This window comes from Barbus barbus (genome assembly GCF_936440315.1).
Source record: "Barbus barbus genome assembly, chromosome: 12".
Classification (NCBI taxonomy): domain Eukaryota; kingdom Metazoa; phylum Chordata; class Actinopteri; order Cypriniformes; family Cyprinidae; genus Barbus; species Barbus barbus.
Window position 1 is genome coordinate 29,878,595 of NC_136740.1, and position 120,425 is coordinate 29,999,019.

Genomic DNA, 120,425 nt, shown 5'->3' on the forward strand with positions numbered 1-120,425 from the left:
TCAAGGTCAAGCTCAGACAGTTCCTACTTTTAAGATGATAGGCACGATAAGGCTCTGTCGGCTCTGTGTGTGCTCCTCCTGAGGCTAGTGAGATCCTGCTCAGCATTATTCTTAAAAATAAAGGTTCAAAAAAAGAATTTAGAACCTATGCCATGCGGAATCATTTAATAGTAGGTGTACTGTGTTTACTTTTTAGTGACTATTTATGTACATATACACACTATTGTTCAAAGGTCTGGTGTATTGTAATGCTTTTGCACGAAGCCTCATCTGCTCACCAAGGCTGCACTTATTTGATCAAGAATGCAGTAAAAACAGTCATTTTGTGAAATATTATTGCAACTTAATAGAAGTGTTTTCTTTTGTGAATCGTAATGCATATCTTTCATGCGAAGCTGTTGAAAAGGTTTTGTGCTTAACATTTTTGAAATATTAAAATATATTATATAGTTTCAAATATATAGTATATTTTTTTATAACATCATAAATGTCTTTACTGCCACTTTTATTAATTCAGTGTGTCCTTGTAAACTGAATAAGTGTTATTTCTTTAAAAAACATTCTTTCATTGGTAATGGTTGTTGTTATATATAAAAAAAAATAAAAAAATAAAATAAATATATATATAAAGATTATTATATATAAATGTGTGTATATTTTCTAAATTGAGATTTATACATCATCTGAAAGTTGAATATATAAGCTTTCCATTGATGTATGGTTTGTTATGACAATATTCGGCCGAGATACAACTATTTGAAAATCTGGAATCTGAGGGTGCAAAAAAATCTAAATATTGAGAAAATTGCCTTTAAAGTTGTCCTAATGAAGTTCTTAGCAATACATATTACTAATCAAAAATTAAGTTTTGATATATTTACGATAAGAAATTTACAAAATATCTTCATGGAACATGATCTTTACTTAATATCCTTATGATTTTTGGCATAAAAGAAAAATCAATAATTTTGACCCATACAGTGTATTTTTGGCTATTGCTACAAATATACCCCAGTGACTTAAGACTGGTTTTGTGCTCCAGGGTCATTTTTAATAATAAATTAATTATTTGAATTATCTTTAATTAACTTATATGTACATACATATACATACAGTATATAATTAAATATATAAAGTACATAATTAAATCTTTATATAAATAAAATAATTTTATTTTAATCTCTAATTAACCATATAACCAACTCCAATAATATACTGTACAGTGTAAAATCGTATACAGTTAAAATGGTTTTTAAAAGGGTTCTTTGCTGAACTTAAGGTGCTCCAAAGAACCACTGAAGAACTTTCATTTGTAAGAGTGTCTGTGCAGAAATCAAGCCGATCTACTGAAGGAATCTTCAGCCCGTTAGTTTCAGAGAGGCTTGTGTCAGGACTGGATTAACTGACCTTGCAGGTTTGGATCTCTAGGGACTTGGCGCAAACTCCTCTGGGTGTAAAAGTCTCTCTTAATTCATCTTAAGCCCCGCTGACAACCAAACTTGGCACAAATGTGGAAAGTCGACACACTTCCAGACTTTTGCAGAGGAAATGAAGTTGAACCTGAGGTGAAACACACACAATAGTCAGCGCTCGAGTCAATGAGAAGAGATTGGCATGAACAGCTGTAAAAAGTCTGATGTTTGCTCGTCTGTTTGATAAGAAATGAGTTTCTAGCGGTAAACACACCCTGAATTGATTGCAAAGGGGAAAAGCTTTTTGACTAATACAAAATTCATTTGCAAGTTTATAATTACTACACATGGCGACAAATCTTTCCATTTGCACAATATAATTTCAGCAATGTCACTGGAGACTAATGACGCTAATTTATGGACTACATTAAGATATTTAACAGACTAAGGGGACAAAAAGCCTCAAATATTGCTTTGTGTCTTTCAATGCAAGGGTTTGGAAATAAACACAAAGCTGTAAAATGTGTCCTGACCAGCAAAAACACCTGTAATTTACCAGACTAGTCCATTAAGATCAAAGTAAAGATGATTTTATATTAAAAACTCAGTTCATGACATTTTTATTAGCAATTTACAGCTAATGGGCCTTTTGCTAATGGCTCCAGGAATATTAGTCACACATATTCCTCATGAGTGATTAAAAATAAACATTCGTGTTGTGTGGGTGATGCTCAAATGTACGTTTTATTCATGGACGTGATGAGTTTCACCGAGGGCTTCAGGATCTCCCCCGCAGGATGGACTCAGAAACACGCACAGACACGTGCATTAATTATTGAGAGCCACGAGACCCTGTCTGAGCCTGATAAATGTGTGTTTGAAGTTCCACCGCGCTCTCCAAGCCATTTAGCAAGAGTAAAGAGCACCATCATCCAAGTTATCATCTACTTTATCTCCTGAATGAGTTATCCGTCTGTCTCTGAACACAAACCTGATCTTCTTTATATTGAAGATGCCCTCGATGCACTGCAGGGTGAAGATATTAGCTCGAACATCAGTCTAGTGTTTAGGTTTGCATGAATTTGGAACCAAAACATCCTCATTTCATTAAGAAAAGAATCAGCATATTCCCTCCCGTTCCTCTATCTGACATTGTAATATTCGGCCCTGGCAGCAGGTCTTATACGGAGCCTCGTAAAGAGACTTTTCCTCCACAACTGGCCCTATTAACTTTAAGATCTCTATCTTAAATTGTTATTCGGAGCACTTAAAAGAAACCCTAGCATGTGGCAAGAAGGAAACCCTTTGATGCAGCAATTTTTAATTATTTATTTCTATTATGCACTCTCCAGTCTCCTTGTATCGCAAGACTACAAAGACAAGCGTCTGGCATTGCTTATATCAGAAGTAAATCTAAGTGCTTTATATGTGAGATAAGCTGTGCTGTGTAATTTAGATACAATGACTCATCTAATCAATACACTAACTGATGTTAGGGGCCTAGCAGATACACACACACACACACACACACATACATTATTATTATTATTACCTAATCATTTTATTAGGTTATTAGTTTGTTCATCACAATTAATTGCAGAAGCCTGTCTGATTAATTAATTATTTTATGTGATTAATTTTTAATTAGTTAATTAATTTTTATTCAATCAAGTCCTAATATATACACATTCATAATGATAATTGCAATGTAAATATGTTGATATTACATATTATTAATAAAGTTTATAAAATATATTTTAATCTATAAAATTAAAAAAGTATTTTTATTTATTTTTTATATTTAAAATTTTTGTTGTAGAATTTGGCTACGTTCACACTGTCAGTTTTTGGGATTGACAACCGCATTTTCTTTACAGGTGTGAGTCTCGAAATGTCTCGTTCACACAGCAGCTTCAGTTGTGTTTGGAATACTGTCTGTATGAACGTGCAACGGTAACCATAGCAACAGTAACCAAAGTAAAATCAATTTCTCCGTCACTGTAAGTTACCGAAAACACACAAGAAAGCACGCACCACACGGTAGATGCGCGTTTGTGCGGCGACGTGACGGACAACTAGTTGTCCAATCCTGTTCCGTTCACACAGCGCGTGTGTTCTGAGAATGCAGTTGTGAGTCCTGAAAATTTACGGCTGTGACAACCGCATTCTGTAACCAAACTCACACCCGTAAATTTTCAGGACTCACAACCGCATTCTCAGAACACACGCGCTGTGTGAACGGAACAGGATTAAGGACTCAAATACAGGATTGACAACCATAGTCTGCTGCTGTGTGAATGTGGCCTTTAAGTATGAAGAAGGTACCACCGAAACCGTGGTTACCGTGGTTTTTAGGATCAGAAGACTGCTCCTTTGATGGCTGAAAGCAGTAGGCTGCACATTAAGTTTTGGAAGAGAGCCATAGAGACATCCAGAACTGCTTCACCTACAGTATATGATGCAAAACACAAGAGGTAATCAGATAAATACAGTACAGCATATATTGGGCTATTAGCATTTCCAGTGTCCATTCTACAGGTGCGAATGAGATTTAGGGCTACATCGATAAATACCGCAGTGAAATATCAGCAGTGCCCTCATCTGACCCTGCAACAGGAATCCATTGGTGTAAAACTGTCCTGCCTCCATCAGCAAACGGTTCACGTGTTATTGGAATTATACTAGACTGTAAAATAAATGCCTCCATTTTTGAACAAAATTAGATTTTTATTTTTTTTTTTTCAAATCCATTTTGCACAGAGCCGCTGATGGCTTACTTCTGAGTTGCTCCCATGGTGGAGAAGAAAATAACAGTTGCCAATCAGTTGCCACTGCAGAAATACTTGTGCTATGAAATACGTCTTTAACACAAGTAAAAGCTGCAGCACTGCAGTGTACGTACACCGCTGATCTTCTGCTGTACCTGAGTTGCAATTCAACCATTTGGAGAATGGGATGAGGCCATTATTTTTAATTAGATTTCCTTTTTTTCCAGAATTGAATGCAGAAGTTGCTCTTTGGTTATATACAAATTCAATAAGCAAGGCAGATGGATTATAGCTGAGGAGCTTCACTGATCAACTGTGATGCATTTTCTATCTAACAGGAGAAACAAAAGCAAATAATCATATTTGAAAGTTTTTCCGTTTTAATTTACTTCAGAGAAACATGACTGCTGGCTCCAATGCACTATTGCTCTCTGCTGGAGGAACATAATATTGCAGCCCTCTAACATGCCTGTTTTAGTTTAAAATGCATTGGATATCATTGCATTGCATAACACATTAACAAAGCAAGTGACATTTATTTTAAAGAAATGTAGTTTACAATTAATATTGTGCCACTTTATGGCTGTGAAATGTCCAAAGTTGATGTGATAAACTACATTTGAATTACTTCACTCAGTATTTGTGTATGTTAAGTATTTTAGTCTCGTGCCGCATTTGTCTGCAGATGACACTTGCTTTGACTCGCAATGAAACACAGTTGTATGCATTAGTACCAGTTCAATCAAACTGTTTTGTTCAATAAGAGAATTAAAAACTTTTGTTTAAGTCTTGAATTAAAAAGTTTTTTTATTTAAATATATGGAAACTACATTTGATCTTTTATCAAAAGAAACGTGTTTAGGTAACCATACATATTTAAATTCACATTTTATATTGAATTCACTTTACCGTAAACACTGGAACCGTCCATCCATCAAAACTGAAAAGATTCAAAACTATTGAAAATATTCCTCTATTTCATACTCACCAGAGCAGAAATGAGATTCACCGTCACGCCATCATCACATAAAAAGCAATTTCAAAGCAAACAAACGTCCGCCCTGGAAAAAATATTGCTTTGACTCAGGAGGCTTTACTGAAACAATCATGAATCACACACACTCTGAAGACAAAATGTAAAACAACCCCGCAGATCTCATTACTGCAATGCAAAAAGAAAAAAATATGATTATTATTGCATTAATACCTTAATAAATTAATACATTAGAGGGATGTCTATTGTAAAGTCTTTGTTATAAATTATAAACTATACTGACTAAAATAAATATTCATAAATAATTAGAATCATTCTAATTCGGTAATTAGAATCACTAATTATGATAGGAACCCCCCCCCCCCCCCAAAAAAACCCTCAAAACTAAAATATCCATATTCAAACATTTAAATTTGTGTAGTTTTTTTAATTGACTACATTTACTATTAAATATACATCTATTAATCTGATAAAATAAGTGTTTTCTTATGTATCTATATATGCATAATCTTAAAGTTATGCTGATAAAAATAAATATTATGTCATATAAAATGCTAAAATATTACTATTTTATACAGTAAGTAGTAAAAAAAAATACTAAGGAAATTTACAGGAAAATTTAACTTGTCATAAAAATAATGTCCAAGTAATTTATGCAAGAGTCTTAAAATATGCTTCATTTTGTTGAAAATGAACTGTCTAATTATATGTAATTTGTTGGGTGGATTGTGACCTGGTCATGTTGACACGGGATTGTGAATAAATTACATTTAGGATTTCAGAAAGGCTGCATTATCTACAGCTGATAAAATGTAAAAACTGTAACTTGAATGTAATGTAAGTCGCTTTGGATAAAAGCGTCTGCTAAATGCATAAATGTAAAATGTACAAAATGCTTTGGAAGCTGAACGCTCGACATGACTGACAGGCAGAAAGTGCCTCAAACTCCTCTGATTGGCTAAACGCTAATGTCGCACCATCAGGTTGTTTTGTGAGCTTTACAGAGTGTCGTTCTGTCACAGAGACAGCTGTGATTTCTCTTTCACTGATATCTGTCAGACAGTAGGGACATTTTCTGTGAGCTGATCCATAAGAACTCCCTTACAGCACTTTTATGTTGGAGTTGTTTGGAGGGGAAAAAAGAAGCATTATCTCATAAAAATCAAGTAACAGTGACAGCGGTGACAGATTCAGTCCTCCCGAGAGACAACAGAGCAAAGTCTCCCTGCTAAGAATCTTTAATTTCTCTTTCCAAAGAGCCACATTAACGTCAGAGTCTGCTTTCATCCTTCAGGTGTAGAAACAGCATCACACTGGTGTGTCTGTCTTTGTCTCTAGAAGGATCTATTGTATTTCAAGCTTTTGTCATCGCAGAATCAAAGCATCTCACCAGGATTGTGCGCCATTCAAAATTAAATTACATATGACTTTTAGAATATAATTTTAGTGCAATTTGAATTTAAGGAAGTAGAATTAAAATGGAATGAAATTAAGGACATTTAAGTTCTGTCTAATGTCAAAAATATCTCAAAATTAAATATTTAAAAAACTTTATTAATATATTTTATTTAATATTTAAAGCATAAATTATTATTATAGATGTTTGGCTCATATTTGAACTTTTAATTTGAACATTCAGATAACAGAACTGCTTTTTATGTATTTATATATAAATTATTTTTTTTACATGAATATTTATATTATATTAAGTTATCAGAAAATTAGATATTAAAGTGAATTAATTGTTTAAAGTAAACTAAATGTAGTATCTGTTTTTTTTATATACATAACTAGTTCAACTAGTTCATTATTTGTTTTGCCACAAAAAAAAAAAAAATTATTATTAATTTGCACCTGCATGTGAGTGATGAATTGCTTTGAACTGGATTTCAATAAATTGCTTTTCCTGTAACTTCAATTAAACATCCTGTAGCCGATTCAGATTCACACTCGTGAATTTAAAATGAAGTGATTTCTTTAGATGGTGTGTGTGTTGCTGAACTCTGGCCTGCCGTCCTCACCTCAGCGAGCAGATGTAACATCGGTCTGACAGTGCTGTCACCACAGAGCAGACGGCTGTGTAACACACCGACACAGGACAGACCTTCCAAGAGCCTAATGACTCAATCACGCTGCTAAACCTGCAATATGAAGGCATGCACAAGAGGAATCGGACACTGACAGTGTAAGAGCGCCACCTTGTGATCACATTTCAATTTGAATCCCTATGGGCTACACAAGTAATCCCTGTCACACTCATCTGATGTTGTGTGTATCACCCATAGTCTTTTTGTGTATTTTTGGTGCTTTTAAATAAATAAAAAATGTAGCATGATATTAGCATGGGTTTATGGACATGTGACAGTACTGTTACTGTTAACTAAAACTAAAATAAAAAAACATTTTCAGTAACTGAAAAAAGACTGAAATACAATAAAAAATAAATGTCAGATGGAAAACCTACATTTACAAAATGCAAACAAAAATTAGATCTGTTCTTGGCAGCTACATAGAGTTTACTAGTTTACTACTACTACACTACTAAGTTTACTACTAAAGTTTACTACAAACCGAATTCTGGAAATGTTGGGATGTTTTTTCAAATTTTAATGAAATGAAAATTAAAAGACTTTCAAATCATATGAGCCAATATTTTATTCACAATAGATCATATATAACATAAATGTTTAAACTGAGACATTTTACAATTTTATGCACAAAATGAGTTCATTTGAAATTTGATGCCTGCTACAGGTCTCAAAATAGTTGAGACGGGGGCATGTTTACCATGGTGTAGCATCTCCTCTTCTTATCAAAACAGTTTGAAGACATCTGGGCATCGAGGTTATTTCTGGAGTTTTGGTGTTGGAATTAATGATGCATCCAATGAAAGATCTGGACTGCAGGCAGGCCAGTTCAGCATCCGGACTCTTCTACTACGAAGCCATGCTGTTGTAATATCTGCAGTATGTAGTTTTCCATTGTCCTGCTGAAATACACGTCATCTGGAGGGGAGCATATGTTGCTCTAAAACCTTTATATACCTTTCAGCATTCATAGTGCCTTCCAAAACATGAAAGCTGCCCATACCATAAGCATTTATGCACCCACATACCATCAGAGATGCTGGCTTTTGAACTGAACGCTGATGACACGGTGGAAGGTCTTCCTCCTCTTTAGCCATTTGTGATTTGATGTGGATGTCAAATTTCCACTTTGAAACAGTCCATTTTAAATGAGTCTTGGCCCACAGGACATTACGGTGCTTCTGGAACATGTTCACATATGGCTTCCTTTTTGCATGATACAGCTTTAGTTGGCATCTGCAGATGGCACGGCGGATTGTGTTTAATGATAGTGGTTTCTGGAAGTATTCCTGGGCCCATTTAGTAATATCAATGACAGAATCATGCCAATAAGTGATGCAGTGTCGTCTGAGGGCCCGAAGACCACGGGCATCTAACAAAGGTCTCCTGCCTTGTCCCTTACGCAAAGAGATGTCTCCAGTTTCTCTGAATCTTTTGATGATGTTATGCACTTTAGATTATGAGATTTGCAAAGCCTTTGCAATTTTACGTTGAGGAACGGTGTTTTTAAAGTATTTCACAATCTTTTTATGCACTCTTTCACAGATTGGACAGCCTCTGCCCATCTTTACTTCTGAGGGACTTTTTTAGCCCTTTGTTGCCCCCGTGCCAACTTTTTTGAGACCTGTAGCAGGCATCAAATTTGAAATGAGCTAATTTAGTGGATAAAAGTGTAAAATGTATTTCTCTGTTGAAACATTTATGTTCTCTATGTTCTGTTATAAATAAAATATTGGCTCATGTGATTTGAAAGTCTTTTAGTTTTAATTTTATTCAAATTTTAAAAACATCCCAACATTTAATTGAATTAATTGAAAATATGTTTAAGTTGAATTATTAAATAATTAAATCAAATAAAAAAGTAATAAATTACTAAAACTTAAAATAAAAACAAAAATATATAAAAACAAAAGCTAATTAAAAATATTAAAAAACCCTATAATAGTATATAATAATACTGACGTACCATGATAATACCGTGATGATTGAACATGGTAATGCCATGGTTTCTTTTTAGGAGTGCACCACAAAAGCATTTTTTTTTGGACATATTTAAAACTTTTTTATTCTCAACACATACTATTTATTGTAAAATGAATTGTATTTTTCATTGCACATTGGTGTCTTTTATAATACCACTGTTGCTATTGTTTTATAAAACCAAAAATTAATTCAGACCTTTAGTAAAATCACTGTAATGCACAGCCTTGAGCGCTTTATTGCATACTTATTTCCATGATGATTTCTCATTAGGCATTGTGTTTCCAGACATACTGACTCCATCAGAGCAGGTAAATGCTTCCGTGCCGCTGCAACCTCACAAAACCATGCAAGATTATTGTAAAACTCATTTACACACTCTTTATGGCTTTGTTCAGTCATTACACAAAGTAAACATTTATGTTTTTGCACCGTAAAGCCACTGTATTGTAAAAGGCAGGCATTTTGCTTTGTCAGTAGGGTCTGGAACAATCTCAAATGAGCACATTACCCACAAAACGCCTCAGGAGACTTCCTTAATACAGGTCCCTTTGTACATGACTGAACACATAAGCCCCATGAAATTCGCTCTCCGGTATATTTAATAGAAACATGGGCATTCTTATTTTGGCAGAGGTTTATAGACGGGGTTGACTGTTAAAATAAATTCTTTGTTCGAGAGAAATAAAAGATGATATCCATTCATCGCTGTCTGCTTTGTTTGTTATTTCCATACATTCGCTATTAAAGTTTACAGAAGCACAGATCCATTTGTGTGTAGGTAACCCGTGCATTTGCACAGCTAATGCAGAAAAGGCTGATGTTTAATGGCCCTCTGGGAATTCATCCATAAAAGCCACTGCTAATTCACACTGCCAGAGTTCAGTCTGTCCAGTTCTCAGTCTGAAACCTTCCTCAGCAAGGCTTGGCTAATAAAGCCAGTGCTGTAACACATCTCACAGCTTGGCAGGTGTCAATGAGTAAATGATGGAAGTAAACAGGCCTTTGAGTTTCACTTACTGTCACTTAGCGAATGTTAAAGGAACAGAGCATTCAAAATGAAAATACAACTCACCATGTTTTCTGTGATCCAACCCGCATGTTCTTCCATTAACACCTGTCAAGGACAAGAAACATGATACAGTCTCATAAATGCAGTCTATGATTCATGTTTCATGCTGAAGTCATATAATAGAAAATAGTCAATAGACAACAGATTGAAATGTCAGCTGTTATTCACATTATTCTGCAACTCTTTTGCATCAAATCTTGCACATATTCAATCATAATTGAATATGCAATGCAAATGAGATTTGAGCACAATGGTGGAATGATTTTCAGTGAGTAATGTAAATTATGCTCATTTCCATCGGATTTATTTAAAGCATGTTCATTTAAATAAATGAAAAAAAAACAATATAGTCTGATAATAAAATACAGGCCTATATATTATAATAAATCATTTAATTTAATAATTCAACAATTTTATTATGAATGTGTATTTAATATATTTAATATTTATTTAGCTATAGATAGATAGATAGATAGATAGATAGATAGATATTTGTAATTATTATGAATTTTACTCATATATATTCCAATAACGTACAGTAGAGATTGTACACACTTGACTGGATTTGTTTCTCATATGATTATGATTGTAAAAAATCAAAAGGCATCTGCTTAATTGCTTGAAATTATGTAGATATATAAATTATGCCTACATATTCTTTAAAAATTCGAAGCATTTTTTTTTCATTGGATGAGCAGTCAGTGAATGAAGAGCAGCCAGCAAGTGTCCAACATGGACACGGCATCAACACTGTTAAAAGTCAAAAAGCAAAGGGACGAATACTTAAAAATTAAAATATAACATGTCATTTTAACATAAATCTAGGGGTAGGATAAGTAAACAAATACAATGAAGTTGTTTCTTTATTTAAATGAACAATGTATCCTAAAAGGGCTCCATCAATACAGCAAGGTTTTGTACAGTTTTACACCCTTAAAAATAAATGTTACAAAAGCGAGTTTTCACAGCAATGCCATAGAAGAACTATTTTAGATTCCCCAAAAACCCTCAAGAGAATAGTTAATAAAAGAACCATGTTTTCTTGTGTGAAGAACCTTTTTTCCACAATAAGAACCATTTGTGGAATATAAAGGTTTCTCATGGAACCATCGATGCCAATAAAGAACCTGTGCAAGTACACAGAAATCTGTTTTTGGGGTGTATATAAGACAAGCTGGATGAGTGAGCGGACTGAAGGACTGAAGGAAGGGGGAGAATGAGGGGAGTCACTGCGGCTGGCGTTTACACCCTCCATTAGCATGACAAAGGCACTCAGCACAGAGTGTGGCCCTGATCTTCAGCCCTGACAGGGTGTGAGAGAGGAAGTGCTGAGACCGAAGCCTCCTCCATTCTAACAGACGCACGGGCTGCCCTTCGCCGCCTGCCTGCCATATTATCATGCTGATCCGATGGACGCCCCAGAGCAATACAAAGCCACGGAGCAACAGAGCGAGACCCAATTTCATCATTCAACAGGCCTCAAGTGGCTAGAGCGATGAAAAGCACACTGTAAATACAGTGATTTCACAAGTGGCAGGTCATTATTATGCAATCGTCTGGAAATCCAGGCGTTTGAAATTGATTTACTCTCAGTACAGCAAAATGAATCCTATTGAAGCTTACCAAGAGAAAATTACAGGCATTTGCTGAATTTTACTCACAGGCTATTAGATCAAGATTTTTTTAAAGAGATCTTTCATAGTAGAGTCCAAGAGCATGGAATCACATTCAAAGTCAGTTTTTTTAAACAAACTTTATGACTCAAAATAAACAAATGTACATACCATTTGAGCTCATCCCTATTTGTTTTCCTCTCAGGTCGCTTTTTTCAGCTTTCAGTTGAGCTTGTAAAACCCTGCAAAGACAAAAATGGACAGATTTAGTGACATAAACAAGGGATAGGAATGAAAATGTGTTGGTGATCATTTTGTCCTTTTCATAGTAAATCCTCATCATTAGTGAAATTACACCCCACAGCACCAGCCTAATGGAGACATTTAAATGCAGACTTATCATAGACTTGTTTTCTGACCGAAAAATAATGAAACCTCTAATTCAAGCCCTAATTTATTTATTTTAATTGATAATTTTAAATAAATTATAATGTATTGTTGTTGCTGTTGAAAGAATACTTAAATGTGACAAAATAACTAATAAAAGTGTAATGTTGTCCTGTTACCTTTATCATGGAAACTATATTTATATTTACTATATGTATTTATATATAAATATAACTTAAATTATATTCATATATAAAATTACATATACATATTTATACGATATTGTGTATTTAATATTTATTATAATATAGTAACATTAGTAATGCATAATATTCATAAAAATAATTCATATAAATATAAAAAGTGTAATGCTGTCCTATAACCTTTATCATGAAAAACTATATTTATATTTACTATATATATTTATAATTAAATATACATTATTATATTTATATATACAGTGGAGTGAAAAAGTGTTGGCCCCCTTCTTGATTTTTTTTTTCTGTATGTTTGTCACACTTTAATGTTTCAGATCATCAAACAAATTAAAATATAAATCAAAGATAACACAAGTAAACACAACATGCAGTTTTTAAATGAAGGGGTTTTTTTTATGAAGGGAAAACAAAATCCAAACCCACATGGCCCTGTGTGAAAAAGTGCTTGCATAACTGTGGTTTATCACACTTGAGTTCAGTTTCTCTAGCCACACCCAGGCCTGATTACTGCCACACCTGTCCGCAATCAAGAAATCACTTAATAGGACCTGCCTGACAAAGTGAAGTAGACCAGAAGATCCTCAAAAGCTACACATCATGTTGAGATCCAAAGAAATTCAGGAACAAATGAGAAAGAAAGTAATTGAGATCTATCAGTCTGGAAAAGGTTATAAAGCCATTTCTAAAGCTTTGGGAGTCCAGCGAACCACAGTGAGAGCCATTATCCACAAATGGAGAAAACATGGAACAGTGGTGAACCTTCCCAGGAGTGGCCGGCCGACCAAAATTACCCCAAGAGCGCAGCGACGACTCGTCCAAGAGGTCACAAAAGACCCCACAACAACATCTAAAGAACTGCAGGCCTCACTTGCCTCAGTTAAGGTCAGTGTTCATGACTCCACCATAAGAAAGAGACTGGGCAAAAATGGCCTGCATGGCAGAGATCCAAGACGAAAACCACTGCTGAGCAAAAAGAACAAAGGCTCGTCTCAGTTTTGCCAGAAAACATCTTGATGATCCCCAAGACTTTTGGGAAAATACTCGAGACAAAAGTTGAACTTTTTGGAAGGTGTGTGTCCCATTACATCTGGCGTAAAAGTAACACAGCATTTCAGAAAAAGAACATCACACCAACAGTAAAATATGGTGGTGGTAGTGTGATGGTCTGGGGCTGTTTTGCTGCTTCAGGACCTGGAAGACTTGCTGTGATAAATGGAACCATGAATTCAGCTGTCTACCAAAAAATCCTGAAGGACAATGTCCGGCCATCTGTTCGTGACCTCAAGCTGAAGCGAACTTGGGTTCTGCAGCAGGACAATGATCCAAAACACACCAGGAAAACCACCTCTGAATGGCTGAAGAAAAACAAAATGAAGACTTTGGAGTGGCCTAGTCAAAGTCCTGACCTGAATCCTATTGAGATGCTGTGGCATGACCTTAAAAAGGCGGTTCATGCTCGAAAACCCTCCAGTGTGGCTGAATTAGAACAATTCTGCCAAGATGAGTGGGCCAAAATTCCTCCACAGCGCTGTAACAGACTCATTGCAAGTTATGGCAAACGCTTGATTGCACTTGTTGCTGCTAAGGGTGGCCCAACCAGTTATTAGGTTTAGGGGGCAAGCACTTTTTCACACAGGGCCATGTGGGTTTGGATTTTGTTTTCCCTTCATTTAAAAACTGTATGTTGTGTTTACTTGTGTTATCTTTGATTAATATTTAAATTTGTTTGATGATCTGAAACATTAAAGTGTGACAAACATGCAAAAAAATAAAAAATCAGGAAGGGGGCCAACACTTTTTCACACCACTGTATATATATATACATATAATTATATAAATATTTTTAAAGATGCATAATATTTACTTATTCCTTTTAAGTAAAATCATAGTAAATTAAAATGAGATCTCCTTCAAACAGAACAGTCTGTTTATTTTGTGATGAATGTGGTTAATAACGAGTTGATGCAGTTTTACAACAGTATGGCAGCTGTTGTTAAAAAGATTTTAATTTTACAGTTTCGTTAAGTTATTTGGGCATATATATATTTGGGCAGGTATATGATTATATATGACCCTGGATCACAAAACCAGTCATAACGGGTATATTTGTAGCAATAGCCAACAATATATTGTATGGCTCAAAATTAAAAAAAATCTTTCACACCAAAAATCATTAGGATATTAGGTAAAGATGGATATATTTTGTCAATTTCATACTCAAAACTTAATTTTTGATTAGTAATATGCATTGCTCAGAACTTCATTTGGACAACTTTAAAGGCTATTTTCTCAATATTTAGATTTTTTTGCACCCTCAGATTCCAGATTTCCAATAGTTGTACCAAATAATGTCTGATCCTAACAAACTATACATCAATTGAAAGCTTATTTATTCATCTTTCAGATGATGTATAAATCTCAATTTAAAAAAATTGACCCTTGTGACTGGTTTGTGGTCCAGGGTCACATATGCGAGGAAACGTTGTCCTCTCAAGCGCAGCGAAACAATTTGAGGCGAACGCGCCGCGCGTGCACGGCCGAGGCGGGAGCGCGCGTAGAGGCGGTCCGGCTGCTTCAGTTTCTGTAATCGCTTTTTTTCTGCTACCTTCCTTCAGTTAAATAGCGACGCGACGAGAACGAGCGGACGGCCCGACTCCGACTACACGGTATCATCCAGGAAAAGCGAATCGGGACTCCACATCGACGGCCGCTCGCCAGGTAAATATCCTTGCGTGAAAAGTCGCTAAATGTCCCGCGAAAGTGCTTGTTTTTGCCCCCTCAGTGTGCGGGGATGTGCGGGACCAGCATTCTCCTTTGTGCCGAGCCAGCTGCTCATCGTGGTCATCAGGGGCGAATCGCCGCGTGGTTTTCGCCGCGTTGGGAAAATATCGCGGCGGAAACTCGATGGGGCTCGACGAGCGCGTTTGATCCGTGTATTTTGTGCGGGATCTCGAAGCGCTCGCGGCCTCCCGCATAAATAGACGCTCCTCTATAGCGCGCGCCGCGCATGCAGCTGCAGCAGCAGGGTTTCTGACAGCCAGGTGCTTCAATGATTTCCTACAATGCCCTTCACATTGTAGTATACACTAGATATATACTGCCAGTGAGCACCTCTGTGTGCTCCAAATGGAGAAAACCCTTAATATTGAGGTGACACCCTTTTTTAGTGTTCTTTTGAGTGCATAATAAATGTATTATTTTGTGGTAAAATATAGACTACACTCCTTAAGGTTACGTTTGTGGACCTAAAATAGTACCCTTATTATTACTCATTACGCTACCCAAATATTGACTGTACTACAATAGTGCCTTTACAGTGAATGTGTGCTTTATACCCTAATAAAGGTGCATGATTTGGTACCTTTATGGGTGCAGATTTTGTCCTGTAGAATAATTATGCATATTATGGCTAAAAAAGTTAATTTTGTGGACCTAAAATAGGACATAACCATATGTAACTGTATGCATTACTGTATTGTTTATTCACTGCAAATATGTAACAATACACCCCTGTAGAAGTATTTTTATTATGATGTTTTGTATATAGAGGGAGAGAGAGAATGTAAAACTAAACTTTTTTTTAAATGTTGTTTTTTTTTCTTTTAATAACTTTGACATTTGGGTTCAGAATCGTTCTTATTGTACTTTACAGTGTGTATATTAAAGGGCTGAATTGCTTTTCTTGCATGCACAACGGTCAAGTTTGTGTGGGCCACGAGAGGTTTAGCCTTTTAATTTCAGTCTAGATCTTAAGCATTAACCTCTGAATGAGTGAACGAGGGACTAAAGGTCGCTAAACAGAACCCGAGACTCACACATTGATGTGATTTATCAGTGACTGAAATGAAGCACGATCTATCTGAAGGGAAATATCTCAAGCAGGACTGTAAACTGGCAGTATTGTGTCTAAAAACACGAAGCACACCGACTGTATTTGGACTCGGAGCCATTAACTCTCTGGCATGTCTGCCTGTGCGCTGCAGTTGAAATGTTTTATGACTCATTTCCCACATTATCACAAAACGAGTTGACCCGTAAAATCCACTCTCTGAAGTGTTAATACCTTCCTGTTGGTGTATCTGTGATCATTTAAGACTTGGATCTAAAAAAGAGGTGACCTAATGCAGACTTCATCCAATGAACACCCAGACTTGGGCACGTCTTCTCAGTATGCATTGGTGCTCTCTCAACATCATGCATCTTTTATCTTGGTTTAAATGCTGAGCTGAGAGCGCAGGTTCCATAGGTATTTATTAGCTAGACTCATGTGGCTTTTAAAGCCTGTGATCAGAGGGCTTTCCTCGCCACCACATCTCCTGATAACATCAGAAAGAATTTCTGCTCATCGTTTGAGAAGAGCAGCAGCACCCTCACAGATCAGATAAACATCTAAATCATGATTTAACGGTGATCAAACGTCTGGGAGAAAATTCTAGAGTATTATTTCATTTCAGTCTACTTCCTGTGACCATACAGGAAATGCCTGCTGAAATTCCTCCTGAATGAAAAGTGGGACAATGACTGTCTTAATCTAGCTAAAAGGATGCAAGTCTGCATATAATGCTGTTTGTAAGACCTTCAACTTCATAATTGGACATTTATGTGCAAAAATGAAAATTCAATGAGAAAAAACATGATTTAATCCATTGGGAATTGTGAAAAGTGGCTGATGCATATGAACATGACCGTTGCATATATGCTTAACATTATTTTTATTGGAATAATATGTGCAATAAGACTAGAAATGTGCATTAAAGTAAATGGGGTCAATTTGTATTACTTGTTGACTTTAAAATGAAAGATAATATTCCTGATCCAGAATTGTTGCATTAAATTAAATAACAAATTGGTTCATTCTTTAAGCAATTCTGTTTTTTGGGATTATTGGTTATATAACATATGCATATGCCAATTATAATTAGATGAGGTTATGCATAGTGATACTAGATGTTATATGCTCCATATATGTTAATTTTGGAGGAAAATGCATGCTCATAAGTAGTAGCCCTTTATTATATGTCATAAGCATGTCATAAGCATGGGTTTATAAGTCGATTTTGTCCATACGCAAAATCTTTCTTTTGTGTGTACACACACTTTTCGGACGAAATCTAGGCTAACTTTTAAGATGCCCCAGAATTATGCATTTAAAAAAAAATGTACACGCAGAAGGCAGATTTTGCATATGCACAAAATGTCACTTATAAAAACCATGCAAATGTACATGCATTCCCACGTCTTCCCCTAAAATTTCCATATAAACCATTATTGGTTTTACAAATGCAAAATCTGACATCAAAATGTTGTGCATACCTTTAGCAATCTAACCTAAGCAAAGTTTTATACAGGAGGCCGAAGATATGAGCTTTAAGAAAGTGAAAAGGGTCAATTTTAGCCTAATGTTGAGGAAAATGAAAAATAATTGCCCTTGAAGCAAGAACAAAGTTATCTGTAAATCATTTGTATAACTATAATTGCGTAAATGGCTGCACTGAAATGAATGTGTTTCTATGAATTAAATTTGTTTTTGTGAGATTGCTTTGAAAAAGAGAGGCTTATGCATGCAACAGTAGAAATGCTGTTTATTAATTACAGCTCAATGTTCAGACTGAAAATTAGTATTGTAGAGTAAAAAAAACCCTTAATCCGATTGCTCTGCCTTCTATTTCAGTTGGGATCACCGTTTTATTTGTCTTAATTCAGCGCAGCTGGAATTAAGACAACTATTGACTTCATACACCAATGACTTCACCCGGCAGTCTGCTAATGTAATCGTGTGTAAATCCTGTTGTTTTTCCAGGGCCAAGATGTCTAGTGAGGTGCAGAGACCAGATGATAGCCCCAGCACAAGCGGAGGGAGTTCAGATATCGAGCAGCGGGAGACGGCACCTCCTCAGCAGGAGCGTGATCTGGTTGCACCCAAGAAGAAGGAGACCAAGATCTCCAGTAAAACCGCGGCCAAACTCTCCACCAGTGCCAAGAGGTAACGCTATGGCTGTTTGCTTTTTAGCAAATCTGCTTTAACGTCCAAAACACCAATTTGTGCACCACTATTGGAAATGTATTGACTAATGTCTTGTTGGTGCAGCTTAACAGCAGAATTTGGCTTTGATGAGGTTTGCATTGCTTCTTTTATTTTACTGTGAAGCTTCTTTGAAAGAATCTGTATTGTATAAAGCGCTATATGAATAAAGGTGACTTGAGATTGACCCAGCAGCACCAAAATTGTTTTAAACACACAATTAAGCAATCGAAATTAATCCTAAAGTTATTAACGTGAACCAGTATTCAATGTCGTCTGGTTTTGTTCCTTTTTTGTTTAGTCGCTTTGGATTGAACCGTTGTTGTTGTTGTTATTTAATATAAAAGCATCTGTTAAATGACTAAATGTAAATGTAATATAATTTATAAATAAGGTTAAGTAGTGAACCAACAGCACCAAAATTGCTTATCATGTAAACAAATTAAAGTGAAACATTTGAAGGTGTAACAACATCTACATTACTAAGATGAACCCGTATTAAATTGGTTTTGTTCGTGGTTTTGTCTGCTAAATCATAAATGTAAATGTCACACAACCTGTCCATCTTGGCATCACTATAAATTGGCAAATTTCTACCAAGTGACGGATGAATTTGTGCCAGAACACCTGCTGATTTGATTCAACGCATGGCTTTTGTTAGTTGCTTTTCTTCGTTTTTTAACAGTTGATAAGTTCATGTATTTCACTAGCCTAACTTTGCATGATTATAACGTTAGTTTTCCCTTTTAGAAATGAAAAATGTTACTAAATTGTGCCGTTTTAAGTTCTCTTAGGCTATTACTCTGCAAACAGTCAACCCTGAATTCATTTTAGACTGTCCATCCAAAGCAAACTTCAAAAACCTGATATAGGTTTATAAATTGCTCTTTTATACTATTTCAGCTTGTTACTCCGAATGAAAATAGTCAGGGAATCTGGCATGACGTTAAAGTACGAACCAACCAACCCTGTTAGAAAAGACCCACAGCCCATCAGTCGAGATGCACTGGTCTGTGTTATAAGAAAATCCCCTTTGTGTAAAAACCTCTCAGTGTCAAAGCTTGCAAACCAAATAACATGTTTGGATGCTTTTACACCGGAGGGATCTGTGCAGTCGCTCTGAAGGATGTATGAATGTTTACAGTTGATCGGAGCACGCTGAAGTTTGCTTCACCGCATTTCTATTGTTCTCTACACGCTGTTTCACATTCATTCTGTGAACGGGCCTCACTGGCAACGCTGTAGATTCTCTGAAGGCCTGACTGCAGTACGATGGCATTAGGCAATCAGTTGAGCAAAGCTTTGCCTGGGACACGGTGCTTTTTCTAACAGTGACTGCAGCATCCTGTTCCGTCTGCTTTCGAGTGCATATCAAGATCCAAACAGGCTGATCTGGGCTGAGGATGGTTTTTGTCTGTGCTTGATGTTACACAATGCGAGAACCCTCAGGGTTTAGACGTCAACATCAAAAGTGTTTGTTCATGAAAGAAAACTGATGTTTTGGGCCTCCAAATGAAAACAATTAGCTTGTGCTTTTTTACTAGCAACGGGAATCGACTCAGATTCTGCTAAATGATTGTGGTTTGTTTTTTTACTGGTAAACCCAAAAATGAGAATATGTCATTCCATGCTGTTGTTTTTTATGCCAACAGCTGTAGTCTTTATGCAATTATGGATGTCAACGTTTGTTAATTCTGTGGAAGAAATAATGAACAAAAACAATTGCATTTTTCAGATGCAATAACTTGAGATTTTATCCAGAACATACAAAATAAATTGTATACTATAATAATAATAAATAATAACAACAACAAATAATAGTAATAGTCTATTACTATTATTATTTGTTGTTGTTGTTATGATTATTATAAAAACATAAAAAATAACAATTTATTTTTTTAAGTTTATATAAAATATATAATTTGTATTTATTTTGCAATATTAAAATAAAATTATATAATTATTTTTTTTATAATTTTGTATAATTTGTATTTAACTCTAATAATGATAACAATAAAATATGAAAAAAAAAAATATATATATAATTGTTTATTAATATTATATCAAATATTTGTTAAAAATCCTATTCTCGAGCCTAGCTTTAAACAGTAGGTGTACTACAGTTACATATTGACATTTATGCATGCACAGCAATTACTTGTATGTCATAAATCAATTTGCCACAAATAGCGACCCACTACTCAAGGTTGATGTTTTGATGATGCATGGTTTCCTGTTGTAGCTGACTGTCGAAGGAAACGTGTGTTTAAATAACAGGCCCGATGGTCGCGGTTACTGTGTGTGTGAGTCACTTCTCTTGGAAATGAAAAACCGCTTGATTTCACACGCCTTCGCTCGCTTTGACCTCTGAGATAACAACAGGTATCGCTCGCAGAAGATGTCAGGGACGTTCAGACTTGAAGTGCAATGACAGATAAATGTATGTTTTGAAAATGTTAATCTATTAGATCACCTACTCGCTGAAAAGCTGCATTTAAAAGTGTTATACGGGAAATTGCAATGCTCGATTTGACAACTATATACAAGAAAGACGGCTGTTTGGTGTTTTTTTATCCATTTCATATATGTTACAATGATTTTTTTTTTTTTTTAGGAGTCTTTATGCAATTATAGATGCTGATGATTTTTAATTATAAGGAAGAATGAACAATCATTAAAAACGACTCCGTTTGTGTTGCAAATAAATTGTATGCAGTTGCAAAACATTTAATATAACATTTATTTTTATTATTATTATTGAATTAAATAATAATAAACAAATGCATTCTATAATAATTATGCTTTATGATAATTTTATTGAGCAATAATAAATAATCATCATTATCATTTGTAAGTTGCTTTGGATAAAAGCTTCTGCTAAATAAATGTAAATTATAATAAAATGCTTACATTTCATTATTATTATTGTACACACTTGGATTGTGGTTATTAATGTGAGTGACAACCACATTTATATATAAGAAAATAAAAATACATCTTTAATTTATTATTTATTAATTATATATATATATATATATATGTGTGTGTGTGTGTGTGTGTGTGTGTATACAGAATAAAATTGAAGCATTCAACCATATTTAGCATCTGCATGTACGAGGCCTTGTAAATGAACAATCTCTGCTGAATTAGTAAATAAATGCTTTCTTGTGTTGCAGGATTCAGAAGGAGCTTGCAGAAATCACACTTGACCCTCCACCGAACTGCAGGTAAGCGTCTGCTGTATGTAAACGTGCTGCTCTTTGTGCTGGCCTCCACCGGAGAGAGAGGGGGGGGGGGTAATGGGCGAGAGAGGATAATGTTTATTGTGTGTTGATGAGGCTGTCAGGCGGGCGAGTGAGAAAAGAGCCGCCACATGAGCTGCTGCAGGGATGAGTGACTGGGGCTCCCCGGGGGCCGCCGAGGAAAACCCCACCTTATTAAAGCACATAACTGGAACTGACATTGTCATTGATTGCCCTCATGTTTGTATCAGGAGAATGATTACCCACTAGCCCTTGCGTTTAGAGACTACATCACGTGAGAGAGATGGGATAATGTTTGTATATCGCGGATCTATTTGGATTAAGATCTCACCACTACGATGCTAGGTGTCTGTGAATGAATTCCAGGGCATTGTTATGTGGTTGCCAAAGTGGTGTTTTGTTGTTGTTTTTAATGACTAATATCCAGCAAGCTAGATTCAGTTTAATGAAATCAGACAAGATTGACTGATTGATTTATATAATCACTTGATTTAATAATAATTATAGTTTTTTTGTTTAATAATATAAACACTGTTATTATTAATCTTTTGTATTATTTATAATAATAACATATATTAAATATTTCATTTATTTATATTTAAAATATTTATCTTTATTCCTAATCCCATATTGTAAACAGCTTTACTATAATTATATAATGACATTTATACATCCACATAAATTAATTTACTTATTTTTTAATAATAATAATTATTATTATTATTATTGGTGTTGATTTATTTATTTATTAATTAATTATTATTTATGTTTTACTTATAATAAGTATTATTTGATTTATTTTTATTCATTTATTTTAATAATAAAAAAACATTTTAATATTTTTAAAACATCTGTATGCCCAACCCTTTTTTCTAAACTGATTTATTATTATTAATATTATTATTATTATTATTATATAATGTCATTGTATTCATGCACAGGTAGTTCTTTCATAACAGTTATGTGTCATTAATTTTATTTATTTTTCTTATTTATTTCTTATTTATTTATTTATTTATTTTTTCTGAACAACTTCTACTCTTATTGCTGTAATATTTACTCAAAAATGTATCCATAGGCAGCTGTTAGTAGATTTATTTCCCAGCGATTTCTTTCCCAGTTTTATGATCTGCCGTCTGTAATAGCACATTATTCACGAGTGGAGCACAAACAGTGAAGTGCCACTGTATTTACATTAAGACCTGGATATTGTTGGATAAAGATAATATCAGTGCTTTCAGAATAAATCAATGTCTGTAACTGGAGATCACTGATAAAGCGGTCATATTCGGCATTTCTAGCTTGGAGCAAACACGTTGAAATCTTCACTTTTAGGACTTATCATGACAGTGAGGGATGTTCTTGCGGATCATATCTTATATCGTGGTTTCTTTTCATCCTCTAACTTCATTCATACCTGAGAAATGTGTCCCTTCTGCCAGATGAATGAAGCACCAGATGCCAACGTAATAATAAATCATGTTTACTTTGTAAGCTGTTGGCGAGATACAAGCGAGAATTGAGCGCTTTCCATTCAACTCTTCCCGTATCAATAAGAGCATCTCCAAATTGATATCGAGTTGATCCCGGCTGCAAAAGAAAGCTTTAGGTGTTCTTTGGATATTTGTGCACAGGTTTTGTGCCTGTGAGCTGAACCGACGGTAATAGGATTTTGTCAACAAAGAGAACAACAGGCGCCGTTCGAGACTGGAATAAATACTGCAACACATTTTTTTTGCAGCATATTGTGAGAGTTACGCTGTTGTGGAACCAGCTGCAGTGAACGAGGCCGTGAGTTGTGGTCAGGCAACAGGACATACAGTAACTCTTTTAGTGACAGACTTTTCAGTGTTATACACCTCGTTAGGGCTGGGCGTTGTTATGGTACAGTACCATGTGACAGTAGAAATGGGATAATGTCTGAATGCTCAATTCTGATTGGCTCAGGCTGGCAGGTATGCATTAAAACCAGGTAGTTTCACGTCAGTTTAATCACCGGTCCATATTAACGTGCTGGTTTAATTGATGCACGCACACACACAGAAAGAGAGAAAGATATAGAACTATGGGGCTGTTGAATGCTTGAATCTGATTGGCTGACGAACGTTCTAATGCGTGCAATTATTTTCAGGGATTATTTTACTATCACTTCACCAAATGATTTGAGTTATTTCAAAGGTCCTTACAGCCTAAAACAGCAAAAGAATCAAAACCCACAACGACACTGGCCAAACAAATTAATATAGTAAACAACAGGATAAAAACGATAGATCATTTCCATGTTTTTGCCACAAAATTATGTTTCATAATGAATGTAATGAATGGAAAGCACATACTCTATCTCTCCCGCTCTCTCTCTCCCTCACAGATGCACATACAGTTTGCACACACACACACACACACACACTCACGCTAATGTTGTTAGCACAACTCAGTAACATCAACTTAAAAACTACATGACTTCTCACACGTGAGGTAACAACGGCGCTGTTCGTGGAAAAAAACCCCTTAAAGTTTCACTTATTAGAGACACTGCTGCCGAACACTTTTGAGAGATGCACAGATTCAGAGGTAATCTCTCTCTCTCTCATAACTTAGTTAATAACTGCATTAGTCTGCTATCAACGGCTCCTTTACTAGGTTTAAAAATCATGTTTTAGAATTAGCAACGGAGGCGCTGGATGAGATGCGGAAGAAATGAATCCTACTCACAATAGCGATTTAAGTAGAAAGACAAATGCTTTGAAATATATCATCTGATCGATGTCTTGAGGTGTAGTAACCGTAGTATAAGCGAAATAATTGCACATAATTGCAAAACCGAAGTCAATTATTCCTTATTTTATATTTATTGGATATTATTCATTTAATTGATCGATTGACTGACTCAAATTTAATGTATTAAGAAGTTAATTTAATAGAAAACAGACATTTTATTAAGAATTACAGAATTATAAATGGTAATTTAAATGTACTTGAGTCAAATTAAATTTGTATATATATATATATATATATATATATATATATATCATTTTTTAAATGTATATTTAATGTAATTTAATTTTATTTATTTAATTGATGGATTGAAGATCTTTTATTAAATTTAACATTTTTCAATTAAATGTATTTGGTATATTGTATTTAATATAAGAATGTAATTTATGAGGATTTTATAAAATATTTATTTGTGTTTTAAAGGATTATTTATTCATTAGTTTTTAACTCGGACCATAGGATTTGGCTCATACCACTCATCTCTATCTGGACTGCTGCAGTTTGTGTGTTGTGACATTCTCTGAGAGATGCTTGCATCAGCATCAGTCACCTCTCGTTCCCCAGAATACTGCTGGCTGTTGATTAGCATTACGGTCCTGAGAGAGTCATTTTTCACCTCCTGACCATTAGCTTCAGCAGGGAGGATATGCATATTCATGAGCACAGCGGCCCACCAGAAATGATCTTGATCACGTGTGTCGAAGGCCTCCATCTTAGACCCGAGATAAAAGCTGATACACTGATTTCAATTCAGAGAGGGAAATGTTTATGTCGTTTCACCTAATGGCCAGACATGATGGGTGTTTCTTCAACTAGACACTCTTGGCCCTCACTTTAGACTTTTCATTTTTTCCATTTAATTCTTTTAAATCTAATTCTGTTATTTAACAGTGTTATTTTTTCCCCCTGAATCATTTTGTGATAGAAATGACATTTTAAACATGGTCATAAAACAGTCAACTTATTTCATAGTAGGGATGTCAACGATTAATCGATGATGGAATAATTGTTGCTAAGCGATGTAATGGATAAAAGCTATGGATGGTTTTATTTTGGGGTGCGTGCATGCGGCTCATGCGCTAAACACGTGCAAACGTCTGTGAGTTACGGTGAAGGGGCTGGGTCTTACACGAAAGTAATTTACTAATGTACAAACTACGCTTTTAATGTGATCCAAACTTTAAAAGTACATTAAAACAGATTCTTTTGTATTGAAATGTAGTAATAAATCAATTATAATTTCCCTAGATTAATGTTGCATATCGGCCACTTCGCTTTGACAGGGCTGCGCACGCGAGCAGGACAGATACTATAGGCTATTCATTCATACAACTTGTTAATTCGTTCCTACGACATATTAATTTGTTTCATTAATTTACCCTTGAATTTAAATGGGGGAGCAATTTAAGTCATAGTAATGAATTCTTAATTCATGACCACGAAATCTTTAATTTCCCCCCATGTTCACAGTAAGAGATGTAATGATTTAAAACAACAATAAATGAACCTGCGAATCTAGAGGGTGAGACAGTGAGGATTTGGGAAAATAAATAAATAATATTAAATTCGTGACCATCTGGCAAAACAGAAGACAAAGCTTGATTTAAATGTATGCGCTTGAACGGCATGAATCCAAAAGCATGGTCGCGATGTAACATTTGCCTGCTAGCCAATTATTTCTCTTATTAACAAAGCTTTGTACCTCACTTGTGTCATAATACTCTCATTAAAATGTTTAAATTGGGTAACAGTGTGTTTGTCGTTGCAACGCCGGTGGTTTTGGAAACGGAGCCCCACGCGCCGTACTTGCGTTTGGGATCATTTCATTTTAAATCCCGATAATGTCAATTGCTAACATTACGACGATGTTTTAAAATAAAACAAGCACCATGAAACCATTTAAAACCGCATTCAGCGGTCTCCGTGACAGAATATGAAACAGTAAGTAGCTATAATTATCCCGTGCGTAACTACGGCGCTCTCTCTTCATTTTATCAAATGATCATAATCACATCCATTCATTTTACGATCCTGCTACTAGCCTTTTATTTAGACTAAAAACCCCTTTCATTCGTGTGAGGAAGCTGGCGTTTTGAGTGGCATTTGCGCATCCTGTCATGCCGGTGACTATATGCTACTGCAATAGACGCATTTTGCAGTATTAAGGTTAACGATTAATCGATTAATTGATCGTTAAATTAAACAACGATTGATTGTGGAAATGATCGAAAATTGACATCCCCATTTCATAGTTAAATTTGTTTTTTTTAATATATTTTTGCATACTAATTTATGTACCTATTTATTTAGGTATTATTATTATTACTACTATTATAAAATATTACAAATAAATAAATGAAATGTATAGTAGCAGTAATAATAAAATAATAAACAATTTACTGTCTTGGTAAGGCTAATTTCATAGTTAACATTAAGTATTTAAAAAAAAACATTGTATTTATTTATATTAGTTATTATTATTATTATTATTATTACTACTACTACAATAAAATTACAAATAAATTAATTAATTGTATAATAATAATAATAATAATAATGTATTGTCTTGCTAAGGCTAATTTTGTAGTTAACATTTTAAAAACATTTTTTACTTTTTGCATATTTGCATTTATTTAAGAATATTAATAATAATTGTTATTATTATTATTACTATTACAATGGTAAAATATTTCTAATAAATGTATTATTATTATTCAAATTAATATATATATTTAATCATATTTAATGACAATAATATTAATAATAATAATAACAGCAACAATGATAATAATATTATTATTATTATTATATATGAATACATCATTTTTCTCTTCACAAGTGATATTTATGTTGATTTGATTATTAGCTGTTGTGAACTTTAGTTGAAGGACTATAAAAGGGGTAAAATAATAAAAGCTATTAGTCAAAAACATGCGAAAATAAATGTTTCCAAGACAATTTTAGTCAGACCCTCATATAACACAAAAACATTGAAATGTGTTTGTTTCAATAAAAATCAGTGCCTACAACATAAAGGTGCCTGTAGTTGAAGAAAGACGCAGCTATGAATAAGTTATGAAGTGTTTTCAGACAGCTGCACCCATGTTGGCAGGCCCTGGGTTTTTTGCCGAGTGTGGAAAGACTGTTGTTTGATCTGGAGTCGTTTCCAATACTTGAGTCTTGAAGGCAGGAAATGTTTGGCATATCCTGCTGCGCTGCTTGCTGGGATCATGTTTTAACACGCGAACAAACAGGAAGGAGGGATCTGGCTCTGTGATCGTCAGTGCACGACACTTAAAATATCACATTAGCTACCTGTTTATTTAAGTGTGATCCAAGCGCAGCGTGTTCTGGATGTGTTTGCAGAGTGTTTATTTAACACACTGCAGTGTTTATCCCCACATCAGCTATCAGCTCTCCTTAAAGCTCAAGTGTGTCTTTTTTATGTTAAATTACTTTATCATATCCTAGATTTATATGCAACTTATTGAAACCTTAATTATTTTCTAATAACAAAATTAGCATCGTGACGGTTGTTGTGCCAAGTTTACTGTCCAGGTTTAAGCATTGATCTAAAGAAAGCTGATTATTGAATGATTGATTATTTATGTTTTTATGTATTTATTCATTCATTTTATTATTCACATTTACTTGTTTGCTCATTTATTTATTATTATTATTATCATTTATTAATTTGTTTATTTTTATGTATCATTAATTTGCTTGTTTATTCATTTTATTTACTTATCCTTCATTTGTATTTATTTACTCATACATTTGTGTTTAATTGTAATATTTATTTATGTATGAGTGAAGTTTGTAATGTTGTTGTGCTAGGTTTACCGTCTCTCTCAGGTTTAAAGCATTCACCTCAAAAAAGGTATTTTTCACGTGTCAAGGGCAAAGCAGAAGGACGATGAATTCACTTTACTTTCATGATGCAAGTCTATAAATATCAAGACCTGCAAACGGTACCATATTCTTACATTTAAAGCATTTCAGTTCAGGGAGAATTAGAGGCAATTTGCTCAATTGCTTTGTGTGTTTTATGCTTCAGAAGTAGTATCACTCATGCACCGTGTGCAAAGCCTGTTTATTATTATAATTATCCGTGATGCATTATTCATAGACAGCCTAAGGCGAGCATACGAGCCGACTCTTCGGCCGCCTTCAGGGGGATTTGATTTCGATATGTAGCATAACTCTTAAATTCTCCAAGTTTAATATTGACCCCCTGGCATTTCTAATAGATTTGCGTGGAAATCAGATTACATGAACAATCGAAGCGCTAAAAAGGGTCTATCATGGTACTTTTGTGCAACAGAATTCGGCAGAATAAGCACTTTGAACTGACATGGAAAATTCTATTGTGTCATGTTGTAATGGGATATTCACTTGGGCCCTGATCGAGCAAATATTTCCCTCTTAAGCGCTTGTTTCAGAACTAATTGCTTGCGTATTTGTGCGGGAGATGAGCTATTGGACGGTGTCATTAAGAGAAGCTGTAGAGAAAGCACAGACAGACTCGACTCAGCTGCCGCAGCCCTAATTAGTAGCAGGGTATTTCACGGTCAGAGGAAGAGAAGATTGCTTCATTAAGTTCCTGTTCTGATAACCACCGCAGCACTGCATAATAGACCATATTAACTGAATGAATACACAATTCCAGAAGAGTGCTGCGCAGAAATGCTGAACTCTGGCAGATAATGTCTCTTTGGATAGAGATGCTGATTATATAAACAATTTAAAGCAAATGTTCATTGACAAAAAGAAAATCATTTGCAATCATGCCTCATGTTGCTCCAAACCAGCATGATTTTCTTCTGTTAAAGAACGTGAATCCATACGACTAGTGCACTATATTTAATATTTCAAGGAATAGACTAGAGATGCACCAAATATTTGTCTGCTAACGGTTTCTGTCTACATTTCAGGAGTGTTTAACAATACAATTTTCAGTGAAAAGCCCGATTCGGACGGTAATCGTTTCTCATATGGACGTCTGTAAAAATACATTTACATATCACCTCAGTGATAAAACTCGTGGATTCGGATGGCGATTTATTCACAGTGGAGGAGCGAGTTCAGTGATCCTACGAACCAGAGAACGAGCTGCTCACGTATAATTATAAACATTATATATCTGTTTATAATACACGTTTAAAAATTGTATTGCATACCTGCATTCGAATGTTTACGCTTCTCTTTCTGCTCTCACTCGCTGTGGTGGTGGAGCAGTTATGAAGTATTGTTTTTTTTAAATACTTTCCAGCATTTCAGAAATAACTATGTATTCAAATTACACCAAAGTACAACGTTACCACTCGGGAGTGCTCAAAAAGGGTTTAAACACTGAATTTTGAATCGATTTCTTCTCGTAAACTCAGAGATGTGGATTCGGACGGCAATTAAATTACCACACGATCTTGGTGTTTGTCAAAAAAACAGTAGGTAATTCGGCCCGGGATTTTTACGGGGGTGGTGAGTAGGGGTGCTCCGATTGATCAGGTACCGATAATCATCGGCCGATAATCGCTTTGGGATGTTTGATCGGCGGTCTCTAAAAAGGCCGATCTCAAAAAAAACGATCTCTAGCTTAGTGCAGTGTTACGCCTGTTTCACACATACTCCGTTTTTGCTATGCTGCACGCGCTGAATTAAAGTGACAGCGCTTTGTTCGCAGTAAAAATTAACATTGATTGACACAATGTAGTAATTACACTATAAATGCATATAATTCAAGTCTGCTGTGTTTCAGAATCATCACATGTGGCTTTTTGGCTAGGTTTAAAGGAAAAGAGCACTTTTAGATAAACAAGGCAATAATAGATGGCACTCTGGAGGTATGGAAAGCAAAGCTTTGCTTGTAATAAAGATTTAAATGCAAAAGAAAATTCAGTCGAGCGGACTGTTTCTGCCAGTCATAAGTTAATTTAGAATGTTTGTGATAACATAAGAAAAGTAGTTTAAATGTTTTGCCACTTGCTTGAGCAACTTAATATATAAATCTAGAAGTAGCCTAAATGCAAAAGTAAAAAGCATTGAATAATGTGTTTCTTATATCATTTAAATATGTCTATAAAGATTGTATTACTGTAAAAGAAAAAAGAATCACAATGAAAAAGCATTTTTAGTAACAATGTTTGGATCTGAAATGAAAATAATGGATAAATGTTGTGTTTGTGGTAAACCGATGGATCAGTAGCGGACTCCTGTGTGAAATCAGGGTTGTGCTGTGTGTAAGCTTTTCTGCAACAATTGGATGATCAAACATTTAGGTGAGATAAATGTATGTTTTTGAAAAATTTCTAAAAAAAATCCCCCCTCCACCCCTCAGATTAAAAAATCCTCTCTCACAAGAGTCACCTAAGAGGGGAATTCCCCCCCATTTTCAAAAATGAAATTCAGGCACTGAATAAGGCCCCGTCCACACGAAGACGGGTTTCTCTGTATACGCATACATTTTTTACCGTATAGGCGTTTCGTCCACACGAATCCGGTGTTTTCGAAGAGTGAAACCGATCATTTTTGAAACCGGGTCCCAGGGTGGATAAATTTGAAAACGCTTTCAAAAAACGTTTTCACGTTTTCGTGTGGACGGCGAATCCGTATATTTTCTGAAACGATGACATCATCAGCCCACGTCTCGCCCCTAATCAGACACCGTTACGTCACATAACAGCGACAACAACAACAACAATGTCGGACTACGTGCCTGTGTTCGTGCTGCAGAACCTACTGAGCTCATTAACTTTATTAAAGCAAAATCTTCTGCTTTGTGTGTTAGTTTGTATTCAGCGCGCAAGGTTTACGCACATGGTCCAAGTCTTCTTCTCTGTTTTTTTGTGTATCTCTGTGGCAGAATTACAGCGCCACATATTGGTCTGGCATGTGTACTACATCGTTTTCAGTCGGTTTCAGTGATTCCGTGTGTACGCAGATATTTCCTGAGACGACTCCGTGTTTACGGAATTTGAGGCAAAAAAAAAGATTGGATAGGGAGAAATCTGGCTTTGTGTGGACGTAGCCTGTATGTCTAAAAATACTGATTTGAGTATCACTATAAATAATTCTGCATGATAAAAAGGATGGCTTTAAAAAGATCGGTATCGGTGATTGGATCGGCAGATACTGCTTTCTGTGATCGGCAATCGTTAATCGGCCTCATAAATCCTGATCGGAGCACCCCTAGTGGTGAGAGAAAACACCGACATCGGATTCAGACGGCATTTAAATCACCAACTACCCCCTGTAAGTGGTCAAAATCACTTGCGTCCCCCTGAGGCTAAAGGCTACGTTTTTATCTGTTCCTCGCACAAAGCTGTAGAATGGATCCAGAAATCTTGAAATATATACAAATCACTTGTTTTTGAGTCCCAGTCCCCATTTAGTTTCATTGTATGACTAGGATATTCCTCAAAACCTTTTGTTTTCCTGCAGGTTTGCAATGACATGAGAGTGAGTAAATTAAATCATTTTTACGATCTCTCAGGTGTGCACTAAACCGCATTGTCCATCTTTATCGACTGCGTTAACGAGGGTCGTATTTAATAATGTTTTCATCTATTGCATTCGTCATTGATTAAACCTGTTACGTTAAAATCTGCTCGTTTTATAGTTGATTATGTCTGCAGCTTCTGCTTAATTCCGCTCTGACCTTCTGGCTGAATGTGTGTTTGCTAATTAGTTTTGCACATTGACAGATCGCACAACCTTGCCTGCAGCCCACACATTAATAATCACACTTTGTTTCACATTGCATTTTCTTTTTGCAGTAATTAGATGCTCAGTAAGGCAGGGGTACACAAGCAAATAGAGAACGACAATATGTTGTTTGTTGTCATAAACTATTTAACTTTAGGATATGGAGTTTTTTTTTCAAACCTGTTAGGGAAAGTTCTTTGGGTCATTTCTCTCATGAACTGTGCTTTGTGATTAGATTAGATGGAAACGTTTGGGTAAATGTATAGTGTGTGTGTGTAAAGATTGTAAGTCTATCCCTCACAGCATTGTTTTCATCCACGTAAAATTCAGAATGGTGTCTAACCGGATTAAGGTCTATATCGTATTTGCCTGCAGAGAGAGAGAGAGAGAGAGACCCTTAAAAGCCTTAATTGATGTACGCTGTTTACTTGAATTCTCCCATTAGAGTTTTTAAGAGCCAAAAGTACAGAGGCTTCAGACTGATTTCCATTTGGACATCATTAAATCACATTTCTGTGTCGAAGCTGACTGTAATCTTTTTCAACCAGCACAATCTCAGATGAAAAAACTACATAATTGCACAATTATACACGATTACGTTGTTTGTCATTTTAAAACAAGCTCCATATCAGCTAAGTAACACAAATAAAATAAATATCTTCATTTAAACAAAATAAGGCTTTGTCTGGGCATTTCAATCATGATCCAAACAAAGATGCTGCAAACATGCAACATGAGCAGTTTTTAATCTAACTTCGATTGTATAATTTCGAAATTTGAAGCAAAAACAGAGTGGTCTGATTTCAGTTTTGTGAAACTACTGTATAATATCTGCATGAAATGAAAGTGCAGATGACTTGAATGAGACGCAGATCCACTCTCTGCCAGCAGGTGGCGCTTTAAGCATTTCCTCGGTTTCCGCTGTAAACAAAACTTTAATTATACAGAGGCAAGATGAAAAGAAAAAATACCATCTAAACTTTTCTAAATTTCCCCTCAGACATGCATTCATATAAACTCCTGCCCCTATTTTTTTAGCATCTCAACCGATTTGAATCGTCACATGAATCGATTTTCAACCACTCACGGTTAATCGTTACATCCCTAGTCATCGTTTACTGTTGTTTGGACCCTGCTGAGTTGAATATAATATCTTATATTATTCTCTTTTCACAGAAGAGGGTCATACAGGTTTGGATAAATGATGACAGCATTTGCATTTTTGGCTGAACTCTCCCCTTAATGGGTGAATAATAGGCACATTAAAGTCATTGTGATAAATCCATCTCAAATACATGGCCCAGCCGTTCACTCGACCACAGCACAGAGCACCTGTCCTTGTTGAGTGTGTTTTCATGTTCTTCAGATGGATCTCTGAGTCGTGTGAGTAACACTAGACTCTTTGCTGTGAGCTGGAACATCAAACTTGTAGTGGACTGCTTATACAGTTAGTCATGAGGAGATGTGAGCTGCTTGTGGTTTGGTGTTTTTCTCTCTCTGTGTGGGGGATGAGCGTTTGTTTGGGAAAAGAGCAGCGATGGTCTGCTGGCTCGTGTGGATGTGAGATCTCGGCAGAATCGTATTGGCAGTGGATGCGGTTGGCACGGTAACAAAGTCGCTTGTCAGCGATGGCAGTTCTCTTGTTTGCTTAGTATTTCAGCAGTATACATTTAATAATGACTTTAAAAATATGCATTCCAATTAGGGCTGTGCAATTAATCGAAATTCAGTTTCGATTCCGGCCTCCAACGATTATGAAAATACAGTAATCGAGATAAAGCGGTTATTGCGCCCCTTTCCAGCGGTGCTCTTTCGTTCCTCCATAAAACTCCAGTTTCACGTACAAATCAGTAAAATCATGTAACGAGACTTTTGCAAAATGAGACATACTTGGTACTAGATTTCTTTATTTTTTTAAAGCGTGAAAGAGAACTTGCACTTCCTCGGGAAGATTACCGTGTATGCACCCAGAGACAGAATACAACATGGACAAGTCATCTTTTAGCGCCTAAATGGTCAAATACAAGCAAAAATGCGGCGCTTAGTGATGATTCACGTAAACCCTCGTCGGTTATGTAATAAAAGAACGTAAAGAGTTGAGAATGAAAATACTTGTGTAAATAAAGTGACTTCAAAGAGTAAGAAATAGCATAAACTTAAAGTTGCTGTAAGTAACAAAACAATGTCATTTCCCACTATGTTTATAAATGGTCATTTCCCCCCCCCCCCTAACCTTATTAGCATCTTTCACATCAAATTCTTACTTTGTTTCAATTAATTCAGTTAGCATAATAAGAAACTAATAAGTTGTTACTATTCAAATGAAATGAGTATTAACAAACTTTATCTTTCCACTGCTGAGGACACAGAAACTGCATCTGAAGTGCATTAGATGCATTTACAGACAGTTTGGTGAAGCCGAGGTGCCATTATTGTATTTACACTGCAAAATTTCAAATGCATAAATAAACAGTCAATATTTTGTCACTTAATTTTTTGTTTATTGTATCATGCTATTTATTTAATGAAGTATGAGTGACTCCGGCTGGCGTATAATTTTGAGACCCCGCCCTTCCCCGTCTACGTCTAAATAAATGCTTCTTGTGCGGAGATGTGTTGATGCGTCTGTGTGAAAGACTAGTTTCCGAAGTAAGGAGGGAATATTACAGAATTGATTAGTTTTCTGTTTCAGGTATGATTCTGTATGTCCATCAGTTTACACTGTAATGACGCTTGCTGTGCCGCGAATCGCTCTGTTTTAAAACTAAAAGATGGAAAACAAACATTTTCTCATGCTGCGAGATAAGCAGATGTATGTGTTTGAGAAAATATCATATTTGGTGTTAAAAAATAAACACAGCGGATGATAAGGACTCCTATTCTCCGTTTTTATTTAAGCTCTATTAGATGAGGCATGTTCGGATCATTCTCTTGCCGTTTATTGTTGCTGTTAGGAACTATTTTTTTAGTGGAAGGACAGCATTTAATGAACTTTTTGGGTTTTAATATTTTTTATTGTGTGGTAACCGTTTTATAAAAGCAATAAGGTACTCGAGGCCTTGCTGTATTTATTAATTACTAGCTGCAATTATCAAAAATGTTGAGCACCGAGATGCTGGTTACTTAAAAAAAACAAAACAAGAAAAAACTAAGCATCTAACCTTTAATAACACCATGAGCGTTATGCTTTTATATTGTTAATGATTATATTAAATGAAACTGCATATCCCACACGGCCGGCGGGACTCTTTAAAGCAGTCATGAGGCATCAGCTGCTATTTCTGTCTCTGTGAGTCGACCATTGCTCTTTTGCATTTCTGCACTTAGCAAATGGTTAATTTACTTTTAATACATTGTTATTCATGCAGCAGGGTTTGTATCATATGCAAGTTTTATTAGAGCGGTTAAAAACGAATGCAATGCATGTCTTTGTTTTGTTTTTCCAGATAAGCGCTAGGATTCAAGGTTTTGAAGTGGAGTGCTGAACCAGTGGGGTTTTTTTTCCAAGTCTAATGAGTTTGAATAGTAAGCTGAAAGCTCAATAACAAGGTCGGTTAACTGCGCTGTTTAAACTCGTTCACCGTGGCCAGCAGTGGTGATGGTGGAGGGGGTTGGTTGTTGCGGGGCAACCGTCAGCATTGGCATGTGCCCACGGGTCTTTGCCCGTCGGATTCAAACAGAGGTTTTGCCCACTGGCACCAGCCATCAGTTAATTGTCAGGACATTGAAAGCAAATGGGCATTTACAGGAAATGACCCGCTCACTAGAAGAACCACAAACCATTTTTGGTGTGTCATTCAGACTTACTAGTGTTTTATTATTGTTCATGGGTTAGTGATTTGAACAAACCCTTAAACCAAAGTATTAAACTTCTGTGCTTTTTGGTCAGTTTGATAATTTGGTCAGAAAGCAACCGCCCAGAACCACCTAGCAACAGCTCAGCAGAGCCGACGCCGCTTTCTGATTTATAGATGTTCATCCAACACTAGCAGCGAGTATCCAGCAGAAACGCTCGCCTGATGAACGGCATCGCTTATCTTACAAATGAGTTTTTCCCAAATCCTTTTTCACATTGTACTTAAAGCGCATATATTGTTATATTGTTCTGCGTTTTGAAATATATATATTTTCAATTTTTATATATGTATTAAATAAAAATACATATATAATACATGTAATAAAAGATTTCAATTAATTTCCCATTTACGTGTCAGCATCTAATTAAATTTACAAAAGTGATATTATACTAGGGATGCAAGAATACCATTTTTTCAGAACCGATCCGATCCCGAAAATTGTGAGTATCTGCCGATACCGATCAAATCCGATACCAGCGCAGTTTTTTTTAAAGCGATGTAAAATTTCTATACTTCTCCGTGTTGACCTGATCGTCACTCTTTTGTGTGTTAAACACAATCTACTACATATAGATGACTTCATTTTAATGAAAAATAACAAATGATAATCATAATCTATGACAAAAATAATCATGGGTGCTCAATTTTATCAAGCCTATTTACAAATAAAAGTGAATAAGTGTAGGACTAAATCGGGTAAAATGGTACACGTTGCTCTTTGTATCGTTGTAAAATACATTCATGAAAAAACAAGCAAATACATTTATATATAAATATATACTATAAAATTAAAAGACATTTCTTTTAAATCTATAGCACAGTAATGAAGGCAGCAACATATGATAGATAGGACAGAACAAGACTATTAATAATCTTTCATTGCGCAAAAGTGTTATAAAACGAAATGCTCCAATACAGAGCGGCACAAAGCGCAGAATGATGCCCCGCACAGAAATGTTCAAAGTTATTGTTGTGTAGTGTATTAAGTCTATTGATCCTTTTCTTTTACCAGTTTTAAACCTCAGTTACTGTGCGCTCTTCAAGAGAGTTTGACTGTAGTAACTGAACGCGACACGCAGTTTGAACACTGAATGGAGGATGACGACAGCCGCAGCGGAGAGAAGAGTTTAACGACTTAAATATTCATCTGTACCTCAGCTTAAACTATGGAACAGCTTCAGAACACTTTAAATATAGTGCACGGAAACTTTATGGTGCTTTATAGTGTTGTTGTGCCTTTCGTGGGGCTGAACAATAACACAATAGTATACGCACATATCGGATTTGGATCGGTCTCGTCTGACCGAATGACCGTATCGGAGCCGATACCGATCCTGAGTATCGGATTGATGCATCCCTACACAAATGTAAAGTGTCTACTTTAATGTTTTAAATAACTTTTAGTGAAAATAAAATGTCTGAATATGGGTGAAATAATGTTCCATTATCATTCAGTGTAAGAGATGTTTATGTAAAAATGAAGCAACATTTTATTTACATATGTGATCATATTCGATTTTACTATATTTTAAATGATTGATAAATTTCTTGCTAACAAATGGGTCAAACCTAGTGGTTTTAAGGATAGTGGCACAGATTGGTAAGAATATTAAATGACAATTAATACATTTTTAATAGCTGCACTGTCTTTTAATGTCATCTATGATTTTTGTTCTAAATATGCCTGACAAGATATTTTTAATATACATATAACTTATATAACTATTGTTACACTGAATGATTTAAAAAAAATATATTTGTCATGGTAAAATTTGTCTAATTTTTTAGTTTTGTTGTTTTTATTTATATTAAAGGGGTCATATAATGCTACATGCACTCTTACAAGTTGTTTGAACTGAAATGTGTGTTAGCAGTGTGTGTACACAACCACCCTATAATGATAAAAAATATATATATTTTTAAATCTACTAAAATCTTTACCCCTTTCTCAAATCGAGCCGTCTCTCCGTGTGACGTCACAAGGACGAAGGCCCTCTCATGATAGTTTGATTGACAGTAGCGTTCAGCACAGACTGCACTGGTGTCTTAACTCAGACCCATCCTGAGTGAGCTGTCATCAGTTGTTTCACCGCCGGAGCAGATGCATACAAGAATGACTCCTAAGCGATTGAGGTGTTTTGTTGTTGGATGTAATAATGAACATAGCAGTAGTCATTTACTCCCATCATCTGAGCAGCTGAAGAGGTTTACGTTTGGTTCTGAAGGGAATGCGCCCTCGATCTACCTAAATGCATCTATGTTCGCGCGAATCATTCGTGATCCAGCATCACCTCCAGAAAAACTGAGTACAAGGTTTTTCCAAACTATGTTTTTTAACCAAACTATGTTACAGACTTTTCATTAAGACCCTAAAATAATATCAACTTGTGGAAAATGGGCATTATATGATCCCTTTAATGTTTTATAAATGTATATCAGATGGCTCAAAATGCGGCTGCTAGAGTTCTGACGGGAGCTTGAAAGCGAGAGCATATTGTGCCTGTCTTTCAGTCGTTACATTGGTTACTTGTGCGCTACAGGATTCATTTAAAGTGCTCTTACTGGTTTTTAAATGGTTTAGCACCCTCTTACCTCTCGGATCTGTTTATAGACCTCCAACCTGCAAGAGCTCTTAGGTCTGCCAACTTAAAGGGGGGGTACAATGCTGTTTCATGCATTCGGAGTTGTTTACACTGTTAAAGAGTTTGATTCTCATGCTAAGCATGGCCAGATTTGGAAGTATTTCTGTGCCAAAAATCTTACTTCCGGGTTCGTACAAGTTTCTTTTTTCGATTGTGGCTCTTGCTGATGTAAACGACGGTGGAACTCCTTATATGGGCATGAGAGAGAGAGAGAGCTTCATCCAGCAGCACTGCACGGGACTCCCTCCGGAAGAATGTCTCTAAAGAAGTGTGTTTTTGGTTGTGAGGGAAAGATAACCTTGTTCAGCTTCCCAAAAGAACCCAGTGTTACGTGAACAGTGGATGCAGGTTGTTTTTCCATTTTATAAACAAGGCCCAGTTCAATGCTGGATGTGCACATCGTTTGATACTGAAAGATGGAGCCGTCCCAGCTATAAAAGATCCCGGTCATGATTCAGAACTGCAGACAGTAAGTTAAACGGCATCAAATGTCTCGGTTTTGTTGGCAATAGGCGCAGGTGCTCATTATATATATATATAATTTTTTTTTAAACTCTAATTTATGGGGGAAGACAAAACACCCTAGCGACTGCACAGCTATACATTAAAAACACCACAGCAATGCAGAGACAATGTCTGATTTATGGCTGTAACTACATTTGAGATCTGTTCATCTGTTGAACGCCGCTGCTCATCTTACAGAAGTTTTCGTCCCAGATCATTCTTCACATTGTAATTACAGCGCAATATTTCCGTTTCTTTCTTCTGCTGGTGAAACTTTGATTACAGCTGATGTTACATGTCGCCCCGGGCCAAAAGAAAATGTTGAATGAAATTCCTGACCGCTTCAGATTTGAAATTAAATTCATTTTAACATCACGCCTCACATTATCGTGCAGAGTGATTTCTGCAATTTTAAGCATCTCCTCCCCTTATTGTTACTCATGCAAGAAAGCAGCATTCACTAGAAGAGCGGTATGTGTGTGATTAGTGATTAGTGATGTTTGCCAAGTGTCTGTGTTGTTATTATTACTCATACTTGCAGTTAGTGATTTGTTTGGATTACTTAAACTAGTTATTGTGTGCGTCGGCTCCAGAAATGAACGTTTCCTCAAATCATTGTTGAGGAAAGGTGTGCTGTTAATGATCAGATGTGTCATTTTCACCTGAAGGATGTTAAAACGGGTGGAAAAACATCCCACAGATGCACATTGAACGAAAGAAAGATCATAGACACTTAGTAAGACTAGGGCTGCTCAATTATGGCACAAATCATAATCATGTTTATTTGGGTCAGTACTGAAATCACGATTACTCATTGAAACAACCTAGCAACACCCTGGAAACCACCCAGAACACCCCAGCAGCCGAAAAATCGAGTTAAATTAATCTTTTAAGATGACTGGTGTATCCACAGTATCTGATAATCTTTTGCTGGATCATGCAGGTCATGAATATGGATTGGGGATTGTAAGGAAAATCAGGTGAACAAGATGGTCATGATGAACGTACATGAATTCACTTTTGTCATCCAATTATGAACACAAATGAATAAGAGCCACGGGATGGACTACCCTCCACAACACAAGTACTTATCAAGTGTGTCTGCTGCTGTTTACCAGAGCCCAGATCTAAGGCTTGTTTATTATTATGGGCTGGATCTGCTCCCAGTCTGTTTGTTTGGCACAGATACAGCAGTAGAACGAGTCGTAAATCTTCAATATCACAAGGGAATCCTGCAGATGTGGCAGCCCTTTGACAAACGAGCTCAAAGATGTGCTCTAAAGTCCTGTTTGTCTTTCTTCACCAGCTTTGGCTCAGCCGTCAGCATTGATTTTGGCAGATCTGAGAGTGAATTTAACGTATTAATAATGTCACAGTCAAGTGTTTTAAGTGTTTCTTAGTTATCTTTATCACACTGAAATGGCATGTTTGAAGTATCTGGATTATCTTTAAAGGAGTCATTTTTGGGCCTTATGAAATCAGCTTAATTTTTTCCCAAATTGTTTTATCAGTTTTGTTTTTTTTGCCTTCCATTTAATTTTTTTCTAGACTCTGTTTTAATGGTTAAATTAAATGTTAATCAAAAAGCATGTCTAATTAATTTAAATCATGAAACTTACCAAATTTAACAATTTATTGAAAGTATAACAAAAGTTACATTAAGACCCTATAAAATATTTTTTCTCAAATTTACTTTTATTTTTTATTAAATTCTGTTTTCATGAAATCTCCAATAATATTCTGGATTCCATTTGAATTGTTTCATTAAATTTTAATAATCAAAAGCATCTCTAAATAATTGATTTTATACAAAAAAAACTATTTTTCAGAAATACTGCATGTATTTACATTCTGGTAAATTATATTGTTGGTAAATGTCCCCTTAAAATAATGTTTTAATAATAATAGCATAGTTCTGTCATAGTTTCTTTATTTTGATGGGTTGATGTACAGACCTTTAGGTTTCTGTTTGTGTATATGATAGTTTTACTCAGAAGAAACGGTAAACTGCTCATGAAGTGGCTCTCAGAGCAGTTCTAGAGATCGTTCATGTGTTTATGTACTCATATATTGAGGCAGCAGAGGCTGAAAAGGCCGTGAGCATTGCATGCACTTCAGTATGTGTGTAGTAAACGAAACCATTCTGAGACATGCACAACATGCAGGATTCATATTTAAATAGTATTTTGTACAGCTTAATATTCACAGACACTAGTCAATATCGCATTTTCTTGTAAGTGTACTGACCTACTTTTGATTTATTCATCCAAAATTTGCCAAATTCCATGACATTCCGCATTATACAGTAAATTCCGTTTTTGTGACTGGATTCCGCATAAATTCCATTTTTGTGACTGGATTCCGCATAATGCATTGTATCATGAGGTAGTTAGCAATATCTAAGACTACTAGCTTCCAAAGATGGTCAATGGACAGAGAGACCATCTGGCTTTCAGTGGTTCGTCTACTTTAGCATGAGGCCAGTGCTGATGTGTCTTCAGTGTCTTGTTCCTTCTTGGTGTTTGACTCATGAATTAATGATGATTTATCTTCCTGGAATGGCCGTTCAGTCCGTTTAACTTCTCAAATCTCTTCTCTTTGTTCCACTAACAGCGCTGGTCCCAAAGGAGACAACATCTATGAATGGAGGTCAACTATTTTAGGACCACCGGGCTCTGTGTATGAAGGAGGGGTCTTTTTCCTTGACATTGCATTTACACCTGACTACCCATTTAAACCACCCAAGGTAAGAGGAAAATAATTCCGTGGCATATGAATATGCATTGAACTTAGGGGATGAATGATATGGGTTTTCTATGACAACTAAAGAGCAGGGCTGCAGATGCCTGATGCCAAATATGTGTATATTATAATATATAATATATATATTAGTGCTGTCAAACGATTAATTGCGATTAATCGCATCCAAAATAAGTGTTTGTTTACATAATATACTGTATGTGTGTATACGGAGTATATTTATTATGTATATATTAGACTTGCTGCGATAGACAGTATTGGCTGTTACACAACACCGGTTACGTCACTTGCCCACCGCGGCACCATCCCTTACCGTCATTTTTATTTTTTTAATAGTAATAAAAATCATTTAGTTCAGTTAGAGAACAGACACTACAATTAAAACTGAACGCGGCTGCTCAATACAGCACACTGAACGAACGACAGTCGCGCATCACAGATCAGATTTATCATGTGAGGAGAGCTGACTGACAAGAAGAGTGAGGTGAGACAGACAAGATGATGGCAGAAGAGTTTCAAAACCAAATGTAAAAGCGCATGTTATATGTTGTATTTTCTTGTTGTTTGAATTGAATTCAAGCAATTTATGCCGAATTGCGGCTAATTTGAAAGTGAAAGTAAAACGCGCACTGAGCTTTTACAAGCTATTTAAAACACAGTATATACACACACACCATCTTACAGCCAATAAAAAAAAAATGCAACTCTTTCTGCAAGTTACATTTTATGCCAGTAAGTGGCGACAAGTGACTGTCTCAGATGAATGAGTCACTGACTCACTGAATCAATTCATTCAGAACACTGATTTAACTTTATGAGTGACTCACTGAATCATTCATTTGATTTATTCAAACAAATCAACACTTTTACTTAGTTTGAATCTATTTTATTGGCGTCAATAACATTTAAAATGTAAGTTGCTTAATAATAACTTGTTTGTTACACTATTGTTTAAGACTTGCAATTTTGGTGTTTATCATGTGAAAACTGCATGCTGAGAATATACACTATATTGCCAAAAGTATTGGGTCCCCCCCTTCTAATGAACAGGTTTCACTACTTTAGTCATTTCTATGAGTACAAATCGTAATGTTTAAGCGTATAATGATATTCTAGGGAATTGTGCACTTCTAACTTTATAGCAACAGTTTGGACAGAACCCTTTTCTAGTCTAACATGATCATGGCTTTGTGTATAAGACACGGTTCATAAAGAAATGATTGATTCAGTCAGTGTGGAAGAACTTGACTGGTCTGCAGAAAGCAAAGTCCTGATCCCAGCTGAACACGGACTCTGGTGTGACTTTATATGCAGACTTTGAGCCAAAAACTCATCACCAAACACCAATGACTTGTATATGGGTACAGTTAGACACGTCCAAAACTGTTGCAACAGAGATGGAAATACAGGGTTTTTTTAATACATGAACTATGTTTCCAAAGGGGTGTCCCAACAATTTTGTCCATTGGTGTTTGGTGATGAGTTTGTTTTATGTATTTGTTATTTGTTTTCTGTTATTATATTTCTGTATGATAACATGGGTAATTCATACAGAATTTTTTTGTTAATGGGTAAAAGTGTAATTCATGCTTAAATTCATGCACTTATTACTACTTACAGCAGTTAAATTTTATTCTATTAAATTTCTACTACTTCAAATAACTATTGCTACTTCAGTTCAGACTCGGAAACGGAGTTGGAATTTAAAAACTCAATTCTGTTTTGAACGGCGACATTTTTTTCTGTCAGTGCCTTAAGGGCCATTTTATTCAGCCTCTGTCATCCCAGCCCCCCTCAGGTTCCCCAGGGCCCATGTGTCTCTGTCATTGTCCTTTAACACCCCTTCCAATCTGTCTCTAAACCCCATGTAAAGCAGGATGTTCATTTAGAGACGGCCACTTATGTCCCGTATGCGTTTGTTCTCCGGGCTCTGGTGGGTTTGTAGGTAGACAGGATAGAGGAAGTCGTTCTGGTGGCAATTAAACTGTCATGAATCTCAAGGCAAGGAATGTCAAGGTCCATTAAAGGTTTGCCCTGAAAGCCTCGGGCTCTTGCACAGATGTCTCACACACACCGAACATGCTGAGGCCTTTTTTAGTTTAGTTCCTAGTTCATACAAAGACCAGTTTCCTGCGTATAAGATACTTTAGTGTGGCATAACCTCAGATATTAACTACAGCAATTGATTCAGCAGGAATTCATGCTGTTGTTCATTTGATTTAAAAAGGATTTGTTCAAACAATGCAACACACAAAATTTGCAATTTGCATGGCACAGTTACTCATCTCGCAGGCCGATTTATTTTAAATTGTGAAGGATATCGTATACTAACCACGATCTGGTGAATTCATCCCTCCACCATGACCCAGACTCCTGATTTGGCTCTTTAAATGGCTGAAAGTTTATTTGACTACACCACACATCTAGATATATGGCTGATTTTAATGCTCTTCTCCATCATTTGATTAATTATGCATCTATTGTCAATAAATTTCTGTTTATCGCTATTTAAAGCAAAAAAAATAAAAATAATAATAAATTAAAATAATTGAATTACTTGATACATTTAAAAAGTGCAGTGTACAATTTCTGTACCACGGAAAATTAATATTTTTTTGTGTTATATTTGTTTATTTTTTAGATTTTCTGTTTTCATTTTAGTGTTAGTCTTCTTGTGGTTAGCATGCACGCTCTAATATGTGACCCTGGACCACAAAACCAGTCTTAAGTCGCTGGGGTATATTTGTAGCAATAGCCAAAAATACACTGTATGGGTCAAAATTATCCATTTTTCTTTTATGCCAAAAATCATTAGGATATTACGTAAAGATCATGTTCCATGAAGATATTTAGTCAATTTCTTACCATAAACATATCAAAACCTAATTTTTGATTAGTAATATGCATTGCTAAGAACTTTTTAAAGGCGATTTTCTCAATATTTAGATTTTCAAATAGTTGTATCTCAGCCAAATATTGTCCGATCCTAACAAACCATACATCAATGGAAAGCTTATTTGATACTCAGATGATGTATAAATCTCGATTTTGAAAAATTGACACTTAAGACTGGTTTTGAGGTCCAGGGTCACCTATATGGTGCACTAATGTTGCTACAAATTAAAGATGGCAAAAAGACCTCAGTATCAATCCTATCAGCCTTCCAGTGACATCTCGTTGTCTCCAGGTTACATTTCGTACGAGGATCTACCACTGTAACATCAACAGTCAGGGTGTGATCTGTCTGGACATCCTGAAGGACAACTGGAGTCCTGCCCTCACCATCTCTAAGGTGCTGCTGTCCATCTGCTCTCTCCTCACAGACTGTAACCCAGGTAAGTCTCAAACAATCAGTATGTTGTTCTGATCACGGGACACAAGTCACATGATTTGAGGCATCATTCATGTCTGTAGCACAAACGTGTGGGCTGAGTTGCATGCTAAAGTTTCATATTTGGAGGTAGGGCTGTACGAATAAATTAAATGAAACTGAATCATGTTATGGCTTAGTGTAAATTGCTGAAATTTTATTAAATATATGAACAGTGTGTTTTCAAAGTGAACTTTTAAACCAGCTGTTGTCAAGCTCCCTGCAGTTTTCTGCCAAAATGAAAGCTTGATGGTTTAACGTTTCAAAATTAAGACATCAAGACAGCCATAAATAATAGTATTACAATTTTACAGTTGTACTATAAAATATTATATTAATATAAAAATGTTATGTTGTATTATTTGTATGATTATTAAATGTTATTATTATTATTTAATAAGATTATGTATAATTATTATTTTCTTAATGGAATTATTTTAGATAAAAATATTACAATATTTTATATAATACTACTTTTGTTTGTTAGTACTATTATACAACTACTACTACTACATACAATATTAAACAAAATAAGAAATATTACATAACACAAAATATTGTAATTTTACCATTAAAAAAAAAGAAAAGAAAATGTCTCATATTATTGATGTAATTATGTAATAATAATTATTAATATTATAGTCCCTTCTAAATAAAAATGTTTATATTACAAATTAAACATTTTATATTTGAGGTATTAATAAACTAATAAAAATATAATATTTTTGTTATATTATTAAATAAAACCGTTTGATTATATAATTTATTATTAATACATTTCTTAAATATATTCAATTTTATTTTACAGTAAAATATTGTGTTGTGTAATATTTCTTTTGTTTAATAATAATAATAATAATAATTATTTATTATTATTATTATTATTATTATTATTATAGGAGTTTTTTAGAAACAGAAACCCCCATTTTCCTCAGATTGCGCAGCTGTAGATAGGTCTGTTGAAATCATTAACCGTAAGTATGCGCAGTAGTTTAGCCCCTAAGCGGCAGATGAAATGTGTTTTGTATTCGGTCGATTAACGTGCTGATGACCGCTCTTGTGTCCGCAGCGGATCCTCTGGTCGGGAGCATCGCCACACAGTACTTGACCAACAGAACAGAACATGACAGAATAGCAAAACAGTGGACGAAGAGATACGCCACATAAAGCATCGCTCCCCTCCTCGACACAAACACACACTATATCCCCCTCAGCCCTACTGTGCCTCTACCTCTCCCCGTCTGCTGAAAGCACACTCACCAAGTGCAACAATAGATCTGGCCCCTCTTCCTTCCAACTTCCTGTAGACCTTTCTGTGAAGAAACTGTCCTTTGTTCCTTGTTGACTTGAAAGCTTCTTTTTATACAAAGAGTAGATTGGGACTTTATTTTCCAATTATCTGAATGTTTGAATTACCTTAGGAGAAAAGGAATACTATTGTTATTATTATTATTATTATTATTATTGTCCTTCAACTTAATGTATGTATATCCTTTCTTTTTAAGTGGCATCAGGAACAAATACAGCTTATGAACTACTTTGTTTTTCTCATCACCGTATATAGTGTATCTCTTTCCTTTCTCCTCTCTCTCTCTCTCTCTCCTTCTGTTAGAAGTCAGTAAGATTTCCATGCATGTAAACAGATGACCAGTCGCATTCTTTCAACGCCAAACCTGGCCCTCTTGTTTTGTTTGTATGTATTTTTTAAAGTCATGGCAGCCACTTGACGATAGGCTTGCTTGTGAATAAAAAAAATTAAAAAAAGTGTACATATTGCTACATGCCACCTCTGGCCAGAACGGACTGTTGTGCACTTGCTTCATGAAAAACACCATAAATAAACACTGTGGCTGAATTGTCATTTCTTGTATGTACCGTTGTATGTTCAGTGCATGCGTTTTTCTCTACGCATGACTACATGTGCATCTGTCACAAGCGCTTTAAACATCAGTTACACTATACTGCTAAATGGTTATTCTTTAATAACAATTAGGACATGTTTATCATTACTGGCTAAGTCTGATTGGCTTATCGGAAGTGTTTCAAAATTTGACAGCCTTGTCAACAGATGCACAGGAAGTCCTGCTTAAAGATTTGCCTTTCAAACATTTACAATAGTAAATATTGTGCAAAATAACTTTTATTTAAAGTCAGCAATTCTATTTGCTGTCTTGAATTTGTATTATAATTCATATATCTGGCATTATCTGCCCTGCTCTCTTGATATCAACATCAGGCAAAACCAATATTGGTTAAGAACTATTTTTTTTTAAATTGTCCGATTTTGTTTGTATTGTATGCTACATGCTACAAGGGATAAAAAAACAGCGTTATCTCTTACACTTCAACATTAACTTGTTTTTTCTAATAAACGTGTCATGCAAGAGTTCTGGTATATATTGTAAAAATATGCAAACATTCTGGCAGACGTCTTTGTTATCAGATCCAGTTCTGCAACGACGTCCTACCTACTCTACTATTAGCACCAGTTCAAATCATGTTTTATTTATTTTTATGTGGATCTATGTAGATTGTGTTTTTGATTGTCTATTGTCATGTGTTTCATGAGTAACCATTGGACATTCGCAAAGCAGAGGACATGCACAAGTTTCCTCTACTATTATTATTGTTATAACAGTAAAATATTGCCTTGATTTGATCCTCTACCTGTACTCCTGAAGATCTGTTCTCCTGTGAATCTCTGCTCGAGGAGACGCTTGACTGATCAGGTTCCCTGTAAGAAAAAGCAGCTTCACTGAATCTACAGCACACTGACTGGGACTTTTTAGTGGTTTTCATAATCCAGTAATAATTGCATTATTTTTAAGAAAATATATACACACACACACACGTAATGGACTTACTAACATCGGTCTACTCCTACTTCAAACTGCTCCGGGTGTGTGTTCACGGTGTGTGTGTGTTCACTGCTGTGTGTGTGCACGTTGGATGGGTTAAATGCAGAGCACGAATTTCGAGTATGGGTCACCATTCTTGGCAGTATTTCACTTCACTTCAAAAGGGGCATGTTGTCACAAGAGTTAAATACGGTCCATAAAAGTGAAACTTTTCAGCAGGCCTATCTTTAAGGTTTGTGTACAGAAATTTAAATACATACATAAACCCACCCTGAATTGTTTGTTTTCATAGTTTGCACACTCGACTAGACAGCTTTGTTACTTAATTTCAGTCAGTTTTATCGTCATAACTTACAAGTGTTTGTCTTCTTTCCACCAAAGTAAATAGGCTCTGACGACGAGATATATATATATATATATATATATATATATTTTTTCCATCTTAAAAATATATCTAAATTACGACCTATGCTCTCAATGTCAAATGCAGAAACATAGATTATAATGCTTTATTGGGTGGTTGCTCTGCATGCTTAATAAACAAACTCCAGCTGGTTCAAAATGCAGCAGCTAGAGTTCTTACTAGAACCAGGAAGTATGACCACATTAGCCCGGTTCTGTCAACACTGCACTGGCTCCCTATTAAACATCGTATACACTTGATAATTGCCTATAAAGCCCTGAATGGTTTGGCACCTCAGTATTTGAGTGAGCTCTTATCACATTATAGTCTCAAAACTCTGGCCATTTGATAATAACTAGAATATCAAAATCAACTGCAGGCGGGAGATCATTTTTCTATTTAGCTCCCAAACTCTGGAACAATCTGTTCGGGAAGCAGACACACTCTGTCAGTTTAAATCTAGATTAAAGACCCATCTCTTTAACCTGGCTTACACATAATACACTATCGCATTTCTATAATTCAGATCTGTTAAAGGATTGTTAGGCTGCATTAATTAGATCAACCGGAACCGGGAACACTTCCCATAACACACAATGTACTTGTTACACTGTTAGAAGAATGGCATCTGCGCTAATATTAGTCTGTTTCTCTTTCTTATTCCGAGGTCACCGTAGCCACCCAGAACCAGACTGTATCCAGATCATGACCTAGAAATGACCTCTACAGCCAGGACACCTAGATGAGCCCCAGAGACTGATCCCCAGTGAAGACCCTGTCTCCGGGACGGCCATCGGGACAAGACCACAGGAACCAGATGAGTCCTTTGCACAATCTGATTCTGCTTTAGTCTAGATTTAAACTGCTGATTTAGGCTGGCCAGAGGAGAAAGACACTATTTCCCCGTCTAAATACTGTGAAGATGATATAAAGCCACTCAGCTTTATATCAAGCCGAAGTAAAGCTGCTTTGACTCAGTTTGCATTGTTAAAAGCGCTATACAAATAATATTGACTTGAACGACGACGTGTCATTATAGTACTTATGGAAGATAATTTACAGATATGTACTACACCAAACTAGTCAGATGTTGACTAAAAAGCTATTTTTTAGATGAGCAACAACGGATAAAACGCACAACAGCCAGTGTTGGCAACTTATTTTCAGGGGAAATTGCTAAAGGATGGTTGATTTGTTGCTAAAAGTTGCAAAAGATTTTTAAATATTTGCTCCGAAATACAAATGTAACAGAACATATACCGAGGAAAAGAGCCAGGGGTTCAAGGATTGCCAAACAATACATAGCAAATACAAACCAGAAGAGAAAGAGTGAAGAAAAATAACAGATCGCATAGCAACTAGCATACTCTTCCCTCAAAACATAAATGATACAAAAACACCAAAACTAAAAGTTGCTAAATGATGTGACGTCACTGCACGATGACATCTTTACGTGATCAGGACGCAAAATTGTCACTACATCAAATCTCTGTCACGGTGCACACACGAGGGAGGACACAGGAACACGCAAACGAGGATGTAAACACAAATAATATACTTTACTAGGACATCAGGACAGGACATGGCAAGGCAGACACGGACATCACACACCGGGGTTAACGAGTAGACCAGACGAAATCTAACTGAACAGACAGGACTAATATACACAGGTAAATCATAGATAATGAGACGAACACGGCTGGACAAGAATTAAACTGATTACATTTAACAAGGACAGGAAACAAACCAAATAAGGAAACATGAGGCGGGAACATGACAGACACGACAGAGGACTGACAATCTCAGCAAAAAAAATCTGTATGTTAATTTAGATTTGATCATAAAATAATATAATATTAAAATATAAATAGATACTTTCACCGGTTACAATTTAAGTTTTTTTAATGTATTTATTATTAGCTAGTAAACAAGTAAAACGGATAACGTCCTGGAAAATTACTAGTACCTTTTCCATTTTTCTAGATATTTTTCTTACAGTGTACTAACAATCACAGGAACAAGCTACTAACAAAGTGTAAATGAATGAACATTTATTAAATTATTATTAAATGAAACAATTGCAAATAGCAGTACCTTAATTCACGTGATGAGTGCACTACTAGGCATCTTTGGTTTTCTATTTTTGTGGGATTTAAATTATAAATGTGTGCCTTTTTATTGTTTGAGTCACTTTGTCTGAACTGAAAAGTTGCCAGATTAGTTTTAAACATAGCTACATTTGTTGCTAGGTGCGTTTGGAAGAAAAAGTTGCTAGGGTAGTCTGAAAAATTACTAAATTTAGCAACAAAATTGCTAAGTTGGCAACACTGACAACAGCGCTTCTGATTGGACGAGCGCCTGAAAGCACAGCGCTTGCAAAAACTATGTATATTATTAATAAATTATACTATTTATTGGACTTTTGATCATAAAAATGGTCAAAATGGTGCCGAAGAACAAGAAATGATATGATATGATAATGACTGTGTCTTGTAAATTCTGCAGACTAACCTTCACACATATTACACACATCTATCTGAATGATGAGCAAGTACTCAACTGATTTCAAAAGGCTGGCTAATCATTGCGAATTTCACAGCCCAAAATCATGAAATGTCAAACTTTTTAAGTTAAGCCATATCTGTCTAGTGTTTCCTTCATAAATGAGCTCGTTTGTTCATTTCTTTGCAGCTGTCTTAAAGGAACAGTTCACCTTAAAATTAAAATAATTCGATTATTTCCTCATCATTCATTTTGTCAAGCTCAAAAAACAAAACAAAAAACACGTTACGCTAGATGAAAAGTGGTGCATATGACATGTGCCCTATATCCTAAATAATATTCAGTCTTCTGAAGCCACACAACATATAACAGATATTAGGCTCCGTATTTTATTTTCATTGTATTATAACACAATAACACTAAAACTAAAAATATTTTCAGTAATTAAGATAAATAGGAAATAAATTAGATAAAAAATCATTAAAAACTAAAAATGAATCTTTAAAATTAATAAGATAAAGTACTAAAATTACATAAAGCTTTATAGAAATATGTAAAAGCAATAAAAATGACAGAATCGCATAACAAAATACTAAAACATACAGCCTACTAAAATGAAAAATATGAAAATAAAGCCTAATTCAAAATATTAATAAATTATATAAAATATTAAAATAAAACGTATTACAAATTTGATTAATGGCATATTGCTGAATCTTATTTTACACCTTCAAAAGCTTTTCAGTATAGCCTCAGACATTTAGACTTAAATGTATATTTTATTATTATTAACATGCATATTTAATAATTATGATGATTCCAGCAATGCTTAGTAAATGTAAACAAGATCAGATCTGACATCTAATTTCAGGACACCCTGCGGTTTTTTCCTTGTCGTTCACATTTACACCAGATGACCTGTTTAAACAACCCAGAGTCATGATGACAGCAGATTTTAAGAACAAATCACCTGTTTTCCATGTATTCACTCACGTGAGGATGACTGTAGAGACCTAGTTTGTCCACTAGATGTCAGCAGATGACTGTCTGTTTACAGTGAGGACATCCTGATAAAACTGACTATGAAACACAATAGACTGCAATAAAAGGAACAAAATGAAAAGTATGTTTAAAAAATCTCTAAATATATAACCTATCGTCTGTAAGGGTCGACTGCTGTCTCAGATATGTGCATTATGTGGTCATTTATCTGAGATAAAGATCAAGATCTGGTTAATAATTCATAGATTATAAGTTAAATGACATGCAGTAGATCTACTGAACCAAAGCAGCTCATCTGGTGCACTTCACCACACCTTCCCTCCGCTTTTCTTCGGTTTGTACAGCACAGGACGTTGTGTTCTTCGAATCAGTGATCTGACAAGAAAAAAATGTTCAGACTGTGCAGGGTGTACGTTACATTATGTGCCTTTCTAGAGGAGGCACTAGTTAAATCTGATTATCATCTTGGAAACCACCAATAACATTTATGACTTCTGTTGCATAAGCATCATAACCGTATTTATGATCCTGTCATATATGGGTCATATACACTTTGCTGTGAAGTAAATATTAGGGAAAACAAGATATTCATGGCATTTTATGCATAGAAATTATTTTTGTGTTACAGCAATTATTATTATTATTATACAAGTACAATATCCCCTACCACTTGTACTTCACTGTTTTCTCCAGAGCTGCTTTAAAGATGAATTACACACTTAAATTGAACTGAACTGAATCAACAATCAACTGAATAAGGACTGTTTTTGTTTTTAAAGCTGCTTTACAGTAGAAATATATTTTGTTTGCATCATCGAATCACTCTTTTCCTGTTGATCTCTGTAAAGCTGATTTCAAACAATCTGAATTGTATAAAGAGCCATATAAATAAATCAGGTATAAATCTATCCATCAATCCCCCTCTCTCTGTGTGAATATATCTCTGTTTCAACAGTTTGTCAAGTCGTTGTAAACCCACTCAAAGTTGCATAATCTTGAAAGACAGACATTTATATGGAAAAAAAAAAAAAAGCATTGAACTGTTGTGTCATGGAAAGTTCAATTCCCTTGAAACCTTGAAGCATTGTGTTCTTTCTATGAATCTTGCCCAACCCGATCGAGCACCTACCAATCAAATCATGCTCCCAAGTGAACTGGATAGACAACACCCATCATACTGAATAAACCGTATTTAGACACAGTAGTCATTCGTCCTCGTGGAGATGAGTAAACTTGACTCAGTGCGATCTCAGTTGATGATCAATGAATAAACTATATGTTCAAATGACTAAACACAACTTATGGAGCCTTGGTTTATAGTGATTTCCTATTACTTGTGTGCTACTTTCAAAAACACAGGAAAACTCTTCATACTTTTAAATACATAAGTACAATTAAATGTGGACTTTTTTTTTTTACAGTCGCTCAAGTGTGTTTTTGGCTTGAGTGCATAGTTGATATAGCACCAGGCTAAAACTTTTCTTTGCTACTGCATTACAAACTAATTAAGTAAGTTGTTGTTGTTTTAAAACGTGTGCTTGGCTCAGTGTTGATGTCTGTATAGATGATGTATGTGGCCCTGATTGTCGGCGGAGGCCGGACACCTGGATGAGCCCCGGGGACATATCCCCAGTCACCGTAGCCACCCGATCCGGTCCGTATCCAGCCAGATGGTCACTGCAGTCACCAGATCCAGTCCGTATCCAGATCAGATGGTCACTGCAGTCACCAGATCCAGTCCGTATCCAGATCAGATGGTCACTGCAGTCACCAGATCCAGTCCGTATCCAGATCAGATGGTCACTGCAGTCACCAGATCCAGTCCGTATCCAGATCAGATGGTCACTGCAGTCACCAGATCCAGTCCGTATCCAGATCAGATGGTCACTGCAGTCACCAGATCCAGTCCGTATCCAGATCAGATGGTCACTGCAGTCACCAGATCCAGTCCGTATCCAGATCAGATGGTCACTGCAGTCACCAGATCCAGTCCGTATCCAGATCAGATGGTCACTGCAGTCACCAGATCCAGTCCGTATCCAGATCAGATGGTCACTGCAGTCACCAGATCCAGTCCGTATCCAGATCAGATGGTCACTGCAGTCACCAGATCCAGTCCGTATCCAGATCAGATGGTCACTGCAGTCACCAGATCCAGTCCGTATCCAGATCAGATGGTCACTGCAGTCACCAGATCCAGTCCGTATCCAGATCAGATGGTCACTGCAGTCACCAGATCCAGTCCGTATCCAGATCAGATGTTCACTGCAGTCACCAGATCCAGTCCGTATCCAGATCAGATGGTCACTGCAGTCACCAGATCCAGTCCGTATCCAGCCCAGATGGTCACTGCAGTCACCAGATCCAGTCCGTATCCAGATCAGATGGTCACTGCAGTCACCAGATCCAGACCGTATCCAGATCAGATGGTCACTGCAGTCACCAGATCCAGTCCGTATCCAGATCAGATGGTGGATCAGCACCCAGAGATGACCTCTACAGCCCTGAACGTCAGCGGAGACCAGGACACCAAGATGAGCGCCAGAGACAGATCCCCAGTGAGGACCCCACCACTTAGATAGCCATCAGAAAAGACCATTGAAACCAGTTGAGCCCCTACAATCTGACTTTGCTGCTGGTTTGTTTGGCCAGAGGAGAACTGGCCCCTCGACTGAGCCTGGTTTCTCCCAAGGGTTTTTTCTCCATTCGGTCACTGATGGAGTTTTGGTTCCTTGCCGCTGTCGCCTCTGGCTTGTTTAGTTAGGGACACTTCATTCCCAGCGATATCGTCGACCTGATTGCCCAGACGCTATTAAACTGAACTGAGCTGGATGATGTCATCACTGAAATGCCTTTAACTGAAAAAATCTTTTCATTTTACATTATTGACACACTATTTTGCTTTTTTGATATTGTGCAGTTGCTTTGACGCAATTTACATGTTAAAAGCGCTGTATAAATAAAGGTGACTTGACTTTATTCAGTTTTAGTTTTATTTAATTTGAGTTATTTTAGTACTTCATACTATATGGATATGAAATAATATATATATTGAATGTATTTTTATATGAATGTATATGTGTGTGGCTGTATACACTGGTGTTATGTTAGAAGCATTATTGTACTCATACCTTTTGTTGTGTTAATATTTTTAGCTTGGTTTTTTTTCATTTAAATGTTTAGTATTGACATGTTGTTGTATGCATTTGTCAATTTTATTTAATTTCTTGATTTTCTTAAATGTGTGTGTATATAGTATTTACAGAGTTTTGACTTTTAGTTGTAGTTACTTTTTTATTTTTTGGATAAAAGCGTCTGCTAAATGACTAAAAGTAAAAACTACAAGTTGGTTTAGATTGCTCGTCCCTGGCCCTGTATCTGTTCTGAACGGGGAGTGGCGGAGCTCCAGAAAAACATCATGTTCCCTGCCTCTCGCCTCACGTTGCAGCAGTGTGTTGTTGCGCCTCTGGACGGTGAAAGTGTGTCACTGGGTTAACTCGAGTCGCGCACCGAGGGGCGGAGCCACGGACGAAAACACGAACCACAGAACATTCAGTTCTGAGACACGCTCGAGAGCTTCTATGAACGCACTGGATCTGAGCTGATCCCCAGAACTACAACCTACCAATTATTACTGACCACCTGAATTACAACATATCAACAGCCTGAAGACATGGCATCAACAAAACAAGGTATTGGATTGCTTATAATCGTGTATTGTTTGATTCATAATAAAATAGTGAAACATTACTTCTGTTATGTAAAGAAGTGTTTACAATTGTAATATTTTACCACGCTACAGTGATGTTATTTTAATAAATAGCAGGATTTCCACTGCCATTGAAAAACTGGAAATATTATTAATATATATATATATATATATATATATATATATATGCATGTGATTTCTACACATAGACGTGCTATAATTATGTTTTTGAAGTCACATTTATTGGCAGCTAAAATATATGTTTTTTTTAGCTGAATCCCTATAAAACTGGTTAAAATCTTATTTTCCATCTTTATTTGCATTTATGGTTTTAATGTACATTTAAGCCCGACTTAATTATTTATGTGTACGTTTATTAATATAGTTTTGCTTCTGTTTATGGTGATATATAGGCCATGGGATGAGACACCAAACAGAATGTAATTGTAGGCTTAATGCGTAAATGTATTATAACTGTATTATAAATGTATTGTTGATGCACAGTCTATGGTGACATCAAATTAAAACGTTTAAAATGATTTTAGAATGAAATAGTGTAGTTTCGCACGGATTCATCGGTCAGATCTTGCTATTTAAAGCACCTTTGACACGCTTTCCATTGCTTACATGACAGCGTAGAGGATGTGGGTTAGGAGTGTCCGTCACGTCACGCGCATTCAGTACTCCGAGTACTAGAAGGCTCGAGCTCACATGTCTCTCGTATCCTGGTCATGTGCCCGTGTGTACTAGGAGTCGGGGCTCCGCCTCTGATTGGTCGTGACGTGCGCGGTGCATAGTCTCTGATTGGTCGAGGAGAGGTGATTTCATAATTTAGCACACTGCCCTGACGCGAGACTCACTGCAGTACCACGTGAGGAGGCAGCAGACAGCTAGTGACCTAGATATACTTCCCGTGCAAAACATGAGAGCTCCACGTGTGGGTGGATCTGGGAAACTCAGGGTTATTGCTGGCTGGGTAACCTCACTTGTCCATTTAAAAAAAAAAAAAAAAGACACGTTTTTGCTTACTTTTGAGAATGCACAACTGGTTACTGTAATAAATCCAGTTATTAATGTAGCCTACTTGACCAGTTTACTACTATTAAAAGATATTACTATTAACATATTTGTATATCTTTTGACTGCTCACACACACAAAAAGTGATGGAATCAAATTGCACAGCGTTTCCTGTACTTTTGATGTTCATAATGATTATTATACCATATTAGTGTTACTGGTTAGTGTATTTAAACATAATCCTGTGCAGTTTCATTCATCTAAAAATAGGTCATGAGCCGTTCAAAATCAGGAAGTTCATCCAACATGTGCACTGCAGAAGACTATATAATTCTATAATTGTGTCAACAATGAAGGATAACTCTTTATGCAAGCATATTTGTGACTTCTTTACACCAAGATGATGAGTTCACCTATTGAAATGAGTTTATGTAATGCAGTTATCCAATATGTGAATGAGTACAGCGAAGGTCAAATTGTATCACGAGTAAAACATATTTTGGAGCATCTTCAACTGTAATGTGATTCATTTACTTTTGTTCAGGAATTTTCTAAAGTTTCATTCTATAATGCATATTTCAAATCAATTTGCGCATGTTTTGTACTGTGCATAACTGTTAATAGTTTTTTTTTTTTTTCATTTTTGAGTGCTTTTTTAAGAAGTTCCCTCATTTTCTTATACATTAACTTCAGCTAAAATAAAAAAATATTTCTTTGGCAACTAGGTGAAATTAAAAAAAAGTTTAAGTTTTATATATACATTTTATATATATATATATATATATATATATATATATATATATATATATAAATGTGTTTAATTTAGTTTAATTTTAGTTAACTAGGCAAAATCTTAAAATTTTATTTTTTTGAGTGTGCATTTATAAAAAGTTCCGTCTTTTTTGCGTATTTTATAACATCCACTTAAACTAAAATGAGAAATGTTGGCAACAAGTTATTATTTTTTTAATTCAGTTAATGTTCATTTTATTTCAAGTAATAATTTTTTATGGTTTTAGGTAACTATATTAACCCTGGTTATTATTAACTATGTAAAATTTATTTCGGTATTTAGAAAATGCATATTTGAAATCAAGTTTAGTACTGTGCATAGGTGGTCATCCTCTTGTTTTGTGTTTTATTTTAGCACATCAGCTTAATGTAAAATGAGAAATGTTGGCAACCAGGTTAAATAAAAAAATGTTATTTCAGTTTATTTATTTCATGTAACAAAAGTGTTTATTTTATGGTTTTAGTTATATTAACCTGGTTATTGTTAACTAAAAATGTAATTCTAGAAAATGCATATTCTTGATCAAGTTTAGTACTTTGCGTAAGTGGTCACATGCTTGTAAATGTCTTTTTTTTTTTTTTTGAGTGCGCATTTTTAAAACATTTCATCTTTTCCTAATTCCCAAGGAGGCGTGATAGCCTACGTCTGCTCCTCAAGCTCCGCCCCCAGCCCGGAGTCCTGCTTGAGTGACAGCTCTAACAGCCGCTCCCCATCATCCTCCCCGCCTCTGCCCATTAAACCGAGCCGCCTGACAGACCTGCCCACCGCTGGCCTGCTGTCCAAACTCCCACGCGGACACGCTTCTGACAAGACCCTCGCTGCCAAGAGCAGCATCACCAGTGAGTGAACACTGAATAAGCTTATATGTGATTCAGCTGTTTAAAATTGGCAGGATTTGTCCACTGGGTATGACTAACTCTTACATGACTTTCCAGAGCTTAACGGGATGGTGCTGCTTTGTAAAGTGTGTGGAGATATCGCCTCGGGCTTCCACTATGGTGTTCATGCCTGTGAAGGCTGCAAGGTAAGGAAACACTTCTCTCAGGATCATCTTACATTTGGGCTCTGTTCCAAAACCTAGTGCTGTACAGATAAGGGAGCATTTCATGGCAGCATTGGCACGCTCACAATGTAGAAAAGGGAGCATTTCTTTTATAGGAAACTTTTAGCCAAATTCTACAGCTTTAAGTCAAACTATTTGCATTGCAGATTATGCAACCGCAAAAAGCACAATTATACAACTTTATGCGTCCAATAAATTTTTTATACATAGCTTAGAAAGATGTGCATTTTGCACTATTTTTTTTTTAGTTTGCATTTCAAATTTATTTCTTCAGTCAAAACAGACCTGTAATGTTTCCAGATATGATATTTTCAAGAGAAAAGTGCTGTTGTCAGTGTTATTGTAGTATAATTAATATACTATTACAGTTTTAATTAATGTTTGAATACTATTGATTTTATTCATATTTTGAATTAGGTTTTATTTTTGTCTTTTCTGTTTTCATTTAAATTTTTAGTAATTTTGTTGTGTTTTATCATTTTAGGAATTTTTTTAATGTCTATATAATTTATTTTAATTTTTATGTCAGTTTTAGTTATTTTAGTACATCAGGTTAAACTGAATTAAAATGAGTCATGCTGCCTTGACAACTAGCTGAAATATATTTTATATTTCTATTTAACTAATTTTATTTCAGGTAACAAATGTTTTTTTATGGTTTTAGGTTTGGTTAACTATAATAACCCTGCTAATGTTAACTAAAACAAACTATTTTATATATAAATACATAATATTGCATTAATAAATTTTTTCACAGGGCTTCTTCAGAAGAAGCATCCAGCAGAATATTCAGTATAAGAAATGCCTGAAGCCAGAAAGCTGCATTATTGTGCGGATAAACCGCAATCGCTGCCAGCAGTGCCGCTTCAAGAAGTGTTTATCTGTCGGGATGTCTCGAGACGGTGAGTTACAAGCCATATCCGTCTTCCTTATGTGCTCAAGCTTTGTGATGTTGACTTTAGGACTTGCACAACTACATTTTTTTTGTAGAACAGTAGTCCAGAGCAGAAGAACTAATGCAGTGAATCTCTCTTCCAGCTGTGCGTTTCGGACGCATCCCGAAGCGGGAGAAGCAGCGGATGCTCCTGGAGATGCAGACGGCCATGAATAACATGATGAACAACAGTCAGCTGCAGCACATGCTTCACGGCGCCATCGACAGCAGCCAGAGCGACTCCAGCTCCTCCTTGCCGTCGCCGCCGGATTCGCCACGCTCCTCCTCCGATCTCTCCCGGGACTCGGAGTCAGCCGTCCCTATGGACACGGCCTCGTCCTGTTCGTCGGACAGCGGGGAGGAAGATGCACTGAGCAACGGACGCGTTCCTCTCACGTACGGTTCTGTATCTCCGGCCAGCTCCGAAACGCTCAGCAGCTGCAGTAAGGAGGACGAGGAGCCTCCGCGGGAATGCTGGAGCCACTGGAACGAGAGCGCCGCCGCCGACAACAACCTCCTCCAGACCACCACTGGACCTTACAGGGAACATGTGACCGGGTATCACGTGACCCAGCAGTGCCGTCGAAGCCCAGAAAACCTGCCTTACCACACAAACAACATGAACAAAGTCCAGACTGGAGGAAACCGAGGACACCTGGTTAGTGACCTTCTGCTGTTTACACATAATTATTAGCAATACACACTCAGGATCAGTGTTGTTGTTAACTAAAACTTAGGCTAAAACTACGTTTTTATTATTGAAATAAAGCTGAATTATTAGATTAAAAACTTTTAAATGAAAATTAAAAATTTAGCTTTGGCAACTAACTGAAATATGTTTAAGCTTATACTAAAAAATAATATATAAATTATGACAAAAGCATATAAAATTACTAAAACTATTTTGTTTTTTATTAAAATATAAAAGCTAATTTATTGAGGAAAAAAATATAAAAAATGTTGTGTTAAAATATTGTAAATATTATCAATATTACATATTAGTATTCCTTTAAATAATTATATTAAAAATAATTCTTAAATAATTGCATTTATTATATGCATTTAATCATTAGCTTATATTATTTAATCCATATGAATAATTAATTGTTTCTATATTCATTTTATAATTTATGTATTTTTTTAATGATTAACTTTAAATAAATTCTTCTGGCTGCATTCACCATCTCGTTTTACATTTTGGTTGTGCTTTGAATAATTATTAAATCATTTCAATAAATCTTATAAAATAATTTCACTTAATATATTAATTAGATTATTGTTTTGCATTATTTAATTATATATATATATATATATATATATATATATATATATATATATATATATATATATATATATATATATATATATATATATATAATTTTTTTTTTTTTTTTTTTTTATATAGTCAATTTCTCTCTTTTTTCATATTTTTCCAAGCTCAACGCAGTGGATTATGAGATTGTGCTCTCTGCAGGGATAAATTCCATACTATCTGAAAATTCGAATTTGGTCAAAATAATCTATCTTTAATGTCTCCATCACAAATGATGATTTTAAGTGACTCTGAAAGTGTACCTGGTGTAATTGGACTCTGTCGGTCCTCTCTCAGGTGTGTCCCATGAGCGTTTCCCCCTTCGTTGACCCCTGCAAGCCCGGTCATGAACTCTGGGAGGAGTTTTCCAAGAGCTTCATCCCTGCAGTACGAGAAGTGGTGGAATTTGCCCAGTGGATCCCGGGCTTCCAGGACCTCTCCCAACACGACCAGGTCAACCTCCTCAAGGCGGGAACCTTCGAGGTAAAGCAACACGAGTCCCGGCGTGTTTCGGACAGCGCAAGCATCCGTCAGACCCCTAACGCTCTCCTCTGTTTCCTCCGTGCAGGTGCTGATGGTGCGCTTCGTGTCGTTGTTCGATGTGAAAGAGCGGACCGTGAGGTTCCTGAGCGGCAGGAAGTACAGCGTGGACCTGCTGCGCTCCATGGGCGCCGGAGAGCTGCTCAACTGCATGTTTGAGTTCAGCGAGAAGCTCACCGCCCTGCATCTCAACGAGGAAGAGATGAGACTCTTCTCCGCCGTGGTGCTGGTGTCTGCAGGTACGCCCTTCAAAAACGCCAACAATAAAAATGACACAAGCTAATTCAAAATATTAATAAACACTATAATAGTATACAATTAATGCTAAAAATAAGTATAAGAGATACTGTTACCTAGTGAGTCGTCCTTTTGTCTACTGCCTATATAGGAAGCTGTCTTCTAAGGCGGCATCAAAACTGAAACCAATTAACCAATAAGAAACCGTTTGGAATATAATGGGCAGCAAGTATTAGAAATTACACATTTTTAGTAATATTATTATTATTGAGTTATTTGGAATTTATTTATTTTTATAAGATGTTTTTAATATATATTTTAACAATTTCTCTGTCTGCATTCACCATCTTGGGGTGAATTTTTAAATATTTATTGATACATGTATAATGTATTATATTTTTATCATTTATGTTATTCATAATTTTTTTTATTGATTGACTGATTATTTTTACTCATTTATAGTATTAATAAATTACTTATTTTTAATAATATTATTAACTGATTATTTATACATTTATTTAAATATATTTACACAATAAAACAAATATTATTTTATTTAAAAATTAAACAATTTCTCTGAATAGATTCATCTCCGGTGAATTCTGAACCATTTATTGACACATTGTTTTTAATAATTTTTTAACAATTTATATGAATACATTAGCAATAATTTTTATTTATAATAATATTAGACGTATATATATAATGCAATTTCACCATCCTTAGTGAATTTTGACCTGTTTATTTATACTACTGGTTTTGCGTAAGCAAAAAAATTAATATATTAATATTAATTATTTATCTTTAATCATTTGTATTATTAATGTATTATTTCTTTTTAATATCATTATTAATTTAGATTTGATTTATATTTATCATTTTGGGTACATTTTAAACTATTTTATACATACTGATTTTGCTTTTAACAATTATTGCACAATTTCAGTAATTCTAATAAAATAATTTCCTTATATACGTTTACTGGTATTAGCGTCTTAGATCGCTTCTTTCGTGAAACTTATGAAATTTGGCATGTTTTGGCAGACCGATCGGCCATCGAGGACGTAAGCAGCGTGGAGGCCCTCCAGTTGACCCTGATTAGAGCTCTGAGGAACCTGATCATGAAAAACCACTCGAACGAAGCCGCCGTCTTCACCAAGCTGCTGCTGAAGCTGCCTGAGCTGCGCTCGCTCAATAACATGCACTCCGAGGAGCTGCTCGCCTTCAAAATCCAACCTTAACTCTCTGTCTGACCAACCTGGGCTGTAAATTTCCCTTGAATGTATTTAACAGGCTTTTTTACTGTTTTGTGAGTAAAGACGCATTCGGAATCGTTCAGGTTTTAAAGTTATATTAGAGATCATCATGATTTGCTCATGACGCACAAGCAAACTTTGCCTGCGTTTCACATTGGTTTGTAAAACACCAGACTCTTCCTCGGCAGCATATCATCCTTTCATTATGTGCAATAGCTGCTAACGCATGGCTATTCGTATCAGAGCAGCTTTATGTCGTATCTTGTCCAAAAGATTGATCATGTATATATAATGTCAGTTTTTTCCTGAATGTATGCCTGTTGCTGGCAGCATGTTGGCATCATTTGAACCTGTATAACAGGGGCAATGCTTTTGCACGAGGTGTCGATGAACAGATCGGGGGCATTGTAAGGGAGTTGTAATTTATGAGCGGAGTCACTTTAAATGGCGTTTTTCTATAGACCACGTACAGAGAGGTGTTATTAGTCTTCCATTATGCAGCGGGAAACGTATGAACAAAACTATGAAAGAGATGGAGTTTATTTATTGACGTTTGTACAGATTGCCTTATCATTTTTCGCCACATTTACGCACACGGGGAACAATAATAATCTGTAATAATCGCGGAGCAGGAAGACGATGTTAAAATCCCAGTTATTTTGGGATGCGCTGCTCCCGGTTTACTCTATGCATATGGAAACAGCTTCACAATATGGACATTTCTCAGCCTGTAACTGACAGGAAAAGACATACTACTCTCTTGTTCAGCTCTGGTGTGTCCATGTTTTTTTGTTTCCTTATAAAAACAGTGCAGTATGTATAGTTGTGTATATCTATTTGAAATATATAATTATAAAAAAAATCAATAAATATTTACTTGTCATTTTACTGTCATGCCTCTTTATTGCACTTCATGTCTTTATTCACTGATAAGCGGTGTATGGATTGACATAGTTCTGCTACTTTAAGAATAGCATATGGAAATTATGCAATCATAAATGCCTCAATTATAAAGAGTAGTATGTGGCATTATTATATCATGACCTCATTATGTTTATTTCAGCAAGTGGTTATCAGAATGTGTTATTTACAATTAACTCTTGGCAGTCTGGTTGAATAATTGGATGATTAAAAAATGCTTGATATCACTTCAGGTTTATTTATTATACTCAAGCGCATTGCATTGTGGGATACAGTGCACACCATACTGAGCTGTGTAGTGTACATTTTAAATTTAATAGGTCAATCAGAAAATTTGCATACTGTATATATTTGGATACATATTTCAAATATTTTCCAAAATTATTTCTAAAATTAGGAAAATAGGATAGGATACAATCTTCAGAAACATAAATTCATTTTGTGTAGATTTTTAAAAATATTTTGTCAATAAACTGTTCTCTAAAAATTAAAAAATAAAATGTAAAATTTCACAATTAGATTTCATTTGTTAACATTACTTGCTATATTAGTTAGCATTAACTAATCATGAACAATACTTAAAGCATTCCAGCATTACCTCATCTTCATTTCCACATTTAATATTTTTTTTAAATCAAATGCTGTGAAGTAAAACAAGTTTTATTAACTACCATTGACAAAGATTTATAAATGCCATTTTAAAAGTGTATATATTGCTGTTAAATCATATCATGCTCATTGTTAGGTAATGTTAACAAAAGAGATGTTACCTAAAAAAAAAAAATAAGAAATTCTGTCTTACATTTGATTTCTGTCCTAGACATTCGGCAGAATATTAAATATTTCTCTCAATTTTATAAACTTTCTTTACTTTTTTTGCAGGATTAAAGAGAACAATCAATAATTTTCTATGTGCTCTCAGGCTTTTGGACACCATGTATAAAGTATAGAAAGACAACCAATGTCATTAAACCACACACACACACACACACACACACACATAAATACACACATCACATTTAAATGCTCTGAGTTTTGTTAAATCTATTCCCACCAATTTTAACATGGGTAGAAGCAATAAATTCATTTAGTTAGTAAAAACTAAAGTACTATTTTATATTGAAACTACTTTTAATTCAAATATCTGTTTTGTGTGAATCTGTAAAAACTGTAAAGAAAATCACACACATTAAAGTGCACAGATTCAAATGAGGTAAATCATCTATGTGCATGCACTGACTATTATTGCAATCTAATATTGTGCCAATATATTTCAAATATCAGCACATGTTCTTCAGATGCACATAATCAGCTTATGATTCATAATGTCAGGTTGACCTGAGAGGCTGTCGCCGGGCAGACATGAGTGCTGCTGGGGGTCACGGGGATTGAGTTCGTCTGGTTCCCGCTCCTGAATCCACGTCACTTCTGTTGTTTACACAGACAGACAGACAGACAGACAGACAGTCAATGACCGCAGAGGAAATCCTGCAGAAAACAGCTTCAATCCACATTACCTGCCCAAAGCCGCGCTGTAATAGCCGTTCTCCTCCAGCACATCCTCCACCATACTCTGAAACATTACATTATATTATTACATTTACATTTAGTCGTTTACCAGACGCTTTAATCCAAAGCGACCAACAAATGAGGATAAAGGAAGCAATCAAAATCAACAAAAGAGCAATGATATGCAAGTGCTATAACAAGTCTCAGTTAGCTTAACGCAGTACACGACTGTATATATAATATATATAATAAATATAAATAAAAAGAAAACAGATAGCATAGAAAAAGAATAGAGCAAGCAAGTGCTAGAGGCCTTTTTTGCTTTTGTTAATTGTATAATAAATAAAAGAAAACAAATAGAATACAAAAAGACTAGAACAGTGTTGTTTTTTTTATTATATATTATATGACATACTTGAGAAAATATTACATTCACAACTTTTAGAGATGGAAATCATATTAGTTACCATTAAGTGAACATGCAGATAAATAATGCATTACATAAAGATAAATAATAATAATATAGAAATGTTAAATAATAAGATAAAGTATAGCACCATTTCACAGATTGATTTTTGAAATTCTGTCTTTAAAATTAAAAACTAAAATGTCATATTCCTTATATTTACATTTATACTTTAGCTACAAGAAGTAGCAGATTAATTATGTCAAATGTCAAACTAGGCATGTTTTCTTGGCCATTATAATTGAACTGATAATCAACTTTCACGTGTCCTCAATACCACTTTCATTCTGGTCTTTTTAATTTGTTTTTAACTAATAAAAGCCATTTCTGAATGACATCATCCTCCAGTAAGTGACATCATTTTGGAGGGAAAACAGCATCACAAATGTCAGTAAGTATCATTACTCTATCTGATTAATGATTCATGCATTCATTCATGAAATAAATATCCCACCTGTATGTCCTCATAGGTGAGTCCATCTTGAAGACTGGTGTAACCTGATTCCCCTACAAAATAATTTAGATAAATTCAGTGGCTTTTGTAAAGCTTTCCAATTAAACCAAGGATAAAAATGCACAGTGAGGAGTTCCACCTCCACGGTTTTCCACAGTGGATGGGTCTGAACTCAGAGACTGGATCATGGACCACCACTCTCTGCTGGCTGAAGACATCTCCACCAGCTCCTGACTTCCTTGAAGAACCTGAAAGGTTTGAAATCAAAGGTCTGAAAAGCCTTTTTCAACTCAAAGCACAACAAAATGAATACATTTTTCACTGAAGTTCACTATAATGACCACAAGATGGAGATGTTGCACCTTTTCCACCATTAACCCTGTAAAGCCTGATATATGAAATAATAGTCAGATTAGATTTTTTTTTATTTATTTTTAAAATATCAAAATAAAATAATACTAACAATATTTGATACATCAGGTTTTCATGGATCAATTATGATAAAGTGAGAATATGGAGCTCATACGCAAGAAGGAAAAACAGCTCAATCGGATTCAGAGGCCCAAACGGAGCAAAAATATGATGCAGATATATATATGACCAAAAATAAAGATTTGGTACTGTAACTGAAGCTACGGCTTTTACATGATGCTGCTTCCATTCCACTTAGTGTCAGTTTTAGTACATGACGCCAAACAAAAAATGATTGCTGTTGCATTAAACAGAGGGAGTACCTTATTGAGCTCCACCTTCAGATTGTATGGATCACTTCCGTATGTGAACAGAGGTTTCTTGAAGCGTTCGACTGCCCGCTGCTTCAAGCTGTTTTGTGGAGCTGGAGGGAGCTAAAAACAGAAAATCTGATTAAAAGAGACTGAAGCGTTCAGGAAAATGCCTGAAAACAGACTCTAAATTACCTGAGTTATAAATATAATCTTATGCAGAAGTTCTAGAAGCCTTTGGTTGGGATCATCAATTTGTCGAACTTTTCTCTGAGATAAACAAATTCCCGCCGATGCTGTGAACGTGTGACAAACACGAGTGAAACAAAAGAATTCCCTGGTATTTTGAGTTATTTAACCTTAAGTGTGAGGATACTGTTACTTTTACAAAAACTACACGAAAGAGTCAAAATAAAATTCAGAGTATATCATATTTGTGCACATTAGCAAAACAGAGACTTTTTACCTGGTCGTGCTTTTGCTTTTTGACAATCCGCACTGCCAAATGCAAAACAGAAAGAATTTTACAGCTTTTGCATGGGAACACATTTAAAATAAAAATAAATAAGTTAAAATAAAATAAAAAAAACATGAATAAATAACATTTAATCATTAATGCCATTCCTTTAATCGTTTAAAAAATTTAAAAAACAAAAAAGACCTCACCTAAGTATGTTCAGCTCATCAGAAGATTTCACACTGACATTCCCAGACATTTCTACACATTAAGAATGGAAAACAAAAACGTAGCAACATTTAATTGTAAGTAAGTAAAGCATACAACAATAATGGAATGCTAAAGGCATTTGCGTTAAAATGCTTTTGTAGAGTGTATTAGAGGTAAACTCCATCACCTTGGCTTTGCTTTTGTTCTGCTCCACTTGCTGAAACAGATGCAGAAGTTTCCAAACTCTGAGCCTGTGATCCATCCTGTTCTTTGAGGCCAACGCTCTGAATCAAAAACATTATAATTAGCTGACAGACAGGTTATAATGATAAAGAAATGGCCAGTAGTTTTCTGATCTAACCGGCTGCAGTGGGCCGCACATCCTGGTCCTGTTACTCTCCAGGAAGTACTTCTGCGCCCTCTTCCTGTCTCGTTCCGCTCTTCTCTCCAGTGAATTATAGGATGCACAGAGATTGTCCACAAACTTCATCATTATATCTGAAATCCTGGAACTGACCTCGATGATGTCAGGACGCACGTCTGCGTTTGGAGTCAAGCACCTATCAAAAGACAAAGAGAACGCGTCCTGTAAAGGTGCTACATCTTCTGAAAACGAAGAAACTAAACTAAAAAATATATATTTAGTGTACTGTTAATGCATGCCAGAAATTACAGGAAGCAACAAGACCACATTTCCCATAATTCTCAAGAATAAAATATAGCCAAAGCATCAATTACAGACCTAACGCTCATCCTTTTCTCTTCATTTTATTAAAAAAGACAGAAATAAATATGAAATTGTCCAACACCTTCATGTTATTCTATAATTTTATTGTTATTCTATAAAAAGTTGCATTTATTTGCTAAAAAATTATGTAAAAACAATAATATTGTGAAATATTATTACAATTTTAAATAAACGTTTTCTATTTTAATAAGTTAATATATTTTTAATATACATTTAATATATTATAAATGATTTCTATTTCTTTTTCATTTCTATTCATCGTTTATGTATTTAATGTTCAACCATTTTCAACATTGATAATAATAAAAACACTATTAACAATTGAGCACCAATAATAATTGATAACTGAGCTGGAAATCAGCATATTAATATGATTTCTTAAGGATCATGTGACACTGAAGACTGAAGTAATATGAATAAATGATATTTTATCATATATTCACATTCTTTGAAATTGCAATATTTCACAATATTACTGTTTTTACTGTATTTTTGATCAAATAAATGCAGCCTTGGTGGGCAAAAGAGACTTCATATATGTAAGCAGCAACTGGGAATCATACCATTTAATCATGTCAGTCACTCTCTCAGAGAAGGCTTTGTCTTCTACTGGCTCATAGACCGCTTCCACAATCTAAACACATGAAGAACATGAGCAAGATCAGATCAAATCAACCTGACAATCATTATAAAAGGGTAAGAATGCATGATTTAAATCAGGGCTGTCCAAACTCGGTCCTGGAGGGCCGGTGTCCTGCAGAGTTTAGCTCCAACCCTAATTAAACACACCTGAAGCAGCTAATCAAGCTCTTACTAGGCATACTAGAAGCTTCCATGCAGGTGTGTTGAGGCAAGTTGGAGCTAAACTGCAGGACACCGGCCCTCCAGGGCCGAGTTTGGACAGCCCTGATTTAAATGAAAGACACAGAAGATCTTTTAAAATGTTGGAATGATTCCAATGCATTGCATGGATTTCTTCACTATATGGTAAACCCGTCACCTTGGTAGCGAGCGAGAGCATGTTTGCGCTGTAGAACGGAGGCGTGAGGGTGACCATCTGATAGAGGATGCAGCCCGCGGCCCAAACATCTGCCTTCTCTCCGTACGGCTCGTTCTTCACGATCTCTGGACTGACGTGAAAAAAAACTCCTCAACACCTCAAATTCCAACACATGCTCACCTTGTTGTATTTGAGAACTGCAAAGTACACACCAGCAGTACAGTATTGTCCCAACCACTGACGTCAGCTTACTGTTCTCCTGTTTTTGTTTCGCAAGACCAAAGTCAGCTGGAAAAAGATAAGATTGGTTATTATGTATACAATGTGAAGCAGTGTGCCTAAAACCCCCTACATATACTATATATATATTTATATAGTGCACTGGACAGATAAAAGGTGATATTAACTCACTAATAGTGACTTTATCTCTCTCTCCGAGCATGATATTATTGGGTGTGAGATCTCGGTGGATGATCCGTTTCTCATTGTGTAAGTATCTCAAAGCCAGACAGATCTGTGGAGGTTCAATATGAACTTATTTCACTTTTATTCATATTGTCCTTGTTCTGTTTAAATGTCGAGCTCCTCACCTGTATGAAAATGTTCCAGACTCTCTCCTCGGTGAACGTCTGCCGTTTCTCTTTGAGAGAGCTGAAATGTTCAGCCAGGGGAGCTCCTTCTATGAGCTCCATCACGATATAGAGCTTATCAGCTGAGACAAAGACAAAAATGGACTGTTTTAAATTATATACTTTTATATGGGGTCCAAAAGTATGAGAATACAATGAAATGTATTATGGACATAAACTATGGACATAAACTATGGTCTATGTCCATAGTACTACTGCCTTATCTGTATATTCTGTACATATGTAACATATTGTAGGCACTGTATATCCTGTACCTCTGCTTATTGCACTTCTGGTTAGATGCTAACTGCATTTCGTTGCCCTGTACCTTACATGTGCAATGACAATAAAGTTGAATCTAATCTAATCTAATCTAAAAATCTGGGATTTTTATGAATTATGCCTCAAAAAAAAAAAAAAAAAAGTTTCTAAAACAATTTTTTTTGTGTGCGTGTTAGAAGACAAACCAAATAATAAAACATTTTGTGAACTTTCTAAATAAAAATTTCACTCAAACTCATTTGTAAGGGAAATTCATTATATGCACATCATTAAATATTAATATCATATATATTCTACAAGTTATAAATAAAGATAGAAGTACACACCTTCTACAAATGTTTTGAAGTATTTCACAATGTTTGGATGAGACATCTGAAAGAAATGAAGAATTTTTAATGACAGCTTTCATTCTTGAGCTCAGTGTGAGACTCTCAGGGTCTTAAATAAAAAAATGAAAATGACTTCAGATCATAATTGTGACATTAATTTACTAACTAAACGCATTTAAATGACCAAAATTAAATACACCATCACCTACATTTCACTGCTGGTTATACCCTGTATAATTGTGTATGTGACAAATAAAAAATCTTGAATCTGATTTTTATTAAAATCTACAGAAATAATTTGATCTAAATACTGAAACTTTTACATATTAAATTTATTTATTTATTCAGCACTACAGTAATGAGAATGTGCTTATTTGTCATGCAAGCAATGTCATTGTGCAAAAATCTTAATGTTTAAAAAATATATATATATATATGTTTCTGTTTTTAGGCTGAAATGACAGGTTCCATAGGATTTAGCAAAATGTATGATCTGTGACTATCACGACTTTGACCACTATAGGCACGTCTGAGCTGTTTCTGAATGAGGCTTCATATACTCACCTGTTCTTTGATAATGGTCAGCTCAGACACAATCTTCTCCACGCTGCTGTCTCTGGATCGCTTGTCTTTGCCAAAGGCCGGATTGTGAAAGTTCACCTCCTTCAGTGCCAGAATGTTTTGTCCGCTCTGCTTACGGACCTTTGAGTGGGAGCACAAACAGCCATGAGTGGCTCAATTGAACTATTAACCAACACAGGACAAATAAACAGCAAAGACGGCTCACCTTAAAGACGCTGCCAAAGGCACCACTGCCCAGATGGTCCAAAACCGCATAACCATTAATCACTCTCAAAGGAGGTCGGTTCTGGTTCACCGTCTCTATGCTTTCCCTGAGAGCATCCAATTCCTCCTCCTACAGAAGAGATCAATGGATGAAAACAGATAAACAGGCCAGAGAGAGCTTTGACCATCGTCTCTAACGAGTTTAGTGCTAAAGCTTCAATTGAATGTGGGAGAAGCAGCAGGGTCGGTGTAATTCACGAATGAAGACAACAAAGATCATCACTATCTTACCGATAAGAGGGTGATTTTCTCCTGCAGCGGTTCATATGCGGTAATGTCTCTTATATAGTGCCCAACATCAATAAACATCTCAAACAACTCTGGAGAAAACAGTCTGGAACAAGCACCAACATCATTTAATTTAGACACATTCAAAAGCATAATCATTTCTAAATAAATAAACCGCCTAGATAATATGAATAAAATACTGAAATAATAAATAAAAATAGAAAAAAACCGTCTGGAACAAACAAACAATTTGCATCCTTTAATTTAGATACCAACCAACCAATAAATAAATAAATACCCCAGAAAAAAAATATATAATAATTTTGAAAAATAAATAACTATATTTATAACATATAAATAAAATCCAGAAATAAAAAAAGAAAAATTTAACACATTTATATAAAGCAAAAAGTGAATTTAATACATTTCTGTAAAATAAATAAAATACCTTTTAAAGTGATGTCTATTGCGTTCCATACTAAAAAGGAATCGTAGGGCCCTGAAAGCATAACACTTCAGAAAATAGTAACAATTATTATGTGATAAATAAAGTATATGTCATATGAAACCTGCCTGAGACTGTAAATCACTTTGATGTACCTGTAGAGATTTTGCCTGAGGATCTTGAAGCTTTTGTGGCAAAATCAGTTTGCCAATTATGTACACACCATTCTCCTAAAACAGAATCAAAGCATGTAGAGCAGACTATATAAATATGAGATGAATGCAAATTGATGTTTTTGATTCAAGAGAAGCATATGACAAAGCGAAGTGACTACCTGAACCACATTATGTGCTGTTGTGTCATCCAAAACAAGCTCAGTGATCGCTGCACAGCATGCTGGGAACAGGGACAGTAGTTTCATTAATTGTGTGAGTGCAAGACAATGCAGAACGTATCCTAAAAGTCATCTCAAACACAGCCATATTTATGCGTTCGAGTGAATCTCACAAAAAATCTCCACTCTACCTCATTGTACATGCAACTTACAGTATTGATTAATTATATACATATCATAAATAATAATGCATGTAAATAATAAATGTATATCACACACATAAATCACAAATAAATAAAAAATTCAAATACATTCAGAAATAAATGAATGTCACAAAGGAGTAAAAATAATACCTCAAATAAATAAATGCATAAATTATGAATGAATTAATGATAAATAAATACAAATACATTTCACAGGAGTATTTCCCTTCAAAACATGTTTTAAAAAAGAAAATAAGAAAAATATTGCAAAATAAATTATGAAATAAATCGTTTTGGGTCATCCCATGTTTGACGTCTGGTATTGATAGATGACATAATTGATGTAAATTTTTCATTAATTGTTCATTTACAAAGGAAATATTTGTATTAAATGAGAAAAAGCATTTTTCTAGTTTTCCCTAATTTTCTTGGTTTTTGGATACCATAGATAGATAGATAGATAGATAGATAGATAGATAGATAGATAGATAGATAGATAGATAGATAGATAGATAGATAGATAGATAGATAGATAGATGTTATCAAATCTGTGATATGCTCTATTAAGCCCTGCTTATTATCTCATTTGATCATTAGTAGTAATGCATTCCTGTATTTTCCTGTGCATCCTCACCTGCCTGCAGATTGATGGTGTTCTCCACCGTCTCTTGAGGGCTCACCTCCGCCGACACGTGCTGTCTGTGTATCCTGCCTGCTGCGTTGGCGCTGGAAAGCGTTTCTATTGTGGAGCGATCAGACACATACACTCGTTCTCTGAAAATAAAAGTTTTGCATGACTTAAAGTGCACTTAAAACTCTCAAAACTTGACCGGACGGCATTGAGACACTCACCCGTGTAAGATGCGCAGCAGCTGTTGCACGCCGCCCCAGGCCCGGATCTCAGCGCTGGTGTCGGGATCCTGACACAGCTGCACGAGAACCCACACCGCGCTCCACAGCAGCTTCACATGCTCCGAGTGCAGGAGACTGAGCAGCACCGGCACCCCGTCACACTGACGCACCTGATCCCTGACGCACTGCACCGAGCACAGCAACCTCAGCAGCTCTGCGCTTAACCTGAGATGCATAATGACAAATAATATTCAAATGAATTCAGATTTAAAGGAGAAGTGCCACTAGAGGCACCAGTGCATCACATAAAATTGCAATTTATATTTTCAAGCAGCCTGATTAACATAATACTGGCTCAAGCAACTACCTGTTCTGAAAAATATATCAAATTAAATGTCTTTACAGTGACTTTTGATCCATCCAATGCATCCCTGCTCAATGAAAGCATTCTTTAACATTTTTTTACTTACCCCAAAATTTGGAACGGTAGTGTATGCAATTCTGTTTTGTGTCACTAATGCTCTAAAGTTTTTATGGATGTACATAATGAAAAGATGGATTATGATTCTAAAAGGATCTAATAGGATCTCACAGCATCTTGTAACCGCAACTTAAAATATCTGAATTTTCATTTTATTTCTCAGTATACCTGAAAAAAGTTACAGCTTCCAGTGTTTCCAGTTACATTGTTAGCAAATGTACCATATCCAGAGGCTAATAAAAATCAAATCAATGTGGGTCTGGTTTATCTAACAGAAAAATGACTGCAAAAGATTTCAATAAGTCGTCAAACGAGCCTTGTCTCTACTTACCTTTTCGAAAACATGTCATACTCTTGTAAAAAAACTAGAAGATGCTCCACAAGAGAGAGCGCTCCAATCTTCTCTTTGCATTCTTGACTAAATGAGAAATGGGATTATTGATTAAATGCTAATGTATCTAATGCATCATGCTAATTTAATTGCTGTAGATATGAATTACTCATGATATTATATTACCTTTCAGCCAGTGTGGTGAGAGCCAGCAGAGATCCTAATACCACACTACTGTCCCGCGTAGAGAGCAGCTTCACGAGGGTCTGTGCAAAAGAAACTTTTTTACTGTAAATCAGTGTTATTTTAGTATGTTTGATATACTATTATAGATTTAAATAATATTTTGAATTCATTTTTTAATATATGTTCGGTCACACTTTATTTTAAGGTCCAATTCACGCCATTAACAAACCATTAACTATGATTTCGCCTCAATAAACTCCTAATTTGCTGCTTATTTATAGTTAGTAAGGTAGTTAGTTTAGATATTGAGTATGATTAGGGATGTAGAATATGGTCATGCAGAATATGTCATCTATAAGTACTAATAAACAGCCAATATGTTAATAATAGACATGCTAATAAGCAACTAGTTAACAGTGAGAACTAGTCCCTATACTAAAGTGTTGCCATATTTTCCATTTCAGTTTTAGTTAAAATTTTAGCAGTTTTGTTGTTTTTTTTTTTTGTTTTTTTTTTATATGTTTAGATTAGTTTATTTTAATACATTAAGTTAAAATGAATAAATACTGTGGCCTGAAAAAATATTTTTTTATATATATATTTAATATTTTTTTATTTTAGTTAACATTCTTTTTTTTTGTGGTCAGTTAACTATAATAACCCTATATTAGTATTTATTAATTCTTATTAAAAATATATTTTTTTATTTAATAAATAGTTAATTTCTCATTTTAGTTCTTCAACGAAAATGAGAAATGGTTCCAGGACAACTAGCTGAAATAAAGTAAGTTAAGCATTTTTATTTTTTATTTCAAGTGACAAATATTTATTTTTATGGTTTCCATCATAGTATTTTGGATTTAGATTGTAAAAGTACATTATATTCTTGTTTACATGTTTAAATATCTTGTATGCTTTGTAAAGTCGTACTTCCTCTAAAACACCTTAAAATGCTGTTTAAATACCTTATGTGCATTACAATGAATAATCCACTGCCTTTGCTCCTCAACAGAAGACAACTTCTGAAACATATCTGCAGAGCAAATGATGGGGAAACAAGCACAGCAAACACTTTATTCTTCTCACGGCTCGTTTCCAATCTGTACATACTGTGCAACATACTGCAATATGTTTGTCTCACATGTCATTGCAACCAGCTGCTCGATTTCCAGCGTCTGTTCTCTGCATTCTAGATACACGGTTGCAACCGACTCCATGTGCTGAAAAACACCCAAAGAGACACGATGAATTTCCACAAGCTGCTGTGCATTTTCAGCATTGAAGACTTTGACAATCTTTACCTCCGCGAGCTGCCCTGCACCTTGGAGTTCAAAGAAGACTTTCTGTAAGAGAAAACAGTAATATATAATCAGCAAATGAATTCACTAATTCCAACAGGGTGTAAATAGCAGCTATATAATACTGTAAGCTTAGCTAATAAAAGTAACACTTCACAATTCCCATTAGATAATATTAGTTAATGAATTAATTAACCAATATTAACTAACAATTAGCAATGCAATTTGTTACAGTTTTTATTATAGTTTCACTACAAGTTAATAAAAGTACAACTATTCATTGTTAGTTCATGTTAGCTCAAATCCATTAAATAATTTTAACAGAACTGCTGACTTAATGCATTAGTAAATGTTACAATTATTACCAATTAAGATTAATAACTGCTTTAATTTTTTTTTTTTAAATATTAACAAAACATAATCTTATTGTAAAGTCTTACCAACATAAACGCATCAAATAATATAGATTAACACTAATTATATATGCTGTTAAACTATATATAATAATACTAATGCTTCATTATATATTATTTTTATAATAGTATGTTATTAGACCAACTGTATATGTTAATATTTACAGTCAAGAGGATCTGCCTTTTTACATTTTATATTTTGCATCAATTATTTTTTATAAAAATTATATATCGTCTTTAAAAAAAATTATTGTTTTTTGTTGCATTGCAAAAATACAAACTTGTATTTATAATGAATTTAATTAAAATCTAACTAATCGGTTAATTAACTTAACTGAATTATTAATACAGATATTTTCTTCATATTAACATGGTCCACATTGTTACAGATTTTTCTAAGAGTGATATTTAAGAGATTTTGGATCTCACCTGGTGAAGAGGATCCCTGATCAACAATCTCAAGCAGTTTAAAACTCTTAAGATGTTGTCTGAGGAGGAATTTTCCAGCCAGTTCCTGAAAACAAATAAGAGTAGTCTATGATCCATAACTGGCGTGCATCATCAGCGTCATACTCATAAATGCACACCTGCAACCGAGTCTGTTATTGATCAAGGCAGTGAAGATGTCCAGGAACAGTCTGTGATGTGTGATGTCACTAAAACACCTCTGATTTCTGTAGGTCACACTGTTAATGACATGAACGCTGGTTACAAAATACAACAGAATAAGAACAAAATTAAGAGACAACATGGGACAACCGTGCACCTAAAGTTATCCAGCTCTGATGCTTCGCTGTTTGTGCCGATTTTCCGATGATCGGGAGCATTTGAGGAGTTCTGAGGCTTTCGTCCCTTGGATTGATTCAAAGATGAAACCTGAGATAGTGAGCAGAGATGAATCAACTGAAACTAAACCCACAGCAGGCTCATGCACAATTCAGAATTTAACTGAGAATAAAATTGCAGTCAATTCCTGATTTTGAATTGAAGCAGCAAAAATAATACAATTTAAATAATCTGAAAACAAAAATTACATTTAAAAATTTTAATTACAATTAATTGTCAAAATTCTAATTGTACCTGTTTGGACACTGGAGCTGTGATCAGTGATAAAAGCCTCTTGAGATCAAGAAGCTCCCTAAAAATATATTTTAAAAAGACATTATAAATATCAGCAGAGAAACCCAACTCTCATCAGTAATAGTTTGGGCGATGACTTACTTATCTTTAGGTTTGGGATTTGGTCTGTTTGGTCCTCTAGACTTTCTGTCTTGGAGAGGCATGTTGACACTATCTTCATCACTCTCATGTCTGCAGATCAATCAGATGACAAATACACACATTTCTTTCATGCACTGCTTAATTTTGAGATTTTGTGCAAACAAAACTAGTGGAAAGAAAACATCCAAAATACACTTTTATTATATTAATCATTGGAATTTATATTTATAATTAATTTAATTTATTAATACATTAATCAACCTATTTATTTGTATTTAATTTAATCTTAATTTATTGATCAGTTAATCAACTTATATGGATAATTCCTTCATATCAACATGGTACATTGGTCCACATTTTTACAGTTTTTGATTGATTTTTAAGATAATATTAAACTGGATACGTTACAGTAGATTTACAGCAGATTCCAATTACAATACATATCCTTAAAAGGCCATATTCTCAATTTTTTCTCCACTTAAAACACACTTTACAGTTTTATTCCTATCTATATTCTGAAGGTTATTAAAGAGGGGTTTGTTCATATATCATTCCCCTGATTTTAGACAACATTTAATGCATTTTTTTTTCCTGACTGTTGACAGTATTTTCTGATTTATGGATTGATAAAAAAGAGAAATCCAAAATCCACTCTGTAAAAGATTTCTGTTCTGGAAATATATGCACATTAGTGCATGTTTTATTAGATAATGCATAATTTTCCACATTATTAATGTAATCCATCAGTTGTGGATGTATGGAGATTATATATCATATTCATTTTTTGTTTCGTTTTACTCTAACTTATGAGTGTGGGCAAATCAATAGACAAACTCTTTAATAATAATACAAACAACTTTTCATATATTTGAACGAAATCATATTTGCATATGTTTTGGTGATTTTTAGAGGATGTTTGAAGTCAGGTGGAGTTTAGCAATGGACTTTTTTTATTGATTTTATAACATACGTTTATATTTTTTAAATATTCTGTTTGAAAAGTGTCTCTGTGCCGTCACTCGTGCGTTTGTATTTGATCAAACACAGTAACATTTGTGACTGAGGTAGTAGTTTTTGAGGCCTGAACAACATATGAAGGACTTTCTATCTCGCAGGATGTATTTTCTCACCTGTGTGGGTCGGGAATATTCCTGGGAGCTGGATCGCATGGCTGAAGGTCGTCGTGTATTTTTAAGAAAACAACACAAACTCGAATCAGGAATGTGAAGACACACAGCAACCAACCAGACGACGCGATGTTGAGGCGTCTGCGGTTACCATGGAGATACGCAACCAAATGAGCTCGAGCTGATCTTGAATCAGTTGCAGGTTACAACAAGATGCAACAAGTAAACGTTATTTTAATTATTATATATATTAAATTTTTTATGTCTCCTTTATTGACTTTAATCAAATATAAATGTCGCAAATATGCATTTCTAAGTGTTTAATAATAAACAAAGACGATCTTCTTTTGTTAATGTGATTAAAACTAAAACTAATGCCATGTTAGGCTAGATAAAGTGCACTTTTTGAATATTAAACATAGGAATATTACAAAATGTCTGACCCTTGCAAAATTATTCAGATGAAAAAAATGTTGCATGCAATTGATGACTATCATTTAGATTCAAGAAGTCAAAAGTTCAGAATGAGATCATTTTTTAATCTCATAAATGGATGTAGGCTTTATACCTCAATGAAGAGACTGAGAGGTGTGTCAAACATAAATAAACTTTGACATACTTTTCTATGATCCTTCATGCTGATATAGCTGTAGAAAAGCTTTTGTGAATCTCAAGGGAACTTCTACTGTTAAAACGGTAAGACCTTACATTGGATTGCTTCTGTTGTCCTCATCTGTAAGTCACTTTGGATTAAAGCATCTGCTTGATGGCTAAATGTAAATGTAAGACCAAAATAACTATTATTTATATAATTATTTATACTTTCAATTTTACAAACTTTGACAAATAAAATATGTCTCATGTCAAAATAGCCTACTCCCAATACAAAAATTAAATAGGCTATAATTTATTGTTGCCTAACTTTTATCCATGTTTGTTGAAATTTAACCGTGTAAACACAATATGATGCATGTTGTTTGCACTCCAACGAATTCAGATGCAATAAGAGTTTTGCATGTTAGTTAAACTTTATCTGTGCTCCAAATAAACAGTCACGTATCCTTATTTACATTAGAATCTCTTAAACAGCCTCCTATTCAATGAACTGTGCTCAATATGGCTATCCTCAGGGAATATCTGTAGGAATAACACAGGGAAATCAACCAAATCAGACTAAATCTTAGAAGGCACCGGGAAACACACAGACGTTTGTGGTAAGGCAGTTATCATATTAGTGATATTTAGTAATTTGCTTGTGTCGAAACAACTAGCCCACACTGTAAATAAGTGTAATTTTAACTGTAAAATTATGTAAAACGCTACAAATAGTTAATAGGTTAACAGTAAGTTCCCGTACTATATACAGGGAAAAACTGTAAAAGATCTAACCAGACATTTCATGTAATTTTACAGTAAAATGCTGTTTATTGTACAGTAGTTAAATAACAAATCGATGTATAATTTACAGTGAAAAACTGTAAACTGATATTCCCAGAATTCCCTGCATGACACTCCACATTTTGAAAGTATTTTGTTTAAATAATCATATTTTTAAATAGTTTTTGTTATCAGTTATGTGCATTTGGGCTTTATGTTACATCTTCTGTTGTTTAGGCAAGGCAAGGCAAGTTTATTAATATAGCACATTTCATATACAGTGGTAATTCAAAGTGCTTTACATAAAAGAAAGTGAAATAGACATTAAAAATCAATAAAAACAAGGAATTTTAAAATGATAAAGAAAATGATTATACATAAAATACAGTGCAGTCAGTTCGGACATATAGCACAGTGCTCATTCAACAAATGCACGGTTAAACAGATGAGTTTTGAGTCTTGATTTAAATGTGGCTAATGTTTTAGCACATCTGATCTCTTCTGGAAGCTGGTTCCAACTGCGGGCCGCATAATAGCTAAAAGCAGACTTTAATGAAAGTTTATTGCATTATTTAAGTATCATGTGTGTTACCATGATGGTGTTTTGTGTTTGCATGAATGACTAATTTATATATTAGTATATACTTCTGCTGGTGGTGAAGCTACTTGTGATGAGCTTTGATTCTTCATGTGGCTTTTTTTTTTACCACCTGCATTATTATGGTGGTTGTCAGTATGTTAAAGGTATAAAACAGATTTTAATAGCAGTGTGTGTTGTTGAATTTAGTGGTTTACGTTAAAATTTCCTTGTTTGTAAATGATAGTTTTATACTGTACATTTTTTTTCCCTTTAAATGTGTTTACAGTTTTTCTGCAATTTTACTGTTTAATTATTCTGGCAACCACAGCTGTCATATTTGCTGCTGTATTTTTTTTTTTTCCTACTATCAAAGTCAATGTGGACCAGCAACTTTTTGGTTTTCCACATTCTTCAAATTATCTTCTTTTGTGTTCAGCTCAAGAAAGAAATTAATACAGGTTTGGAAAAACATGTGAGTGAGTAAAAAATGACAGAAATAAAATTTTAGGGTCAACTATCCCTTTAATTACAGTCGGCAGCATGTTTAGTAGGCTATTAGACCTTATAAAGGTCCCTTTAAGACCTGCACGCATCAAATATACAGGCACCATCCATTTCTCTTCTCTTGTTTACTTTCATTTTAGACTTAACCAACTGAGTCTATACATAAACCTTGTTTTGACAGTATTAGCACAAAATATAACTTCAAACACACCTGAGCTGCTAATCAGAGTCTTCAAGATCATTAGAAAATCACAGGTAGTTGAGTTTGATCAGGGTTGGAGCTAAACTCTGCAGCAGATTGGCCCTCCAGGAAAGATTTGAGGAACCCTGAAATATACTGTAAGAATTTGGACACTTAAAAAAAAAGAAGAAAAAAAAAGAATAAAATACTTATAAAACTTGCAAAAAAAAAAAAAACTTAGAAAAATGTGTAGGGCCTACTGATCACACACAGGATGTTGCATTAAAAAAGCAAATAATAAAATAAAATAACGAAGTAAAATATTATAAAATAATAATAAAATACAATAAAGCATAAAATAAAATAAACCAAGCCACTTAGATTGGTTATCTAATACAATGCCTTTTAAGACAAGTGTGACTTACGTGTTGTTCAAATATATTTTCAGGGCATTCTGGATGTTTAATAATTAGTGTTACTTTTTTAGAGAAAAAAACCCCCCAAAAACAAATGGGTACTGATTATGCACAAGATGTTGCACTGAAAAAGTAAAATAATACAATAAAAATAAATAAATCAAAGCATGCCGCTTCGTTTTGTTATTTAATACGATGCCGCTTGTATGTACGAAGAAGTGTGTGTTTCATATTCAGTTATTTACTGATTATGCATAGGATGTTGCATTGAAAAAGTAAATAATAAAATAAGATTAAATTAAAATAATTGGTTTAGTTATCTATAATACAATGAATGTAGGGCATTAGAGCTGTTCATTAGTGTTACTTTTTACAAAAGTAAGGAAATTGCATTGAAAAAGTTTTGTTAGACAACAAAATTAAGTAGCATAGATTTATTATTATTTTATTTGATGTTTTACTTTTTCAGTGCAACTTCCTGTGCATGCAAGTCATGGTTTCAGACATTTTAAGTTTGACTTATGTGTGAACATATATTTGTGAACCACTATAGCTGTTTATTAGTGTTTGCTAAATCAATTATGGACGTGGCCATTTGTCAATTTTATGGGTCTTGCTTCCGGTCTCATTCGCTTCCAGCTATTTCTAGCTGTACAAAAGAGCTTGTTTTGCTGCAAATTGGTGTTATTTTAATGTATTATCTTAATTATGAACACACTGGTTTGTAGTGCAAACAGTTTTAACATTTACTGCACGCTGTAATTCTTCTTATTTCCATATAGCGGCTAATTAACCGGAAGTCTCAATCATGCTTACTTCCGCATTGAGGAATAAGGTGGATACGTTGTTGGATAAATCTCATTTTTATGTTTTTCAGAGTCCATTCCCGTGCAAAATGACAAACCAATGGGTGATTTTAGCCGTTTACATCCTGACCTTTCTGATCGGCCTTCCTGCCAATCTGCTGGCCATTTGCACATTCTTTAAGAAACTGGGTGACAATCCCAGTCCGAATGACATCCTGCTCTTCAGCCTGACGGCTTCTGACTTGGTCTTCCTGCTCTTTCTGCCCTTCAAGATGTACGAAGCCGCCATTGGCATGAAATGGTATTTATCCCAGGCCCTATGCTCCGTTGCCTCTTATGTCTTTTTCACCACCATTTATACCAGCTCCCTGTTGCTCATGGCTATAGCCATTGACCGCTATATAGCGGTGGGGTTTCCGTTCAAGTACAGACTGTTGCGTAAGCAATTCTTCGCCACAGCAGGAAGCATCATCATCTGGCTGGTCAGCGCTGCCCATTGCAGCATCGTATTCATCACTGTCCACATGCCAGATCCAAACGCCACCGTTCCCAAAACGGTCTGCTACGAAGACTTCACCGAGAAACAAAAGAAGACCTTGTTACCATTTCGACTCGAAATGTTTGTGGTTCTATACATGCTGCCGCTCTTAGTTTGTATCTTCTGCTATAGCAGCTGTATCTACATCCTGTACAGCAGGCCTCATATAAGTAAAGAGAAAAAGCAAAGGGCCATTGGCATGGCGTTGTGCACGCTGACCATCTTTTTACTCTGTTTTTTACCCTACAACTTGTCCCATCTGGTGGGGTTCAGCAGCAACAACAGCCCGTCGTGGAGGTACTACACGCTCCTGCCCAGCACCCTCAACACCTGTCTGGACCCGTTCGTGTTTTACTTCTCCTCCTCCACTTTCCGTGAAAGCAAAACCATTTCTTTACTCAAGAAGTGTTTTTTTAGACATAAGACTAAAAAGAGTGAAACTGAACTTGTGATTGTGGTAAAATGAACATCAGTTATGACTTCATGCAAATTGCAAGATCTATGTATTCATTTAATAACTTTAAATATTCATTAATTATTTAAGGATTGATAGTTATTTTCTAAAGTTTGGGGTTGTTAAGAATTTTAATGTTTTTAAAAGAAGTCTCTTATGCTTGCCAAGGCTGTATTTGTTTGATCAAACATACTGTAAAAATCTGAAATATTATTGCAATTTAAAACAACTGTTTTCTATTTCAATATATTTTGAAATGTAATTTATTTCTGTGATGCAAAGCTGATTTTTCTTTTTTTTTGCATCATTACTCCCGTCTTCAGTGTCACATGATCCTTCAGAAATCATTCTGATTTGCTGATTAAGAAAGTTTCATTAAAATGCTCTGAATATTCAACCATTTCCTGTGGTGGGTTTGGAATTTATTTTTATTTTATTTCCACCATCATGGAAAACCTAGAAAATTAAAAAATTTGAATTATTAGGCCTGAAAATGTAATAGAAATGCCAAATTAATAGCCAAAATGTTGAGAGTTTTACAAAATTATTCTCAATATTAAACTTTTGATGGATGGCCAGTTTATGGATATTATTAAGAAAATTTGAATATCAGGGAATTTTAAAATGTCATTGAAATTGATACATCTTAATAAAGTTGTAGAAATGTCCAATTAAAAGCCAAAATGTTTGAGTTTCACCAAAATATTATAAATATTAACCTTTTTCCTGGGCTAATTTATGGATGTTGTCAATAAAATCTGAATAATATATCAAGGAATTTTAAAGTTAAACTATAATTAACTATGATTACAAAAATTAAAAACGATATTAAAATTAATAAAACTAAAATATTAATTTAAAAAATATAGAATAATAATATAATAAAAAGTTTCTAAATTAACAGTGAAAATGTTTCATTAAAATTTTCGGAATATTCCAAATATTTTAGAATTTGGAGTTTCCACCATCATGAAAACCTAAAATATCAGAGAATATTGGAAATTTAATTGCCGTTAAAACCTCAATATAGTCATAGAAATGTCAGTTTACCAGCCTTCCTTCACTAGTTTATGTCAGTCAGTAAATAAACAGAATGACATCAAATGATGAGAATAATCTGAGAGTTTATTTGAGATTTTGTCGCTGTGCGCATGAACAATGATTCAGATTTATTCAGGATTGTGTGATTCATATTTAATCTTAAATGTGCATCTGTTGGGACAGCGTGTTAGCGAGAGCCAGCCAGTCTGCGGCATTCATGCATCCTGTAGGCACACATGTAAAATATACCTGCAAAAACAAAACACACGTGTTCCATGAGATCAACAAGACATACTGGAGAGCAAACTAAAAAAAATCCACCTGTACTGACCTGCAAAAAAGGTCATGAGCAGAGCGACCCAGCCCAGAATGTAGGACCACGAGAAACGCCAGTCGCCGAAACGCTTCCCGAGGAAGTTGACCGTCACCCCGGTGTAGATGGCCATAGCGAGCAGAACAAAGAGCGCTTGAGGAGACATAAAGAGAAGCTTAGATGACTTCTTGTGTTCATTATCTGCCTGTATAAGCATCTGGAAAGGAAAGACTTACTGGAGATAAAAAACATGATCCCTGCAGCGAAGGAACGGTTGAATCGCTCAAAGGCGGAGAAGTGAGCGAAGGAGAGGATGCCTGCGATGATTCCTGCAAAACACGACATCGCTGAGAGGATCATGAAGGCCCGGGTCGCGTTCCAGTAGGCTGAAAGACAAAGAGAGTCACGCAATTTAGCTCAGACTGATGGAGGAACAGGCATGGACTTTTCGGTAGCACTTTATTTTACAGTACGTGTACTTCCCTGGTACATACATGGTTAATATATTGTACCTACAGGCAAATGAGTGGTAACACAAAGTACTTACCTGAAGTGTACGTACATGGTAACAAATAAGAAACACGACTGTACTTAACAGTCGTACATGCATGGTAATTAGTTTGTACATACAGACAAGTGTGGGGAAGAACGGTCACTTACAGGAAGTGCCCATACATGGTAACTAATTAGATACTTTACTGTACTTACTAATGTATATACATGGTAAAGATGTAGTACTTATGGACAAGTACTGTAAAATAAAGTGCTACCGACTTTTCTAACAATGATTTACATTGAACATTGCAAATTTGGGGAAATGGCAGGCTTTATCTTTGGAAAGAGGAAAAAATATATATATTTTTACTTTGTTTAGTCCAAATTTGTAAAGGTTCTTTTTCCATTAAGGACAATTATAGTAAATATATTAAAATAATAATAACTTTCTATTAAGAAAATAACAAATGTAGTTTATTTCTATATAATGACAAGTAAAAAATGCTGAGAGATTCATTAAAAAGAATATTCAACCTTTTACTAATAACCAAGTTCCCATCATGGAAAACCTAGATATTATAAGGGCATTGTAAAATTGTCATTTTCAGGCCTGGAAATGTCATTGAAATTAATACAATTTTAATAGAAATGTAATAAAAACATCAAATTAAATGTTGAGAGTTTTACCAAAATATTGTGAATATTAAACTTCTTCCTGGCTGGTTTATAATTATTATAATTATTTATTTATTATATTATAATGATAACTCTTAATAGTCATAGAAATGTAATGTAGGAAAAAGTTTAATGCATAAACATTAAAAGTTATGTATATTTATATATATATATATATATATTTTTTTTTACTAAGAAACATCAAGTAACACAAGTAAACATTAAATTTTAAAGCAGAATTTTTTTTTTAAATGTATTCCAATATTCTTTGTTTTATTTAAAACTTCGAAAAATAATTTTTCACAGTTTATGTGTATGAATTTGGCGCGAGACTAAGTGTTTTTCTGACCAATGAGAGAGGGTGTGTGTGTGTTTGGGAAACATGTTTGAAAACAGTCAGTGAAGTAAATAATGTCTGACACTCACCGATGCTGTCGGTCTGCGTGTAGCATTTGCCAGACATGCAGTATCTCCACAGGCCCTGGTGAGCGAAGCTGCCAGACAGTCTGTACTGCATCCAATAGTCCGTCGCCGTGGAGACTACCAGCAGGATGTTGCCCACGATGGCACAGAACAAGCCCCCTCCCATAAAGCTGTACATCCTGAGGAGCTAAACGCACTGACAGACACATTACAGTCATTTACACACAGAGAGATGCTCAACGTGCACAATATATACAGTACAGGTCAAGAACATATCTCTCACTCTTAAAAACAGAGAACCATGCTTGGCTCCCCAAAGAACCTTTCAATGAATTGTTCTTAAAAGAACCTTTTTAGTGTGTGATGAAAATTTTAATAATCTAAAGAACCTTTTTCCACTTTTGTGCAATGGAAATATTCAGTGAATGCTAAAGGTGCTGTATGTAATTTTTTTTTACTGTATTAAAGCATAAATATAATATGTTTAATATAATGTTTGCAGACATTTAGGAAACATGTTTACATACTTGTTTCTCCGAAAAACAATGCTACAGCCTACTTTTTTTCTACTGTGAAACGTATGAAAGGCCGTTTTCACCACTGAGAATAAAAATAACAAAAGGTAATTGAGTTTCTCACAATTATGACTTTTATTCCTCACAAATGTGAGTTTATGTCTCGCAATTCTGACTTTTCTCAGAATTGTGAGAAAATATTCTGAGGGGGAAAAAAGATTGATACACTCTAAAAAAAAATGGTGCTATATATAGCACTAAAAGTGGTTCTTGGCTCGTAGGGAACCCCTTTTGGTGCAGTATAGCACCACCTTTAAAGGTGCTATCCAGCACCTTTGTCAAATGGTGCTATGTAGAACCATAAGAGGTGCCATTTTGCATTGTATTTCTTCCACAAAAATGGTGCTAAACAGCACCAACAGGTTCTTTGAACGGCAGTGGTGCTATATAGCACCTCAGCCATGCCAAAGAACCGGTGAAGAACCAAGATTTGGTGCTATACAGCAAACGTAGGCAGGACAGAATCATAAACAGAGTTCAGGCTAGAGATCTGGGCAGGCGGCAGACAGATAACAGAACAGATCAGCAAGGCAGGCAGAGTTCTTTCAGAAACGGGTAAACAGTCCAGGTCGGCAACAGGAAATCAAACACGGGAAAACCGCTCAGAAATGTCTGTATGGCAAGAACAAGACTTCGCACTGAGAGCAAGGGTGGCGCAGATTAAATAGACCAGTCATTGGGGAACACCTGTGCAGGTAATCAGTCACAGGTACGGGGTGTGATGGGAAATGAAGTCCAAATGACAGAGTTAATACTCAGGTGAGGGTTCCCTCTGGTGGTGATCAGAGGGAGCCACAGAGGCTGAATTCGTGACAATTACGAGCAAAGAACCACTTTTAGTCCTATATAGCACCATTTTTTTTCTAGAGTGTATGTTCTCAGTATTGCGAGTTTATATTTCTCATATAAACTCGCAATACTGAGAAGAAACTCACAACTGCAAGATAAAATCTCGGAATTGCAAGAAAAAGATTAGAATTGTGAGTTTACAGTATATCTTGCATTTCTGACTTTAGGCAATTTCTCATAATTGCGACTTTAGAGGCTATCTTGCAATTCTGACTTTATAACACACAGTTGCGAGTCAGAAAAGAAGTCAGAACTGCGAGATAAAAAGTCGCAATTACTTTTTTAAAATTCTTATTCAGTGGCGGAAACACACTTCCATAGTAATATGTGTTCTGTATCGCAATGTCTATTTTTGTTTTGGTCTGTGTAACTCCGCCCACTGCCAGTTTAACCAATAGGATTTTGACGGGTTGCCAGTTGACAGAAAACACACCCTATGGAAGCCAGCAAATGAACTGGGTCAGAGATCACAGATTCAACCGGACCTAAAAAAGCATCAGCATCCATTTAAAAAACTCTATGACCAGAGGAATATTAAAACACCGATAAATGATGAATTGTATACAAATTGTAGCCTAATCAATGCCGATTCAGTAATTAGGGCCCAAGCCAGTAAGGCGCAGGGCCCTATTGTTTTTCTAAGGATTATTATTAGGGCCCAAGCCAGTAAGGCGCAGGGCCCTATTGTTCTTCTAAGGATTATTATTTTTAGGGCCCAAGCCAGTAAGGCGCAGGGCCCTATTGTTCTTCTAAGGATTATTAGGGCCCAAGCCAGTAAGGCGCAGGGCCCTATTGTTCTTCTAAGGATTATTAGGGCCCAAGCCAGTAAGGCGCAGGGCCCTATTGTTCCCCTAAGGATTATTAGGGCCCAAGCCAGTAAGGCGCAGGGCCCTATTGTTCTTCTAAGGATTATTATTTTTTTTATTATTTTTTATTTCGACTATCCGGGTACTTTTGGGGGCCTTAACGTGCCCGAAAACTCTTGAAAATTGGCACGCACATTGGAACCTGCGGCCATTAGGACGCCACAGACGCTGGGACCCGGGCGTGGCACAGGGGCTCTACGGCGCCCCCTGGAAGATTGTCAGAAAGCTTGATGTATAGCTCACACATACTTGCACGTATTCATATGAAACTCGGTACACATATAGAACTCATTGAGCCGAACAACTTTCACGCTGCATGTCTTAGGCTCCGCCCAACAGGAAGTCGGCTATTCAGGGCTGTTTAAAAAGCGCATGCTCTGGAATTTGATATACTCCTCTGAGGATTTCCATACGATTGCCACCAAACTCGGAGAACATGATCTCAAGACATTGGGGACGCTAAATTGCGAAGATATTTTTGATATGTCGAACGGTTTGCCCGTGGCGAAGCGATGAAGTTATGGCGAAAAATGAGACCCAGGAAATGCCTAATAACGTCCACATACATTGTATGATGTAGATCAAACTTCAGTGGTTTGTTCGTTGTATGATGCCGATCGGATAGATGTGACTATTATGACTGAAAGTTATAGCGCCACCAACTGGCTGCAGGAAGTGTGTCATTTTCAAAATGCTTTGAATTCAGCATCTTATTTTTACTCGATTTGCTTCAAACTTCACCAGAATAATGTCAAAACACGGCCGATGTAAAACTGTGAAGAGAATATTGATATCTAAAATTATGTTGCCATGGCAATGTGTCAAAGTTGAAAATTCGTTTCTGGTGATTTTGAGGCAGATAACATGTTTAGAATGTCATGAAACTCAACACACATATCAGTATTAATGATAGTTAGACACTGGAAAAAGCTCATAAACGGGCGTGGAAGAGGCACTCTATAGCGCCACCTTTTGTCAAAAATGGGGGGGGTTAGTTTTAGCTACAGATACCAAACTCGGTACATAAATTGTTCTTATTAATCCGGACAACTTTCTAATTTACAGTCATTAGCTAAGACCAACAGGACGTCGGCTATATTTATTTTAATGTGGGGTTTTTTTTTAAACGGGCTGTAAACAAATTCATACTCCTCAAAGCAGAAACACGGAAATCACACCAAACATTTTTTCTCATGATGCCAAAATACTGAAGATGCTAAATTGCGGACGGATTTAGGATATCTTGAACGATGATTTAATGGCAATTTATTAAAGTTACAGTAAAAAAGAGAAAACTTTTTTTTTTTTATCTTTTAAGAGCAGCTTCCAAACACTTCATAAAAAAATACATACACAGAACAATACAGTCTGATAATATGTGATTAATTTCATGAATTTACAATACACTATGCAGAGGAGAAAATTAAAAAACTATCAGAGCTGCTTTTGAGTGAGAGCTCCCTGTCAGCCTGCAGCTGAGTGAGGGGAGGGGGTGGGCTGTGAGTGACTGTGTGAGTGACTGTGTGAGTGACTGTGTGGGTGACTGTGTGGATTGAGGCAGTGGGTGAGAGAGAGAAAGAGAGAGAGGGTCTGTTTTTTTAAATCTTTAAAAAATGCTTATAAATCATTAAAGATTTTGATAACACTTTATAATAAGGTCTCATTTCTTAACATTAGGAAATGCATTAATTAACGTGAACTAACAATGAAAAATATATTTTTACAGCATGTTAATTCTTCCAGGATAGTATGAACTAACAAAGAACAATTTTTTTAAAGCATTTATTAATCTTTTTAATGTTAGAAAAATAGTCATGTTCAAAAGATAAACTTTAAAATGTAATAATATATTAACACATTTTGGAATTAATATTGATCAACATTAAATGGTATATAATTATTAATGTTTATATATATATAATGATAGCTACAGACACCAAACTCGGTACATAAATTGTTCTTATTAATCCGGACAACTTTCTAATTTACAGTCATTAGCTACGACCAACAGGAAGTCGGCTATATTTATTTTAATGTGGGTTTTTTTTTAAACAGGCTGTAAACAAATCCATACTCCTCCAAACAGAAACACAGAAATCACACCAAACATTTTTTCTCATGATGCCAAAATACTGAAGATGCTAAATTGTGGACGGATTTAGGATATCTTGAACGGTGTTTTAATGGCAATTTATTAAAGTTACAGAAAAAAGAGAAAACTTTTTTTTTTTTATCTTTTAAGAGCAGCTTCCAAACACTTCATAAAAAATTACATACACAGAACAAGACAGTCTGAGGATATGTGATTAATTTCATGAATTTACAATACACTATGCAGAGGAGAAAATTTTCAAACTTATCAGAGTTCTCCTGTCTCTGTGCTTCTAATGTGTGCGGTGGGTGACTGGGTGGGTGACTGACTGTGTGAGTTCAGTGAGTGTGGAGGGGGAGAGAGAGAGAGAGAGGGTCTGTTTAAACATCTCAATAAAATCCTTAAAAAATGCTTATAAAGCATTAAAGGTTTTGATAACACTTTATAATTAAGTCTCATTTGTTAACAGTAGGGAATGCATTAATTAACATGAACTAACAATGAAAGATATATATTTTACAGCATGTTAATTCTTCATTGATAGTATGAACTTACAATGAACTAACAATGAACAAAATATTTTTAATATTAGAAAAATAGTCATGTTCAAAAGATAAAACTTTAAAATTTAATAATATATTAACACATTTTGGAATTGATTTTGATCAACATTAAATGGTATATAATTATTGTTGATGTTAACTAACAACAGTTGAATAATGTTGTTTTTTAACATTGGTTAATGCACAAATAACATTAAATATTAACAATATATTTTTTACTTTATTCATTTGTGTTAGAAAAAATTATTCATGTTAGTTAATGGAAAAATAAATAATTAAAACCTTTGGTAACTATAATAATTTCTCATTTGTTAGCATTAGTAAATGCATTAACTAACATCAACTACCAATGAAAAATATATTTTGACAGAATTTAAAGTTTTATATGTTGTTCTGTGTGTGTGTTTCACAGAGTTGATGGTTTGGATTAACCCTTTAATTGGCGTATCCCTTAAAACCAAACTGCCAGAGGGTTACTGTATTGTGTGTGCTCGCTGGGCACCGTTTTATCGATGCCACCGGGGTGGCGTATGCTGACGGCTTGGGCCCGTCATCGCTGCTCGCAGCTATATTTATTTTTTTTTTTTTTTTTTTTTTTTTTTTTTTTTTTATTATTTTTTATTTCGACTATCCGGGTACTTTTGGGGGCCTTAACGTGCCCGAAAACTCTTGAAAATTGGCACACACATTGGAACCTGCGGCCATTAGGACGCCGCTGAGGCTGGGACCCGGGCGTGGCACAGGGGCTCTACGGCGCCCCCTGCAAAATTGTCAGAAAGCTTGATGTATAGCTCACACATACTTGCACGTATTCATATGAAACTCGGTACACATATAGAACTCATTGAGCTGAACAACTTCCGTGCAGCATGTTTTAGGCTCCGCCCAACAGGAAGTCGGCTATTCAGGGCTGTTTAAAAAGCGCATGCTCTGGAATTTGATATACTCCTCTGAGGATTTCCATACGATTGCCACCAAACTCGGTGAACATGATCTCAAGACATTGGGGACGCTAAATTGCGAAGATATTTTTGATATGTCGAACGGTTTGCCCGTGGCGAGGCGATGAAGTTATGGCGAAAAATGAGACCCAGGAAATGCGTAATAACGTCCACATACATTGTATGATGCAGATCAAACTTCAGTGATTTGTTCGTTGTATGATGCCGATCGGATAGATGTGACTATTATGACTGAAAGTTATAGCGCCACCAACTGGCTGCAGGAAGTGTGTCGTTTTCAAAATGCTTTGAATTCAGCATCTTATTTTTACTCGATTTGCTTCAAACTTCACCAGAATAATGTCAAAACACGGCCGATGTAAAACTGTGAAGGGAATATTGATATCTAAACTTATGTTGCCATGGCAACGTGTCAAAGTTGAAAATTCGTTTCTGGTGATTTTGAGGCAGATAACATGTTTAGAATGTCATGAAACTCAACACACATATGAGTATTAATGATAGTTAGACACTGGAAAAAGCTCATAAACGGGCGTGGAAGAGGCACTCTATAGCGCCACCTTTTGTCAAAAATGGGGGGGTTAGTTTTAGCTACAGACACCAAACTCGGTACATAAATTGTTCTTATTAAGCCGGACAACTTTCTAATTTACAGTCATTAGCTACGACCAACAGGAAGTCGGCTATATTTATTTTAAAGTGTTTTTTTTTTTAAAACAGGCTGTAAACAAATTCATACTCCTCCAAACAGAAACACGTAAATCACACCAAACATTTTTTCTCATGATGCCAAAATACTGAAGATGCTAAATTGCGGACGGATTTAGGATATCTTGAACGATGATTTAATGGCAATTTATTAAAGTTACTGTAAAAAATAGATTATTTTTTTTTTTTATCTTTTAAGAGCAGCTTCCAAACACTTCATAAAAAATTACATGCACATAACAATACAGTCTGAGGATATGTGATTAATTTCATGAATTTACAATACACTATGGAGAGCAGAAAATTAAAAAACTATCAGAGAGTTATTAAACTGCTGAGTGAGAGCTCCTGCCAGTCTGCCTCTGAGTGAGGGGTGGGGTGGGGTGGGCTGTCAGTGACTGTGTGGATTGAGGCAGTGGGTGAGAGAGAGAAAGAGAGAGAGAGGGTCTGTTTTTTAAAATCTTTAAAAAATGCTTATAAATCATTAAAGATTTTGATAACACTTTATAATAAGGTCTCAATTTTTAACATTAGGAAATGCATTAATTAACGTGAACTAACAATGAAAAATATATTTTTACAGCATGTTAATACTTCCATGATAGTATGAACTAACAAAGAAATTTTTTTTTAAAGCATTTATTAATCTTTTTAATGTTAGAAAAATAGTCATGTTCAAAAGATAAACTTTAAAATGTAATAATATATAAACACATTTTGGAATTAATATTGATCAACATTAAATGGTATATAATTATTAATGATTATATATATAATGATAGCTACAGACACCAAACTCGGTACATAAATTGTTCTTATTAATCCGGACAACTTTCTAATTTACAGTCATTAGCTACGACCAACAGGAAGTCTGCTATATTTATTTTAATGTGGATTTTTTTTTTAAACAGGCTGTAAACAAATTCATACTCCTTCAAGCAGAAACACAGAAATCACACCAAACATTTTTTCTCATGATGCCAAAATACTGAAGATGCTAAATTGCGGACGGATTTAGGATATCTTGAACGGTGTTTTAATGGCAATTTATTAAAGTTACAGAAAAAAGAGAAAACTTTTTTTTTTTATCTTTTAAGAGCAGCTTCCAAACACTTCATAAAAAATTACATACACAGAACAAGACAGTCTGAGATATGTGATTAATTTAATGAATTTACAATACACTATGGAGAGGAGAAAATTTAAAAACTATCAGAGATCTCCTGTCACTGCTTCTAATGTTTGCGGTGGGTGACTGGATGGGTGACTGACTGTGTGAGTTCAGTGAGTGTGGAGGGGGAGAGAGAGAGGGAGAGAGAGAGAGGGTCTGTTTAAACGTCTCAAGAAAATCCTTAAAAAATGCTTCTAAAGCATTAAAGGTTTTGATAACACTTTCTAATTAAGTCTCATTTGTTAACAGTAGGGAATGCATTAATTAACATGAACTAACAATGAAAAATATATTTTTTACAGCATGTTAATTCTTCATTGATAGTATGAACTTACAATGAACTAACAATGAACAAAATATTTGTAATATTAGAAAAATAGTCATGTTCAAAAGATAAAACATTAAAATGTAATAATATATTAACACATTTTGGAATTGATTTTGATAAACATTAAATGGTATATATTTATTAATGATGTAAATTAACAACAGTTAAATAATATTGTTTTTTAACATTGGTTAATTCACAAATAACATTAAATATTAACAATATATTTTTTACTTTATTCATTTGTGTTAGAAAAAATTATTAATGTTAGTTAATGGAAAAATAAATAATTAAAAAATGCTTATAAATCATTAAAACCTTTGGTAACTATAATAATTTCTCATTTGTTAGCATTAATAAATGCATTAACTAACATCAACTACCAATGAAAAATATATTTTCATAGAATTTAAAGTTTTATATGTTGTTCTGTGTGTGTGTGTTTCACAGAGTTGATGGTTTGGATTAACCCTTTAATTGCCGTATCCCTTAAAACCAAACTGCCAGAGGGTTACTGTGATGCTTGTGCTCGCTGGGCACCGTTTTATCGATGCCACCGGGGTGGCGTATGCTGACGGCTTGGGCCCGTCATCGCTGCTTGCAGCTATATTTAGGGCCCAAGCCAGTAAGGCGCAGGGCCCTATTGTTCTTCTAAGGATTATTATTATTTTTTTTTTTTTTTTTTTTTTTTTTTTTTTTTTTTTTTTATTTCAATCATCCGGGCACTTTTGGGGGCCTTAACGTGCCCGAAAACTCTCGAAAATTGGCACGCACGTTGGAACCTGCGGCCATTAGGACGCCGCTGAGGCTGGGACCCGGGCGTGGCACAGGGGCTCTACGGCGCCCCCTGGAAAATTGTCAGAAAGCTTGATGTATAGCTCACACATACTTGCACGTATTCATATGAAACTCGGTACACATATAGAACTCATTGAGCCGAACAACTTCCGCGCAGCATGTCATAGGCTCCGCCCAACAGGAAGTCGGCTATTCAGGGCTGTTTAAAAAGCGCATGCTCTGGAATTTGATATACTCCTCTGAGGATTTCCATACGATTGCCACCAAACTAGGTGAACATGATCTCAAGACATTGGGGACGCTAAATTGCGAAGATATTTTTGATATGTCGAACGGTTTGCCCGTGGCGAGGCGATGAAGTTATGGCGAAAAATGAGACCCAGGAAATGCCTAATAACGTCCACATACATTGTATGATGTATATCAAACTTCAGTGATTTGTTCGTTGTATGATGCCGATCGGATAGATGTGACTATTATGACTGAAAGTTATAGCGCCACCAACTGGCTGCAGGAAGTGTGTCGTTTTCAAAATGCTTTGAATTCAGCATCTTCTTTTACCTCGATTTGCTTCAAACTTCACCAGAATAATGTCAAAACACGGCCGATGTAAAACTGTGAAGGGAATATTGATATCTAAAATTATGTTGCCATGGCAACGTGTCAAAGTTGAAAATTCGTTTCTGGTGATTTTGAGGCAGATAACATGTTTAGAATGTCATGAAACTCAACACACATATCAGTATTAATGATAGTTAGACACTGGAAAAAGCTCATAAACGGGCGTGGAAGAGACACTCTATAGCGCCACCTTTTGTCAAAAATGAGGGGGTTAGTTTTAGCTACAGACACCAAACTCGGTACATAAATTGTTCTAATTAATCCGGACAACTTTCTAATTTACAGTCATTAGCTACGACCAACAGGAAGTCGGCTATATTTATTTTAATGTGGGTTTTTTTTAAAAACGGGCTGTAAACAAATTAATACTCCTCCAAGCAGAAACACGGAAATCACACCAAACATTTTTTATCATGATGCCAAAATACTGAAGATGCTAAATTGCGGACGGATTTAGGATATCTTGAACGATGATTTAATGGCAATTTATTAAAGTTACAGTAAAAAAGATAATTTTTTTTTTTTTTTATCTTTTAAGAGCAGCTTCCAAACACTTCATAAAAAATTACATACACAGAACAATACAGTCTGAGGATATGTGATTAATTTTATGAATTTACAATACACTATGCAGAGGAGAAAATTTTAAAACTATCAGAGAGTTAGACTTAGACTGCTTCTGAGTGAGAGGTCCTGTCAGCCTGCAGCTGAGTGAGGGGTGGGGGTGGGGTGGGGTGTGAGTGACTGTGTGAGTGACTGTGTGGATTGAGCCAGTGGGTGAGAGAGAGAAAGAGAGAGAGAGGGTCTGTTTTTTTAAATCTTTAAAAAATGCTTATAAATCATTAAAGATTTTGATAACACTTTATAATAAGGTCTCAATTCTTAACATTAGGAAATGCATTAATTAACGTGAACTAACAATGAAAAATATATTTTTACAGCATGTTAATTCTTCCATGATAGTATGAACTAACAAAGAACAATTTTTTTAAAGCATTTATTAATCTTTTTAATGTTAGAAAATTAGTCATGTTCAAAAGATAAACTTTAAAATGTAATAATATATAAACACATTTTGGAATTAATATTGATCAACATTAAATGGTATATAATTATTAATGATTATATATATATATATATATATATATATATATAATGATAGCTACAGACACCAAACTCGGTACATAAATTGTTCTTATTAATCCGGACAACTTTCTAATTTACAGTCATTAGCTACGACCAACAGGTAATCGGCTATTTTTTTTTTTTATGTGTTTTTTTTTTTTTTAAACGGGCTGTAAACAAATTCATACTCCTTCAAGCAGAAACCAAAAATTCACACCAAACATTTTTTCACATGCTTCCAAGATACTGAAGATGCTACATTGCGGACTGATTTAGGATATCTTGAACGGTGATTTAATGGCAATTTATTAAAGTTACAGTAAAAAAGAACACTTTTTTTTTTTATCTTTAAAGAGCAGCTTCCAAACACTTCATAAAAAATTACATACACAGAACAAGACAGTCTGAGATATGTGATTAATTTCATGAATTTACAATACACTATGGAGAGCAGAAAATTAAAACTATCAGAGTTCTCCTGTCTCTGTGCTTCTAATGTTTGCGGTGGGTGACTGGGTGGGTGACTGACTGTGTGAGTTCAGTGAGTGTGGAGGGGGAGAGAGAGAGAGAGAGAGAGAGAGGGTCTGTTTAAACTTCTCAATAAAATCCTTAAAAAATGCTTATAAAGCATTAAAGGTTTTGATAACACTTTATAATTAAGTCTCTTTTGTTAACAGTAGGGAATGCATTAATTAACATGAACTAACAATGAAAAATATATTTTTTACAGCATGTTAATTCTTCATTGATAGTATGAACTTACAATGAACAAAATATTTTTAATATTAGAAAAATAGTCATGTTCAAAAGATAAAACTTTAAAATGTAATAATATATTAACACATTTTGGAATTGATTTTGATAAACATTAAATGGTATATATTTATTAATGATGTAAATTAACAACAGTTAAATAATGTTGTTTTTTAACATTGGTTAATTCACAAATAACATTAAATATTAACAATATATGTTTTACTTTATTCATTTGTGTTAGAATAAATTATTCATGTTAGTTAATGGAAAAATAAATCATTAAAAAATGCTTATAAATCATTAAAACCTTTGGTAACTATAATAATTTCTCATTTGTTAGCATTAGTAAATGCATTAACTAACATCAACTACCAATGAAAAATATATTTTCACAGAATTTAAAGTTTTATATGTTGTTCTGTGTGTGTGTGTTTCACAGAGTTGATGGTTTGGAATAACCCTTTAATTGCCGTATCCCTTAAAACCAAACTGCCAGAGGGTTACTGTAATGTGTGTGCTCGCTGGGCACCGTTTTATCGATGCCACCGGGATGGCGTATGCTGACAGCTTGGGCCCGTCATCGCTGCTCGCAGCTATATTTATTTTATTTTTTTTTTTTTTTTTTTTTTTTTTATTTCAATCATCCGGGCACTTTTGGGGGCCTTAACGTGCCCGAAAACTCTCGAAAATTGGCACGCACATTGGAACCTGCGGCCATTAGGACGCCGCTGAGGCTGGGACCCGGGCGTGGCACAGGGGCTCTACGGCGCCCCCTGGAAAATTGTCAGAAAACTTGATGTATAGCTCACACATACTTGCACGTATTCATATGAAACTCGGTACACATATAGAACTCATTGAGCTGAACAACTTTCACGCAGCATGTCTTAGGCTCCGCCCAACAGGAAGTCAGCTATTCAGGGCTGTTTAAAAAGCGCATGCTCTGGAATTTGATATACTCCTCTGAGGATTTCCATACGATTGCCACCAAACTCGGTGAACATGATCTCAGGACATTGGGGACGCTAAATTGCGAAGATATTTTTGATATGTCGAACGGTTTGCCCGTGGCGAGGCGATGAAGTTATGGCGAAAAATGAGACCCAGGAAATGCCTAATAACGTCCACATACATTGTATGATGTAGATCAAACTTCAGTGATTTGTTCTTTGTATGATGCCGATCGGATAGATGTGACTATTATGACTGAAAGTTATAGCGCCACCAACTGGCTGCAGGAAGTGTGTCGTTTTCAAAATGCTTTGAATTCAGCATCTTATTTTTACTCGATTTGCTTCAAACTTCACCAGAATAATGTCAAAACACGGCCGATGTAAAACTGTGAAGGGAAGATTGATATCTAAAATTATGTTGCCATGGCAACGTGTCAAAGTTGAAAATTCGTTTCTGGTGATTTTGAGGCAGATAACATGTTTAGAATGTCATGAAACTCAACACACATATGAGTATTAATGATAGTTAGACACTGGAAAAAGCTCATAAACGGGCGTGGAAGAGGCACTCTATAGCGCCACCTTTTGTCAAAAATGAGGGGGTTAGTTTTAGCTACAGACCCCAAACTCGGTACATAAATTGTTCTAATTAATCCGGACAACTTTCTAATTTACAGTCATTAGCTACGACCAACAGGAAGTCGGCTATATTTATTTTAATGTGGGTTTTTTTTAAAAACGGGCTGTAAACAAATTAATACTCCTCCAAGCAGAAACACGGAAATCACACCAAACATTTTTTATCATGATGCCAAAATACTGAAGATGCTAAATTGCGGACGGATTTAGGATATCTTGAACGATGATTTAATGGCAATTTATTAAAGTTACAGTAAAAAAGATCATTTCTTTTTTTTTTTTATCTTTTAAGAGCAGCTTCCAAACACTTCATAAAAATTTACATACACAGAACAATACAGTCTGAGGATATGTGATTAATTTTATGAATTTACAATACACTATGCAGAGGAGAAAATTTGAAAACTATCAGAGAGTTAGACTTAGACTGCTTCTGAGTGAGAGATCCCTGTCAGCCTGCAGCTGAGTGAGGGGTGGGGGTGGGGTGGGGTGTGAGTGACTGTGTGAGTGACTGTGTGGATTGAGCCAGTGGGTGAGAGAGAGAAAGAGAGAGAGAGGGTCTGTTTTTTTAAATCTTTAAAAAATGCTTATAAATCATTAAAGATTTTGATAACACTTTATAATAAGGTCTCAATTCTTAACATTAGGAAATGCATTAATTAACGTGAACTAACAATGAAAAATATATTTTTACAGCATGTTAATTCTTCCATGATAGTATGAACTAACAAAGAACAATTTTTTTAAAGCATTTATTAATCTTTTTAATGTTAGAAAATTAGTCATGTTCAAAAGATAAACTTTAAAATGTAATAATATATAAACACATTTTGGAATTAATATTGATCAACATTAAATGGTATATAATTATTAATGATTATATATATATAATGATAGCTACAGACACCAAACTCGGTACATAAATTGTTCTTATTAATCCGGACAACTTTCTAATTTACAGTCATTAGCTACGACCAACAGGAAATCGGCTATTTTTTTTTTTTATGTGTTTTTTTTTTTTTTTAAACGGGCTGTAAACAAATTCATACTCCTCCCAAGCAGAAACCAACAATTCACACCAAACATTTTTTCACATGCTTCCAAGATACTGAAGATACTACATTGCGGACGGATTTAGGATATCTTGAACGGTGATTTAATGGCAATTTATTAAAGTCACAGTAAAAAATAACACTTTTCTTTTTTTTTATCTTTTAAGAGCAGCTTCAAAACACTTCATAAAAAATTACATACACAGAACAATACAGTCTGAGGATATGTTATTAATTCCATGAATTTACAATACACTATACAGAGGAGAACATTTTCAAACTTATCAGAGTTCTCCTGTCTCTGTGCTTCTAATGTGTGCGGTAGGTGACTGGGTGAGTGACTGACTGTGTGAGTTCAGTGAGTGTGGAGGGAGAGAGAGAGAGAGAGAGAGAGAGAGAGAGGGTCTGTTTAAACTTCTCAATAAAATCCTTAAAAAATGCTTATAAAGCATTAAAGGTTTTGATAACACTTTATAATTAAGTCTCATTTGTTAACAGTAGGGAATGCATTAATTAACATGAACTAACAATGAAAAATGTATTTTTTACAACATGTTAATTCTTCATTGATAGTATGAACTTACAATGAACTAACAATGAACAAAATATTTTTAATATTAGAAAAATAGTCATGTTCAAAAAATAAAACTTTAAAATGTAATAATATATTAACACATTTTGGAATTGATTTTGATAAACATTAAATGGTATATATTTATTAATGATGTAAATTAACAACAGTTAAATAATGTTGTTTTTTAACATTGGTTAATTCACAAATAACATTAAATATTAACAATATATTTTTTACTTTATTAATTTGTGTTAGAAAAAATTATTCATGTTAGTTAATGGAAAAATAAATCATTAAAAAAAGCTTATAAATCATTAAAACCTTTGGTAACTATAATAATTTCTCATTTGTTAGCATTAGTAAATGCATTAACTAACATCAACTACCAATGAAAAATATATTTTCACAGAATTTAAAGTTTTATATGTTGTTCTGTGTGTGTGTGTGTTTCACTGAGTTGATGGTTTGGATTAACCCTTTAATTGCCGTATCCCTTAAAACCAAACTGCCAGAGGGTTACTGTGATGCTTGTGCTCGCTGGGCACCGTTTTATCGATGCCACCGGGGTGGCGTATGCTGACGGCTTGGGCCCGTCATCGCTGCTCGCAGCTATATTTAGGGCCCAAGCCAGTAAGGCGCAGGGCCCTATTGTTCTTCTAAGGATTATTATTTTTTTTTTTTTTTTTATTATTTTTTATTTCGACTATCCGGGTACTTTTGGGGGCCTTAACGTGCCCGAAAACTCTTGAAAATTGGCACGCACATTGGAACCTGCGGCCATTAGGACGCCACAGACGCTGGGACCCGGGCGTGGCACAGGGGCTCTACGGCGCCCCCTGGAAGATTGTCAGAAAGCTTGATGTATAGCTCACACATACTTGCACGTATTCATATGAAACTCGGTACACATATAGAACTCATTGAGCCGAACAACTTTCACGCTGCATGTCTTAGGCTCCGCCCAACAGGAAGTCGGCTATTCAGGGCTGTTTAAAAAGCGCATGCTCTGGAATTTGATATACTCCTCTGAGGATTTCCATACGATTGCCACCAAACTCGGTGAACATGATCTCAAGACATTGGGGACGCTAAATTGCGAAGATATTTTTGATATGTCGAACGGTTTGCCCGTGGCGAGGCGATGAAGTTATGGCGAAAAATGAGACCCAGGAAATGCCTAATAACGTCCACATACATTGTATGATGTAGATCAAACTTCAGTGGTTTGTTCGTTGTATGATGCCGATCGGATAGATGTGACTATTATGACTGAAAGTTATAGCGCCACCAACTGGCTGCAGGAAGTGTGTCATTTTCAAAATGCTTTGAATTCAGCATCTTATTTTTACTCGATTTGCTTCAAACTTCACCAGAATAATGTCAAAACACGGCCGATGTAAAACTGTGAAGGGAATATTGATATCTAAAATTATGTTGCCATGGCAACGTGTCAAAGTTGAAAATTCGTTTCTGGTGATTTTGAGGCAGATAACATGTTTAGAATGTCATGAAACTCAACACACATATCAGTATTAATGATAGTTAGACACTGGAAAAAGCTCATAAACGGGCGTGGAAGAGGCACTCTATAGCGCCACCTTTTGTCAAAAATGGGGGGGTTAGTTTTAGCTACAGACACCAAACTCGGTACATAAATTGTTCTTATTAATCCGGACAACTTTCTAATTTACAGTCATTAGCTACGACCAACAGGAAGTCGGCTATATTTATTTTAAAGTGGGTTTTTTTTTAAAACAGGCTGTAAACAAATTCATACTCCTCCAAACAGAAACACGTAAATCACACCAAACATTTTTTCTCATGATGCCAAAATACTGAAGATGCTAAATTGCGGACGGATTTAGGATATCTTGAACGATGATTTAATGGCAATTTATTAAAGTTACTGTAAAAAATAGATTTTTTTTTTTTTTTTTATCTTTTAAGAGCAGCTTCCAAACACTTCATAAAAAATTACATGCACATAACAATACAGTCTGAGGATATGTGATTAATTTCATGAATTTACAATACACTATGGAGAGCAGAAAATTAAAAAACTATCAGAGAGTTATTAAACTGCTGAGTGAGAGCTCCTGCCAGTCTGCCTCTGATTGAGGGGTGGGGGTGGGGTGGGCTGTCAGTGACTGTGTGGATTGAGGCAGTGGGTGAGAGAGAGAAAGAGAGAGAGAGGGTCTGTTTTTTAAAATCTTAAAAAAATGCTTATAAATCATTAAAGATTTTTATAACACTTTATAATAAGGTCTCATTTCTTAACATTAGGAAATGCATTAATTAACTGAACTAACAATGAAAAATATATTTTTACAGCATGTTAATTCTTGCAGGATAGTATGAACTAACAAAGAACAATTTTTTTTAAAGCATTTATTAATCTTTTTAATGTTAGAAAAATAGTCATGTTCAAAAGATAAACTTTAAAATTTAATAATATATTAACACATTTTGGAATTAATATTGATCAATATTAAATGGTATATAATTATTAATGATTTTATATATATATATATATATATATATAATGATAGCTACAGACACCAAACTCGGTACATAAATTGTTCTTATTAATCCGGACAACTTTCTAATTTACAGTCATTAGCTACGACCAACAGGAAGTCGGCTATATTTATTTTAATGTGGGTTTTTTTTTTTTTTAAACGCGCTGTAAACAAATTCATACTCCTCCAATCAGAAACACGGAAATCACACCAAATATTTTTTCTCACGATGCCAAAATACTGAAGATGCTAATTGCAGACAGATTTAGGATATCTTGAACTGCGTTTTAATGGCAATTTATTAAAGTTACAGTAAAAAAGAGAAAACTTTTTTTTTTTTTTTCTTTTAAGAGCAGCTTCCAAACACTTCATAAAAAATTACATACACAGAACAAGACAGTCTGAGGATATGTGATTAATTCATGAATTTACAATACACTATGCGGAGGAGAACATTTTAAAACTATCAGAGATCTCCTGTCTCTGTGCTTCTAATGTTTGCGGTAGGTGACTGGGTGAGTGACTGACTGTGTGAGTTCAGTGAGTGTGGAGGGGGAGAGAGAGAGAGAGAGGGTCTGTTTAAACATCTCAATAAAATCCTTAAAAAATGCTTATAAAGCATTAAAGGTTTTGATAACACTTTATAATTAAGTCTCATTTGTTAACGGTAGGGAAGGCATTAATTAACATGAACTAACAATGAAAAATATATTTTTTACAGCATGTTAATTCTTCATTGATAGTATGAACTTACAATGAACTAACAATGAACAAAATATTTGTAATATTAGAAAAATAGTCATGTTCAAAAGATAAAACATTAAAATGTAATAATATATTAACACATTTTGGAATTGATTTTGATCAACATTAAATGGTATATATTTATTAATGATGTAAATTAACAACAGTTAAATAATGTTGTTTTTAACATTGGTTAATTCACAAATAACATTAAATATTAACAATATATTTTTTACTTTATTCATTTGTGTTAGAAAAAATTATTAATGTTAGTTAATGGAAAAATAAATCATTAAAAAATGCTTATAAATCATTAAAACCTTTGGTAACTATAATAATTTCTCATTTGTTAGCATTTGTAAATGCATTAACTAACATGAACTACCAATGAAAAATATATTTTCACAGAATTTAAAGTTTTATATGTTGTTCTGTGTGTGTGTGTGTTTCACAGAGTTGATGGTTTGGATTAACCCTTTAATTGCCGTATCCCTTAAAACCAAACTGCCAGAGGGTTACTGTGATGCGTGTGCTCGCTGGGCACCGTTTTATCGATGCCACCGGGGTGGCGTATGCTGACGGCTTGGGCCCGTCATCGCTGCTTGCAGCTATATTTATTTATTTATTTTTTTTTTTTTTTTTTTTTTATTTCAATCATCCGGGCACTTTTGGGGGCCTTAACGTGCCCGAAAACTCTCGAAAATTGGCACGCACATTGGAACCTGCGGCCATTAGGACGCCGCTGAGGCTGGGACCCGGGCGTGGCACAGGGGCTCTACGGCGCCCCCTGGAAAATTGTCAGAAAACTTGATGTATAGCTCACACATACTTGCACGTATTCATATGAAACTCGGTACACATATAGAACTCATTGAGCTGAACAACTTTCACGCAGCATGTCTTAGGCTCCGCCCAACAGGAAGTCGGCTATTCAGGGCTGTTTAAAAAGCGCATGCTCTGGAATTTGATATACTCCTCTGAGGATTTCCATACGATTGCCACCAAACTCGGTGAACATGATCTCAGGACATTGGGGACGCTAAATTGCGAAGATATTTTTGATATGTCGAACGGTTTGCCCGTGGCGAGGCGATGAAGTTATGGCGAAAAATGAGACCCAGGAAATGCCTAATAACGTCCACATACATTGTATGATGTAGATCAAACTTCAGTGATTTGTTCTTTGTATGATGCCGATCGGATAGATGTGACTATTATGACTGAAAGTTATAGCGCCACCAACTGGCTGCAGGAAGTGTGTCGTTTTCAAAATGCTTTGAATTCAGCATCTTATTTTTACTCGATTTGCTTCAAACTTCACCAGAATAATGTCAAAACACGGCCGATGTCAAACTGTGAAGGGAAGATTGATATCTAAAATTATGTTGCCATGGCAATGTGTCAAAGTTGAAAATTCGTTTCTGGTGATTTTGAGGCAGATAACATGTTTAGAATGTCATGAAACTCAACACACATATGAGTATTAATGATAGTTAGACACTGGAAAAAGCTCATATACGGGCGTGGAAGAGGCACTCTATAGCGCCACCTTTTGTCAAAAATGAGGGGGTTAGTTTTAGCTACAGACCCCAAACTCGGTACATAAATTGTTCTAATTAATCCGGACAACTTTCTAATTTACAGTCATTAGCTACGACCAACAGGAAGTCGGCTATATTTATTTTAATGTGGGTTTTTTTTAAAAACGGGCTGTAAACAAATTAATACTCCTCCAAGCAGAAACACGGAAATCACACCAAACATTTTTTATCATGATGCCAAAATACTGAAGATGCTAAATTGCGGACGGATTTAGGATATCTTGAACGATGATTTAATGGCAATTTATTAAAGTTACAGTAAAAAAGATCATTTCTTTTTTTTTTTAATCTTTTAAGAGCAGCTTCCAAACACTTCATAAAAAATTACATACACAGAACAATACAGTCTGAGGATATGTGATTAATTTTATGAATTTACAATACACTATGCAGAGGAGAAAATTTGAAAACTATCAGAGAGTTAGACTTAGACTGCTTCTGAGTGAGAGATCCCTGTCAGCCTGCAGCTGAGTGAGGGGTGGGGGTGGGGTGGGGTGTGAGTGACTGTGTGAGTGACTGTGTGGATTGAGCCAGTGGGTGAGAGAGAGAAAGAGAGAGAGAGGGTCTGTTTTTTTAAATCTTTAAAAAATGCTTATAAATCATTAAAGATTTTGATAACACTTTATAATAAGGTCTCAATTCTTAACATTAGGAAATGCATTAATTAACGTGAACTAACAATGAAAAATATATTTTTACAGCATGTTAATTCTTCCATGATAGTATGAACTAACAAAGAACAATTTTTTTAAAGCATTTATTAATCTTTTTAATGTTAGAAAATTAGTCATGTTCAAAAGATAAACTTTAAAATGTAATAATATATAAACACATTTTGGAATTAATATTGATCAACATTAAATGGTATATAATTATTAATGATTATATATATATATATATATATATATATATATATATATATATATATATATATATATATATATATATATATATATATATATATATATATATATAATGATAGCTACAGACACCAAACTCGGTACATAAATTGTTCTTATTAATCCGGACAACTTTCTAATTTACAGTCATTAGCTACGACCAACAGGAAATCGGCTATTTTTTTTTTTTATGTGTTTTTTTTTTTTTTTAAACGGGCTGTAAACAAATTCATACTCCTTCAAGCAGAAACCAAAAATTCACACCAAACATTTTTTCACATGCTTCCAAGATACTGAAGATGCTACATTGCGGACTGATTTAGGATATCTTGAACGGTGATTTAATGGCAATTTATTAAAGTTACAGTAAAAAAGAACACTTTTTTTTTTTATCTTTAAAGAGCAGCTTCCAAACACTTCATAAAAAATTACATACACAGAACAAGACAGTCTGAGATATGTGATTAATTTCATGAATTTACAATACACTATGGAGAGCAGAAAATTAAAACTATCAGAGTTCTCCTGTCTCTGTGCTTCTAATGTGTGCGGTGGGTGACTGGGTGGGTGACTGACTGTGTGAGTTCAGTGAGTGTGGAGGGGGAGAGAGAGAGAGAGAGAGAGAGAGAGAGGGTCTGTTTAAACTTCTCAATAAAATCCTTAAAAAATGCTTATAAAGCATTAAAGGTTTTGATAACACTTTATAATTAAGTCTCTTTTGTTAACAGTAGGGAATGCATTAATTAACATGAACTAACAATGAAAAATATATTTTTTACAGCATGTTAATTCTTCATTGATAGTATGAACTTACAATGAACTTACAATGAACAAAATATTTTTAATATTAGAAAAATAGTCATGTTCAAAAGATAAAACTTTAAAATGTAATAATATATTAACACATTTTGGAATTGATTTTGATAAACATTAAATGGTATATATTTATTAATGATGTAAATTAACAACAGTTAAATAATGTTGTTTTTAACATTGGTTAATTCACAAATAACATTAAATATTAACAATATATGTTTTACTTTATTCATTTGTGTTAGAATAAATTATTCATGTTAGTTAATGGAAAAATAAATCATTAAAAAATGCTTATAAATCATTAAAACCTTTGGTAACTATAATAATTTCTCATTTGTTAGCATTAGTAAATGCATTAACTAACATCAACTACCAATGAAAAATATATTTTCACAGAATTTAAAGTTTTATATGTTGTTCTGTGTGTGTGTGTTTCACAGAGTTGATGGTTTGGAATAACCCTTTAATTGCCGTATCCCTTAAAACCAAACTGCCAGAGGGTTACTGTGATGCTTGTGCTCGCTGGGCACCGTTTTATCGATGCCACCGGGATGGCGTATGCTGACGGCTTGGGCCCGTCATCGCTGCTCGCAGCTATATTTTTTTTTTTTTTTTTTTTTTATTATTTTTTATTTCGACTATCCGGGTACTTTTGGGGGCCTTAACGTGCCCGAAAACTCTTGAAAATTTGCACGCACGTTGGAACCTGCGGCCATTAGGACGCCGCTGAGGCTGGGACCCGGGCGTGGCACAGGGGCTCTACGGCGCCCCCTGGAAAATTGTCAGAAAACTTGATGTATAGCTCACACATACTTGCACGTATTCATATGAAACTCGGTACACATATAGAACTCATTGAGCCGAACAACTTCCGAGCAGCATGTCATAGGCTCCGCCCAACAGGAAGTCGGCTATTCAGGGCTGTTTAAAAAGCGCATGCTCTGGAATTTGATATACTCCTCTGAGGATTTCCATACGATTGCCACCAAAGTCGGTGAACATGATCTCAAGACATTGGGGACGCTAAATTGCGAAGATATTTTTGATATGTCGAACGGTTTGCCCGTGGCGAGGCGATGAAGTTATGGCGAAAAATGAGACCCAGGAAATGCCTAATAACGTCCACATACATTGTATGATGTAGATCAAACTTCAGTGGTTTGTTCGTTGTATGATGCCGATCGGATAGATGTGACTATTATGACTGAAAGTTATAGCGCCACCAACTGGCTGCAGGAAGTGTGTCGTTTTCAAAATGCTTTGAATTCAGCATCTTATTTTTACTCGATTTGCTTCAAACTTCACCAGAATAATGTCAAAACACGGCCGATGTAAAACTGTGAAGGGAATATTGATATCTAAAATTATGTTGCCATGGCAATGTGTCAAAGTTGAAAATTCGTTTCTGGTGATTTTGAGGCAGATAACATGTTTAGAATGTCATGAAACTCAACACACATATCAGTATTAATGATAGTTAGACACTGGAAAAAGCTCATAAACGGGCGTGGAAGAGGCACTCTATAGCGCCACCTTTTGTCAAAAATGGGGGGGTTAGTTTTAGCTGCAGATACCAAACTCGGTACATAAATTGTTCTTATTAATCCGGACAACTTTCTAATTTACAGTCATTAGCTAAGACCAACAGGACGTCGGCTATATTTATTTTAATGTGGGTTTTTTTTTTAAACGGGCTGTAAACAAATTCATACTCCTCCAAACAGAAACACGGAAATCACACCAAACATTTTTTCTCATGATGCCAAAATACTGAAGATGCTAAATTGCGGACGGATTTAGGATATCTTGAACGATGATTTAATGGCAATTTATTAAAGTTACAGTAAAAAAGAGAAAACTTTTTTTTTTTTATCTTTTAAGAGCAGCTTCCAAACACTTCATAAAAAAATACATACACAGAACAATACAGTCTGATAATATGTGATTAATTTCATGAATTTACAATACACTATGCAGAGGAGAAAATTAAAAAACTATCAGAGCTGCTTTTGAGTGAGAGCTCCCTGTCAGCCTGCAGCTGAGTGAGGGGTGGGGTGGGCTGTGAGTGACTGTGTGAGTGACTGTGTGGATTGAGGCAGTGGGTGAGAGAGAGAAAGAGAGAGAGGGTCTGTTTTTTTAAATCTTTAAAAAATGCTTATAAATCATTAAAGATTTTGATAACACTTTATAATAAGGTCTCATTTCTTAACATTAGGAAATGCATTAATTAACGTGAACTAACAATGAAAAATATATTTTTACAGCATGTTAATTCTTCCATGATAGTATGAACTAACAAAGAACAATTTTTTTAAAGCATTTATTAATCTTTTTAATGTTAGAAAAATAGTCATGTTCAAAAGATAAACTTTAAAATGTAATAATATATTAACACATTTTGGAATTAATATTGATCAACATTAAATGGTATATAATTATTAATGTTTATATATATATAATGATAGCTACAGACACCAAACTCGGTACATAAATTGTTCTTATTAATCCGGACAACTTTCTAATTTACAGTCATTAGCTACGACCAACAGGAAGTCGGCTATATTTATTTTAATGTGGGTTTTTTTTTAAACAGGCTGTAAACAAATCCATACTCCTCCAAACAGAAACACAGAAATCACACCAAACATTTTTTCTCATGATGCCAAAATACTGAAGATGCTAAATTGTGGACGGATTTAGGATATCTTGAACGGTGTTTTAATGGCAATTTATTAAAGTTACAGAAAAAAGAGAAAACTTTTTTTTTTTATCTTTTAAGAGCAGCTTCCAAACACTTCATAAAAAATTACATACACAGAACAAGACAGTCTGAGGATATGTGATTAATTTCATGAATTTACAATACACTATGCAGAGGAGAAAATTTTCAAACTTATCAGAGATATCCTGTCTCTGTGCTTCTAATGTGTGCGGTGGGTGACTGGGTGGGTGACTGACTGTGTGAGTTCAGTGAGTGTGGAGGGGGAGAGAGAGAGAGAGAGAGAGGGTCTGTTTAAACTTCTCAATAAAATCCTTAAAAAATGCTTATAAAGCATTAAAGGTTTTGATAACACTTTATAATTAAGTCTCATTTGTTAACAGTAGGGAATGCATTAATTAACATGAACTAACAATGAAAGATATATTTTTTACAGCATGTTAATTCTTCATTGATAGTATGAACTTACAACGAACTAACAATGAACAAAATATTTTTAATATTAGAAAAATAGTCATGTTCAAAAGATAAAACTTTAAAATTTAATAATATATTAACACATTTTGGAATTGATTTTGATCAACATTAAATGGTATATAATTATTGTTGATGTTAACTAACAACAGTTGAATAATGTTGTTTTTTAACATTGGTTAATGCACAAATAACATTAAATATTAACAATATATTTTTTACTTTATTCATTTGTGTTAGAAAAAATTATTCATGTTAGTTAATGGAAAAATAAATCATTAAAACCTTTGGTAACTATAATAATTTCTCATTTGTTAGCATTAGTAAATGCATTAACTAACATCAACTACCAATGAAAAATATATTTTGACAGAATTTAAAGTTTTATATGTTGTTCTGTGTGTGTGTTTCACAGAGTTGATGGTTTGGATTAACCCTTTAATTGCCGTATCCCTTAAAACCAAACTGCCAGAGGGTTACTGTAATGCTTGTGCTCGCTGGGCACCGTTTTATCGATGCCACCGGGGTGGCGTATGCTGACGGCTTGGGCCCGTCATCGCTGCTCGCAGCTATATTTTTTATTATTATTATTTTTTTTATTTTTTATTTCGACTATCCGGGCACTTTTGGGGGCCTTAACGTGCCCGAAAACTCTTGAAAATTGGCACGCACGTTGGAACCTGCGGCCATTAGGACGCCGCTGAGGCTGGGACCCGGGCGTGGCACAGGGGCTCTACGGCGCCCCCTGGAAAATTGTCAGAAAGCTTGATGTATAGCTCACACATACTTGCACGTATTCATATGAAACTCGGTACACATATAGAACTCATTGAGCTGAACAACTTTCACGCAGCATGTCTTGGGCTCCGCCCAACAGGAAGTCGGCTATTCAGGGCTGTTTAAAAAGCGCATGCTCTGGAATTTGATATACTCCTCTGAGGATTTCCATACGATTGCCACCAAACTTGGTGAACATGATCTCAAGACATTGGGGACGCTAAATTGCGAAGATATTTTTGATATGTCGAACGGTTTGCCCATGGCGAGGCGATGAAGTTATGGCGAAAAATGAGACCCAGGAAATGCCTAATAACGTCCACATACATTGTATGATGTAGATCAAACTTCAGTGATTTGTTCGTTGTATGATGCCGATCGGATAGATGTGACTATAATGACTGAAAGTTATAGCGCCACCAACTGGCTGCAGGAAGTGTGTCGTTTTCAAAATGCTTTGAATTCAGCATCTTATTTTTACTCGATTTGCTTCAAACTTCACCAGAATAATGTCAAAACACGGCCGATGTAAAACTGTGAAGGGAAGATTGATATCTAAAAGTATGTTGCCATGGCAACGTGTCAAAGTTGAAAATTCGTTTCTGGTGATTTTGAGGCAGATAACATGTTTAGAATGTCATGAAACTCAACACACATATCCATTTTAATGATAGTTAGACACTGTAAAAAGCTCATAAACGGGCGTGGAAGAGGCACTCTATAGCGCCACCTTTTGTCAAAAATGGGGGGGTTAGTTTTAGCTACAGACACCAAACTCAGTGCATAAATTGTTCTTATTAATCCGGACAACTTTCTAATTTACAGTCATTAGCTACGACCAACAGGACGTCGGCTATATTTATTTTAATGTGGGTTTTTTTTAAAAACAGGCTGTAAACAAATTCATACTCCTGCAAACAGAAACACGTAAATCACACCAAACATTTTTTCTCATGACGCCAAAATACTGAAGATGCTAAATTGCGGACGGATTTGGGATATCTTGAACGATGATTTAATGGCAATTTATTAAAGTTACAGTAAAAAAGAGAAAACTTTTTTTTTTTTATCTTTTAAGAGCAGCTTCCAAACACTTCATAAAAAATTACATACACAGAACAATACAGTCTGAGGATATGTGATTAATTTCATGAATTTACAATACACTATGCTTAGGAGAAAATTTAAAAACTATCAGAGAGTTGATATAATGCTTCTGAGTGAGAGGTCCTGTCAGCCTGCAGCTGAGTGAGGGGGTGGGGGTGGGGTGTGAGTGACTGTGTGAGTGACTGTGTGGATTGAGGAGCTGGGTGAGAGAGAGAAAGAGAGAGTCTTAAAAAAATCTTTAAAAAATGCTTATAAATCATTAAAGATTTTGATAACACTTTATAATAAGGTCTCATTTCTTAACATTAGGAAATGCATTAATTAACGTGAACTAATAATGAAAAATATATTTTTACAGCATGTTAATTCTTCCATGATAGTATGAACTAACAAAGACCAATTTTTTTAAAGCATTTATTAATCTTTTTAATGTTAGAAAAATAGTCATGTTCAAAAGATAAACTTTAAAATTTAATAATATATTAGCACATTTTGGAATTAATATTGATCAACATTAAATGGTATATAATTATTAATGATGTTAACTAACAACAGTTAAATAATGTTGTTTTTTAACATTGGTTAATTCACAAATAACATTAAATATTAACAATATATTTTTTACTTTATTAATTTGTGTTAGTAAATTATTCATGTTAGTTAATGGAAAAATAAATCATTAAAAAATGCTTATGAATCATTAAAACCTTTGGTAACTATAATAATTTCTCATTTGTTAGCATTAGTAAATGCATTAACTAACATCAACTACCAATGAAAAATATATTTTCACAGAATTTAAAGTTTTATATGTTGTTCTGTGTGTGTGTGTTTCACAGAGTTGATGGTTTGGATTAACCCTTTAATTGCCGTATCCCTTAAAACCAAACTGCCAGAGGGTTACTGTAATGTGTGTGCTCGCTGGGCACCGTTTTATCGATGCCACCGGGGTGGCGTATGCACTGACGGCTTGGGCCCGTCATCGCTGCTCGCAGCTATATTTGGTCTTGTATTCAATACATAGGCCTATATTTAACGTTCCTGTGGCACAAACAGCAGCATGGAGTTAGCAACATAAAGGTCATGGGTTCAATTCACAGGGAATGCATGAACTAATAAAATGAGTATGCAGAATCCAATAAAAGCATTTGTCATACGCATGCATCTGATTTTAAGTATTATATGTTTTGCACAGCTGTCATATCAACAGCTCTGATCCATTTACACAGAACCTAAGAAATATTTTACATTCTTTTGCTATTTTGCATTTCCTTTTTGAAAAGCAAATGTAGTGTGCATTGATCACTCGACGTTTCATTGCTCACAAAGCCAGATTGACGTCACGGTTGGACATGCATTTGCAATTTCCTGTGTTTTTACAGTCCACACCACAGTTTGCACAAGCAAAACAGCATCAGTTACTCGTACATCGGAACATGTGACATCATTACTTCACAGAAAGTAGCAAACACCGTTTTAGCACGTAGTTAGAAACAATGCAACAAAACAATAAGATGTAGCAATAGAACTGGACAACAAACTCATGCAAAACAGCACAGGGACAACAAACAGTGAGTCCACTGTGTACCAAAACTAACACCTGGAGAAATGACCAGCTATCATTATGATCTCTACATAAGAGCCTGAATGCAGATGCTTCAAACTACACAAGCTTCTTTTTATATATGGTTGCTTAACTTGCTTTTGAAGAGGGCAATTCATAATGTGACACAAGTACGTTGCATTCTCAGCTCTAGCACAAACAGTTAGATAGGTGAAATATGTGAAAACAATGATATATACTATACATATGCATGTTGTGATGTGACTAATGCTTAAAATATGTTGCAGATTAAATCTGTGTAAACACCCATTCTAAACTTCAAATGTGTGCATTTCAACATAATACTCTACATGAAGCTTCTGCATGATTGCACGACATTGCCAGGGACATTGTGTTTCATGTATGAATAAATGCAGTTAAGTTTAAATACCATATGTCAAAAACCAGTGAGTGTATGTGTGTGTGAGTGTGCAATGAAATTAACTTCTCCTTTCATTAAAGCAGAATAACGATGAATAAACAAATAAACTAAGTACCGTAAATGCTAAAAGGCCTCATAATATAATCTGAAATGAAAGTTTTTGCATTTAATTCTAAAGTCAATTTTTCACTCCTCAAAACACATTGAAGTTTTTAATAAAGTAAACATAAAAAATTCATTTTTAAAGATAATTGCTTACTTTCATCCATCAAGTTTTAAGAGTTCTATTTATTTATTTAGATGATAATATACCGTACTTTGCAATGACATATTTTGCCTTGAATTATAAAATAAGTTTCACTAAACGTGAAACTTCTGGTATGTGTGAAGACTTTAAAACGTTTTTTATTAAAGTAGAATTCAAAAATAGTTTTTAAAGTTTACATATTTGTAGTTTTTAGTTTTTTTTTGAATTTTTCAATTTAAATGTAATATACAGTCATTTGTAACGAATAATTTTGCATTACATAAGAAGAGTTTTACTAAAAGTGAGACTTTTGTTCACCACCATACACAATGATTTCTTAAAAAAAATCATTAAAATGATTACATCCTTTCATCCGTCAAGTTTAAAGAGTTTACATATGGTTTGTCGGTTTGAAGGGCCTTGAATTAGTCAGTGACTGAGATGTCCGAGGGATTCTTACCTGAGGTCTTCAGGATAAATGAACCTGCTTAAGTATTGACCTTCCCAGAGGGAAAGAGAGAGAAAGTGGGACCCGCAGCGAGCGTAATGGCAAAAAGGACCCGCCAGGCCAAATTCCAAAAAGTTATCCTCTCTGCTTTTCTGTCGATGGAGGCAAAATCCTTTAAAACAGGCCACACAGAACAAATGCACTTGAGCTTGATGCTGTGGGAGGCACGTGACCGCTGCACGCCGGCCGGGTCCGAGCTCGGGGCTTGGGGGGGGAAGGCTCTTTTTGTTGTTGTATTGGCCGTTCTGGAACTGTGATGTGCAGAGGCTTGCAGTACTACTGCGCTCAATGCAACATGCTGAAGCGGACACTTTCATTCAACCGTGCATGTGGTGACACACTATGAGTGGACACATGATGATATCGCTTATGCATATTTTCCCTCACATCACATGTCCATGACTCTCATCTATCAGCGCCGCAATGACTGATAGATGAGAGTTTTAAAATGACTTATTAGTAAATGTTTTTATGCATGAGAAAATACTAATGTGGCTACTGTGCAGTAATAAAAAAGTAATGCAAGATCAGAAATCCTCTCAGATAATACCACACTGTAAAAATGATTTTTCTAAATTGTAAATAAAACAAAGATTAGAGGAATTTCATGTATTATATACACGGTTGCTTTGTTATTATTTGTGAAATTTACCAGCGATTTCTGAATTTTTTCTTTTTTTTTTTTTCAGTGCATCATATTATTTTTGTTTGATCATTCAGAAGTTTGTATGGAAGAAAAGTTTAAAATTAAGTTCAGAAAAAAAGGAAACACAGGTTGTTGCTCTTTTATATTTCAGGAGGATTATTTAAAATAATTTAAGTATTTAAAATGTTTTTTTTCCCCCTAGGAGAAATAAATTCCATAGCATTCATCAAGAGTACAGATCTATAAAATGTACATTAATATGATTTGATTTCATTTGAAATATGTGAGTTCTTATTGAGATTTCTGACTTTTTAATCTGAGCAAAGTTTAAGACAATACTGAGGTTCTGATACTCCAGAGGAGATTACTGATATTTTTACTGAATTACTTAAACTATTTATTTGATCAAAAATTCTGTAAAAGCGGTAAAATCGTGAAATATTATTACAATTTCAAATAACTGTTTTCTATTTGAATATATTGTAAAACGTAATTTATTTCTTTGCTGCAAAGCTGAATTTTCAGCATCATTACTGCAGTTTCCTTCAGAAATCATTCTAATATGCTGATTTGCTGCTCAAAAAACATTTCTGATTATTATCAACAGTTGTGCTGCTTCATAGTTTTGTGAAAACCGATAAAAAAAAATTCAGGATGAATAGAAAGTTCAAAAGAACATCATTTATTTGAAATAGAAATCTTTTGTAACATTATAAATGTCTTTGTCACTTTTGGCCAATTTAATGCATCCTTGCTGAATAAAAGTATTCATTTCTTTTTAATTTTAAAATAAACGATAGAAACTTTGTCATTTTGATACAGTGCTCACATGTGAATTTAAAATACACTTTGACAGAATAACAGAATAAGTGGTGCAGGAATAGCTGTGGTGCTCACGTGGGTCACACTGGTTTGTGTCTGGGCTGCAACATGTCAACAAATGTCCTGGTTAAGGTTAAAGGTTAAATGTCGGCGAGCTTTAACAGTATAATTAAAAAATAACTTTATACCTTCACTATTACCCAGTCTCTACTGTAGTGTCGGTGTCCCCAGATCACAGAATGTACTGCGTCCCTGACATCACGTTCACGTTCTGACGACCCAACCTCTTGACGTGATGATGTAGACGCAAAGTAATCGGTTTAACGCGTTTACATGGTTGAATTTTAATTTTGTTTGGTTTATAGAAAGGTTTATCCCACCCCTCTCAAACCGATTACAATTTCATTCGGTTTGGGCATTTTTATTCCGATTGAGGTGTTTATATGGAGCATTTTCGTCCTGATTGGACTTTTAAACCGATTACAATGCTCCATGTAAACGCACCAATGACTGTGAGCTGAAGCGGAGCACCTGCTGATGTCTGTACGCAGGCGGTGGTCTCAGTCTGGCTCTCAGCAGACGATGAGGGTTCAGAGTAGACTGAGAGATGACGGCCTGAAGAGACGAGAAAGACACTTCAGAGAACATAAAGAACAGGCTCACAGTAACACAAAAACAGCCTCTTTTACCTTCTCCACTGCTCTCGATACAGGATACCTGCGGATTCGATCTGATGAGGAAAAGAGTCATTGAACAGATTCATTTATTAGTTCAGATTGAATAACCCGCATTTGAAGCCACGGCAAATGCAACACACATCTGTGACTGCCCGGTTTATTATTGGTTAATATTGAAAAAAAAAACATTGCTTGAATTAAAATAAACATATTTTTCTTATATGTAAAATAAGAAAATATAATATATATAAAAAAAACTTTATTAAATAATTAAAACCAAACGTGATAAAAAAATATTTAAAGGTATTAAAACACACACACACACACACACACACACACACAAAAAAAATCTAATTTTAACAAAAATGAAAATTAAAGCAGATAATATAAAAATAAAATTCATTTTAAATATTAACAAAAATATAATAGTGTATCATTTATACTAAAATAACCTTGGTGACCACACATTATTATTATTATTTTTTTATTAAAGCAGCAAATTGCTATTATTTTGTAACCAGAAACACACTATACTAATGAACTATAATTTATTAATACATTTTACGACATTTTTCATAACTACATTCTATTACATACTATACTGTTATACTATATTTTATAGTTTTTTCATTCTGATTATTAATATTAATAAATGAAGCTATTTATTGAACACCACTGTATTTTTTCATTATACTATTTATAAAAGCAATATGCATATGGATTATAAACACTTTGCATAAAGGCCCTAAATACCATGTTGGCATTTATTTTTGCAATTCAATAATTATGAAATTCAATGTTTATTTTACTCGATATCTGAAAACATCAATTGATCATTATGTATTGACTGGCTGTAGATTTTTGGAGATTTATATAAATTGGGTATCAACTGATCATTTGGGAGATGATTTTATCTAATGTGACTTAAAGGCATATTTCACCCAAAAAAGAAAATTCTGTCATCGTTTGCTCACCCTCAAGTTGTTCCAAACCTGTATGAGTTTCTTTCTTTTGTTGAACATAAAGGAAGATATTTTAAAGAATGTTAATAATCAAACAGTTGCTGGTAGCCATTGACTTCCACAGTGTATATATATATATATATATATATATATATATATATATATATATATATATATATAAAAACACTATGACAGTCAATGGCCATCATTCTTCAAAATATCTTTTTTGTGTGTTTGGAACAACTTGAGGGTGAGCAAATGATGACAGAATTTAAATTTTTGGGTGAACTATCCCTAGAAAGTGCGTTCAAGGAATATGTTTAGCCAGTATGTGTTACCTGGGAACTGAACCCATGACATAGGCGTTGTAGGCACCATGCTCTACTAATTGAGCTTGACAGTTGGAGGAAGCGTCACGTACCACGTCTTCCACAGTAGATGAAGACCCAGCACAATGAGGAAGACAAGAAGAGCGCAGGGGATTCCAGTGGCGCTACCAGCGATAGCAGCTCCACTGAGTCCAGCAGCTGAACAACACATCAACAACACATCCAGCTTTACCAGACTTGAAGGAGACAAATCATACACTACATGAGTGAATGAATGAATGAATGATGCATTTATATAGCGCTTGATTGTGTATTGCTGTACACCCAAAGCGCTTTACAATCACGTGGGGGGTCTCTCCTCAACCACCAGCAGTGTGCAGCAACCACTTGGATGATGCGACAGCAACCACAGGACAACGGCACCACACTGTAAAAAAAAACAAAAAACAAGTTGAGCCAACTTAAAATTTTAAAGCAACCAGCTTTTTGCAGATTTTTGAGTTCTCTCAACTTATTTTTGTATAAACTTAAAACAACAAGTTGAGAAAACTCAAAAATCTGCTGAAGTTTGTTACCTTAAAATTTTAAGTTGGCTCAACTTTTTTTGCGCTCACCACACACCAGTTACAGGTGGAGAGGAGAGAGAGTCATAGAGCCAATCAAGTGGATGGGGATTTTTAGGAGGCCATGGTTGTATTCAGTAACTTTAATAACTGTCTGGTTTGGCTCAGCTACAAAATCAGAAATCCGAAAACTACAGAGGACAGTTCGGTCTGCTGAAAGGATTATTGGCGCTCCCCTGCCCACCCTCCAAGAACTGTATACATCCAGAGTGAGAAAAAGGGCTCAGAAAATCACTCTGGATCCCTCACATCCATGCCATCTCCTTTTTGAACTTTTGCCATCTGGTTGGCGCTACAGAGCACCGAATACCAGGACAGTCGGGCACAAGAACAGTTTCTTTCCCAAGTCAATCTACCTCATGAACAGTTAAATGTTCTCCCACTGTGCAATAAAAATCACCCTACATCCAAGTACATCCCTACATCTTATTTCTTTTTTTATTCTATTTTGTCTATAGCACACCTGTACATACAACTTATTATTACTTTATTTTTTTTATTTAATTGTGGTTTATATATATATATATATATATATATATATATATATATTTTTTTTTTATCTGTGTGTTGTTGTTGTCTCTGTGTACTGGAAGGTGTGACACTAAAACAAATTCCTTGTATGTGCAAACATATTTGGCAATACAGCTCTTTCTATTTCTGACATGGGATTTTTAATGACCTCAGAGAGTCAGGACCTCGGTTTAACGTCTCATCCGAAAAGACGGTGCTTTTTGACAGTGTCCCCGTCACTATGCTGGAGCATTAGGACCCACACAGACCATAGGGTG

General features: G+C 35.0%; 5 protein-coding genes across 5 annotated transcripts; 3 read left to right on the forward strand and 2 right to left on the reverse strand.

The window, feature by feature from the left end:
* The first annotated feature begins 15,060 nt into the window (after positions 1-15,060).
* On the forward strand, positions 15,061-48,092 carry ube2e2 (ubiquitin-conjugating enzyme E2E 2). The gene is made up of 6 exons (XM_079431026.1): positions 15,061-15,249; positions 18,332-18,514; positions 21,730-21,780; positions 41,912-42,044; positions 45,246-45,393; positions 46,498-48,092. The coding sequence occupies exons 2-6, from the start codon at positions 18,339-18,341 to the stop codon at positions 46,593-46,595; spliced, it is 606 nt and encodes a 201-aa protein (XP_079287152.1). The 5' UTR covers positions 15,061-15,249; positions 18,332-18,338; the 3' UTR covers positions 46,596-48,092.
* Positions 48,093-55,642: 7,550 nt separating this feature from the next.
* LOC306878377 (nuclear receptor subfamily 1 group D member 2-like) lies at positions 55,643-63,940 on the forward strand. The gene is made up of 8 exons (XM_079430698.1): positions 55,643-55,885; positions 58,340-58,552; positions 58,649-58,737; positions 59,534-59,678; positions 59,815-60,368; positions 61,320-61,505; positions 61,591-61,801; positions 62,844-63,940. The coding sequence occupies exons 1-8, from the start codon at positions 55,867-55,869 to the stop codon at positions 63,038-63,040; spliced, it is 1,614 nt and encodes a 537-aa protein (XP_079286824.1). The 5' UTR covers positions 55,643-55,866; the 3' UTR covers positions 63,041-63,940.
* Positions 63,941-64,192: 252 nt separating this feature from the next.
* nek10 (NIMA-related kinase 10) lies at positions 64,193-78,856 on the reverse strand. Its single transcript, XM_079430369.1, has 35 exons — positions 78,751-78,856; positions 77,621-77,710; positions 77,480-77,537; positions 77,166-77,275; positions 76,987-77,085; positions 76,829-76,913; positions 75,990-76,031; positions 75,830-75,908; positions 75,654-75,721; positions 74,689-74,768; positions 74,503-74,589; positions 73,691-73,915; positions 73,473-73,612; positions 72,636-72,697; positions 72,457-72,531; positions 72,305-72,369; positions 71,860-71,962; positions 71,570-71,698; positions 71,347-71,484; positions 70,780-70,825; positions 70,133-70,254; positions 69,954-70,056; positions 69,755-69,830; positions 69,543-69,672; positions 69,106-69,176; positions 68,156-68,354; positions 67,982-68,078; positions 67,794-67,845; positions 67,594-67,625; positions 67,323-67,423; positions 67,140-67,250; positions 66,545-66,653; positions 66,406-66,458; positions 65,494-65,549; positions 64,193-65,404 (listed from the first exon to the last, which is right to left on the reverse strand). The coding sequence occupies exons 2-35, from the start codon at positions 77,680-77,682 to the stop codon at positions 65,356-65,358; spliced, it is 3,114 nt and encodes a 1,037-aa protein (XP_079286495.1). The 5' UTR covers positions 77,683-77,710; positions 78,751-78,856; the 3' UTR covers positions 64,193-65,355.
* Positions 78,857-82,700: 3,844 nt separating this feature from the next.
* On the forward strand, positions 82,701-83,615 carry LOC306878586 (free fatty acid receptor 3-like; the record flags this gene model as incomplete). The annotated part of the gene is made up of 1 exon (XM_079431008.1): positions 82,701-83,615. One exon carries the CDS (start codon positions 82,701-82,703, stop codon positions 83,613-83,615), a length of 915 nt encoding a protein of 304 aa, XP_079287134.1.
* Positions 83,616-84,831: 1,216 nt separating this feature from the next.
* Positions 84,832-86,728, reverse strand: LOC306877750 (lens fiber membrane intrinsic protein-like; the record flags this gene model as incomplete). The annotated part of the gene is made up of 4 exons (XM_079429694.1): positions 84,832-84,893; positions 84,976-85,110; positions 85,194-85,343; positions 86,554-86,728. 4 exons carry the CDS (start codon positions 86,726-86,728, stop codon positions 84,832-84,834), a joined length of 522 nt encoding a protein of 173 aa, XP_079285820.1.
* Between the last annotated feature and the right edge of the window lie 33,697 nt (positions 86,729-120,425).

Bases quoted from the DNA above. Each gene is read 5' to 3' on its own strand.
- ube2e2 (XM_079431026.1), top strand. From the start codon at position 18,339: ATGTCTAGTGAGGTGCAGAGACCAGATGATAGCCCCAGCACAAGCGGA. The intron at 18,515-21,729 runs GTAACGCTATGG...CTTGTGTTGCAG, and splicing joins CTCTCCACCAGTGCCAAGAG to GATTCAGAAGGAGCTTGCAG. The intron at 21,781-41,911 runs GTAAGCGTCTGC...TTCCACTAACAG, and splicing joins GACCCTCCACCGAACTGCAG to CGCTGGTCCCAAAGGAGACA.
- LOC306878377 (XM_079430698.1), top strand. The intron at 58,738-59,533 runs GTAAGGAAACAC...ATTTTTTCACAG, and splicing joins ATGCCTGTGAAGGCTGCAAG to GGCTTCTTCAGAAGAAGCAT. The intron at 59,679-59,814 runs GTGAGTTACAAG...TCTCTCTTCCAG, and splicing joins TGTCGGGATGTCTCGAGACG to CTGTGCGTTTCGGACGCATC.
- nek10 (XM_079430369.1), bottom strand. From the start codon at position 77,682: ATGCCTCTCCAAGACAGAAAGTCTAGAGGACCAAACAGACCAAATCCC. The intron at 73,613-73,690 runs GTGAGTGTCTCA...TTTTATTTTCAG, and splicing joins CTGCTGCGCATCTTACACGG to AGAACGAGTGTATGTGTCTG. The intron at 71,963-72,304 runs GTATTTTATTTA...TGCTTGTTCCAG, and splicing joins AATAGACATCACTTTAAAAG to ACTGTTTTCTCCAGAGTTGT.